This window comes from Acipenser ruthenus, chromosome 1, assembly GCF_902713425.1.
Source record: "Acipenser ruthenus chromosome 1, fAciRut3.2 maternal haplotype, whole genome shotgun sequence".
NCBI classification, from domain to species: domain Eukaryota; kingdom Metazoa; phylum Chordata; class Actinopteri; order Acipenseriformes; family Acipenseridae; genus Acipenser; species Acipenser ruthenus.
In genome coordinates this window covers 69,119,683-69,234,545 of record NC_081189.1, presented here as the reverse complement: position 1 = coordinate 69,234,545, position 114,863 = coordinate 69,119,683, and the positions used below count along the sequence as shown (strand labels likewise).

Here is a 114,863-nt window from a genome sequence, read left to right as displayed (position 1 = left end):
GGCAATTCAGAATGCCATATAGGCTGTTAATAATAATAGGGGGTGTCCATTTAAAAGCTGTCACAGGTGGGTAGAACACCATTTAAACAAATACTTTGCTGGATAAAATATTACAATAAGCTTATCAAGAGTCAAACGAGAGGCATGCGAGTAATGTTTTTACATTTTACGAGAAGACTGTCTGTTGAGTCTCACCTGTATTAATGCACCAGCATCTATTTCAAGTTATGTTTAGCAAACTGTACGTGGTGACTAATAAGAGCCTCCTGGAGCATTACCATGCGTATTTTAAATAGTAAATCATAATAGTTCATCACACAATTTCATTATGCAGGTGAGAGTAAGGCATGACAACTAAAATTTCTTTAACTTACTCTGATACCATAACTTAATCAGATAACGTGGATTTATTTTTATGGAAAAGTACAGCATGTACTTGGTATATTGTATTGGTTATTTATCCACACTGTTAATGATGATTACATGATTGAGTTATTCTGAAATATTGTATGAGATATAATTATGTAATTGTGTGCATTTCTTTTTAGATTATGAAGATGTACACTCATAAATTTAATTATATCATGGTCTTTTATTTTCGCAATATTACAGTCAACTAAGTGTAGCAAAATATGCTGTGTGGCCTTTTTGCTTTCAGTGTGCAATTTTACCTACCAGGTGGAAAATGGTAGGTAAAAGTTCAAATTATTGTGGTCCAGTAGTATATTGAAGAGATTTTTCTTTTTTCATATACAGAAAGAAATACAGCTATTAAATCTACCGTGACTATGGAAATCTGGTCATTAGTCACAAGACTACATAAATTCTGGATTAGATTAATTATGATGCCACAATGTATTATGTTTCAATAGTAAGACAGTGCTTAGGCTAAGTGTCAAGTCTTAAATGTAGAGGCACACAAATACACACTACAGAGCTGTGTAAAACAGTGCAGTTTCTAAGGAACAGTCAGTGACTGAAGGTTTTAGTAGCTGTTTGTAAACAGAAAATAGTTTCAATTTTGTTTTAGATAGCTTGATTTTTATTAATATATTTTGGTAAAGACCGTGATTCCACAGATTTTACTGAAGGTAGACTGTTCATAATTAAGGGACTTAATTAAAAAAATAAGGGTAGCTATTGTATAATGTAAAACAATGGTTTATGTTTTCTCCCCTGGCATAGAAAACTTTTACGATAATACGCCATAATGTACATTTCTTGAAACCGGTTGAGTAGTTTCTTACCCGAGAAAATATATGTAGTTCAAAGCTGTTTATATTGGATCCTATCCAAACCATTCAAGTTATTATGGAAAATGTATTAAATATTCAGTTAGTTAGTTAACTTGTTACCTGAATGCTGATTTGTAAAACTTCCCCAACTGTCCCCTACTCTCTGAAAAGTATTCCATATGTACGCAGCAATACTACTGAATAAATCGATGTCTGTAATTTTTCAATAAAATTAAATACAACACATTTTAAAACATTAAAATGTTAAAATTGACAAATACTGTAAAACAAACAATATAATATTTTGTTTTACAAAATGACAGGCTGCACACTGTACATTACAAAGCTCAGTGTAAAATGCCATTAGTTTTGAACATTTGAAAATATTTTCAGAATTTTCTCACAAACGTGCAATTATTTTAAAATATATATTTTAAATATTTTAATAGACGTTTAAAAATTAAAACATATAAAAGTGACGCTTTAAATGTCAAAATGTTTTTTTTTTATTATTTGGTTAACAGTCTAAATCTAATGATCTATCTCTAACTAGATCTATCTACATACGTTTTTTTGGTCAGGAGCAGTCAGTCTGTAGTACACCCTGTGTGCTTTTCCGCCAGTGTGCTGTGCTGCTCTGTGCTGCTCTGTGCTCTGTGTGCTGTTGCTGCCCTTTGATCCTTGCATTAGTGTTAGTTAGGCGCTCGGAGACACACACACAGAGCAGCCATAGTCAAGACACAGGAACAACACCACTACCACCATCTCCTCCCCTGTTCCTACTTCAGACAACACACTCAAAACCGGGGACAGCCAGGTGCACGACAAGTCCCTGCCATCAGGCACTCGCATACAGTTTCCATGGGAAAAAAAAAATCTTCTTATCCCTAAACAAGGAGAAGAATGTGAAAAAAGGGGAAAATGCCCAGGAGGAAGCAGGAGCAACCCAAGCGCCTGCCTTCACGTAAGTCGATTTATGCTTTTCTGTGTTTTTTAATGGCTCGCTGTGTGTTTTGCGCAGTAGTTTAGGGTTAAAGAGGTGAAACGGACAAAGACACGGCGTAGGTTATTTCTCTTTTTTTTTAAGGTCTGTGCTAGGCAGCCATGTTGGCGATGAAAAGCTCGCGGAGTGTATATAAGCGGTGGCTGTAATGGTAAATGAGCGATAAAGGTCCTGTTCTTCCAAAGGTTGCGGTCAGATAGCGTGTCTCCTGGCAGTAAATGGCATTATTGCACAGTGTTTTTGTGAATCTGGCCGTGGAAGTCTGTGGCGCTTATGGAAGCAAAAGGGGAGGATCTGAGAATCTGGCCGGAATAAAATGAAGGGTCAGTCAGATCAGTCAAGCCAGGCCAGGCTAGACTCAGGCTTCGATGCCCTAGCTTTTAGCAGCAATAGTGCAATCCAACACCGCTCGGCAACTTATTTCCTCTCTCCCTGCAAAGCATCTGTAACTTTCTTCCTACGATCAAAAAGCACGGATTGTTTTACGGTACGATGTTATTTTGATTCGGAGTGACTGGAACCGGGAGGGATTTTTTTATGCTATTGTATTTTTTTCCACCCCTCCCAGTTCAGTAGGGTTCATGTCTGCAGGCTGCCTGTGTCAAAGCCATGGTCACCTGAAGTTCAGGGTCTTTTTTCCTGCTTTAAAGCCATTCATTGCAAACGGACTGCGATCGATAACGGAGGCATTTGAACAACACGGCACTTTTCTTGACAGTCGAGCTGTGACGCAACGCAGCATTTTAAATTAGCGTTTTATATATTGGCTACAGTAATCGTTCTTTTTTGTTAATTTGACCCTACGTTGGTGTTTAGGTTGTGCTTTTTTCAGTCGACTTGGTATTGCACAGTCTGTCCGCTAGAGGATCTCAAAGGTACCGTAGATTCAGAACAAAACCCATTGATCATTCAATACGACTGTGTGCACAGCTGGTTTGTTGTTGAACATACGATGGCAATGCAACATACTGTGAGAATTTGTAATTTACAGTAAACAAACTTATACGTCATGCTTTTCATGTATGTAACATGCCTCTCCGGCTGATACAATACATTTGAGAACAAATATGTTGTTGTGGGTACAGTGTGTAATAATCCAAAAGGAAATCAAATGTATTCCATAATGTAAGTATGCTTATTTGTTATGATTAAATAAATTGTTGTCAGATTACGTTGGGATTAATACACAAACACATGTGTTCAAAACACAGAAGCACACTTACCTTTGATTTATTTTATGCTACTTAGAATCAAGAAGTGAGAAAGTCCATTTGTTGCCTACACTTCTGTCGTATTTTTAATGTCTGTTATTATTATTACAGCCCTACACTCCTACAAATACAAAGTTTTATTTTTTATTGACAGTCTGTTATAGCAGTAGAAGGGTGCAGATACCAGGTCACTCACTGACACGATAACTTGTGGCAGGAATTCAGAATATCTGATTGTTCTAAATAAGAAGATTCCTATTGAATAACAATTAAATTAACAATTGGTCACTGTTACAGGTGGGTTTGTTACGTGTGTGGGCTGTCACTGAATAATAATGAGGCAGACACAGAGCACTGGGTGTTGACACGCCGCACAGGCACGCAGATTTGTTAAACAACAATGGCAGCCTTAGTGTTAGATTTAATAAAGAAAACAAAACAAAGTTAAAAATAAGTTTGCCACACAAGGCGAGCGATAGTCTCACTAAAAGAGACATCCCGCTCCAGGAACCTACTACACTACGGTAACCCTCTCTATACTGTTTGATATCATTGTCCCCGAAACTAACCTACTGCTGTTGCTCCTGAAGACCCAGCACCGTTTTGCAGGGTTCTGTAGTAGTTATCAACAAAGCGCCCCTCTGTAGCCTCGAGCTGTGTTGCAGTCGCCTTTTGAGCTGTGCGCAGCCTCCAAGGGCATGACCCCCAGCCAATCTGGACCTCATGATCAGCTCAGCGCCGGGAGAGCCTAACTGCTCAATTGGTTGCCTAGCAACGCGTCTCTTGTTACGCATCCCAGCCGCACACATCCGCACACGAACCAGCGACAGGGTCCTCCCTGTCACAGTCGCATTTACCTCTAGACTATAATAAAACTGTAATGAAGTCAATTAGACAATCATTTTGGAATGCCACCTTCAGTGTTGTATGGTGAAATGGTAAAACATACAAACATACACAAGAATATGAAAATATATATATATGTATATATATACATGGTCTTCCTGAGGGGCATTTAAGTTTCCACTATGAGCTGAGTCTGCAGTACATATTAAATATATGAATCAGTCAAAAAAATGTGAGGCAAGGTTGGATAGTAAATACGACTTGATATATTTTGTTTAAATATAGCTGATACATAAGTAAATAAGTAACAGACTTTTTTTGGCCTACAGTTCTCCGTCAGGCTTGCTGACTGCTGCATAATCCAGTTTATATCCCGGCCGTCATATTTGTTTACACCATCTTGTTTGAATTTCAATAAGTCAGAAAACATTGACTGTGATGTTTTAATCCCCATTTTAGTGTTTGGAGCATCTTTCTTTTATAGTATGTTTTGTAATTAATTTTCTGTTAATCACAGAATCGCTGTTCAGCAGTTTTTTTCAAATTCAGCCATTTTCTCTTGTTGTGAGGAGTGCAGGGAAGAAGGGCGTTCCTTTGAAAAGGGGCGGGACTGACAGTGATGTGAACCAATCACATGACAGAGGGAGATTATTGCCCGGTGGTGTAAGGATGTTAGGGCAATAGTTCAATCTATTTCAATCTATTTTTCTCCTATGATGAGGTTTTAACCAATCACAGGGCAGAATTTCCAACCATATATATATATATATATATATATATATATATATATATATATATATTCTTTCCGTGTACCTGAAAGCATACCCATTTTTAAAACAAAATATCTACACAGAAGTCTATAACATTTACAATTTTTATTCAATCAATATTCAATCAATTCCTATTTAGAATATGCTAGAGGCAGCAGTGTGGAGTAGTGGTTAGGGATCTGGACTCTTGACCGGAGGGTAGTGGGTTCAATCCCAGGTGGGGGACACTGCTGCTGTACCCTTGAGCAAAGTACTTTACCTAGATTTCTCCAGTAAAAACCCAACTGTATAAATGGGTAATTGTATGTAAAAATAATGTGATATCTTGTAACAATTGTAAGTCGCCCTGGATAAGATCGCCAAGGTCAACACTACATTGAATATTGTACCAGTCTTGGCAGAGAGTCACCACTCAGGAAAATCGTTTTTGGGTAAAATAGAGAACAGATGCTCCACCCGGTCATTCAGCATTGTTAGTAAATAAGTCATATTTAGGGTACCATTGAACTTGTGAGACGGATTGCATTTTAAGGAGGGGATCGTTATCTATTCAGGGATACCAAGATATTTAGTGAGCAAGTAGTCCCCAGTTGTATTACTTTCCTAGAAAAAGGAGAACATTGAGGTACCATTCTACTTGTGAGTTTCTGTATCCACGAATTCCATGAAAACATATTATTATATATGTGTATTTTTAAAAAAATTTTAAAGGTTAACTGCTTGTTTTTAAATAATTACATAAAATGTTTTTTAAGTCTTCCAAGTTTTTCCCTCTTTACAATAGGTTTAACAATCATATCATGTGTGGCAAGGCAGATTATTATTAAGAAAAGGTCAGCATAATTCTTAGATCCCTGTTTAGTTTTCAGACCACCAGGTAGCAGGTCAGCCGAGGTTAAGAAAAAAAAATCCATCTTTGATGTAGTCCATTTAAATGGGTTGCCAGGTACTTGCATTCTGTTGTGGCTAGCCAGAAAACATGGAGTACTCTCCAACTAGCCTCTATAGCAGGGATGGCCAAAGTTAGCCCTTCCGGTCCTGGTCTTTGTTCCATCCCTGTTCTAAATTGTTTAACTGAACCAATTAAACTGTCCAGACCCTGAAGTAGTTTATTATCTCATTTTACCTGTTAAACGTGGAGTTGATTGGCCTCCAGGGCTGTGATTGGACACCCTTGCTCTAAAGACTCTATGGACATACTACCTTATAAATCCAGCTGGGAATCTGACAGTAATGTCACGGTAGAGCCTGCGTCATCAGAGATTCTGGGCCTCAAACTAAAGCATCAATCAAACCAGGGAAAAACTTGTAAATAATCATTTTAAAATAGGTAGTATTGATTGGTTTCCATAGCTGTTGTTGCCATCTTGTCTGTTTGTTTTGTTACAGGGATGTAAGTGGGTGCACCTGACGGATGCTTCACAGTGTATGCACCTGGATTCACAGCATGTCAGTAGAGGTTTCTATTTAACCTTGGATTCACAAAGTAAGCATGAGATATGTTTGCAGTTAGAGTGCATTAAATAGAACTATAGAACAGATTTTAAAAGCTCACCAGTATTTAAAAATAAATACTTTACTACGTTTGAGTTTAATGAACCCAGTTTTTTTTTTTTTTTCAGTGTGTGTTATTTAAAACTAACTAAATAAATAAATGTCAGTAATAATCCCTGCAGATGTTGGTACAGCAGGCTAATTCATTAGGGTCTGGACGCCTAGGCTTAAATCACAAGCGAAATGAGCTTAGATGGTCTCTTACCTACCCTCCTAAACCACCACACAATGTGGCACAGTAAGCTTGAGACAGGCCCAAGACTCAGGGGTGTTCTCACAGAGCTTCACAGTAATCTGGTGCCGTAGTCCATAGCCTTTCATGCACATTAAATTCACACATTAGTAAATTAATAAATATAGGCCTAGTTGTTATTTTATAGTACTATCAAAGACAAAGTGAGAGTATTTTAAGGTTGTGTACAATAAAAAGTGTATGGGACCAAGTGCAAAGTTTTGAAGCCAGTTTGTTTTAAAAGATACAAACCTTTTTAATAAGCTGCTAATTTTATAGTTTTTTTTTTTTTTTTTACTTTGCAGTCCCTTCAAAATTGAGCTGTCTGTCTGAACCTTCTGATACCCTGGAATTAATACAGTATTGCGGTGGTTGTGTATTTCAATGCCCCAGAACAATATAATACAAAATAATGAAATGGTATAATGTGCCTTGAGTAATAAAATCACCACAGAGCACTTAACTACTGCAGCAGGTTCAATATTGGAATTGGAATGAAGTAACTCTATGGCTCCTTCTAAATCGATCTCTTTTGAAATGCATCATTTCATAAGAACTACATTTAAAGTAAATCATTACTTGTAAGACATCTGATTGCTTTCCGCATGATCTGTTTTATGTCGGGGACCTATTTGTCTAGAGAGAGGGCAGGTTTCTCAGCTAATTTATACAGGGTTACAAACTCACACCAGTCCTGCACCCAGTCCTGAATTTCAGAACTTCCCTGGTTAGGTTCAGTAAACTTCCCCTGCTAAATCTGACCTGAGTCTGTAATTACTACTATAATTAAAAGTGAATGCAGCTATGAGGGAGTAACAATTTATTTACAGCAGATTGCTAAAACCTTTTGTATGTAAATCATATTCTTAAATGGAAATAGTAAATGACATACTTTCATAAATTCCTATACAGGTTGCATGTGTGGAATTCGGCAAAAGGTACAAAAAGAAAACACTTTTTTTTTTAAATCAGGTACCATGCTAGGTAGGTTAACGAAAGTTCTCAGTTTCCGTGACTCAATTGCAGGTAGCCCGTTACTGTTTCACTTCCTCAGTCATTTCCTATTTGGTCAACACATGGCCCCGGCTGCCAGTTATGCAGAGAGTGTGAGCAGAGCGAGCCAGTTGTATATGGAGCAGGGTAGTGGAGTGGGGTAGTTGCTGGAGAGGAGCATGGAGTGCGAAGCAGACATTTCCAGCCTGCTCCTTTACAGCACTGAGAAGAACTAAGCACGTTTTTATTTTTCTTAACTACATGTTCGGCCATGGAGTTTGCACAAAAGTTAAAAAAAAAGAAGGTGACAAATACAGACGCAGTTACTTTACAGTATTTTCCATCACGCCTGTGCATGTTAACCATTCATTATTATTATTATTATTTATTATTATTTATTTCTTAGCCAGGGCAACTTAGTCGTAAACAAAAATACATTTCAAGAATCACAGTACAAGTATTAATACAATTTAGAGCAAGATAAAATACAATCACTTCGGTTCTAGCAAGTATAAGTATATGATAAAATACGATTCAGTAACGGAGCAGATAACAGTTGTCAATGATAGTTACATCAGGATATAATTAAATACAAAATACTACAGATTAAATGACACTTGACAGATTGCAGTACTCTAAAGTACAGGGTTAAATGCAGTAAAATAGGGAGCAGGTAAGAGCAAGTAAAGTGCATTTAAGGAAGAGTGATAAGTGTCCAGATGGAAAAGAGGAGTTTCTACAGGTGCTGTCTGAAGAGGCGAATCTTGAAGAGGCACCGGAAGATGGTCAGGGACTGGGCAGTCCTGACATCTGTAGGAAGGTCATTCCACCACTGCGGGGCGAGGGTGGAGAAGGAGCGGGCTCTGGAGGCAGGGGAGCGTAGAGGAGGTAGAGCCAGTCTTCTAGTGCAGGAGGAGCAGAGAGGTCGAGTGGGTGTGTAGGGAGAGATGAGGGTCTGGAGATAGCTGGGTGCAGTCTGGTCAAGGCATCTGTAGGCGAGTACAAGAGTCTTGAACTGGATGCGAGCAGTGATCAGGAGCCAGTGGAGTGAGCGGAGCAGTGGAGTTGCGTGGGAGAAGTGAGGCAGAGAGAACACCAGACGAGCAGCGGAGTTCTGGATGAGCTGGAGCGGACGTGTGGCAGACGCAGGGAGGCCAGCCAGGAGGGAGTTGCAGTAGTCTAGGCGGGAGAGTACCAAGGCCTGGACCAGGAGCTGGGTGGCGTAGTTAGTGAGGAAGGGTCGGATTCTTCGTATGTTGCTCAGGAAGAATCGGCAAGTGCGTGCCAGAGTGGAGATGTGCTGGGAATAAGAGAGGCAGGGGTCCAGGGTGACTCTGAGGTTCTTAGCTGAGGAGGAGGGAGGGAGTGTGGTAGATTCCAGAGGAACAGAGATAGCGAGATCAGAGGAGGGGGAGGAGGAGGAGGAGGGAAAGAAAAGGAGGTCAGATTTAGAGAGGTTGAGTTTGAGGTGATGCGAGTGCATCCAGGAGGAGATAGCAGATAGACAGGTAGAGATACGGGAGGGGATGGTGGAGTCAGAGGTGGGGAAGGAAAGGAAAATCTGAGCATCATCAGCATAGAAATGGTATGACAAACCATAGGATGTGATGAGGGGGCCCAGGGAGCGGGTGTAGAGAGAGAACAGGAGAGGACCCAAGACTGACCCTTGGGGGACTCCTGTTGAGAGAGGACGAGGTCTGGAGGTTGCTCCAGGAGAACCAGGCCAGAGCAGTGCCAGAGATTCCCAGGTCAGCGAGAGAGGATAGTATAATAAAGTGATCGACAGTGCCAAAGGCAACAGAGAGGTCGAGGAGAATTAGGACAGAGGAGAGAGAGGCAGCTTGGGCAGAGTTTAGTGAGTTAGTGACAGACAGGAGGGCGGTTTCAGTGGAGTGAGCAGAGCGGAAGCCAGATTGGAGAGGGTTGCAGAGAGTGGTTGGATAGGAAAGCAGAGAGCTGGCGGTGTACAGCCCGCTCGAGGGTTTTGGAGGGAGGTGGGGTCGAGGGTAGGTTTTTTGAGGAGGGGAGTGATAGAGGCTTGTTTGAAGGCAGAGGGAAAGAGACCAGAAAGAAGAGAGGTGTTTCAAACCAAACTAGGAACTTTTGTGTTTGCAGACTTGAGAATTGCATTTTCTTTAAAAAAAAAAAAAAAAGCTTTTTCTTTTTTTTTTTTCTTTTATATTCAGTGTGATTGGAGTTGCACTTTATAATTCAATATGGAGGGAAAAATATATATTCTCCCGATTGTGGAGCTGCATTTGTGCCATATAAAAATGTGAGAAACGCCATCAGTGTGTCCATCTGTCTGCGGTTATTATAAAGCCTATATTGTTCTTATACAGTTCTACAGTTATGCACCAATACAGCGCTGTGAACACAGTTTATTTTCTGCACTCTTGAAATAGTTCATTCACTACAGAGTGGTCTGTCAGCCCCGTTGAGACTCACTCTTATGTCTTTGTGGGTTGCTTTGAGCTCCCTATAAGATATTCGCATACAAACAAGCCCAGTATAACTAATTTGATACGAATCATATGCAAAGTTTGAAATAGGTGAGTACACCATACACAACATCGTAGGAACCTGTTAAAAACCTGTTCATTGCAAGATCATATTTCCTAACTTTCTTTATTTTCAATGTACGCATTTTTTTTTTTTACTTGGGTCAAGGTATGTGATTATAATAAGGATGATTAAATAGTATTCTTTCTGAATGTACATTACATCTTTTCATCTGCAATCGGCAACACAGCGGGGGCTAGTTTATTTATTTTATATCTTTTTAATACCATGTGAGCGGAGTGGAGCGTGCCTGTTTTGTCTGGATCGGGGGAGCGGAGCGGGAATCACAAGCAGTGGAGCGGAATGGAAGAAAGAGCGGAGTGGAGAATATTATGAGCAGAATTTTGTCTCCGCTCTGCTCACATTCTCTGCAAATATGTCACTCATTAGGAAACAGCTGGTTGGTTAATGACAGGAAAGGTGGTGTTGAAGAGTGGGCGCTATCAGAAAGTAAACTATGCAAACACAGCTTCTTGAACTTTTTGTGCTATCAGGTACAGCAGTGTGGAGTAGTGGTTAGGTGCTCTGGACTCTTGACCGGAGGGTCGTGGGTTCAATCCCAGGTGGGGGAGCAAGGTACTTTACCTAGATTGCTCCAGTAAAAACCCAACTGTATAAATGGGTAATTGTATGTAAAAATAATGTGATATCTTGTAGCAATTGTAAGTCGCCCTGGATAAGGGTGTCGGCTAAGAAATAAATAATAATAATACATGTTAGCTTTAACATGCATTTTGTTCAAAACTTGACATGAGACCTACACACTGTAGGAATATTTCTGGAACTATTGTACCGTAGCCCACGCTAACTGTAGCTCTGAAACCCAAGACTGACTTTCTAACCCTGAGCCGAGCATCTAAAATGTAATAAACACACAAACCCACACACACATTCACCATCTGCCACAGTACTGTGTTACAGAAAGCTTACTCCTTAAAGTAGAGAAGTGTGTTCCATGGGTTTTTAAATGTTTTGACAAGCTGTTACAGTAAGCTCAATAGCAGTGACAGCCAGCATTTGGCTACAGTTTCTTACACTCAGTAATAACGACTTTATAGGAGCAGTAGACATACTGTTGGCAGCAGGTCATAAGGAAACTTCGGGGGAAGAAGAGCGCTGAGGGCACTTTCTGTGTTTCACCACACAAATGTATCTCCCATACAGAAGCCGAACAGCATCTATCTGACAATGATCTGATCAAATGTTCACAGCTATTAGCTGTGAACCACTACTACAGTAAATGGGGGTCATTTTTATTATTAACCATATTGCTGTAAAAGCTGATAAAAATGTCTCCTATGGATTATAATGATGATGGCAATTGGTTTTAATAATATGACAAATGTATGCTCGTAGGAGAGACTCACGTCCCAGCGTTTCAGTGTTTTGAACACGTATTTCTGAAGCATAAAGTATGCAAACAATCATGTTAAATATTTTTAGCAATAAAGCAATAGTAGCAATAGTAGTAGTAGTAGAAGTAGTATTCATTTAATTGTATTATTTTACTTTACTTTGGCCAAGGTAGAACATACAGTATTTATGCAGACTCAAAGGTTTAAACCTGTGTTTGAATTAAAAACAACTTTCTGCTGTTTGCAGTATTAAGGTGCAGACACAAAATGGTCCACATTTCAGGATCAGCATGACCATCTTGATTTCCAACACGTTTCACACAGTGAGGTGTCAGTACATCTTTCACACCCAAGATCGTAAATGTAATAAACAGGGTGTCCAGCCTTAAGAAGTTCACACGGTAGTAATTTCACTTGAAAAATAGCCTACTTAACAAATTGATGCTGGTGTGAAGGCAGGCGACAGTCCGAATTTATAGTCTAGGGGTCAGCCTGTAGGTTATATATGGAGCACTTATTTACCAGGAGCGAACAGATTCATAAGAGTGCCCCCAATTAATGGGATTACCTGCCTGCTTGAGAGTATTGCAAGTCATTTATTGAGACATGTGCTCGGCAGAGATGCTGCTAACCAAACATATTGTATGTGGTGTGTTTACAAGCCAGACAGGCCCTTGTGTGCGCTCATTAGAATGAACAATGGGCCTTGTTGGAAAAGCAAGAGCCTTGCATAGACAGTTCATTATATATATATAAAAAAATAAAATTATAATAATTAAATGGTGTGTTTGAATACCTTTTTCCAAATAAGGACAAGTCGCTACAAAGCTCATGAGGGCCCTTACCTTTCTGTGTGCTGTTCTTAGCTCTGTGGACCGTTTGTGTCACACTTAAGACACAGAAAAAAAAAACATAAAAAAGCTATTTGTATCTGGTAATGTTTTTTGTGAAGCATCCTGTTGATAAGTAAAAGGTGTATGCATTTAATCTACATTGAATTGCTTGACGGTTTTCTTGACGAATTTACTGCTTGTCTCCAGATCAGACGGTCTGATTATTATTCCAGTATAAGTTACAGAATAGCTCCGTCGGGTTGGTAGGCAACCTAACTCAAGTCATGTGGACGCTGACCTACTAAGTAACCTCTGATTCCCTTGCTAAATTCATTGGATACAGTATGCATGCCAAAACCTCCGAACAGTAATGTATGGTTGACATTAGCAGGGGCTCCTAAAAGGGGAGTTATACTGTACTGTGTCCAGGTTTACACCAGTTTCGTATCACAGCTACACACGCATACACAGTTCAGTATATATACACATTTCCCCCACTCCACACCTCTTGATTGCTGAAACTGTTGGTGTCCCTGAATAGGAAATTGTCCTGTATTCAAATGCATGCATAAGATTTTGATAGGCAAGATGGCTGAGTGGGTTAAAATGGCAGCAAATGGGTTTTGCATTGATTTTCTTTCCCTATACTTGTTGGAGGATAGATTTATATCTCATGTCTGTCTAACACAAAACATATCATGTTTGCATACCCATATGTATTACAAACACTCGCTGATCTTCTGGCTTAACTAGTTGTCCTTTAAATGTAAATGATTAAAAAATAAAACAAAGTATCTTCCATCATTACCTTTCTCCACCTCTGAAATACTGGACACACTTTTTTTTGTGTACTGTATATCTATACACAATTAACACGCTTTTGGTGCTGAAACATTTTGTACTGTTTGAATTCTGTGTAGATATTTGGAAACAACAGCTCAAAGCAATTCATTTGAAAGTCTATAAAATAATACAGCCTTAATACATTGGTTTTAAATTGACAATGTGTCAACATTTTAGTAAAATACCATACAGGAATTATAAACAATGGCACATTAACTGATTGTGTTCATAGTATAAATAAGAATGTTGTTAAAATGATTTAAATCTTGTTTATTTAAAAAATAACATCACATCAGGCCTGGCGTGTTTAATGTACCTTTGTTTTAAGTCCACCAAGTCAAATTATTGAAAACAGATATTGTCCAAAGAAGGTCAGGCCTTATGGGTTGTGTTGCTTAGGTTGTATCCCAGGTTTGTGAATATTTAATAGATCATCAAGAATATTCATGACCTTAATTCACCCTTGGCTGGCAGGCAGTAATCTTAATGAATATTAATATATGAAGTATATATTGATGACCTGGAGTGATCTTAACCCTATCCTTATTGCATCCCTTGTGATTATCCCAGGTTCATGAATATTAATTAGGTTGCATGACCTCGATTAACCCCTAATCCTTACCGTCTAGCCTCGCACAAGAGTCCATCACCATGGTTACCGTTTACAAAATAATTATATATATATATATATATATATATATATATATATATATCCTTGGAAAACTAATTTGTAAAAGGAGGCTGAGGGCCTAATGGGGATACTAAACTGAATGTTTAAATAAGTGAGTAAGTTACTATAAAATAGTAGGTCATTTTATTTCTATGTGACTTAAAAAAAAAAAAAACACATTTTAAATGAATGTATTTGTAATTTTAAAAACGGCAGTCAATCTAGGTTGTTAAAGAAACAACAAATCTATAATTTCACAAAAATTATACTGTACTTCTTGGATAACTGGATGTTTTCTTTTTTGTCCCGTGCACTCTGAACCGCTGTGTACTTTCGTTATGTGTTGAAACTTCAGGTGTCAGCCCTCTCATTGTTTTCTTGCAGATGTTGACAGAATAGAGGAAGAACAAGGAGGAGAGCCCCTGGGACAAGACAGCTGGTTTGGGAACACTTCAGACACTCCATCCGAGTCCTCCTATGGGGATGTGCAGGACGAGCTCAGGATTTCTCCCCTTCAGGAACAGGACACCTCCACGGAGAGCTCTCTGGGCTGCCCCACCCCCGTGCAAGGGAATTCTCTGGAACTCTTGGGGCTTGACAATGAGGCGTTCAAGCAGGGGGGCTTTGCCTGCAAGGACCAGCTGTCCTCCGTCGTCTCTTCTCTGTATGAGGACAGCTCCCAGATGCTGGTCAAGCCGCTGAGCAGCAACCTGAGGCGTCTGCTGGAGGCTGGCTCCCTCAAGCTGGATGCGGACGACCTAGCAGCAAGAGGGAGAGGGGGGGACTCCCCACCAGTCAAGCTTGGCTCCAGCCTGGCCCTGTCCCCCTCTTCCCATCACGCCCAACAGTTAAGTGCCCTTGCCCGGAAGCTGGCCAACAGCACCTCCGCAGCTGCCTCCCCAGGAGCAGCAACAGTGTCTGCAAACAGCATCAAGCAGGAGCCCTGCGATCCCTTTGTCACCAGCAGCAGTGGTGGTAGCGGTTTTATGTGGGGAAGCCATGAGAAGTGGCCGCCTGCCAGCTCGACCCCCAGCAGCAGCCTCTCCCCAGACTCTGCCATCCAGAAGCTGAAGGCAGCTGCCAATGCGGTACTCCAGGACCAGAGTGCCGCGGCGTCATCCTCCCCCTCTGCGTCGACAGCGGTGGGGAGGCCTGAAGAGACAATGCGCTTTGACGCATTCACCTCCCCCTTCAGCCCGCAGTCGGCTAGCTCCACGCTGGCGGCCCTTTCGAAGAAGGTGAGCGAGAGGGGCCTCTCCTCCGGTCAGGTGGAGCACCAGCCACCCGCCAGCTCCTTTCTCTCGCTTGTCTCCATGACGTCCTCAGCGGCCCTGCTCAAAGAGGTGGCGGCCCGGGCCGCTGGGAACCTTCTGGCCGACAAGAAGGAGCCTCTGCCTCTGGTGGTGGGCACGCCAGAGGACTTCAAGCCACTGCTGGACAAGAACCAGAAGATCGTGACAACGCCGTCGCAAACCCTGGAGCTGCTCCTGCCATCAACAGCCAAGGGGAGAACCAAAGCCAGCAATCAAGGAGGTACCGTACAGCACTAATGCTAGAATCCGAAGGAGAGGCAGGCAGGCACTAATCGGTTCTTCCAATGTGGGCTGAATCCAGAATTAAAATACATTTCTCAGAGAGACATTTATTACTGGTATGCCTTGCTCTCCCGCTTGATTCTTTCTGTGGTATTCTTTTAGTTAGTTAGTTTGTTTATTTTGTTCATTAGTTACTGGTGTGTGTCTGTCCAGAGATGAAAATACGACTCCTATTGCATAGCAGTTCAAGGTTTTACTACAATTTTAATTAGCCCTGGTGTATAGGTAACAAGCTCAGGTGTGTCTTATTAAACACATAGTAAAACCAGGAATGGATCAAACTGCTTTACAATAGGAGTCTGATTTACACCCCTGCTGTATGTGGATATAATTTACCTTACTGTCTCTCCAGATATTAACAACTGTACTGCATTTACAGGTGTTTTCTAACATTTCAAAATCATTATCTTAAAACAATAGCTCTTAAAACAATAATCAGTTTTGTTTGTGCATAGCAACACGGCTAACACACAAATACATATAAGTCACCTTGTTAGGTAGCAAGAAGTGTGATGCCTTGGTACTCCATCACAGTCCACCGAGGGCATTTTCAGTTAACACAGTGTGTGTTACATTATTGGGGGGGCTTGCAATAAATTATAATTTAGCCATAACCGTAGCTTTGTAGGTTCATTCCTCCCACATGCTTCACAGTCCTGCCATAGGGATAATCTGGGAGCACTCTATAGTCAGCCAGGCATGCTGTGTGGGGCTCTGATGCTATAAAAAGGGCTATCTGCCTGGGAGAGCTGATGAGATCCTCTGTGCTTTCCACGTGCTTGTCAGAGAACAAATTGAAGCTGACCACCCTAGCCAGGTTCTCTGTTGAATTCTTACGTCCTTTCCCCAGTTTGGGCAGAGGGCCTTCACAGTGAAGCAAGCTGGGACAAGTAACAAGCTATGCTGCATTAGACTCCAACATAATTAATACAATCCTTATTTTCTAAATTGTCAATGCTCAGAACATTGCTTCAAAGTACGTGATACTGCAATATATCCTATAGTATAAGTCAAGGAGACAAATGGTTTGGCAAATGCCTTATCTAATATTACTATTTTTAATCAATGAAGACATGTTGAAAAGCTTCAAGTAGTTGTAGCTAGTTGTAGCAAAGATAGGGGCAAATATTCAAAGGTCTTGCGAATGTTCTCATCTTTCTCGCAACTCTGCTTGCGTTGCGAATGTTTTGCGTAAAATCGCAAGTGAGTGAAATCTAAAGGAGTTGCAGAGAAGCTGCAATTATCTGAATAAATTAACATGAATTAACACAGGAAATCAACCATAACGCTCTCGAGGTATATAACCATCGCATCTTTTTGCAAAATGAAGACGCATTATGTCGGCTTGCCGAGGCACCTCTTCAGCTATGAAAGTTAAAAATGTCATTTAAATGTTTTGCTCTTAAATGCTTTTTCTTACAATTCTCAACACAGTTTTATCCATTCTATAAGTTCTTGCGTGCGCTAAACAGAGACAGTCCACTGCCAGGGACATTTAATTACTTTACCATTTACATGCCATAAAGATGACTCTGGCTGTGAAAGAAGGACTGCGACTGTATTGTAATTTTTTATACACAAATTAAATAAGCTTACTTGATTTGAAAAACGTCTTGGACGATACAAGCAAATTCCTACACTGCTTGGTTTGATTGAATGAGTAGTACACAACAAGCTTCAATATGAAAGCTCAACATTAATTTCAATAAACAAGTTTTTAATGAAAACAAATATTGTAGCCTACTTCACTAAAGTGAAAACTGGCTTCTGTTATTTTTAAATACCACTGCTTCCGATTATACTACTGCTTTACAACAGGAACAACATTTTATTTAGGGTTAGTGTTGAACTTAAACGCGTTCATGCCTGCCTGTACCCCTACCCCCACACAGGAACATTGCCTGCTAACTAGCCCTATTCAAAAACTAAATAAAAACAATAACAATGGTGTGGTTCTGTCTTTACTTTTTTCAATGAATAGAATTTAATTTATATATATATATATATATATATATATATATATATATATATATATATATATATATATATATATATATATATATATAGTCCTGCGTTTGCCTTTAATTTATTTTCCTGCACATACTACTGCTTTGCATATATGATGTAGAATGCATGATTATAAATTCTAACACTAGTATGTACAATAGTCTTTGAATTAAACGTATTATGATTATGAATGTGCAGTTCTTAAGAACGGTATTATTGTCATTGCTTGCGCCCTGGCACCTCTTTCTTTACAAATTAAGCACTGGTAATTAGTATTGTTTTAAATAAAGCACAAATAAATGTAATGTTTGAGTTGGAAATAAACCAAAATGTTAGTATGTTTAATCAAAGTAGTAATCAACTAAGGACTTCTTCAGTAGACAAGTCAAGGAATGTTATATTCTGCCCGCACAATATTTTCTCATTTTCTGTTGCTCTGCTAGCATTTGCAAATATAGCTGTCTGAAAGCCATGTTCACTCTTTAACTAGAAACAGAGATTCTCCTGAAATACTTCCTGCGAAATAATTAAGAGGAGTCTAACCAGTCTTAAGTGATTTCCGTGCAACATAGTGATTTGCAAGCAAATTGACTTTTGAATTTAGCTCGTGGTGGTGAATTTGCTGGATTATTCATGACACCTCCCCCAAATTTGAGAGAGAGGCACTTGCGAGAGAACAACTCGCAAACCCATTTTTTTCAACGCAGCATCGATTTTGAATCTCACTCAAAAGAGCAACTTTTTTTCGCAAAAATCTTTACAACTCCCCTTGCAACACATGCAAAGCGTTTGAATATTTGGCCCATAGTTACAGCAGATACGTATTTCCATTTTAAAACAGGCCTCTGGTACTACACTGGGCTAACGGAAGATCCAAATCAGATTGTCTTGCTTTCCAGAAAGTTACAGCTTTACTTCCTTGTTTATTTCACCCCAGCAGTGTCTTCTACGTGTTACTTGCCTGAAAGCGTGTCAGTCAGTAGGGGAGACATCTGATTGGTTATTGACAGAAAAGAAGCCAGTGAAGGGATGGGGACAATTCCATCAATGACCTAGGGAGTACAAAAGTACTTTTTTTTTCTTTTTTTTTTAGTACAGACTCAGCGTATAGGAACACCTCCTAAGAGAACACTTCGCCTAAGGGAACACCCTTGTGGTGAAACAAATGTTTCCAATTGTAAGTGATCCGGCTAAAGGAGCAGGAACTTTTCTTAAAAGAACACCTTCTGTCACCGATAGCGATCCATTCACAACATATACAGTACTGTTTTGTAAAAAAGCGACTTGTCATCGCGAGAGTGTCTTAAGGGACACTGATTGGTTTATTAAATCTTTCCAGAACCGATGTCATATCATTGAATTGTTTTGTATTCCGATTTCTACGAGTGCACCTCATCGCTACAAAGTGGCATGTAAATAAACGGCAAAATGCACCGCTGTTTCTCTTGCTACACATAGTTGAATTGTTCGAGCTCTTGAAAAAAACCTGAATCAGACACAAGTCGCTGTGCAATTTGGTGTTTCTCGTTCTGGTGAGTTGCTTCACCATTCTGTTAAATAATGTGCATGTCTTGTATATTGCTGCTGCATTTTGTAACTTGTGTAGGGGTGCTGTGTTAATTTAGTTTGACAGGTAGTTTATTAACGTTAAGTTAACTGTAAAGGCCACGATACACTAAGCATTTTCGGTGCAATCCGATTGCATGATGTTGATGTTGCTATGCGCATAGAACATACAGCATGTGTACTTTTGTATTTGTAAACATGTCTGAATGTGTTTATTTTACAGAATGTGTTATGGATTTATTTTTTGTTTTTAATAAATACATTAAAACAAACAAAAAAAAAATTCATTGTTATTTTTGCATAAATTTCATCATCCAGAGCTCGTACTTTCAGTTTAGGGCTGTTTCGGTATATCCCTTACACAAAAGTAATATAGGCCACTGCAAGTAGTTATGGTCCTATTGGTGCTATCTTATTTTGGCACACTTGCAATACTATTGGACATTTTTTTAACGGATGTATGTGTGTGTGTATATGGATGTGTATAATATAGATAGATAGATAGATAGATAGATGTAGGTTATTGTTCTTACTATACAGGAGTAATCGTCTCATGAATTGATGGGCATATTATTTTCATCATTATTTTATACATTACTGAAGTACGAAAGATGAAATATTTCGGAGGGTTTAAGTTTTACGTTTAAAATGTTAAACACTCAACATGTATACACTTTATTAAACCCCACAAATAACTCACCTTTCGTACTTCGGTTGGATTAATTTGCTAACATTTTCTTGGTTAGCTACTTAAATTGATTGATTTTACTTTGTAGCTTTATTTCCCCTTCCATTAATTTTATTAAAATGTTTAAATTGACCAGGTGCTTGTAAACTTGCACGTTCATAGAAAACTATTAAAACTTTTACTAGTTTACCAGTTTCACGTGTATGACCATGAGTACAGGAGCAGAGTGAGAAATTGCTCTCTCCTGTTAAGTTCAAGCTCTTTCCTGTCAGCGTAGATGTTGTCATGTGACTCCTCCTTGCTCACTGATTGGATACCTGCCATTCTGATAACCCTATAGTGCACAGTGATTTAAGCTTTTTGCCCGTGTTGTTTTGGTTTAGTTTTATTAATGTTAGTTTGTTACTTCATTATTATAGTTTATTAACATACACTTGCCTATTGTTTTGCTTTTACTTATTCAGTTAGTTTCATATGTTGATGCACGTGCGTCACGACAAGTATTACATATGTTATTTATTGATTCATTCATATTGTGTCTGGTGGCTGACTCCATCTTCGAGAACACTTCGTCTATAAGAACACTTTGCTTGCTGCCCGAGGGGTGTTCTCTTAGCAGGAGACTACTGTACCAGATATCATGATTTAAAATAAGAATAAATGTTTGCTAAAAATGTGTTTCTTTCAAATCTGCATATTTGAGACCTATATAATTAATGGATATTCATGGAGGAGAAAATGCACAGAACTATTTTGTTAGCTACAATTACTTTAAGGATAACCACTGTTATCTCAAGGCACATCATTTTCATTCGTGTTTTTGTATTTTTTGGTTATAAAAGCGAAAAGAAACAAGCTAAATAAAAGTAGTAATTGTTTTTTTTTTTTTTTTTTTGTCTAGATGCATAGAAAATAAGGTGCTTTCCTCCTCCCAGGAGATTGGGGTAGACTTGGTGCATACAGAATGAACATTTTGTCCATGGTCTTCGTATTTGGGTCAAGCTGTACATATGTGTCTGGCTACAGTCCTGCTATTTCCTTCCTTTTGTAGGACAGTTTTTCATCTGATCTACTAATGTGGTAACATGCACGCCCCCAAAGAAAGGCTAAGCCCTGACTCTTAGACATGGAAAGAGCAGCCTGCTTGCCTAGTTCCCTGCTTGCCTAGTAGCCTGCAGCGTGTTTATTTCTCATTGTTCCTCCCCCTCCTCCTCCTCCACAGCTCCAGCAGCCACTGAAGAGGGAGGGAAGCCGTTTCAGTGCCCTGTGTGTGGTCTGGTCATTAAGAGGAAGAGCTACTGGAAACGACACATGGTGATTCACACCGGCCTCAAGAGCCACCAGTGCCCGCTCTGCCCCTTCCGCTGTGCCCGCAAAGATAATCTCAAGTCGCACATGAAGGTACAGGTGATGAACTGTTCCAAACACAGCAAGGAGGTTACACTTTGATTTTACATTTATATTATTATTATTATTTTTATTTTATTTTTAATTTATTTATTTATTTATTTATTTATTTATTTATTTATTTATTTCTTAGCAGACGCCCTTACCCAGGGCGACTTACAGTCGTAAACAAAAAATACATTTCAAGAATCACAGTACAAGTATTAATACAATTAAGAGCAAGATAAAATGCAATGACTTCAGTTCTAGTAAGTACAAGTATATGACAAAATACGATTCAATATCGGAGCAGATAAGTGTCAGTGATAGTTACATCAGGATAAGATTTAAATGCAAAATACTACAGATTGAATAACACTTGTGGCAGATTACAGTACAGTACTCTGTAGAGTACAGGATTAAATGCAGTAAAATAGGGAGCAGATAAGTGCTCCCTATAGTTGTCACTGGAAATGTTTCTGTTGTTGTTTATGCTTACACTGGCCCTCTGTGTCCTTGTGCAAGTCATAGGACCGTCTGCACTTTGTTCCACGCGGGGTAAAACTGAACTCAGATGAGATATCCTAAGGGACAGGGTTCAATGTTTTCAGCCTTCTAGCTGATTCCAGCTGCTGTTATGGTTTCAGTGTAATTTTGGAAATATCTTCCAAAGCCTTGTTCTGAAACCTTTCTCTGGCCCAAATCTATTCCAGCTACAAAGACAACACCTGGAGTATGCATTGTGCATATTTGTCAATAGATATGTTTTGAACTTAGTATAGCACTTTTATCCCTGAATGGAAATCATTTGCAAAATGACAGTCCAAAGCAATACTTATATGGCAGGGGCAAAATATATAACATATTAAATTAATGACACCATAAATGCTTGTTTTATTATTATTATTATTATTATTATTATTATTATTATTATTATTATTATTATTATTAGTTTATTTAGCAGACGCCTTTATCCAAGGCGACTTACAGAGACTAGGGTGTGTGAACTATGCATCAGCTGTAGAGTCACTTACAACTACGTCTCACCCGAAAGACAGAGCACAAGGAGGTTAAGTGACTTGCTCAGGGTCACACAGTGAGTCAGTGGCTAAAGTGGGATTTGAACCAGGGACCTCCTAGTTACAAGCCCTTTTCTTTAACCACTGGACCACACAGACTCATTTATTATTATTATTATTATCATTATTATTATTATTATTTATTTCTTAGCCGACGCCCTTATCCAGGGCGACTTACAATTGTTACAATAATTGTTACAAGATATCACATTATTTTTACTGGAGCAATCTAGGTAAAGTACCTTGCTCAAGGGTACAGCAGCAGTGTCCCCCACCTGGGATTGAACCCATGACCCTCTGGTCAAGAGTCCAGAGCCCTAAGCACTACTCCACACTGCTGTCTTATCACAGGGTATAGGTAACTGCTGGTTTAAACAAAAGAGCTCTATTTATTGAACTTCTGGATAAGCTGAATTTCTGTTTTCAAAGTTTTTAGAGGGCCCACAGAATTCAGCTTAACTAGACTCTGCTGTATATACATTTGTGTGTGTTATATTCTTTCAGTAGTACAAGCAAATGTTGCATGAATTTGGAGTGAACGCAAGAAGCAATTTGATCTGCTGTCTATCTTTTGTTTCGTTCTTTGTACATAATGAGAAGAGTATATGGAGAAATGCTTTTCATAGTTTGGGTATTTGCACAAATGACCGTTACTTTAGGGTCCAAAAGATTGTTCCCATAACCCCCCCCACCCCCCAAAAATTAAAAAAAATAACAACAAACCAATTTTAAACATCCTTTAAAATAGTCACATGAGCCAAATAGGCATGATCCTGCTATTGCTCGCACTCTGCTACAGCTCAGAAATGTAAGGGGTCACCTTTTTTCCAGATGGAAATGTTGGTTCTGCACTAAAGGAGTGTTCTTGTCCTGCAGGTTCACCAGCACCAAGACAGAGGCGAGACTTTCCAGTGTGAACTCTGCCCCTTCACCTCGTCGCGTCACTTCAGCCTCAAGCTGCACATGCGCTGCCACCAGCACTTCCCCTGCTCCGAGGTCAAGGTGAAGGAGGAGGTGACGTCGGACACCGAGGGCGAGGGCTCCACCGCGGGGGATCAGGAGGGGATGTTACAGGGGCAAACCCCCCCACCGCCTGACGCCTGGCTCAAGCTGCACCCTGCCGTCTCCTCTGATCACATCCCTGCCGCCATCAAGGAGGAGCCCCTGGAAAGGGACATATCGGTGGTGCCGTCCCCCCTTTGCAGAAACAGGCTCCCCGGCAGCACCAAGCCTCAGGACTACTCCATCTCCAATTTGAAAACAAACCCCCCTCCCACCTCCCTCTTCAGCCCTGACATCTCCACCAAGTCGGCAACAGATTTTCTCATCAAGCTTTCAGGTACGAAAACTGGTGTAGACAGCTATGTTTAAAAGCGCTGTTGAAACTACTGCAACTGCTTAGCTTACGGTGGAGATTATAGGTTGTGGGTTTGACTAGTGGTGGGGAGTTTGTGGGGAGGCTATTAGCAGAAGTGAGATAGTTGAGACTGGTGCAGCTGCCATTTAATGCAATACAATGTAAGGTTCTAAATAGTTTTTCAGTAGTTCAAGACAACCTTCACATAGTTATGAGTTTTGGGGGCTGTCTCTAATTTTAACCTATTTCTGCCTTGACTTGAATTCCAGCTACCAATAGCTCCTGCAGTGTGATAAGAAGTATTAGTATTGTGAGAATGGGTGTCCTCCGTGCATCACAGCATAATTATTATTATTTTTTTTTTGTTTAAGAATACCACAAGTTTCATGCATAGAAATTTCATGGCCTTGCATTGGAATGACGAAATGCAATGTGGTTTGTCTTTTTTTTCCTAAAACAACACAATATGCCCTTGACGGGCTTCAGTTCTGAGGCGGCGGGGGGGCGGGGGGGATCCTGTCTGCATTAATACTAGTAGAGCTGAATGAGTGTCCTATTTACTTGGACTGGAGTTTAGCTTTTGCTGAATCTGAATCCTGCTCATTTTTTTTTTTAATGAATATATTTTAGGTATGAAATATTAAATTATCGTAGTAAGAATTATAAAGATGATGCAGATTATATTAATAACGCCATGTTTCATTTGCATCTGCGTGTAGTTTTAAAATCAGTACTGCCACTTAACACAGCAATGTCGGGTTTCTATCATAGTGTTGGAAACTTAATGACAATATTAGATGACAGCTCACAGAGACTCAGTGAGGAGACAAGTGCTTCACAATGAGCCAGATAAAGATGAGTTAGAGCAGTAGACAAAAAAATACCACTCTTACTGGTGTGGCAAATGTCAGCAGGCTCTACTACATCTAAAAAAGATGAGCCTAGTTGATATTTGAGTCTGAGCAAGGAGAAAGCCCTTTACCGTGAACCAGATGGTAGCATCTCAGCTGAGCTGCAGTTAGTTTATTTAGCGTTTTCTATGGCTATGACATATCCTGTGAAAATTTACTAGAACCAATAAAAAAAAAAAATAATATATATATATATATATATATATTTGAAGAAACTCAGTGCGCACATTCTTTAGCATAAATTATTGAGAATAACACAATCTGGAGACATATAATATGAAGGTGCAAGTACATCCGTTCACAGACACATACTATTCAGTACATGCTGCTGGTGTTTTCGTGTTACTGATAGATCTCATTTTGAATTTACAGCTGAATTTGCATACTTGTGTAAAATGTGTTGGTGTCTTTTGTGTATTTCTGAATTCACCATTTAGAAAAAAGATTTCCATGCTACCAAAATCCCTGCAGAATTCATATTGTTTGTCGGGTTCCTGATGTCTTCAGTGTTCCCCATGCATCATAATTCACCCTGCTCCCGTCTCTTTAAAATTACTGTCTGTAATACGTACTGACCTTAATCTGTGCAAGGAGGCTTTTGCAGATTGATGACATTTTATTATTGTTGCTTGTCTGTGAACAGAAAACTCTATCTTGAAGGTTAAGGCAGTTCTGAACACCACAGTAGCTCCCTCGCCTGATGACCTCAAACATGGCTTGCTGTGCAGGGGCATTAAATTTGTGCTGTCAGTGCTGTGGAACCCTTTTATCCTTTTCTTGGCAGAGAGTTCACACACATACACGCACGCACACACACACACACACACACCAACAAGCGCTAATGGTACACAATAAAGGCTTTTTCATGGGTTAACCAGGAATGCTTGGAGCAGACAGGCTTGGTTGGTGTGATCGATTTTATTTAGTTCAGCTGCAGGGGCTGGAAGTATAAATGGCCATCTTCAGAGAGTGTAAATGGGTTATAAAAAGAAGACAGTGGCTGGCTACCTCTAGTCCCAGTGGACAGTATATTTAACCTAGCCTCCAGAATGGGGCAGAACTCATTGCAGACCTGTGATTTGACCCCAGGCCTATGGAGACAGACAGTATCTCGCCACATAATGTGTTGTACCTAAAAGGAGCACACTCGGGAGGGTGATGTCACTGTAAGAATTACTGGATGGATCTCCGGGGGTTTCACTGTAATAACCTGAGTTGTATTTCCGTTGCAGGGCCAGGTCTGCCTGCTGTAGAAATAATCGATATGAACATTCATTTTCAGATCTTCATATCTTCATAACTGCTTTTGGCTTTGTAATGCTGAGGTCTGGTATAGAACTGAGTAAGGAATATGTGCTGGCAGAGCTTTCTCAATGCACATGCTAGACAATTCTTACATTGTTACGCTGGATGTGTTTTCCAAAGCTTTCAACAAAGTGCAAGTTCCCTTTTTGCTTGGCATTGAAGAGCATGAAGCAGAGAAATTACATTTTGCTTCCATCAAATTTTAAATGGGTGTATTCTGAGTGGTTGTAGAATCAATCCAACCAAATGCCATGGTTTGTGCAAGTTGCGGTATTCTGTGGAGTGTTTCTGGGTCCGTTCTTTGTGAAAGTGAATAGTGCTGTGTGAGTGAAACATACCTTCCATCTGTCCTGTCTATGAAACTGCACATCCAGTATTAGCCTGTTTTGTTCTGACACCTTGTGGTTTGGGGATAGTAGATATATTCTAATTGGCTATATTACCTGCAACTGCATAATTCATGTTACGGTGCAATATGCTGAACAGGTAAAACAGGTAAAAGGCAGTTTTCCATTTTTTTGCTGTTTTATGCATACTGTAGAAAACCTGTGGTAGATGTAGTAGTTATTGTGGCAGCCTAGTAGTCAATACACTCCAATCATGGCCTTCCACGTTTGTTTCTCCCTGCAGCTGCGAATCAAAAAGAAGCTCCAAAGCCCCAGTTCATCGTGAAAGAGGAACCCCGGCCTGAAGAGTCCAAGAGCCCCACGGTGCCGCAGGGCCAGCCGAGCTACATGTTCTGCCAGGAGCCTCCAGCAGTGGACGCTCCCGAGAGGCCCTTGAGCACAACAGAAGGTAGCCCTCTCGTCAAGAGCAGCCTTCTGAGTCAGGACATCAGCATGAAGGTGGCATCAGAGATGCTGATGAAACTCTCAGGTATTAGGTTATAGTTTACAATCGAGTGTAGTGTGTCATACAGCATAACCCCTCCTCTTCATCTCAACTGCTCTCGGGAAATGGGAAATGTTTATTTCATCTGATGTTTGGATGAAGTTGTGTTGGATTGTATGCATCTCAATATTAGATAAGTACATTTTTGCTCTTTAATAAATATTTAGAACATTACAGTAATTCCTTTTCCATTGTTTTTAAACAGTGATCTTGTATGTAGCTGGTGTTTCCTCTTAAAATATTCTCGTGTGGAATCAACACATGAGGGTGCAGTTTTTTAAAATCGTTACGCATCTCATCTCTGCAGAGCTGGTACAGCGGACAGTGCTGAAGGTTCAAACCCCACATGACTGTCTAGAATGAGGAAATTAGATAGTGAACAATTAGCACAGCAGCACGGAATTTCGTTGATGTGTAGTTATCAAATGAATTGATACTACAGACCTTAGTACCACTCAGAAGTTGAACGATTTAAATGAGCAGTTTGCTACGTGTGTACTGCTTTACATTAGCTTGGCTGGAAAAACTGGTTCTATTGGGGGGGGGGGGCAGGCATCACTTGAGCTTAACTGAGATTTGATAAGTCTTTTTCAATTGCTGAATTCTTTAGTTTTATTCAAATTTTATAATTAAGTGCTTGAAGTTCTGGATGTAATGTACTGCTGTCAGTGGATACATCCAGTGGCTAAGTGTCATTGTCTGGCATATTACAGTACGGTTGCCATGGAAACCTTTAATTTATACCTCTTATAACAATTTATTTTTCCTAACATGACGCAAATGCTCATAATTTAGTCCACTTTGATTTCTTGAACTGGTCCAGTTAGAGGCATTTAATTGACACCTACTTCTATTTTCAGTCTGACTTGTCTGTGATTTCTCCTAGCCACTGTTTTCCATCTAAAATCACCCATATGTAAGGCTACGATACATTTCACGGGCGAGGTGCGGTAAAAAAACAAGAATTCACGGAAAGGTCACCAAATAGTGTCGTTTTAGCTACATCAACATACACAAGAGCTTTTAAATAGTACACCAAAACCGATAATATAAAGACTATTGCTTTTGACTACTGACAAGTTTAAATGTTACTTTACAGTACAAAACTTACAGGACATACTTCAGACTCATAATTTCTGGTTGGACTCGAGGGTCTCCGACCCTGTGCGACAAGTCGGATTTACGTCATCTACAATCTTGTGACGTGCATCAAACTTTTCACCTGTCATTCTAAAATATCTCTAACTGTCACGTAATCAGATATCTCTAATGTTGGAAATTCTCCCTTTTGGGTTCTCTGTTGGTTGAGAGGACGGATGTACCAATGATGTTGATAAGAGGTTCAAACTCAGCACATCTACTTAAATGTCAGTGTATCCAATTTTGTGAATGCAGTCTGTATTTAAAGTATGAACAACAGCTGCGACCACTTTGCGCAGTGAAAAGGGCTGTGACACGATGTGTCCTTCTTATAGCAAATAGTGAAGCTGCACAGCTTTTATATGTCTGCGCCAAACATATCACATTAATCTGTGACAGAAGTATGAACCAGGATTTAGAGTTTTCCACGATTCTGAAACAGCATGGAACAGCCTGTGTAAGTCGGTAAACGTCTGTTCTTCAAAGCATTAGCTCTCACAATTTTTTTTGTATTTTAGCTGTCACCCATTTACATGCTTGCTCGCTCAGCTATTTCATTTGCTGGCCTACATAGCTACACGTAAATGCTGCATGCACATGCTACCAAACAATTTACAGATACTAGCAGACTTGTATTATAAGTGCATTTTATAAAGGAAGTGCCTAACCAATGTGTTTTTACATCCATTTCTAAGATTTCACAGACTTCATTCATATTCTTGATTTTCACAATTGCCGTGATCTCTGTGACAAAATCCACGACAAAAAAAAATTGTATTGGCAGAGTAACCCTCTTTACATCCATTTCACGCATGGTAAAACAATCTCAAATATTCCTCTCTTCCACCTTCTCAGTTTCAAGCGATATATCGATCTTCTGCTATTCACTTTCATTCTAGCATCTACATTTCTTTATCTGATGTGTGACCTCTCCTTGGAGTTTTCACAGCTCTGCTCTGCTTTTTCACACCTCATTATCAGCTCGCCAGACTCCTATGCATGCTGTTCTCTCACTGTCCTAACGTAGCTCTGCTTTTGACATATCGGACACCTTTACTCCAGAGCCTATAACATGCTTTCAATGTAGGTCAGCGGCAGGCATGATGTTGCTTATTCAGCAGGAAAATAGTTGGTTCGCAGATTTGATTTCTGTGGGATACAAGCCCCCTACCATCAACTCATGGGATAAATCCTGACAATAATTTCCTACATACTTATGTAGTATATATTCATGTTCATTCATCTGTGCATAACATACATATCTTATTACTGTAAACAGGACCCTGGTTGTCATCCTTTCTAGTTTTTCAATGTGTTTTACAGCCAGTGTTCCAGCTGCTGCTGTCCTATTCAATTAGTTCCATACATATTGGCAGTATTTTCTGTTGATGAACATCTCAAGCTGAGCAAAGCTATACAATTATAAATCTGTATCTTCTGTAGAACCTGCAAGGGTCCTGTCAGTGTCTGACTCTCACCATTCATCACTGTAGTACATTGTATATTATAGGTTGTCATTGCATCTAGAGAGGCCTTCCTGATTTACTAGGAGCCTGATTGCACCTGAGCTTATAACTTAAAGATGAGACTAGTTCACAGTACAACCTGCAGTGGACTGAACCCCTGTACCATGAGTCTTATTTACATTCCTGACAATGACTAGCAGCATGGTCCACTTAATTTCTCTTCTGTTGATTTCTTTGCTACACCAAAAAGGCTATTCTGTATAGTACAAGTCTTGGGATAACCTTAAAGTCCTGTCCTTGGCCAGAACATTAGCTAAGGTGTATAATAGAGACCTGGGAAATAACATGTCTTTCTACTCTGCTTGATTTCAGCAGAAAACAACAAAGAAGCAAATATACAAAAGGTCACAGTGAAAGCAGAACCAATGGAAGTGGACTCCCCCGAGGACCTTCCCTCCTCTGCTCACATGCTTGGCTTCAGCACTTTACCAAGGCAGGAAAAAAACGAGTCGCTAACAAACTTACCTGAGGCCTTGATGTGCCATCAGAAGCCTCTCTTCAGCCAGGATATATCGGTCAAGATGGCGTCCGAGCTCCTCTTCCAGTTGTCAGGTACGAAACCCCGCTATTACGGTGGAAGGAAACCTGATAACTTTACTGGGAATCCTGGCATGCATCTAGTTTGATTGCCGTTAAAACTCCTTAGGTGGCTACAAGGGCACACTCACAGGGTTAATTTCAAAATAGGGCCAATTTGGTTATTGAATTGGCGTTGTAGGGACTTTGTACATCCATCTTTTTTGTACCCTTTCACAGCATCAGGGGCGTCATTTCAGAAAAATTCTGGGGAGGGGGGGCAAAGTTGTGTCAACATTGCACATTCTCTGTCACAAATATTATCATGAATGAGAAAAAACAGGCAGTAACTGAGCCAGTTTACCAGATAGCGTGCTGCGCTTTGTCAACATCGTTCTTATTCTTAAAATAAATTATACAAAATGTGCAATGCAAGTATTTTTAAAGCACGGCACCGGTTTATAACAAACTCGAAAATGTTGTTCCACTAAGTCTCATTTTATAGTAATAAAGTGTGTGAGTTTATGGTTGTCATTTTCACTGTAACTTTTGAGTTTTAAAAGTGGGTAAATTCTTTAACACTAACCGAATGACTCTGCTGCCAACTTCCAATATCCCAGTTCCGTAAACATTTCACAGTTACATACTGTAACTACAGCTACATTAAACAAATAGCAGTGCAACATCATTTTTTTAAATCGTTTTACAGTAGCAGCTAGAGACCTTAGACTACTCTTATTTCAGATCACTGAAAAAAAAAAAAAAAAAAGCTATGTATTGCATGGGCTTTACAAAAAGAGCCAGGGGTAAGAATGCAGTTTCACTCTATTTTAGAGCATCTATCCGAATACATCTCACCAGGTTTGATACATGCTTACAACCTTGAGTTCAGTTTAATAAATTTCACTTGCTTTCCACAATAATGAAACTGTGTATCAAATATAAACTAATGAACATAAACTGCTAAATAAGCACCACAATTATGTGAATGTCAAAAGTAGAAATATGTAGCAAAGGTTTAAATAAAGAATTAACTAAAATAAAAGGGGTACACGTCTCGCTTTCAGCTAGGCAAATTTGTCAACAAAGTCTAATGTTTTTGCAGAACTAATACCAACATTTGCATAAGGCGAAAATATGTGACCTGCTTCCACAAAATCAGTTAAATATGACCCCATGACAAAAAATGAGTTATGGTGTCAAATGACACAACATTTATTCAAATATCTTTAAAAATGACAAAGTTACAACATTTTAAAGTCCTTGCTAATTCTGAGAAATTGATGAATAAAGTAAAGCAACAATTTTCAACTATGTACATTTGCTATGTCCTTAGCAACGCATATTCAGGTTTATGCTAGACACTTAATTTGGCAGGCTTTAAGAGATTGGTCTAGTCTAATACTTTAATTTGGAGATTGAGACACTATATTTTTATTATATTACTTTGCAACCTACAGGCCCTTTAAAAAGAAAAAGTTGAGAATAGGATTCCGTTGGATTCAAAGGGATTTTGTTAGGGTAGCTATTTGGCTGCTGGTGCAGGTGTGATACGGCTTGCTCATTAAGTATCTCACATGGGTCTTATTGACAAAGCAATTGTGTTTCAGAATATAAGTTACCCAATATTTTAGTGAGCAAACCATGTCAGGGGGGTAAATAATCAGGCAATAACACATGTGGGGCTAGATTAGATTTTTTTTTTTTTTTTGCTTCTGTTAAACCGTTTATTTAAAAAAAAACAAAAACAAGAAGTTACATAAATTTTTTTTTTAAAAAATCGAAATGAATATTATAATAAGCCTACATAATGTATTCCAGAAGCCTACTTTTCTAAAGTATTATTTTTTTTCTAAACGAAGACTGACCGGAGCGCTTCCCTCACTTCATCGGTGTGTACAACCTCTCCCTCGGTTTCACTCCCTTCATTACATTTTCTTCCTCTGTTGAGTCAGACTCGTCTCTCCACTTCATGCACCTAAAGATAAATTTAACTTTCCAAGATTTAAGTGCATTGCTGGCAACTTCACTCTCCCGATTTGACATTCTCATTTAATGTGAGGCAACGTGATTATTTTAACTGTAAATGAATACTTCACATTAAATAACAACTGTGTAAGTCGCCCTGGGTAAGGGCATCAGCTAAGAAATAAAAATAATTACAGCTACGTAGCTAGCTAATGGTATAATAATAACAATACATTGAAAGTATAAAAACTAGTGACCACGATTGCAAGAATATTCTCATTTAATGTAGCCTAATCTCTGTAAATGATTATTAATAATAATACAAGAAAACTATCAAAATAGAAAGTATAAAAACTACCGCCAACTAGAATTTCTCAATATTTTTCAACTTCAGGCCTTACTGAGTCTGTCGGAAGGGTGTGCTTAACCAATCAGAGGTTGTCGTCACATGGTAGCAACAAGCTTCAAGTTGCCTTTGCAACAAGCTATTAAAAACGTCACTTGGCCGGCGGGTAATGTGAAATCTGACCTGCAGATGGCGTTGTGTTGAAAGAGCAGACTCAGCTTTCATGGGAAGTATAACTTGAGGTGGTATGCGGCTTTGAATGAACACCTGCTTCACTTTAAATTAGGCATAATTTAGACTGAAATGTGTATGTGTTATAAAAACGCTTAAAAATAAAGATTTTAAAGCTGTTTAACATAAATAGCTGTTACCAAGTTTAGACTTCAAACTATTAAATAACACGAAGACCAAAAATTGTTCAGGTACGCCATTTTTTCTGTTTTCGCCTCTGTAGCAAAAGGAATGTTGGCGACATGCGACTGATTTTGTGGGAGCAGGTCACATATGTTGGGGGAAAAAAAATCAATGGATTTTCGTGTATAACGTTGCCTAATCATTTCTTTCCATATAAATGCATATTTAAGCAATGTAACATTTGAAAACAGTAATTATAACAGTAAATTTCAACCGGAATGTATACTGTAGTTTACCACCTTTAAATATTATTTTCTACCGAAAACACACAGCACAGCCTTGCACATGAGTCTAAATCTTGTTTTCAAATATATGGTACCTTTTCTTTAGAGAATGTATAAATAGTTTACCTGGGCATAAGCATTAATAGTTTCTTCCGCAAGTGAATCCCTCCTTGTTGTCTCTTGTGTTTAATTTCTTCCGTTTTCCACCTGCTGTGGCAAACATATCCGACATTTCTCTTTTGACTCATCATGATATCAATAATATTATATTATTATAGAAATAACAGAATGCAATGTAATTCTTTTGTTGTAGATATAAATCACTGGACAACGATGAACTATCAATAAAAAATGAATGAATGCCTCCGATGGAAGCCTGAGACTTTGAGCGCGAGCAATTACATCACATAGCAACCATCGCCGACTTCATTCCGGATGTTTGAAAAACGTATTTTAATTTGTGAAGAAAACTTTGACCACCTGATATGTGATTATATTATATGTCTGGGGTGGGGGGGGTCAAAAAGTGGAAGACATAATATCATATAAATCATCTGGGGGGCAGCTGCCCCCCCTGCCCTATAGCAAATGATGCCCCTGCACAGCATATTTATTTTTAAAGCATCATTTGGAAACCTATCTAGAGAGGCTGTCAAATGAAAGGCTTATATTTTGTTAAATTTAATAAGCATTTAAATCGACATTTAGCTATCAGTTTTAATTAGAGTAGGTACATTCTTGTGTGTGTGCTAGCTTTCAGCATGTGCGTTTGCCATGGTGGACGCAAAAACTCTTGGCTCTCTGCCTATTGTTGGCCAGAAAATGTCTGCCGCTGGTTTGTCTTCTGTGGGTCTCTTCATACAAGTTAATAAGTATTGTTGACCCGCTCTGTCGCTTACACTGAACGTCTGTCTGTCTTCTCAGGAGAAAACCGTTGACTGTAGATAGTATTTCTATATAAATCATCTTGTATTAAAAGGAAAGCAACACCGGCATGTTTTGCTGATAAGAATGAACCCTCTCCTTTTTTGAATATGGTATATGTCTCGTTTGTATATTTATTATAAAACGGATACAGTTTCTGTAAAGTAGAACTTTGTAACCTGGATGAGTTTGAACCTAAAGAAAATTGCGGAATTTTAAAGATAAATAAGAAAATTTAACGTAGATGGATTGCAAGATAGCTAAACTATATATTGGTGTAAAAAAATGTTTTAGGATATTGTTTTTTCACACAAAGTTAGAAAACACGCTTTTATTAATTATTTATCATTGCTTAAATTTATCGAATATTAATTTCAAATGAAAAAGTCGGTTTTATTATTTACTCAGCTGAAATATGACGTGAAAAAAATTTGAATTATAACTTGATAGGAATATTCAAACCATTTAAAATGTCTATTATTAATGCATTTTGATAGGGACTGAAGGCACACTAGTGATCCTTACAGGAAAGTTTATGTTTTTTTTCTGTGTTTCGTAATACAGCTTTTCTTTTTCTTTTTCAGAAAAAGTGAGCAAAGCTCACAACCACAAATCTAACAGTGTCCTGAACAGAATGAACAGGTAAGCCACAAGAAGGAGCCCATTGATTCTGCACGAAAACTTTAAGGCATAAAACAGTCAAGGTTTTAGTATTATAATTCAGCCTTCTATTTTTCAGTTTCTAGCAATTATTTTTCGGTGCTTTTTTTTTTTTTTTTTTTAGCTATTTTCGAGTTATGTTTTAATTTATTTTATTTTTTTTCCCCAGGGCTTTAGTTTTTTATATACTGTATGAAATTATTGTTTTCGGTTACTTTCCAAAATTATTGGGTGTTTTTTTCAGTCACAATATGTATTGACAGTACTTGCACACTTGTGTACCTTCTTTCCTTTGCTGTCTTCAACAGCAAAATCATTCAGTATTCTTCTAGGGTTTCTATGTGGTTTTTTTTTTCATTTTTTGCCACAATTTGCAATTCTGTTTTAAGTTCCGCAAGCGTGTAAATACTCCCTATGGAACTGTAATAGCTTTAAATCTAGTAATTATAATCTTGTTTTAAATCTTGCATGCATGTTACAGTCCTCCAATAGAAATGTGGGAATTTGCTGCCACTCAGTAGTGGTGGGTTTAAAGTATTCAGAACGAATAAATATGAGATACAAGTCAGGAAGGCGGGACATTGCCCAACTGCACTTTTTTTTTGTAGGTTACTGTATTTTATAATTTTTTCACAGGCAAAGGAGTCAAGTCAACAAATTTTTTATCAGGGGTGTTTTATTGTTTTTTTATTAGTTAAAACCAAAAATCTGAAGCCCTAATTATAATCTGATCTGTTTTGAGCAAAGACTGAGGCTACAGTCTTATAGGCTGTTTGCAAGTACTTTGAGTTGAAACAAAAAAAACAAAACAAACTGGAAGCTACTGTAGGACTAGGTTTGACAACAACTGGTTTACTTGTGAGTTAGAAAACAGACTTAGTTCTGTGTCTGTGAGTCAAACAAGCTCACTCCTGCTGCAATAAGAGTTATGAAGAATGCCGTCTTTGGAGGAAAGTACTTGGGGCATGTGAAGTTCTGCTAATGCGCACAGTTTGTTTATCATATGTCATATATATTTAACTTTAGGTGAGTTCAATAACTTTAACTCACCTAAATAAAACAAAACATTCACCGAGTAACAGTTATATTTTCCATAATTGTAAATAATATCATTTAAAATAAACTTAGTTATTGAAATTAAACAAAGCTACAATGTTAATGGGTCTGCAGTCAGTAGCTATCCATTTTGCAACAGCACTGGTTATAGTATAGTGCTTGATTCATGGGTTGGCAGTGATCCTGAATTTCTAAGAGAGTACTCTGTCGAAACAGACAGGTTTCATTTGTTGTGTTGTTGTTGTCAGCTAGAAAGTGTATCTTGAGAAGTGAAAGCATTGTTTAGCACGCAGGTGGTACAGCAGACTAGATGCACTTCTGAGATACTGGAACTCACTTTGACAGTAGATACAAGTAACCCTCTTTCTATCCAGTGAACCGTCAGAAAATTTTTACAAAATAAGTCGTTGAGTTTCAGTGCTTTGCTACATTATCCGGTTCCGTGACTAATTTCATATTCAAACGATGACTACACTCATTCAATCATGGCATGCACGCTAAAGAATCAATCAAGAGCAGTTAACATATTTAATGACTGGTGAAATACAATTGAAAAGTTGCTGCAGTATGTCCCCTGTTTTGTCATTTCAAATATTTTCACAAAACGTTAAACTTTTAAACCACATTTGTAGGTGAAAAACACTAGAATAAAAGTTGCTACATTTAAAAAATATATAAAGAAGTGAAATCTTTTGTCTACTAAAGTAAATGGCTTTACATAATCCCTGTAAGTAAGAAATTGTCCAGTGTGAAAACACAACACGAAATAATAGCACTATAACATTAAAATGTTCAATACAAAAAAAATGCACTTGCTGTGTCTAAAAAAGATATATATATATATATATATATATATATATATATATATATATACACACACACTACCGGTCAAAAGTTTTAGAACACCCAGTTTTTTTTTTTTTTAATTTGAGCAGTTCAAGGTACAAAGGTAAGCGGTAAACTGCCAGAGGTTAAAAAAAAAAGTTTAGGTTACTAAAAACTGAAAAATAATGTACATTTCAGAGTTATACAAAAAGGCCTTTTTCAGGGAACAAGTAATGAGTTAACAACTTACAGCTGTTCTGCAGCAATTGAAGTAAATTAAGCCTTGAAAGTTGATGCTAACAATTCCTACAGAGTCCCAACTTTTGTTGATTACTTACAAACCCTCTGTCTGTATAAAAGCAGTGTTGGAACAGACTGTGTTACTACACCCTCTTAAGCATTATTTGGACAGTATTGTACTGCAGGAAGTAGTATATTGCTCTCATAATGGCGAGAAAAAGGCAATTAACAAAGGAAGAAAGACAGACCATTATAACCCTTAAAAGTGTAGGTCTTTCCTTTAGAGAAATTGCAAAGAAAGCCAAGGTGTCAGTGAGTACAGTTTCCTACACCATCAAAAGGCACTTGGAAATTGGAGGAAACTCTGACAGGAAGAGGTCTGGCAGACCCAAAGCCACAACAGAATCAGAAGACAAGTTTCTCAGAGTCAACAGCTTGCGTGATAGGCGGCTCACAGGACAACAGCTTCAAGCACAGCTTAACACTGATCGAAGTAAGCAAGTCTCAGTTTCAACTGTGAAGAGAAGACTTCGAGCTGCAGGTTTGACAGGTCGAGTGGCAGTAAGAAAGCCATTGCTAAGATGGCAAAATAAGAAAAAAAGGCTTGCCTGGGCCATGAAGCACCGCCAGTGGACTACTGAAGACTGGAAGAAGGTCTTATGGACCGATGAATCAAAATTTGAAATCTTCGGTTCATCCCGCAGGGTTTTTGTACGCCGTCGAGTAGGCGAAAGGATGGTTCCTCAGTGTGTGACACCAACTGTCAAACATGGAGGAGGAAGCCTGATGGTCTGGGGCACTTTTGCTGGATCCAGAGTCGGCGACTTGCAGAGTGAGTGGCACCCTGAACCAAAACTGCTACCACAGCATTTTGCAGCGCCATGCAATACCCTCTGGTATACGCCTAGTTGGTCAGGGGTTCATCCTACAGCAAGATAATGACCCAAAACATACCTCCAGGCTATGTCACAACTACCTTAGAAGAAAAGAACAAGACGGTAGGCTTCAAATCATGGAATGGCCAGCACAGTCTCCAGACTTAAACCCCATCGAGCTGGTTTGGGATGAACTGGACAGAAGGGTGAAAGCAAAGCAACCTACAAGTGCAACACATTTGTGGGAACTTCTGCAACAGTGTTGGGAAGAACTTTCCGAACAATATTTGATTTCCATTGTAGAAAGAATGCCACGAGTGTGTTCGGCTGTTATATCTGCAAAAGGTGGCTACTTTAATGAGTCAAAAATTTAGATTAAATTTTGTTAAACAAAACGATTCCATGATTTCTTTTTTATCTCCAATTGTTTATTTGTTCTATGCTATAATTTTTTTTGTGTAAATTTCAATAAAAACTGGAAAAATTGAGGTGTTCTAAAACCTTTGACCGGTAGTGTGTGTATATATATATATATATATATATATATATATATATATATATGGATTGTAGCGTAACAGTACAGCATAATCAATCAGACTGCTTCGAGATCATCTGATCCGAAACCGCTGAACTCTTCGTCATCTGAACCTTCATCATTGTTGATTCAAGCAATTGTCTGAATCATTAATGCACAGAGCAACTACTTCTAGGCAGTTTTTTCTGTTCACGTGAGCCATGATATTTCCCCTCAGGCAGTATTTGCACATGGTTATCCTCTTTGCATTTAGAGCAATTGAAACTAAATGTTACTGAGTTCAACTTTTCACAAGTTTTATTAGAAATTTTTATAAATTATTAAAATGCTTTCAATTTACTCTTGAAAGATAACACCAGTGTAGGTTGTATTAGAAATGCAATTAATGATCTGTCTGTCTTTCGATTTTTTTTTTATCAGCCCTTACCTTGAAGATGACTTCAGACAATCGCCCTTTAACTCCAGCTCTAAGGACCTGTTACCCAGCGAATCAGGCTGCTCTGGGAGGGTATCACTCCAAGGTATTAAATCACTGGCTTCAACCTCCCTCATTAAGTTGGTCTTTGTTACATCTGCTCCTGTATCTGATTCAGAGAAAGAACCTTCATGGTAGCAGATACCTCATTATCACATTCCGAATGGTTGACTCATTCCAAAATGACTCCTAACGGCGGTACAGTATATAAAAAAAAAAAGACTGGAACACTCTTGATTTCGATAACTAATGGCAGTCATTTCTTAGTTCCTTTAGTTCTAGACAAGAGCTAATGAAACCAGACTTCACATCTCCAATCAGTAACCACTGATACAAAAGGCAAATTGGTGTTTAACATCCTGGTATCCCAAGTTTCTGTAAAAATCATTACATTGTGTCAAGACCTCTGCTAATCCTCATCCATACACTTTAGCCTGTGCTGCTTCCCAAATATGAATAAATGAAGACTAATTGAAGAGTCTGGGTGCTTTAGTGGATATAGGGCAGCAGTGTGGAGTAGTGGTTAAGGCTCTGGACTCTTGACCGGAGGGTCGTGGGTTCAATCCCAGGTGGGGGACACGGCTGCTGTACCCTTGAGCAAGGTACTTTACCTAGATTGCTCCAATAAAAACCCAACTGTATAAATGGCTAATTGTATGTAAAAATAATGTGATATCTTGTAATAATTGTAAGTCGCCCTGGATAAGGGCGTCTGCTAAGAAATAAATAATAATAATATTAATGTAAAAGTATTGTTATGAAGTATTGTACTCTAAATGTTTATCTTCAAGAGTCCAGGTATGCCTCTGTGGGTGGCCATTGCTTTAGCCATTTTGCACCAGCAGTTTTCCAAAAGCCATTTGTGGTGCAAAGTCCCTCTTAGGGCTTTAATCTCTCAGGTCTTTGAACTGTAATTTTTAAAACCTGATTGGCATGATGGACTGGTGAGAATGAGGTTAAATTTTTATTATTTATTTATTAGTAGACACCCTTATCCAGGGCGACTTACAATTGTTACAAGATATCACATTATACATTATTTCACATTATACAGATATCACATTCTTTTTTTACATACAATTACCCATTTATTCAGTTGGGTTTTTACTGGAGCAATCTAGGTAAAGTACCTTGCTCAAGGGTACAGCAGCAGTGTCCCCCACCTGGGATTGAACCCATGACCCTCCGGTCAAGAGTCCAGAGCCCTAACCACTATTGCTTTTTGTTTGTTTTGGTATTCATGTGTTTTGTTTTATTTTTCTTATTTTTTTTCTTAATTTTTATTTTATCTTGTTTTTGTAACTATTTCATGAAACGCTTGAGGTGCTGGAGCATGAAAGACACTATATAAATTGAAGTCGTTGTTGTTGTTGGCAGGGCACTGGTTTTTAGTTAAGCAATTTTTTTTTTATTTAGCAATTTTAATTTAAACAGGCCAGATATTGACCCACAGAAAAGAAGTAGGAGCACTTTGAGAACAATGGAAAGCTGTTCAAGACTGTAACACTTTATCTTCAGGTGCCAAAACAGCACTGTGTCGTGTGGTTGGGTTTTGTGTTTCAGACTCTGAGAAGCCGGGTCTGGAATCAGGGAATGGAATAAACCAGTGGAAGATGAGTGAGCAGCTGTTCCCCTGCAGTATCTGTGGGAAGGTGTTCGGGAGACAGCAGACACTTTCTCGACACCTCTCCCTGCATACTGGTAAGCGTGGCGTTGGAGTAAATACCATCACAGAAGCTACCTCACCCAGGGCAGTTCACAGGGTTTGTCTTTGACTAAGTGGGGATTCAAATGATTTTTGGAGGGTAGGTAGCTTCTGTTTTTTTACCTTTTGCCTTTTTTTTATTACATTTCTGTTGCTCCAACATTGAATTTAATCCATTCAATTTTCTCTGTGTCAGAATCCCCCGGTATTATCTGTGCATGTTGGATCCTAGTTGCCTTTCGACTCGTATGAACCACATATTAATGATATGTGATTTGTATGGATTCATGTTGTTCTCAAAAGGTGCCAGCAACTTGGATTCTGCAAGCACGAATAATGCCAGGTGGATTCGGATTCAGAGAAAAATATGAAAATTAAATATTGGAGATTACAAACGTGAACAAATAAATAAAATTACACATGAAACAAACTACCCTTTTAATATGAGCATTTATTTATTCTGCAACTGTACTGTACAGCTATGTCAGTACAGTTTTGCATCACCCTAGAATTTTCTTATTAAACCTACTGAATATTGTTACATTAACATTAGGGATGTCACAGTATTACATTTTGACCGTCAAAAAATATACCACGGTTATCGTCATACCGCGGTATAATGTAATTTTTTTAAACCCTTTTTTTAAAATGGTTTATTTAAAGAAATACACCGTGGTCAAGTAATATTTTTATTAATTAAAACAATCAATTGTGTTACTTTTAACATTAAGCTCTCTGTTTTAAAACATCTATGTTAAGCTGTTTTATTTCAGTGCTCTTACTGTAGTTACATTTTTCCTACAAAACTTATTGTTTAAGAGTATAGTAAGAATGTATATACTTGAGCTTCGTTATACAGCGACGGGTGATACTCTTGTGGGTGGGTGAAGAGGTTGGATGTATTCCCACCTCTAGCTGTTACCTGAATCCTGCATGCTCTGCAGACTGGTTTTCCATCCTCAACTACAAAGCTCTCTTCTCTTCAGTTGGATGATTTTATCCGTTTTGCAGAGGAAAGAGGTCACTTTCGTTACTTGTACGAGTTTGTTTACTATATGACATTTTTGTTTTGCTTGTTTAGTTTCAATACAACTGTTTCCTGTGCTGAACACTTTGAATGGCAGTGGCGCTTTTTTTTTTAATTTCAAAGTTCAAAACTGATAAGCAGCAATTAGGAGCTGGTAGAGACAGAAACACAGACAGAACTACTTTTGCATACCATGGTAAACCATGAACATGGAAACCATGGTATAGAAAAATGGTTGCGCTTTCAAAACCGTGGCAATCTATACCACAGTATACCCTGAAACCAGTATACCATCACATCCCTAGTTAACATATTGAATTACATACCGCTTTGTAGTTTTCCATATACTTAACGAAAAACTGACAAAATGGAAAAATTTGACATTTTGAAATCTAACATGAAAACACACGATTTCTGAAAAGACATCACAAATCTTGACACGTGTTACTCAATTAGAAGTAATCAAACGGTGACAAGTGGTAACAAGTAGATTTAAGCTAGATCAGAATGAATTTACATAGATTTTGTAACTTCAGTGCAAGCCATGGGGAAGAGCCAAACCTTCTCGGAAACACGCTCAGCCATCATTGCACTTCATAAGGAAGGATAGCCAACAGAGGTTATGCCAGCCAAAGCACAGTATCTGGGATCATCCAGAAATATAAGAAGACTGGAAGCTGTAAAGCTGCCCTCAGGACTGGACGGCCAAAACTCAGCACTGCTCTCCAGGATCACCACCTATGCCGTCCAAGTTTGAGAGGTAGAAAGGCCAGTTGTGTCCACTTGCTGTGGAAAGAAGTTGGAGTGAAGGCTTCTGCGCGCACCATGAGAAAGTGTCTCTTGGCGAATGGTCTGGTGTCAGGGAGGCCTGCCAAGAAGACCCTTTTTAGCAAGAAAATCATCAGAGATCATCTTAACTTTTGTCGCACATACAAATACTGGGCCAAAGGTGACTGGATCAAAGTAATTTTCTCTGACGAGTCCCCCTTCAGCTGTTTTGGAAACAGAGATGGATTAAGAGTTTGAAGACACAAAGGAGAAAGACACAAGACAGAGTGTACCGTTCCAATGAGGAAGCATCCGGAAACTGTCCATATTGGGGGATGCTAAAGGCACAGGATCCCGACACGTTTTACCCAAGGGGACAGCTATGAACAAGGACTGGTACCTGAAAGCACTCCAAGACCACCTCCTCCCTACGGATCAGAACCATTTTCCCAACTGTGATTTCTGCTTCCAAGATGACGGAGCCCCTTGCCATTGAGCCAAACAAGTGATGAAATGCTTAGAAGACAACAGTCTCGCTTCAATTTTGACCTGGAAACTTGCCCGATCTCAGTCCTATTGAGAATGTTTGAGGTCTGATAGGACAGGAAATGAGGAAAAGTCAACCATGCAACCGCAATGAACTGGAATCAAGTGTAAAGGCTGTAGGGCTGCTACGATTAAATCGAAAATTGATTTTTCGATCGATTCCATTCCTCATTATATACATCGATTATAAATACTGGATAATCAGTGAAATAATTACATTTTTTTAAAGTGCATAGTTAATAACATTATTTAAGTTTATCAACGAAACTGCACCGAACGTCCTGCCTTGCTACTTACAGTATTTCTGCCAGACAAGCAGTGGGCGTGCTCTTCTTTACCTGCTCATGTCAACTAACATCTGATTTGCTGGTCCCATCCTACCAGCGAATCAGTTTTGAAAATGCTTTGTAAGTACGCCCCTCTGTGTGTTCGATGTAAACAAACAAAAAAGCGTGCCGCCTTGAATCCAGAGCAGGACGACAGGCTTGCATATCTGGTAACAGCCTGTAAATAAATTGAGCACATTGAAGAAAACTGACTGTACGTAGTTTGCGCTTCTTTGGAGTTTCAAAATGAACTTTTATATAATGAATATTTAACAATATTCAATAACGTTAAAAAAAAAAAAAAAAACAAAAAAACAGTGATGTATGCATGTTGTGGTAAGTAAATCAATTTATTTGTATTATTATTATTATTATTATTATGTTTTAGGCAGGGATTTCTGCATTGTGTGTTTCACAGATAGTGAAGGTTACGGTATTAACAAGCTGCAATGCGTGATACTGCAGCTGTCACTGGATAAAAAAAAAAGACGTTTTTCATAAACTTGTGTCTAGTTTATACAGATTACATTCCAAAATACTGTAATCTATTTGGAATAAATATTTTAGTAACACCCCTGTAGTATGTTAAACTTGCTTTAGGCTTGTTGCGAATGTTGTTGTGTGTTTTCTTCTCCTGACGCTATCAAGGCGTAATTACCCCTTGCATTCAGTTGTTGTGCACAAGCTTTCACTTATAACAGCAATGATATTAAGCACGTCGGGGGGGGGGATTCTTCTTCTTCTTCTTATTTATTAGCTGACGCCCTTATCCAGGGCGACTTACAATTGTTACAAGATATCACATTATTTTTTACATACAATTACCCATTTATACAGTTGGGTTTTTACTGGAGCATCCTTGCTCAAGGGTACAGCAGCAGTGTCCCCACCGGGGATTGAACCCATTACCTTCCGGTCAAGAGTCCAGATCCCTAACCACTACTCCACACTGCTGCCCACAATGGAGCGACAATGTATGTAGGCGGTACAATCATCGATATTTATTAGAACGATTCGATTTTGTGTGCCCAGTTAATCGATTGCTATTTGGAGGCTTAGCTGACAGCCCTAAAAGGCTGCATGGAGCAATCTAAAGGATAACTTGACCCTTCAGCACCTCACTGAGTCCATGTCTGAGAGGATTAAGGTCTTAAAACACAATGGAATGCACTGCAAATTCAAAGTACTACTGTTATGGCTTCTGGTAGACTCTTGCAATGTCATTTCGTAGTTTCTTTGATTACATGATGTTAAATAAAATACCTAAATTATGTTTATATACATTAAAAAAAAAGATGTCTCAATCCTAAAATTCTTGAGTGATGCAAAACTTTTGGCCATAGCTGTATACTGCAAAACAGAAAACACAAACATTTCTGAACCAGCAAGGTTTGATTGCTAATTCTAATTCTAGAAGAGAGAAAGTACAAGTGTCACTTGTGCCCCTACGCTGCCAAGTGCCGTGCCAACCTCAACCAGCACCTGACGATCCATGCCGTGAAGCTGGTGAGCACTGACGCTGAGGAAATCGTGAGCGCAGTGACCACCGAGAACAGCGAACGCAAGAACTACCCCTATTATTACTGGTAATGCTATCCCAGTAATAGCTATATGTTTTATAGTATAAATACATAATAATAGAAATATAGTTACTTTTATCCAGGGATGGAAATAAGACTCCTTTTACATAGCAGTTTCAACCATTCCAGGTCTTACTATGAGCTTGATTAGCCCCAGTGTATAGGTAACAAGCTCAGGTGTGTCTTATCATAGTAAAACCAGGAATGGGTCAAAGTGCTATATAATGGGAGTCTTATTTCCAACCCTGATTATCACCCAGTCTTGACTGTGATGCCAAATACAAACCTGAGCCCCAATAAATGCATGTTTTTCCATTGAAGTAGCCCTCCACCAGTGCATTGCATTGCTGGTGGTAGTTGTTTCTTACTTAATGTTTGTATTGGATTCAAATGAAAAGTGCAGAACTTTTGTTAAAATGTTGTTTTGTCTGCTGTCTCTTCTCTGCTCCCTGCAGCTGCCACGTCTGTGGATTTGAGACAGAGCTGAATGCCCAGTTTGTCAGCCACATGTCCCTTCATGTTGATAAGGAGCAGTGGATGTTCTCAATCTGCTGTGGCACTTGTGACTTCATCTGCAACGAGGAAGGGGAGATGAAGGTGCATGTAAATGCAGGCCATGCAGGTAGAGTGAGTTGACTTGTTCTTTCACATCTTTCTTCTCTTCTTTTGACTTCTGTTTCATAGATGGTTTTTTTTTTCTTGTTACTTTTTTTATCCTTTTTCTCATCTTTTTTATATCTCTTCAAAATCTATTTAGTAGGAAGAGGCCCATTGTTTTGTACAGTATTTTGAAGGCATACACACAGGGATTCAAATACCTGTAAGTGTTGTGCAGGTCTGCATGTGGACTAAAATTAAAATGCTGAATTATTATAGATAATGAGCAGAAATGCGGACAATAAATGAGCAGTACTCATGACACAATAAGAGAATCATGATACTTTCTTTCAAGTTGTATTGGAATCTCAAGTGCAACCCAAAGGCAAGCAGGCCTGACATTCCATTTTTTAAGACATTGATGTACACAGCATGAATGACTTTCACACTTGGGACTAAGGCAAGGTTTACAAAGCTGTACGTTATTGAGCAGAGTTTGAAACTTTAAATTAAACTACCATCACTGTTTATTGTCATTAATATTATACTTTACACTCAAACTTCTATAAGAAGGGCAGGTTATTGAGTACGTGTAAATACTGTAAGCCCTTTGATGACGTGTAGCACAGTGATACGGAAAATGTCTTCAGTTAGTCTGGACTGATTAAAAGATCTCTGACCTTTTGAGAATATTATGCTAATATGTATTTGTTTGTCAGCCCTTTAAATAAATACGGAATTTGGGGCCTGCATGGCTCATTAAATATTTTTACATATGGATAGACTGAAGATCTCATTTCCATGGGAGTCCTGGGGAATAAAGTACTGTATGAAAACAACTACATTCAAATTCTACTTACTTTTCTTGATTGATTGCATTGTACCAGCTGTAATTCACACTAGTACATGATCTCAACCATGCATAGCCACATACAACAGATATATATTGATACATCAGAATATAGGGGAATAACTTCAAAGATGAAACATTGCAATATAGCTTTAAAAAAAAAAAAAAAAAACATCTGAAAACAATAAGCCAAAGTTGTATCTGAAACTGAATTGAACAAATAAGCTGTATTTTTTTCATGGCCTAGTACAAGCTGGGACATTTCACGTGTCTGGTGAAATAAATATACTGTATGTATGTATGTATGTATGTATGTATGTGTGTGTGTATATATATATATATATATATATATATATATATATATATATATATATATATATATATATATATATAAATATATTTCTTTATATTTTCACTAAATTATCAAATATATATATATATATATATATATATATATATATATATATATATGTATATATATATATATATATATATATATATATATATATATATACTGTATATATATATATATATATATATATATATATTATTATTTTTATTTTTTTTGATAATTTAGTGAAAATAGAATGCCTTTAAAGGTGGCCTTTACTGTTTTTAGTCATATTTGAGAACATTTGTGCGCTAAAGAAAAATAGTCGATTTTAAATATGACAGGGCTATTGTTTCTGCTTTAATAAATATTATGTTTAATTGTGAACTATTTTTTTTTAGACCGTGAAGTGCCATGAAGTAAGCAATTTTTTACAGTATAAAAAAATAATAAGGTGTGCCGAAAATTGGTTGTAAGCATCAAAGAGGAAAGAGAGTGTATCAGGGAGAAAAAAAAAAACGACTTTTATAAAAACAGATGGTATCAGAAAGTCAGTTGAGCGAGAGACATTATGGGAGACTTTTGTAGTTTTAATCACAATCGTGGTTCCTCACCTCCAGGAATATGAATTTTTTATATGCTCCAAACCTATTACAAAGTCCTATTGTAGCGTATATCACATTACATCTTCTTCTGGCAATAAAAATAAAATAAGCGATATCAATTATTCAACCAACAGCAAATATATTTCCAACACAAAAGAATGACATGTTAAAAAAAGATTAATTTGGATTAGAAATTGAACTTTAGAGTCAAATCTGACACCCTTCACTTTGACCCATATCGGGGTCATGTGACTTTCTGGTTTCTGCATGATATTGGCTTCATACTCGGTACACGTATGTCTTTTTTTTTTTTTTTGCAAAGCTGTTGCCGTCTTAGATTTCAAAGCCTCATATCTCAGAAACCATTTAAGGTAGTGATTTATCTTAAGTGGTGTTGGTAGCCATGACTTTGACCTATGACCTAATCTTTCTGCCTTTATTAGGTCAGGTGACTTCTTAAGTTTCTTTTGTACAGAGACAGTACACTTGGAATTATTACCTTGATGTTTGGTACACAGTATAGCTGTTTACAGCTGTTGCTCTGTAAAGACCCCTTCAATGCCAAATTGCTTTTACATCTGACCATACCAATGGTACAGACCACAGTCTTTGACATTAGGGTATTTATAGTTGGTACACAAGTTGTATTCTCACTTTCCTTGTCCTTCTCAATAACATTTCATTACAGGTAGTGTGCAGTAGAAATGAACTTTCACATTTCCATTTTACTACAATTTTACAAACCATTTAATCTGATTTAGATAATATTGTTATCAGGGATGCTTCATTTCTGTTCTCACATTTCTAGTATATATAGCACTGTATAACCAAACCTAGGACACACAATTTTAATGACAAAGTAACTGTATTCATAATGGAAATAAAAAAGGGATGCTGAAAGGCAACAGTTAATTAATTTTTTAATGCGCTTTTGCAGACATTTGAATTATTCCCTTATAAAATGTTCCATAGTAAAATCATAACGGAGTAGTGTTAAATCATGGTACAGCATATGTAAGCATTGTAAAGAATAGAGAGGTATGGTAAAGCATGCTAATAAACGTGGCAAACCAGAATAAACTATGGTAAATGCATAGTATAACCAGGAGAAAATCATGGTAAAACTGCAAAAATACAGTGGTGAACTTTTACAAGGGTTAGCCCCTGCGCGACATTGATATAGTGACAGGGACACTTGTTACCTTTTTGCTAGGCATTTATCTCTAGAACAACATCTGTGGTGAAACAAGGTAACAGGGATGTTTAGGGGTCTACTTCACTGATACCTGCTGAAGGGTACAATTTTGGAAACACTTCCAAAGTTGATTAGGCTGTGCTTTTAGTCCACATGCTGTGAAAATATACATTTTGGTTGGGGGTGGAGTTCTGTTGGGAGTAAATTTGTCTTCTGGAGTCCTGAATTCAGGACATGGTCTCAATCTGACAATATCTGAATTTAGGTCACAACTCAAAAAGCCCTCTGAGTGAGACAAAGAGCACATCCTCCTCGCTGTCGGCACTTAGCGATTCCTTCAATGGCTCAGAGAGCAGTGACATCGCCCACGGCAACGAGGAGCTCAAGAGCTTTCTGGCCCCGCCCATGGAAACTAGCACCCAATCAGGTTCAGGGAGCCACTCTGGATCGGGCGCAGAGGAAAAGTCTGAAAAAGGTACCTATAAAGTTTACAAAAGTTATGAACATACATGAGTACTTTTCCATACGAGAATGTTGCTGTATTATCAAGAATACTTCGTGGGGGAGAAGGGCAATCGTAAGAAATAAAAATATGAACTAAATTAATTCTAATGGAAAAAGGGTAGTAGAGGAAATGAATTTGAAAACAACAGTTGCTACTATAAAACCCATTGCCTTCCAGGTTTCGAATGCATTTTCTGTAACTTTGTCTGCAAGACGAAGATGATGTACGAGCGGCACTTGCAGATCCACTTGATCACGCGGATGTTTGAGTGTGACGTTTGCCACAAGTTCATGAAGACTCCAGAGCAGCTGCTGGAGCACCAGAAATGCCATACCGTTCCGACTGGAGGGCTCAAGTAAGGAAAGCAAGTACAAGAGAGGTTCATTATTGATTTGCCCCGTACTAAAGCTTCACTCCGCTTGGTTAGAAATGTAGTTTCATTGTGACAGCCCATTGTGAGCCCTAGAAGTCAATCCAGACATTATTTAAACATACAGGCTAACTTCACTATAACGAACCCCCATGGGACCTGGAGAAATGTTCGTTATATCAGGGTGTTCACTTTAATAGGGTTTGGCATGTTTCTGTATCAGAATAATGACAAAACGGCCAATTTGAACGTCAATATGTAGTACTTTTATGAAGATTCCTTCACATTGATCAACATTTAAACGGTATTGTGACAAGGTACTTGTGTCATGTGTGGGTAACCATATTGCTGGCACAGGCCCCCAGGATTTATTAAACACAAAACAGAAAGTAAACAAACGGGTCACGTGACATGACCAACGATGGTAACACACAGAGGACACATACAGAGCTGTATAAAAGGCAAAAGAAAACACAGTGCAAAAACTACAAATAAATGGTGCCACACAGGGCAAGCGCTAGCCTTACTGAACGAAGCGTCCTGCTCCAGGAACCTGCTACATCTGATTGAGGACCGGCACAGCCAATCACTCGCTGCCCTTCCTCTCAACCAAACCTAGCAGGCAGCAAGTCTCAAACAAGCGCCCGTCTAGAAACAATCATTTGATCAAACATAACAACTCCAAAAAGCACACAAAACAAACCCGTTTCCACATATAAATGACACCAACACTAATTTCCCCCTGTGCAGGGCGCCCTGCAACATGTATGTTTAAAAGAAAACAGTAAAGAAATGAAAAAGGAAAGCATGTACACTTACATGCTGAATACAGTAATTACATGTCCTTTCTCTTGAAAATAAACTATCCAGTGTAGATTGCCTGATTGCAGTTTGTGTGAAGATGATGGCCAGCCGGACAGGCAACGATTGCATTCATCATGCGTGATTTGTACTACAAATCATTCGTACTAGGTCATCTTTGAATTAGCGTTATCTTTGAATTAGTCAACCAGTGTTCTTTGTTTTCACTGAGAGAATAACACACTTGACACGAGAAAGTTCAGCATCCAGGTCGATCCTGTATGTGATCGTTCTAATAGGGCTAATTTGCATTGAAAAAATCGGTTCTTACTGTTGGGATCGTTAAAAACAGGAGTTGGTTATAGTGAAGTTAGCCTGTATATGTAAACATAAATGTATACTCACTTAGGTGAAAGTTTTCATCTTAAAGAGCAAAAACACATTTCAGCATGTTTAAATAACATGGGACAATATTTACTCTTTGTTTATTTATTTATTTATTTATTTATTATATAAATAAGGTTTGGTAATCTTAACCTTTCTCGTCTGTTTCTGAGGGGGCTTTATTCAGTCTCACAGCGTAGTTGTTGTTATTAATCACAGTTGTTGTTAAACCTCTGTTTTGTTTTTAATGTCTCGAAGCACAGCTCTTAAAAAGCACATATTATTGAGTCAGACCAGATAAACCCCAGGCAGTGCATTGGCCCATGGAGAGTAGACTCATGTAGAGCTTCAACAAGGAAACCAGAGAGACCTCTGGCCAGGTACCTTAGCACTAGGGGACAACTCACTACAGATCGACTGAACAAAAGAAGGAGATTGGTCATAATCTCCTGCTTTTTTTTTTTTTTTTTACATTATTGTTTCTGTTTCTTCCCCATCATTTTAAACTAGGCAAGGTTGTGGTTGTGACATTTGTCAGTGAAAAACCTTGAATAAACCTTGTGAGTTAAAACTTAAAAGAAACTAAATAGGTACTTCATACTTAGTAGGATCAATCATACTTTAAACTGTGTTTATATGTACTATATTGCCAGTGTCCTTTAAGCATAAACTTTCCACTTGTTACGAAGTCAGACAACCCCAATATGACATCTTTGGATTGAGTTGTATTTTTTCTCAAACAAATAAAGGCTTAACTGAAACATCGTCTGTTTGACGTTCTTAGTTTCTTATAAGTTTAACCTTATCTTCAAATAATGGATATGGATAAAACAAAAAGTGGTTTCATCATTGTGGCTGTCCTAGATAATGGAAATATTCCATAAATAAGTAAATGATGAAATGGGCCAGCTTCTCATGTTACTGACTTGCTTTTCTTGGTTTGGTTCAGGTGCCCCTTCTGCATCTACTCCACAAACCGGCCCTCGGCCATGGAGTGCCACCTGAAGTCACACTACAAGATGGAGTACAAGTGCCGCATTTGCCAGACGGTCAAGTCCAACCAGCTGGAGCTGGAGATGCACATCCGTGAGCACCGGCTGGGCAACCACTACAAGTGCGAGCAGTGCGGCTACCTGTCCAAGACGGCCAACAAACTGATCGAGCACGTGCGCGTGCACACCGGGGAGCGGCCCTTCCACTGCGACCAGTGCAGCTACAGCTGCAAGCGCAAGGACAACCTCAACCTGCACAAGAAGCTGAAGCACGCCCCCCGCCAGACCTTCAGCTGCGCAGAGTGCGCCTTCACCACCACGCACCCCTTTGTGTTCAGCCGCCACGTCAAGAAGCACCAGAATGGGGAGTGCCTGGACGACGACCACCACCACCACCACCACCACCATCCGCAGAAGGGCAAAGAAGCCTTGACCAGCAGCAGCAACGGCAGTGGGAGCAGCAGCCCTCTCTTGACCATGTCCGCCTCTCATGCGCTGCAGTCCGTGGCTCTGTCCGTGACGGGCAAACAGCAGCAGGCGGTAGAGCCGGTTCTGCGTTACCTTTCAACAAACGGGACCTCCTTTTCCTCCCATTACGAGAAGTACAGGAATTGTGACCTGGCCCACCTTATTCCCCTCACCACCCTCTTCCCACTTAGCCAGTTCGGTGACAGCACCAGGGGGAGCAACACATTCCACCATTCCTACTCCAGACTGCGGCCCGAGTCCTCCTGCCCCTTCCCCTCTCCAGACTCACCCAAACACTCCTTCCTCGCCTACCTGGGGCTCACTGAGAGGGCAAAGACGGTCTAAGTTTGCCTCCCTGATACCCACCCCCACTCACTTGACAGTACCATTGCAATAGGGGCTTTTCAACCAAGTTAACACGACTTGCTGGATATAATGGTAGTCGAGCTAGAAAGAATAAGGCTGTATGTGCGCTTATTGCATTTATATCATGGCTGCTTTTTCTTCTTTGTTATAATCGTTTTAGTTAACTTCTCTTAAATAGGAATCCACTGCACTACCCAAAAATCACTGGGAGGGGAAGAGAATGAGGAGGGGGTAGGAGTTTAGACATGTTGTCTGAACGGTTTCCGATACTCTCTTCACCGTGTTCCAAACAGTTACTTCTTGGATGTCTGGATTTTTTTTATCTGCCAATATGACGAATATGACTCAAAATCCCAAAGTAGTTCCTAACAGTTCTAAGACTAAACTTTTATATTAAGCTATATAAAAATATGTATACAGTGTGTGTATATATATATATATATATATATATATATATACACACACACATACACACACACACACACACACACACACACACACAGTCAGCACTCGGTTATCCGTTACCCAGATACACGTCAGTCGCATTTTACCACCCTTGTATTAAGAATAAAATCAATCCCCATTATATATATGTAACAAATTAATATACTTACCCGTCACACGTGATTTCTGACTCCGTTTAACTGAATATCCATCACAACCTGCATGTTTTTTATTTTTTTTATTCTCTCTAATACCAAATCAGTCTGTCTTATATTGTGCAGTTACACAGCGCTTCCTCCAGTTTCACCTGACGAAAATGCAGCCAAAACAAAGCGAACGAGACAAGCTAGGGAAATGTAACAGTTAATCATTAAACCGTTTTAGATACTGTGATGTTTTTTTTTTCTTTTTCTCTGTAATCTTTTGTTGCTTTTATGCATTTTCATTGTCAAGTGAACTGTGACATAAAGGCCTTATCGAGCACTATATTCTGAAATTTTGAATACTGACTTTGGATACTGTTTTAATTCTGGAAACTTTTTTTTTTTTTAATCTTTTGGTTTGGCTAAATTGCATTGCCTTTTACGTTTTACACAGTTCTGTGCATGAATAACATTTAGATTTCATTTTGCTGTTACAATACGTACCGGATTTAAAAGTATGTACTGTATTAGTTAACGTGTCGTCTATTTAGTTTTGGCAAGTGATATTTTCAGAATCATATCGTTCTGAATTAAAATACTGCTTCTGTTAAAAATACAGTACTGTACCAATGAAACCAATACAGTACGTCTAAATGGAAGCCTACTTATTTTAAAACACAGTCCTTTCCGATATGTATTTTTGATATTGTCCGTTTTGCAGGGAACACAAAAAAGATACAAGGGGTTCGAACGGGTTAAAATGGAATAATCAGATATGCGTCACACGCATTTAACCGTCACTGAAGTCAACATTTTTTAGGGTCAGATGTGTGAGTGCCAACTGTGTATGTGTGTCTATATATATATATATATATATATATATATATATATATATATATATATATATATATATATATATAATATATAATTTCCATCCGTTCCTGTCAGTGTTCAGTATCCATACTGCTCTTCACATGGTGCTATGTTTATGGATGCTCAAAATGGTTCATGTTTGGACATTTCTTAGTTCAGGCCCGTTTTGGATTATACTGCAGGGGCACCTGGAAACTCTAAATCCTGTGTTTTAGAAGGGTTGACCCCAAATCCTTTCCCCTCCACAAATACAAATACTCACTCATGCCTGTAACTGTTATTACTTAAATTGAAAACTTAAAATGGGAAGTGGGATATTCAATAAGACATGCATACTCACACACATACAAGATCTTTCAACTGGTTATAAAGACTGCAGGTGCCTTTGTCCCATTATGTAGGCATTGTAAGGAGCTGTGTAAGAACACTACCTTTTAAAACTACACACTGACCCTTCATTAAAAAAAACAAAAAAACACATGTAATGAAATCAGCCATGAAGTAAAAACAAATATAAAGATTTTTGTTCAACAAAACACTAAACGTTATTAAAGATTAGAAAATAATTAGCAAAGAGAAACACTTCTGAGCAGTTGCATGCCGTTTAAAAATGTATCATAACTATTACACATCATCTCGGCCACTATCCCAGCAGTGAAACATCATGAGATGAAAAAATAGTCATAAATACACTCAGTCTGCATTTGGGAGCTATTACTGAAGCCTATAAAGGTAAAGCTTGATGTGTTTGGTGCAATTAAAATTGAACTGCCTTAATGCTATGAAGGTCAGAGTAACGTATCTAATATATACAATATATCTCATTCACTGTTCCCTACCTTGGCTGTCTTACCTATAAGGGAATGAGAGTAGCACATTTGAACACGTGTGTGTTTTTATCATATTCCAGGTACATTTTGAGTACTGCAGTGGCTCCTCTATAGTTAACCCTCTAAGGGATTGGGAAAAGTATCATGTACATAAAGTATTGTTTGGATATAATATAAATGGATATTAGAGGAATCCTGAGAGCAAAGTGCTCAGGCTAAATAAAAAATTAAAAAATGGCAGTTTTGCACAGTGCTTTAGTCTTGCACTATTTTGTATTTGTCATTAAAACTAGAAAAAAAAAACTCCTATAAAGAGGTGTTGATACAAAATAAAGACAGTGAAACTCTAATAAAATTAAATAAGACTAGAAAAAAAAAATATATATATATTTGATTGTTATTCTAAGTACATGCTTATGTTTTAAGTACAACACTCAAGTTTCCTAAATTGTGTTAGGGGGAAACAAATTGCATACTCTTTATAAAGGATTTTCAATTTGCTAGCATTTTGCTGTTTAGCCTTTTTTTTTTTTACACAAATGAGATACTTTAAAAAGGCAGGTTTTAAAGACAAAATAAATAAATAAATAAATAAATAAATAAATAAAAGGGCTGCCTGAACATAAGCGAGTACATTTAGTAATCTGAATCTGTGGATCAATTCACATACAGCTTCACCCGCTTCAGTTTTTGCTTTGTATATGAATAGCATGCAGCCCTGTTGCTACATTCATGCTTTCGAGGAGTTTTAAACTCCAATGGTTTTGTATTATCATTTGTACTGTAGCGCCACTTGCTGGTAGTAAAACAGAAATGTCATTGAGAATAAGTCAAACTGATTTTTCAGTGTCCATTCTGAGAAACTTCTCCATCGACTGACACTTTGTGTCTGCCTTCGATTGTATGGAATAATCTGTAAAGGCTGCACTTCCACAATGCGCTCAGTGGAGAGAAAAACATTTAATAAATTGGTCTAACCCTTTCTAAGCACTTAATCCAGCTGTTGTTTGCCTAAGTGTAAGCAGCTAGTGGTTTAGTTTTTTTTTGTGACTACATTTAGCACGTCAGAAGTTGCATGATTTTGCAAACTCTAGTTAGCACTTACATCATTTTCTTAAGAATGACTTGTCGATCTGCATTAGTAATGCAGTTATTTCTCAGCACTGTCTTTTTGATCCATGTTTAGCTTTAAGTTTGCTGTATTTTATTATTCAATAAAGCACCATAAATGTTTTTTCTAACTTTTTTTTCCTTGGCACAGAGTTAAAGATGTTATGTACTGTATAAAGCTTTTTATTTAATCTTTAAGGCTGTACAGGGTTGTTTGTGACAATAACTGGTATTTTAGAATGTATTTCTTTGTTTTTTGCATTGTTTTATGTTCATATTGCCAGTTTTCAATGTACCAGGATTTGGAAGTAAAGCTTACTCCAGATACAACATTGTTGTCCCTTTATTGTCTATAATAACCACATTAGGACAGATTGAACAACACAAGTAGCAACATCATTAAGAGGCCTGCATAACAGCTTTTGGACCAGACAACCATGTACAGTCGCAGGCAAAAGTATTGGCACCCTACAATTCAGGAAAAGATGTTAAATACATTTAGTGAACATTAGCCACTAATTAATATGAGAAGACCAAAATACACAATTCCTGGTAGTTTAAGAAACAATATTTACAAAAATAAATAACGTCAGCAATTTTAAATATTTGTTTGACAAAAGTATTGGCACTTTTACATTAAAAGTCTGAAAACTTACTAGAACCAATTAATATATATATATATATATATATATATATATATATATATATATATATATATATATATATATATAAATAATATTGATTGATTGAAAACCACTACACAGTAATTAATCTGCATTATAAAGTCAATAGCCAGAAAAAGGTCATTATTTCTCACATCTGTTTAAGAACGTTTTGGCAACACAGCAGATGATGGTCAAGACAAAGGAGTTGGCTTCACATTTGAGAAAAGCACTTGTGGCAGTGGGAGAGTAGCATGAAAGAACTGTATCTGAACACAGAATACTTGTATGCACATACACCTCACTGCAAACCTCTTATAAAAAATTAAAAAATACAAAATAACCGTCTAAAATTTGCTAAGAAATCTGAAGTATTCTTCATGCTTTAAAAAAAAAAAAAAAAAAAACCTTGAATGACGGTATAATAAGCGTAGGGTGCGACCGTTAAGTATTGTGAAACCTGCTGTATAAGAAAGTCCATGGAAAGACATTTTCAAAACATTCATCTACTTGACTGGAGTTTAAAACATAGTTTTGACTTAGAAATATATATATATATTAGCACAAAAATGCTTTGTTTATTTTTTATATATAACATTAATTAATAGATTAAACAACAAATATTGTGAGGGTTTGAATCTTTTGAATGTAAGATTCTAGCAGGTGAGCATTCCATACTGCGTCGTAGCCAAGTCCTTCATACCCCATCACAGAGACATTCAGCACTGTAAGGTATTAGTAGGGCTGTGCAGATACTCTGATTGGCTGAGTTATTCCCTTTAAGCCTGCTTAAGAATGCCTTATTTAAAAGATAGAAAACAAACCTTTCCTTTGTTTGCTCTTGTCTACACAACTATTGAGTACCACCAATCAATAACAATTGGCGTGGGATTTAATATCGAACCTGTCATAATCAATCAAACTAAAACCACATTTTATCTCCACATTTATTGCGTGCAACATCTCTGCAGTGAATTGTGGGACTGCAATTTAAACTCGACAAACAAACACATCTCCCAGTAACACCTGTGATTTATTCAGTAAGAGTGATTTAGCGCTTAAGGTAGGATTAAGGAAAGGTCACATGTACGTGACGAATCAGTGGCATTTATAGTATTGCCACATGTTTTTTCTCAGTCCACCCACGGTAGGGCAGCAAAAAACGTCGCCACCCTGAGTGAAAAGAAAATGTACTTCCAGTTAAACATTTTAATCACTCAATGCTGAAGTTCATTGCCATTGATTGTTACTGTATAAATGAGGGAAAAGCAGCTAAAATAAACATTTTACACAGGTTTGTGTCAGTTTCATTTAATACCTGTAGACTTGTTAAAGGGAATTACTTGGAAAATCTAAATATTTGTGCACACCTAGTGTGTGGGCATCATCTCAGGCTCTCTTCCCAGTGGTTTCTGAACTAAACCCATATTCAGGGCTAGATACCGTCCACTGAGAAAACTGACGTAGCATTTTGAGGGACCTGTTACGCCACCTGATCAACGGTTTATCAGTTGAATTAATCTTAAAGCAAAAATCATTTCAAAATCATGTGTCCAAAATCTGCAGCACCTCGTTAAAAAGGAAGGAAGGAGCAGGCGAGTGTGTGGTCACAGCAATGCCCATTACCAGACGTTCTTTAAGTTGATGGAAGTGAACAGGAATGTAAAATCAAGGCTTCCTAACAATGTGGATCAGTCCTCCTGCTAGCATCACCAGCAAGCATGCCACAGTCTGTCTGGAGTATGTTATAACATTTACCAGCCTGGGAAGGATCAAGGCTAAAAGGGGATATTTCCAAGAAAGCAAGAACACAGGATGAAATTCACAGTTAGCAAGCAGTAAAGCTTGAGATACTAATAAAAGCAATGTACACAGTGACATTACAATACAAGGTCATATTTGTAACTTTTTTCCTAAAACTTCAATAAAATCAAAAAAGTATTTGTTTGATTGATTTTACAAGACAAATCACTCCTCTTCAGACAGCTTTAAACCCCTAATTTCTCTCTGTTGATTAAACTGTTAGTGATGCTATTGTTGGTAAGCTCTGGGAGGCAGGGTTTAGTCCCTGTCCTGGCGGTACTGGGTGTGCCAGGGCTGTGTCACCCACTCCGGGTTAATCTGGTAATCGTAAACCTTTGGCTTCAGAGGCTTCACCCCAAGCGAGTCAAAGCTGGTGACATGAAAGTGAGGGCAACACGTCGGAACCGCCCTACGGTTCATGGAAAGGGTTTTTATCAGCTTTTCTACTGCCATGGTTTCTGGAAGAAAACAGGAGTCACAGTGACAATGCAGTAATATGGTTCTCAGAATATTAAACCCCATTCCAAAAACACAGAAACAGGGATTCCCAGATGTGCCCCAAAGTGTGGAACCAGATAATATTATTTAAAATGAAAAACAACTAAACAAAAAGTTTGCTATATTATGTTCTTCTTTCGAAACTACACGTGTGAGACCTACAGAGCGAATGGGAGTGCATGACAGGTAAGAATTATTTGCCTGCAGATAAATGTTTTACCCCAGAATATCCATGCAGTAAAATAATCTAGACCCATCCCAGCTACAGTTGGATTTCAACAGAGGAGTGGGGCATCAACTAAAAATGTGTATTGAGCCATTGAGGAAACATTTTTGAATCTCACAAATAACTGAAATGTACTTTTCAATCTCTCAGATTTCAAACTGTACCTTCTTTCCCAGCTTTCCTCAGCCATCGGTTCCTTGACACAACACAGTCGGGGTTATGTTTGGACAGGGCCTGTCAACAGAAAACGAGGCATTGTATTGAAAAGTCTGATTTCTGTTGTGGCCCTTGATTTCTGAGCAGGGTAGAAAACAAAAACAAAAAAAACACACAACAATAATGCTCAGGTCAGTGAAATGTTCTTCCTAAATAAGGAATGAATCATCACAGGGCATATTGTTTGTAGAGAATACTGAGGGCAAGGTACTGCTTGTTCAATATTTAAAGAGCCCAATCTACCCACACCAGAGCCAAGCATTTCACTGGCATGATATTTAAAGTATTACTGAACAGGCTGTAGGGTTTAAAACACAACACATTACTTTCCCTAGCCTCCTGTTTAGTTGTAATTATATCTGCAACATCTTTTTTCAATTTACAGTAATTACGACTGTTTTGATATTTTTATTAACATATTCCTGATCATAAATCAGTTTTGACTCCTCTCACAAAAGTTCAGAATTTTGATTGGTTCATCGGTGCGTCATCTCTGCCTGTTCGCTCTGCCACAGGCTCAGAGGGACAGGAACTGGTTTATGAACATACATGAGAAGCCCTGTTAACCCCAAACCCAAAGAGTTATTAACTGTCCACCTCAGAAGCATTAGGCATTACTGTACTACATTCAATACAAAATAGAGTGAAATGAGGCCAGTAAAGAATCAGGTTTATTAACCGTCACTGTTTGTACTATTAAAACAAAGGAGAACGGAACTACCTACCTGGGTGATGTTGCTCTTCGATGGTGGGTCTTTATCATCAGTCTTTTTATTCATTGAACCTGTCAAACATGATTTGAATTTTTTTTTTTTTTTGGGCAGAAATTTTAAACGTCATTTTTACAGCAGTCTTTTTTTTTTTTTTTTCCCCTAGATTATATATTTCTTCTTTTAAAAATGAAACGTGTGTAGTGAATGTGGTTGCTTATAGAAGCCAAAACTGGAGATCTAACTTCATCATCCTCTGAGCCTGGACAACACAGGTATTGGCAATGAGAGCATGGCTCAAGCCTGTGTTGCAGAGTTAGAGGGTGGGGTAGTCCCCTTGCTACATTTAAGACTGCTTGCTAGTGTAGATTCATTACCACAGTGATGATGTGTGTGGTGTGGACACCTAGGAACAGCTCATTTAACATCCCTTCATCCAGATAGAAATGACTTCTGTTCACTACTGACCTAACCCACCCAGTGCTAACCCACTGACCTCCCCATTATTAACCTCTCACCTAAGGTAACTTTGAATCACAGTTGCTGTAAATGGGGGAGCTACATACTGTATATGTGACTGAAAAAGGAAAACTCCAATGTGCCATCCAATCAAGAGCAACCATCTACAGTAAAAAAAATATGTTTCTTCCTTGCAGGAGCCCTTCCTAGTGCTGCTGACTACACAGTCGGAGCTTTCTGAAAGGTTGGTCATCACTGATCAATAGTGTGCTGAATTTTGTTGTAAGTTCAGCCAGTCTTGGTGAATTATAGTTAGTGTGGGTCATAAGGGAACAGTCAGCAGATTCGCAGGAGAAACTCCAATTGGTTGCCAAAATGTGTAATCCCATCGTGATCTTGGCTCAACAAGTAAAACTGCTTACTGAAACTGTCTGTAAGAAGCTGAGCTGATGAGAACTGTTGTGCAGAGTCCTGTTCTAGACTGCTATATGTATATTGAGAGGGCATTCTCATGTTCTAGCTGGCCAGCCAGGTCAATTAGGAGTCAATTCATTTAACTATCTGCCACCTGCTGGCATGGACTGGAATAGCGGGAAATTCACACAGCCACCACTCAATCAATCAATCAATCAATCAATCAATCAATCTTTATTTTATATAGCACCTTTCATAGTGGACCACCATCACAAAGCACTTTACAAGATGCAGTAACACCAAAATCCAGCCAACATCTGTTTAAGGTTTAACAGTGCACAGTGGACAGGCTATATGTAACAGGCAGTTAATAAATGTTTCTAAAAATGTTACATTCTAATTGCACAAACCACTGTTCTAGTGTGAACACTGCCTAATGAATGTGGGATATTACATTCACCCATCATCCCTTCCTAAGGTAATGAAACTGGAGAACTCCCCACTGTCATTGTGAGAAAACTTCCACATCAGGATGACAAAGCTAACAATAACCAATGGAAGTTTCCCATATAGACTATATACAGTACATGTTTAATCCCAATCCTCTAGAGTTGTTGTAGCCAGCATTCCACATATCTTATCTGTTGTGCTCTTCCTTTCGCTATAGGTCTCAAATGTGCAGTTTTGAAAGAAGCACATGTTATAGAATGTTATAATATGATCTCTAGTACTACACTTCGTGAAGTCTGTTACTGTTTCACGTCCTCTGTCGTTTCACCTGATCAGTCAAACTATGTTACTTGGAGAATTGCTGGGAACTACGCTAATACGTCCATTTGAAAGAAATAGGCTTAGGGAGTCTCCTCTTCAGAATAAAAACAGCACGCCACGAATAGATAAAAGGTAATTACCGTTATTTAACATTAAAAATAAATACACAAATAGTAATATTTTTGGCAGATCTTAGTTGTTTTTTTTTTCCCCCCTGGATTTGACTTTTGTTTAAGTAACATTCGGTTTAATACACTTAGAGCACATTGCATTTGGAAAATGCCATTATTTTTCAGTATAATAAGTAAAATACATAAACAGTAAAAATAAACATTTATTAACTAGCTAACACAGGGCTGTAAACGAACAGCAAAAACAAAGAAACAAAAATACTGCTCAGGGTTGTCGTTGTGATCTTAGTATAGCCCCATACCTTAAAGCCTATTGCACTTAAAATACACGTCTTAGCATAATAATTTAAAAAGTTATATTGACACTTTTTAAAATTAGATCTCCAGTCATATTACAAGGCTTTAGATAACTGTGTTCGCTTTTGTGTACGAGGTGCCTGAACTGAACAACAGCTCCATGTAAGTAGATGTCTTTTTTTAGTATTGAGTTATTTTATTTAGTCTATTGATTGGAAGTACCCAGAACGCGACACGTCCACTGCTCGGATACGGATACTGAAGCCTGAAGGCTACCAGACCACATATGGAATTCTGAGCAAACCGCATTACTCATGGAATGTTGAGGAAAACGTTTGTATTCATTAGCAACAAAAACTAGTGCTGCATAAAATCACAAAAAAAAACCAAACAGAAACACTTTAAATGTTTTTTTTTTTTTTTTTTAACGCAGGCATTTTCTAATAGCAATTGGACCCTCATAAGAGGGTTTTACCGTCTTCTAAGTCCCTTCTGGTTCTGTTACATTTTAACAGAACAAGGCAGGCCTGACTAGACAGTCAAACCCTTTTATGTGGGTTCACGTGCTTAAATAATGTCACTCACTCGAGAAATCCTCTAGTTGGTTAATGCTGGAAGAAAAGGCATTGAAGATGTGGTGACAAGTAATTGCAAAACTAATTGAAAGTAAGTCTTTAACCTAGTAAAGTGCCAGATTTCATGTTCTTAAAAAGGAAATACTGTACATGTTTTCTATAACATGCCTGTCCAAACTGCACATTGGAGTCCTAAATAGCAAATGGCAATGCACACCATCGACATTCAAACCTCTGTGGTTTATGTAGTATTTTTAATAATAGCTACCCACCAGCTTCAGAGACAAGTTTCTTCCCAGCGTCAACTGCTTGAGCTAAATAAGAATCACCAAACGACTGAAATACCTGAAAAAGGAAGTGATGTGTCACCAGCTTTCTACAGTTCAGCATTATTTATTTATTAACATGACAATAAACACAAGCAATGCTATCTGCAGCATAAAAATGGATTAAAAGAATCTATTGAGGTTTGGGTATTAAATATTTGACTTGAATCAGCCTAGGCTCTGAGTGGACACCAAGGGCTCCATTTTCAAGTTTGTGTAAAAGTTTAATTTTCTGAAAGGAATAAGATAACTATTTTGGAAAGGTTTACCATAGTGAAAGCATTGCAGGGTGCATAGGTAAGCATTGTAAAGAATAGCACGGTGTGGTAAAGAATATGAACAAACAAAGCACACCAGGGTAAACTATGGTAAATACATCCTATAACATTGGCAAAAGCATGGTAGAACAACCTTTAACTAGCAAGCGACTGATCAGTTTGATATCCTAATAATCCTACATCAAATTCTGCTTTACTTGTCCTTAATATTCATCAGCTGTGGGCTGACCAGGAGGATAATGCAAACAATATTTCAAGGAGCAGTGCATTTGGATTTGATTACACTGCTGAAGGACATAATATAGCAACAAAACTGTACTACATAATCTGATAAGACATAATAAAGCATGATGTCAATGCCAACCCTAGGTTTCCAAGACTAACTTGCCTTATCTATCAATCTCTGTTGTTTGTTCTCCATGGGTTACAATGTAGATGTCTCAGAGCACATTCAAATTATAACAGCAATAATACTAAGAACCTGATCAAATCTTCCCAGGCACTTAAGAAGCTAGGAGTATGCAGCCGTCCATGATTTAATCAATTTAATAAAAAAAAAAACACAAACCTCTTTGTCTCTGTTAGTCTGGGTTTTTCTGAGTGTCCAGGAACCTGTGCCTGGCCTTGGGTACTTATTGTCTTTGTCTGTGGAGGTTTTAAGATTTTCGTGAGTCTAAAATGAAGTATCTGGGTGTCAGGACAGACAACAAAAACAATTACTGTAATGAATAGACAGGACTGTCAGAACCTTTTCTAAAACAGGCCACTATTACACAGTTAGATCAACCCCTTTTAGGTAGATCATTAAACCCCAGTGTTTGGAGCAGAGAATAACATTTTTATATTCAATTCATATTTTATAAAATTAATCTTTACTAATTGTTCCCTTACTGATTATTTCCCCCCAGTGTTTTAGAAAGTTCAACCACTAATATGCATGTAAATGACCAATTAAAGTAGTTCTACAGGGGACGGTGCAGGCGAGATGTGGTGGACTACTTCCACGGCTTTGACAGCTGCACCGCCCACAAAGAACCCACAGATCGATCGCATGCTCCTCCTTCAGCAGCTTCCCATTGGTGGGCCCAGTGAGAGGGCTGGGGTTGGCATTTTTTATTTATTTCTTAGCAGACGCCCTTATCCAGGGCGACTTACAATTGTTACAACATATCACATTATACATTATTTCACATTATACAGATATCACATTATTTTTACATACAATTACCCATTTATACAGTTGGGTTTTTACTGGAGCAATCTAGGTAAAGTACCTTGCTCAAGGGTACAACAGCAGTGTCCCCCACTGGGGATTGAACCCACAACCCTCCGGTCAAGAGCCCAGAGCCCTAACCACTACTCCACACTGCTGCCCAGCATCTTGGGCCCGTTCCCCCGCTCAGACAAGGGGAACTGATACGTCCTGGTAGCCCAGCTGCCCCTCGTCCTCCTGGCCTGCCGCTCCGCAGTACAGGACTCCACCTCCTGCACCACGGAACTTGATGTTGGCCCGGGAACTTTGCAGCCTTGCCGAGATGATGTTCGTCCGGCCGCTGGACCTCTCCGCTGAATCACCCGGACCAGAGTATGCCAGGCTGCTACAGGACCACCTGTTGGCCCACAGCTTCACCAGGAACCAGTTACAGGCTGCGGGCTGCTGGCAGAAAAGAAACTACAACACCAGGGCAAGAGGGAGGCCCTTCACAGCGGGGGAGCTGGTCTGGGTATACAGCCCCAAACGGAAGCATTTATTATAAAGGAACATGCACTTACCTCTTGGATCTCTTGTGTCCAGTCGTCCATTAGCCACATACCCTGGGATGCTATGAAGCCGGGTTACTAAAAACACCCTGGATTTAAAAAAAAAATGCAATGTAGATTATATGGGTTGTTGTTTAGACATAATTACCTTTTTGTTTTTTACAGACCGGATTACATAATTTACAGGTGAGCAAAAAAAAAAAAATACTGTTTAAATAATATATAGTGTATAACACAGTTTCCAGAGAGACGACCTATCCCAAGACCTGCACTTACTCTGGTGGATGAGGATTGTTTAGCCTGGTGGGGGAGCATGGTCTGCGCCTGAGCTTTGTCGGTTCATCCAGTGTTTTGGCGCAGTGCTGCCCCCTGTAGGTGGTGGCGCTTTTTGCCCTTTGCACATCATCCCTTTCCCACCCTACTCTCGCTTTTCTTTTGATGTCTTCAAAGTCCCGCTGTTCAATTAGTCTCAGTGGGAGACTACAGCCTTTCGCGTCCCCCCAACGTCTTCTAAAAGTGGAATTGTCAGACTGACAAAGCAACTGACAACACGTCATTTTCGATATAAAAAAAAAAGTTAATGAACTTAAAAAAAAAAAAAAATGCAAGCCTTGAAATGTTGTAATAAAGTTTTCACAGCAGTTTGAAGCTATCAGGTCAGAGAGCTCAGTTGTTAGGTCATGTAATGCTCTGAACAGTTTTGTTGATTTGTTTTTGCTAAGTAACAGCCTATGCAAACAAAAGCCGAGCACTTTGTATGGCTGCTGAAGCAATCGTGGTGCTAAATCCCCAGAACATGGCTGCTGAAGCAATCGTGGTGCTGAATCCCCAGCACAAACAGAGTGCTCACTCACACAATACTGCATAGGCCATTTGCTGTGCGAAGTTTCAAATCAGGTGAAACTCGGTTAATCTGACGGTTTACATACATGCCAACAGTCCGTCATGGTCGGGACAGTCACGATTTCTTAATGTCTCGGCTTGAAACAAATATACAGATGCAGCATCACAGAATTCTAAACAGACTATTAGACTCGAGGCAACGCAGCGATCGTTGCTAAGGTGTTCACATAGTTATTTGACCCTGATTTGCTTAATGGCATCTGCCTGGGAAAGTCTGAAATCTAAAAGAAGGAAAATGCGCGACAGGAATAAACTGAAACACACACACACACACACACACACACACACACACACACACACACACACACAGAGGCAACGTCTTCATACCCACTTTAATTTTGTTCATAGTTATTTTATGACATAAATATGTATGTTTCTATGACTTATTCTGGATCTATCCTTTCTAAATATTCAAGTTTTAGATTACTTGAGTTAGTGTGTGGAAAACTGCTGCAGAATAAACAACAGATATATATAACAGATATATATATATATATATATATAAAACGCTGTAGTCAGGAGCCATAGTTAAGAGACCGTGCTGTTTGTGTTCCTCCTTATAACGAGAATACTAGTGTTAGTGTAATGGCATTTTGGGGCAAAAGGGAGCCATGACCATACCGCCTTACAACCTGTTCCACAGTATAAAGGGCCGCCTTATAAAGGGGGAGCACTGTGTATATATATATATATATATATATATATATATATATATATATATATATATATATATATATTGTAGCGTGCACGGGGGAAGGCAGCAGTAGGGCTGGTAGGTGACGTAATCACACACAGAGACATGAGCCCGATATACGCTCCTTGCAAAAGAGCCGGCTCTTTTGTGCAGCGGTATCGGCGCTATGCTTTAGTGGATGCCTTGAGGAGACACCTGGGCCGGCTTACCTCTGCCAACAACCCACCACAGTGCTGTGTGCACTGCTATTAAAAAGCTGCAGTCCTTTGGTAGAGATGTTAAAGTGGGTTCCCATCTGCTCCACTGACACAAAAGTTCCCAAGGCACTTGTAGTACGAGAGCAACTGCAAGAACAACGGTGCCCTGGCAACATTCCCCTAAATGCAAACCTGCCATGGCGACAGGGCCCTTAGCAAGCATGTTAGCTGAAAGAGGGCAATAAACTACAAAACAAAAGTAGTAACTATAGACTTGAGTAATACAAAAAGAAAAAAAAGATTATTTATGATTTGAAGTAATGGCGGATGAAAATGGTTATCGAAGCTGCAGTCAGTTACCTAGAATGTTGCTAACTAGAATGTCCTAAGAACAGGAAGTTATTTGCTAGATACTAGCTTCAAGGAGATGTCTGGTTATTTTTTCCCCCCATCTTTCACAGGAACAAATTGTTCTTGTGAGGACTTTTGTTAAGAAAGGACCTTCCCACATTGTTATATAGTTGATATGTTCCATCTTCTTCGAAATCAATGATTTCACTCTTTAAGGCTAGTGTTTCATTACTGTTCATGTTTTTGTCTGTTTTAATGACTAGCTTGATAACCATAAAACTGTTTTAGACTGTGAAAAAAACATTGAACGGTTTAATGAATATCAACCCATGTTTCATTGAAAGAAAAAAAAAAAAAAAACACCTTGAAACACAAACTTTATGAATAGGTCCAAAGATCTCAATGATGTGTCAGGAACAGGAACATCATCATCCAGATTTAGTAGCCAAGATCAGTACGATGCTGTGCAGAAATTAATAACCCTATTTATTGTACAGCCCTTGTGCACTATTGATGAGTCTTCTTTACAAGCCCCACCAGTGCTGTATTTGGATTGTTTGTTGGAAGCGATCTGTAATCGTTATGGCAGTAGCATGTAACATGAGTTACAAGGCCTGGATGTCTGCCAATTTTCTTCAGCTCAACACCAACAAATCTAAACTTCTAGTAGGATTGAAAACTCAACTCAAGAATCTCAATACTGCTGCCCTGAACCTCGGAAACTGTCTGCTGCTGCCTTCCCCAGCTGTACGAAGCCTTGGTGTACTGGATAGTAACCTCTCCTTTCATGCCCAAATCTCCTCTGTAGTCAAATCCTCCTTCTACCACCTTCAAAACATCTCAAAGGTCCATCCCTACCGTTCCCTCCCAGATGCAGAGATATTCTGTCATGCATCTCCTCTCACCTCGACTACTGCAACTCTCTCTATGGTGGTCTTCCGTCACTCGCCATAAACTGATTGCAGCTGGTTCAAAATGCCGCTGCTAGGATCCTTACCAGATGTTAAAAACATGATCACATTACCCCGTCTTGCCCAGCTGTACTGGCTACCTGTAAAGTTCAGGATTACTTTCAAAATTCTCCTGCTTGCCTACAAGGACCTTCATCACACAGGTCCAGAGTATCCCTCCAACCTGCTGACCCGCTATGTCCCTGCATGCAAGCTGAGGTCCTCTGACTCTGGCTTGCTTATACCCAAGCAGAGAGCTTTTTTAGCTTCATAGCCCCGAATCTCTGGAACTCTCTCTCAGCTTTAGTGCGTGTAGCTCCCCACAATCTCTCGTTTTAAATCAACTCTCAAGACCCACTTGTTCTCTTACTTTCAATGCTCTTTAAGCCTAATATCTGTTATTAGCTGCTGTCTAAATTGCTATTTCAGGTTTTTCACTCCATCTTATTCGTATGATTCTGTATTACACACGCATCCCCAATGTTTCCAATTCACCTCCTAGCCTCGTATTTAATGTATTTCCTCTTTTTTTTTTTTTTTTTGCTGTTTGTATTTAATGTACTATGCCCTGTATTTCACTGTATTTAATGTATTATGCATTGTTCCTCACTGTCTTGTAAAGCACTTTGTGATGGTGGTCCACTACGAAAGACGCTATATAAAATAAATACTGATTGATTGATTGATTGATGTAGCATTCGTCCCTTCTGATATTATCCTACATGTACAACTAACAAGCACATTGGTAATTATCCACGTAAATCCATTACACTGGGCAATTACGAGCCCCTTCAAGAGTGTCTTTCAATTATTTAAAGCAGGAAATCACAATGTATTCAGTAACACAAATGTCCTTATTATTTTATATAATCGGGGGGGGGGGGGGGGGCGGGGGGGGGAAGACACAAAACTTCCACGCCCCGAGTTGTCTTGTTTTACAGGAGATGTATTGATTTAGGGCCAGTGCAGCAGTACAAGTCACTCATAATTCTATTTATTTTGGGGGGGGGGGGTCCTTTTACAGAGAGTTGGAAAAGTCCCAAATCTACCCATCAGGCCTGGATGAGAAAATGTCACAAACCGACAGCTAGTTAAATGCCAGTGTAGCAAGCGCAGGGTGAAGGTGATGAACTGCATTCAGTTAAGGGTAATGTTAACTAGAATGTCCTAGGAACAGGAACAGTTTTGGCAGACATTTGCTTCAGGGAGATCTCAGATTATTTTATCCCAGGCTTTCACAGGAATACATTGTTGTTGTGAGAATTTCTGTATAGATAGACCCTTCTGCTACTCCAAAAAACACATGGCTGTGTTCAAATATCATTACAGAAATTTCTTTATTTCAGCTTTTTAAGGTTCATAAAATTCAGGCTGTAGTATGTAGGCTGTAGGCTGAACTAGGACCTGCTCATAAGAAAGACACAAATCACTTCAGTATCAAGTACCAGGTGTAGTGTGCTAATATATCTAGATCTATATGATGTTACACTCATAGTCAGGATTCGGCCAATGAAGAAATGAAAGGTTATTTCGGTGCGAGAGCAAATCATTTTGCTCAAATTGCAAAATGGAAAATATTTAAAAAATCAAACAGCGAAACACAAAGAGACAGCTTCTTCGGTCTTTGAGTAAAGCGATATACTCAAATTGCAAAATGTGCTTTGACCAAATGCACAGTTCCCAAATACATTTTAAAGATGCTGCTCAGTCTGCGAATAGCAATTAATTGCGGGGTGTAAAAATGGGCATCAAGTGAAACAAACATTTTAATACCATTTTTTTTATTTTTTATTGAATGAACATTAAGCAGTAAATTATATTTATAAGATACACGTCATTGATTCATTATGTATGTATTTATTATGTATGCAGTAAGTTAACCCATTGAGACCGTGGTCTCATTTGCAAGGGGGTCATGTTAAGCAATTTAGGAGGATAATGACCCCAAACATTAAACTTCAAGCGAGTTTGAAATACCATTCGTAATTTCTCATCTTGTTATTTAGAAAATACAATTTTAGAGGAAAAAATTAACACAACCAAAAATGTATTGTTTTATTCATATTATAAGACTGTATACACAGTATTTAAACTGCAAAATCAAATGTCAATCCAAGTTTGTCTAATCAGTTTTCTAAAAGAAAGAAAAAAGAAAGAAAAGAATGCTTATTAAACATTTATAATATTCTCATAAATCAAACTACCACTTTTTAGAAAACAGACTTTGCAGACCCAATCAATAAAGTAGAATAAAGACAGAGACTGCTTTTTGACAACAAAAAAAAGCTTTCTTAAATGTTTTTATTTTTTAACACACAAATCACTGTTTTTGCAAGGCTTGCTGCTGTGGCATTTAGAATTGCAATGAACTCCCTTACGCACACAGAAGCACTTCTCTGCTTGACAAAAATGAAGCCTCGCATAGCCCCAGAAGCAGCTGCTGTTGCTGTACGAAGAGAAAGTTTGTTTTCTTTGGGTACTTCGTCCAAATTAGGAATGAACTATCGGACAATTGAAATTTGTTCCGACTGTATCCTCCAGCAGCCTGAAGACCGAATAAGCTGTCTCTTCTTTTGTGTTCCGTTCTTTGCTTGTTTGGTATTTTACATTTTCACAATTTGATTATATCGGTTTACTCAAAGAGCGAAGAAGCTGTTTCTTCTTTTCCATTTTACTCTTGGCTGGTTTGACATTTTCCATCTTGCAATTCAATCAAAAAAATTTGCTCAAATACAACCACAACCTCAAAAATTCACCAGATTTTACATGGCAACAGGAATTCCTACCACATACAGTATTTTACCAATTTAATCCGCCACTCGTTTCTGATTGACACAAAGGTTTGTGCTCATTTACTAAGTAAAGGGTGGTGGTGTTTAGATCCACCACTGTTTAGATCAACTGAATAGACCCCTAGGTTGGAAAACTCTGCCTGCAAGCTTTGTGAAAAACTTTCAAATTCAATTCTTGCTCGGTCTACCTTATTAAACAATTCTCTATGTGACAGAATGCACTGTACTGAAATACATTAAACAATTAAAACACAGCCGCTTTGCTTTTCTTTTTTTTTTTTTAGGTTCATTGAGTATTTTCTCCATTTGCAGTTTTGAATTGCCTGGAGTCTGTCATCCTCCCTGTCATATTGTTGTGCGTAAATAATGCAGTCTTCAAAATCCATACTTTTAAACACTCACATTTAAACACACCTCAGTCTTCAAAACAGGTTCCTATAGGAATACATCTGGTGAATTTTGGTGCATTTGTCTTACAGTGGATCTTTATTTTGGGTTATATGTCTGAATATTTTTTTTGCCACTTTTGAACAATGGTGGTCGGACAGGGCTCCAGACTGCGACTAAAATGGTCACAAATGCGACAAAAAAAATGGTTTTGGCAACTGTCTTTTGGGGTTAGGTGCCATTGGCACCTGTAAACCAAAACATGCTGCCTGTAGAAATTCACTGTATGTGTGCACCACTTTCAATTACAAATTTACATTTCAGTTCAGCATTACTAAAAGAATCATGCTTCCAAGACCTGATACAAATACAATTATAACAACCGCTCAGTTAGGTATTACAGATCAAAGACGCGGGTGGATCAGTTGGGCAGTAATAGGTAGTGAAACATTTCCCAGTTGATTACCCAGTTGCGGTTCTAGTTAGTGTCTATGAGAAAAAAAAAACTGTTCTGGTAGCCTGTCCCAGTGGAAAGGATGGATTGAGGGACAGATAGGGAAAACTCAGCATAAAAGGGACCAGTAACACAGTATCTTAAAATACAATGTGTTCCATCCAAAACAAAGAGAGTCCTTAAGCTGGCTGCTCTTTTTTAATCAGCATTGTTTGCCCCCCCCCTCATTATTGTGGTGGTGAAGGTATCAGTAAAATACTATCTCCAGTGCTCACTGTCTTGCTGAGAAAGCCTTCAGCAGCAGATCTGCAGCCAGTCCCGGAGACAGCACCCCACTGGTGACCTTCTGCTCCAGGCCTGGGATCTGCTCGCGGACCGCAGGGTGCTCCCGGAAATGCCTCAGCGCGTTCTCCTGGATCAGGTTCCACATCCACACCCTCTGCTGGCTGCTCCTCCTGGCTACCAGCTCTCCACTGCCAAGCATGGCCTCATGAAACTCTTTAATTTTAGCCCACAGCTCTGGAACCCCTTCTCCAGTCTTTGAGGATACGCGGGTCACCTAGAAATAGACATATACAGAGACAACGTTTAGAGCACCTGCTTAACAGTGTCTACATCACAAGGTAATAAATATCAGGCATTAATTAACATTTGTCACTGTTCCATCTTCTAAATGCACAATTATACCTTCCTAAAAATGAGTATAGGACAAGCTAAAGGCAGTCACCATTGCAAGCCTTGTGGGTGCTTCCATCAAGACAAAGTTTTATATTTTTGTGTAGTTATTAAAGGTTTGTATCGCTACGGCTAATGGCAGTACCTACTTGAAGTCTTCACGGTTTCTGGGACAGACCCGATGACCCGAGATACGACCCGTACGGGTTTCGGGTAGAAAATTGTTATACAACACTCAGGTTGGGTATATTCATTTAATGGTAACTTCTTACAGTGTACTCCATCTGCATAATGCAAAACAGCTATGGGGAGCTGAGGGGTTATGAACTTGCAAGGGACTGCCCTGCCCTCCTTTTCTCATTGAAAGCCCAAGAGCACAACCTTCTGTCAATTTACAATATTGATTTCTGTAGGAGAGGCATGCAGCTACGCAGATTTGAGGGAGTGTTTTTTTCTCTTCATGGTGCTACTGTAAAATCTGCTGTTACAATAAAGCTCTACACTTCACTTAGAGACAGAATACAGATAATACAAACCTGCGGCTTCCACATCTTTGATTTATTTCTAAGAAGTTTCAAAGCACTGGTGTATTCAGCTTGTATTCTGCGGGCAGGAACCAACAAATCGCTGTCAGCTTTAGTCACAACAACCAAATCTGCCATTTCGATAATCCCTCGCTTGATTCCCTGCAGAGATTTCAATGATACAATTACCAGTAAATATACCTGGAATTGAATTAAATAAGATCTTGCATCATCCTGTTTATAAGGGAACAACTTAATAACACACTAAATAAAAGATTTTAAAAACAACGTTGCATCCAACTGATATTTTATTAATATTCTTTTACTGGTAGATATTTTTTTATAGCGGTTATATTTGAAAAAATAAATCCTTGCAGTTAAAATATTTATAATAACCACATTGCTAAAAGTATTTGAATTCTCAAACTAGGTTGGTGCACTCAAAGCACCCAAACCTTGTGGGGCATGCTGAATACTAGGTAACTTGCTGCTGGAGAGGAGACATCAGCAGCATAAGACAAGTGCATTCGAGAGCAGTTCAGACCCTTCCCTGCCCGTCAGCATTAGAACAGAGGCACTTTTTTTTTCTCACTGACCTGCAGCTCGTCACCCCCTGCTGGCGGAATCAGCAACACAAACATATCGACCATGTCAGCCACAGCGAATTCAGACTGTCCAACACCTGGGAAAAAAAAAAAAAAAAACAGACATGCACAGATCTTGATTACTGTAATACTAATATAGTGTTGCATTTTGGCACTTCAAACTCCAAGATTATTTTAATATTTGTAGCAATAGTGAATAGCCAGTAAAACGCATGATGTTACCCATACAAATCAGACTTGTTTTCTTATTTTACACAGTAATGAGGACAGGCCTTTAAGGATGTGTGACACCAAACCCAATTTGGAATTATTCCACTCTCCAGTCCACTAACGTATTCAGACAGGGAGTATGTGAACAACACAGAGAGGGCCTGCCCTCCTTTCCTCATTGACAGCACAAGAGCAGAACCTTCTGTCAATTTATGACATTGATTTCTGTAGCCCTGCCCTCAATCTTCTTCATGCACTGAAAGGGGAGAGGCATGCAGAATATATATATATATATATATATATATATATATATATATATATATATATATATATATTTTTTTTTTTTTTTTTGCAGTCAGACTGCAGTTTCTGTAGAAGTCGCTATTTACAGCAAAGCATTGCTCACCATGTTCAGACCAAAGTAGCTTGTACTTTGCAACAGGCAGAGGGGAGCCACTTACTTTACTTTCAGGGACAGACCCCGTGCAACTACCTGCTAAAACACAAAAGGTCTTCTCAAGCTATCCATTAATGCTGCAACTATTCATTTAATTGCTCCTTGGAAGGTATCAACATTTGCTATGAAATCATTGATTGAAATTTTGCAAGAAAAAGTTGCCTCATGTGTCAAACACAGCCTGGAAGATATGTTTGGAATCTAAGGAGGAATAGCTGCCGTCCATAGTTAAAACTGAACGCTATTACTAATAACACCTAACAATGGAAACAAATCTTACCTACAGTCTCCACCAAAACTATGTCATAGCCTGCTCCCTCGCAAAGCAGTATGGCTTCATTGGTGGTTCTTGTTACTCCTCCCAGAGTACCAGAGGTAGGGGAAGGACGAATGTAAGCATTCATATCCCTGGACAGCTCTGTCATCCGGGTTTTGTCTCCCATGAGAGACCCTGAAATATGACAGAAGAAAAAAAACACTGGAGACAATTCTCCCTCATAAAAAACATGAAAATAAGTGAATTCTTGAATTACGGCAATGTGAAACAATGATGGAGCACTGTATTGCTAATTTTTCTAAAAGCAGAAAAATAAATATTCAGCGTTTCACAATGTGTCAGTCATGTCGGAGGTAGAACAGTAGTAATACCCCAAAAAAGTTATGAAGTCAAGAAGCAGACTGGGGAAAGGCACTATTAACCAAGTTCAGGAGGAAGAATGACTCTTAACATGATTACCAAACTACTATTTGCGGAACATAATACACTAGGCTGTATTCAGTGTAACAATATTTATTAAAAGCAGAAAAAAAGTGTTGTTACATTCAAAACTGATCATATTCTCTGTTGTTATTATACAACAAATGTTCTTAAATATTTCAATACTGTATTTACCTGAACAACAGTAAATGCTAAATTGCAGAATATTTTGACTTGTCCCCTTCTTGTACTGGACAGAGCGATCTTTAGTAGAAACATTTCTGATCTTTGATGCAGCTGGTGTCTTATGTTGAAGACATTAAAGAAATTGTGCAGCTCTTCTTTTCATTTGACAGAAGCACACAAAACCAGCTGCCAGGTTTCTAAATGTGACAGGTAGTGCGTTACTAAAGCAAGCGTTTGCTGCATTTACTTTTAAGTGCTAAAAATATGTATATTTACACTATTCTTTCAGAAATGGAAATGGAAATGAAAGGCACGCTGCCTGTAACTGACCTTCACTATTTAACTTTAGCAGCAGACCACGCTATCATGGATCACAACTATGGGTTGTTACAAAGATTTTCCTGTGTGGTCCTGCCAATTTATTACTGCAGTATCAAGCCCTATGAAGCCTAACCTCCAGTGGTGCAGGAAGATGGGTCTACAGCCAAAACTGCAACTTTGTGTCCTCTTCCTGTCAGCATCTTCCCAACCACCTCGATAAAGGTTGACTTCCCAGCACCAGGAGGACCAGACAACCCTAAAGAACCACAGAAAACCTTTAATGTTGGATCAAAACTATAAAAGCAGGATGAGGAATTACTCAAATGCTAACAAACTATCTATGTTCACTTAAACCATGGTGGGCCACTCTTGTTTAATAAATCTGTGGAATTGGTAAATGAGACTGAATTAAATATTTCCTTTTTAAGAAACTTTCTAGTAAATTGAAGGGGGAGAGGGGCTCAATATCTGTAGACTCAATACTAAAATGATACTAAAGCTAATAGGGTAGGTAAATATAAATCTTAAAACCTTAGTTACCGCACCTTTTAGTTTTAAAGGGGCAGGGCTGCGACAATAAGGCATGGTATATATTATTTACTAAGGTCAAAAACAAATGCTTTAATCCGACCTTTTGCAATTACGTCGAATTACCATTTAACTTCATAGTTCATACATACTGTGTATATAATAATCTGGGACTGACCCACTCTGAAAGCAAGAGGTTTTCCTCCATGTAAACGTTCTTGTTGTCTCTGGTAAGCCAAGACCTGCTGAAGCAGCACTTGAGCAAGTTCCTTCTTCCTGCTGTGGCAGGATTCTACCAGTGTGATGGACTCGGCCAGGCTGGCCCTATGTCCCTGCACCAGTCCCTCGTACAGGCCAGCCAGCAGCCTCTGCTCCTTTGCTGTGAGGTCATGCAGCTGCCAGCTCAAAGCTGTCTGAATGCAATGGCTTCTCCTTTGTCCTGCATCCACTCCATTCCGACCAGTGTGTTGAGAACACAGTCCTGAGCTGGATTTTGGAGCTACCTGAACAATAGCATTTATGAAGCGGTTCCTTGTAGCAGCTCTTCTAAAATGGGGCAAAAAAAGGTTGGTGGTCCCCATTCTTCAGCACTTAATCATTAATGAAACAGAACTGAAATTAAAAAAAGGCATAATTAAGTGTAATGATTGGAAAACACCAAGAAAGATTTTCTGTCAAAAGTATTTTTCATGATCAATTGTTCAAATTAAAGCATCTATCACCATGTCTCTAACTTATAGTATTGACTATACTCTAATAAGATCCAAAATGGAAAATTACCAATATGGTAACAGTATCCTGGGAGACTGTCAGCATGGTTTTAAGAAAGGGAGATCCTGTCTATCTAACCTGCTTGACTTTTTTGAGGGTGTAACATCGACAATGGATAACTGCAAAGCATATGACATGGTTTATTTAGATTTCCAGCAAGCTTTTGACAAAGTCCTGCATAAAACACTAATTCTCAAAATGAACACAGAAGGGATTCAAGGAAATGCATGCACATGCAAGCTGCTTGGTGAGATTCTGGGATCAATAAACTACTAACAACCAAATGAACAAGATGGGCCGAATAATCTCCTCTTGTTTGTAAACTTTCTTATGTTCTTAATGTGTATGACAATATTGTTTTACATGAAAGTCTGCTAGCCCCTCGTTGCCAACAATTCTATGCCACTCACAGGCTGCCTAACTCATCAACACAATGAACAACAAAAGACGAATGCTGTCTGTACTGCAGCGGCCGTGTATCCACGTCAAACATCTTCCAATAATGATGTTTTTCCAAAACCGTTTTGTTCACGTTTATAACATTTGCGCTCCCACCTTGCAAGTAAGAACTCACAATACGATACATTAAATGTATTTACATTTCCCCAAAACAGAGCGACTCATTCCTGTTCGTTTTACAAATAATAAAATCGAAGTTAGTTAACCACTACGAATCCATTTCTACGAAAAACTGATTTCTTAATTTAGTTACAACTGCTGTTTTTGTAAACCACCACAACGACGTAAAATACATTACCGCTACTATATTTGCTCTTTACTTTGCTGAGAAGTGTGTTAACCTTACCTTCATTTACATTAAATCCGTTTTTTACATATAGTAGCTGCCATCAATGCAGGTATCATTGCGAAATGAACTAGTATCAATTGACCTCAGTGAAGTTTGCTTTCTTGTGAGCTGTCATGTGTACTTCCCATATCCGGTCACATTGGGAACGGCCCATATATTTACACGCGAGACTGTGAAAACTGAGAAGTATATTCTTATCTTGTGTTTTAATATTACTTGCAATTCCTTCCTTACTTATAGCTTTTGCGTCCACATTATGATTGGCAAGGCATTCATGGTTCTGTCTGTACGCTGCTAGCATTTATAAACTACATCTACCAGAAACCCTTGCGTCGACTGGGAACGACGACAACTCTTTCTGGAGTTGTTGCTTCTCAGCGTTGAATTCAGGAACGCAGCCATTACCGCCTCGACTGGTGAGGAGCGCAGAGAAAGGTCTCATATACCGATGTTGAATATATTATTGTAGATTATAGAGAGTTCAAACTGCTGCTTCTTGATAACTTCCCCTGCTGTAGGTCTTTCCTTATTCCTTCATTAAAATCAACTAGGCAAATGAAGCCATAATGTAGTTTCTTGAGGATAATTTTTAATTTCCAAGTCATATGTACTTATTTCTTAGCATCCAATACATTTCCAGACCAGTGGCGTCCAAACTAATAACAGTACTACTACACCCATTTATTGTGCATAACTGCCGCTTCATTTGCCAAAACACTGAACTATAATATATTGCATGGATGGAAATAAGACTCCTATTGCACAGCTCCTTTACCCATTTCAGGTTTTAACAGGTGCTTGAGCAGCCCCCCAGTGTATAGTTATCAAGGTGTGTATTATTAAACTCACAGCAAAACCAGGAATAGGTCATACTGCTATGCAATGGAAGTCTTATTTCCATCCCTGTATTGTGTGTGGGTGGAGGGGTTGTCCATGTACCCACACACACAGCATGCAGGAAATGGCTTGGCTGTCATATGATCAGTCAGACATTCTTTCTAAAGTGGAAGAACACGGGCATCTGGCATATTCAGCCTTTAAAGAGAACGTTATTTTGGGAGTGCAGCTTGCTTGCAGGTGCTGGCACGACACATTTAAAAAAAAAAAAGATTTATGGCCTTGTTGCTTCATATTTTTTTCCACAAACCAGACCCAAACACCTGCTATACCATTTTTCCCCGTATAAGAGTTGGCAAAATGTTAGCACCCCTGTCTGCAGTGGTTACCCCTAGTCGTCACTTCTGCGGTCAGTTTAGTTCTTGCAACAAGTTTCACATGTAAATTGAAGGCTGTCTGCTTACAGAGTCGGACAGCAAAAGCAAAAGTTCTTTATGTCAGAAGATAAAACAATTGACAGGCGTTTTCATCAGCTGCCTGTTAAATGACCTCTTGGAATGCTACCCAAGATTTACTGAGGGGCACAGCCTAACTCTAATGTGTATATGAGTGTCTGTCTTTTTACAACACCAAAATTACTAAAGGCTAAACTGCTAATGAATGCCTTCCACTTAGAAGTCAGTGGGAGACTCACATGACATCACAATACTGAACTGTTTTTACAGTCTCGCTCTGAATATTTAACAGCGAAAGCAAGGTACTGTAATAAATTGTAAGAACAAAAGAACAACATTCAGCCCATCCGGTTCTTAGTAGCCGATTGAACTCAGAACTTTGCTGGGTCTTAAAGGATCCAAGTGTTTCTGCCTCAACAACATGACTAGGTAGCACATTCCATAAACTCACCATTATGTGTACATAAGCATATCCTTCCCTCTGTCCTCCTAAGTCTATCTCCACTTAATTGGTTGTATCCTCAGGTCCTGGTTTCTGTACTGTGCTTAAAGCAATGGTTTGAGTTAACTATGTCAACTCCTTTTACGATTTTAAAAAGACTTCAGTTATATCCCACCTAATTATTATGTCCTTATATCCCTGGCCTATACTGGAACTGAATACTAAAATATTAAAGTTGAGAACAAATAAACAAGAGCAATGCCAGAAATGAAACACATCATAGTTTCAATCTGTAGTGTCCCATAATCGTGTTCAAGTTTACTCCAAAATGTAACTCCTTGGTGCGGATTTACTTTTTTCTTCCATCTACCAAAAGTTTCGCTCTGCTCTTGCCAGACGGTTAACTCAGTGAGAGAAATATACATTCTCCTGCTACTACTTGTAGCAGTAACATGTAAATATGCTATCAATTTTCATTCGTTATCAGGAGACACAATTGAATAGGGTTCTGCACATTGAGCACATTTTTGTTGTTGTTGCAAATCTCTCGTGCTAGCTTACATAGCAGTTGTGTTACTCGTGTAGCTCAAAGTAAAGATTACATTTCTCATTTCCTGTTTAATGTGGAAAACAAAGCCTGTTCTGTATGGTAATTATTATTTTTTTTTAACATACAGGTGTCAGTACAGCAATGCCCTAGTCAAGCCAGTAGAGGGCATGGTTAACCTGTTCAAAAGTGGCTGTTCAGTATTGCACTACAGCATGTTGACATTAAGTTGAATCATAAGAAGTCAGCAGTAGTATATTGCTTATGTACTAAGATCATAAACTGATACTCTCGTTTTGTAAGGCAATTCCCACCTTTCTTTCAATGACTCCCATTAGCATAAGATGAAGTTATTTTTTTTTATTTTTTTTTAATGATGTTTAGCTTGCATCTGACAACTTAAGTCTGATGGGGCTAATTTAGCAAGTGTGCATAACAAGCAGAAAAGTTTACATGTACAAGAAGATTAGGCCATATTTTGATCTTTACTTTTAAAGTAGAACATGATTAGCAAGCAACTCAGTGTTCAAAAACAACCATTATGTTAGCATTCAGTTTGATTACCGTCTTTTTTTGTACATTGCACTGTTGTGAAGACCTTGACACTTGATAAAGCTAGTACATGCATTTCTTAGTATACCTTACCTCACACTTTGACTGCACTAGCTGAATAAAATGGAAAAGCCTTGATACCAATTTAAGTGTTTTACACTGAGTAAATTAAGACTATTTTCTGTAGAGTTCATACACTTACTGGTGGAAACAGGCGAGGTAAAAGGTTGTCTTAACCAATTTCTAGTTTAAGGGCTTAAATCGGTCATGATCCACAAGGAACCATAGCTATTCCAGGAACATTGTATTGAAGAACGAGCCAGCTGAACAGAACAGCACCCACCATCATACCCCTTGTGAACATCCTTCTGCTTTTCCAAAAATTGAGGCAAACTCTGAGCTTATATAGGTCTAGTGGATCACATGACACCAAATACTTAGATTGCAGACTATGGAATTTTCCAATTTGACTTGGCCAGTTTATAGGTCAGCACAACAGTAAACCATGCAATTCCTTATATACAATAGGCCATATAGATTGTTTTTTTAAAAAAAAAAAAAAAAACAGGGCGATTAATAAATAATGTACCAGTTTTCCATTATTACACCCCATTACAGAAAGTCATTTGTACATGTTTGTGATGTTTTGTGCAATATATGTATGGTCAGGTGATAATCAATTTAAATGAACAAAAATACATTTAAAAAAGCATTTTACACGATAAGTACTTAAATAAAATAAATATTAGGGGTGTTCTTTTTCCGAGTAGTTGCCTTTAAGAAGTATTAACCTATTTATTATTGTGTTGATTTCAAAACAAGATGTTTCCCTATCTCTCACCTTAACAACGGAGTACCAATCATTGGCAATTAACTTCTGCATTGAGTGTTTTGCATAAAGATCGGAAGCAAATTTTCCTCTCATCTGGAGCATTGACATTTTTACTGAAAACGAAAATGTTGCAAAACTCAGAAATGCAACAGATTCGTCACGTAAACATGACCTTTCCTTTAACCTTATATTAAATACTGCTGAGGAAACAGCGATAAGAATTTATTTGGTCGAGTTTAAATGACAGATAACACCTTGTCCAATCCCACAATTCACTGCAGAGATGATGCATTTCTAAAGAAATTAATGCTTTAATATCAAAAGGATAAAAGAAAGGCAAGACAAATGCATCACTTATGAACTATAAATGACTAAACAAGGGAAACAAAGGGACTGCTTTGTTTTGTGCTGAGTATTTACAACTTTTTATTCAATTTAAATGAATACCCAACAACTTCAAATTGTGTAAAGGCACACCCCTAATGAATATGTTTAAAAAAACAAAACGCAATTTCAGATGCATCATTGATATGGTCAGAGTTTAATTACTGGACATCAACTGAAAAGACAGACATCATCTCAAAGAGTTTAGTCTGTCATTGATAAAGCCACAGGTTTGTGGCAGAGAAATGGTTCATTTTTACATTTAACACTGATAATGGAACATAACAGAATCCTAGAACACAGCTGCGTACCAAAAGCATGTTGTCAATATCACAGATTGGAAGTAAGGTCACGGTTACCAACACTCTTTGGCATAGTGTTTAAATAACCCTGCAAATAGGAAGTCAGCACCTCAAAATGATTCTTTTTCCTTATAAAAAGATACCAAGTTCTCTGAAATTCAAGTTTTATATATAGGAAAGAAGGGAAGGAAGCAAGTGATAATGAAACCGTTTTATTGAATCTTCCAGTAGAGACTTGATATTCATGGAATAAAATTGCCTTCCGGGAATACAACAGCACAACAAACCAAAAAAATAAAATAAAAAAATAGGAGGGGGAGCATTTAGTAAAAGTGCGTAACAAGAAGAGCAGAAAAGATCATACAAAAACGACAGTTTAAAAAAAGAAAAACTCCTGTAAACCCTGCTGGGTCTTGCATGGGTGTTATTAAATTTAGTACAACAGCCGTCCATATATGGGGGGGACCACAACCAAGACAAAAACTGTAGTCCAGCTGAGCTACTGCAATTCAAGTCAAGTAGCAATTGCAAAATAATTAAAAGATTTAGGTTGGTAGCACAGCAATAAACATGTTACCTGTAAAATGCACACCAGGGGGCATGTATAACTGTGCTAATCTGCTTATTTCAGTTTTCTACCATATCAGCTACCTGCAAATCCTGCAGACTATTCTAACCATACTAAACTTCCAAAGAGTACAGGCAGCATTTTCTTTACTCTAATGCAGAATACAAGTCAGTACACTAGAGAAATGTTATTATGAAGACTGTGATAAATCTTATTTTGTATTTCATCCCCCTTTTTGAAGTACTGCTATGGGAAGCATTTTGAAAATTTATTAAAATAAAATAAAATGCTCTTGGCAGTTTGAAATCTGTGCAACGCATATTTCAGTTCCTAGAAGAACGTACGCATCTGCAAGCATAGGAAATTTTTTTTTTGCCCTCATGATTATAATACAGAAACAAGCTAATGACAACTTCCACTACAAAAGAAACTAATGTTTTTTATTTTTATTTTTTTTTCTCTCAATTGGTCACCTTCCACCTTTTTTAATCCTTAATGCTCATGTAACAGACCCATCAAGAAAAAATAACTGCTTGGGTATACAATGGAATACTGATGTAAACTAAAACATTAAACAGACCAGCATTGATGCTCAAATGCATGATGGTCTTGATTATTACAGTTGGTCACAAAAATCAAGTATCTTCCAGACTCCCACACCCCCGTCCCAATCTGCAACGTGCCCATTTCAAAACATCCTTCAAGTAAAATGCAACCCCCTTTGAAACTCCATACTCGTTTTCAACAGTGATGGGCAAGGAAACAGTTTTGTCTAGGACACCGAAGAAATGGGGTTGTGAGGGGATCCCATCTGAGTAAGAACTTTATCCAGCCATTGCAGAGGCCCATGCAGATGGATCTCAATCCAGCAGGGGGTGCTAGTGACATCCTGGCGATGATATTCTGCACCCCAACCCTAGAATAAAAATGCATTTTTACCAACCAAAAAAAAAAAAAAAAAAGTACAGTACTGAAATCTCACATTTCAATTTCAAACTTGGTATACCCCCCCCCCCCCCCCCAAAAAAAAAGCATCCCTGGCAGGGTGTTTTAAGAGAGATTAAAACACATTTAACTTGGTACTAGTTAATAGTCAATAGGCAGCAATTACTTCATCCCTAGGACCTCAGACAGTCTCACAGCTGACCAGCATATGTGATCATATCCCAAATTACATTGTACTATTTACACTGCCCACCATCTTCACTCACCTTTACAAAACTCATGCGAATGGTGCACATCTTAGTAAGCTCATAGACCGCTTCAAAGCCGTGGTTCACAGACTGGGCCAAAAGCTCAGCAAACTCCTGGTTGTTAAAGATCTTCAAGCTGCAGCCACTGGGGATCTTGCAAACCGTCGTAGGGTGGAAGCCGTGGTGATAGTTGCAGTTTCGACTCTGCACAAAGATGCTGCTGTCACTAAGGCACTCAGCATACACTTCACCTCCAACATAATAAAGATGGACTCCTGAAAAAAAAATATAGAAAATGCAGTGCTCTCAAATCAGGAAATGAAATCACTATTTTGTGATATTAGGTTTAGTTTATTTGGCACCTTCTACTTTTATATAAAGTCCCCCACCCCCTCCAAGATGCTGAATTACACCCATGTCAGTTTTGTGATATAATGCAGACTTGCTCACCTTTGCCAATATGTCGCCTAGTGTTCTCAATGGTGGAGTTGCGGTTAACATTGGACAGGAGCCCAAGGCAAAACCGGTTCCTGTTGTTTGAAGGATCAGTAAAGCCATCCACCAACACACTTGTGGAGGAGGCATGGAACGCCTCTCCCACACGGTTATTCAGCTCATAGTAAACAATAGAGCACCAGTGTTTCGGCTCCTCATAGGCCACTGGCTGAACATCTGCAGGAGGAAAAAAATTAATATATAAAAAGTTAACTAATAAGCAGCTATGATGGTCTGCCAAGTCTGAAAGCACCACTCAAACCTATTAATCATTTTTCGACAGTGGGTGTACTTTGACCGCAGGTTCTTGATGGCACAGGAACTGTGTTTATTTGATTTTTAATCTTATGTTTATAATATGTCTTAGTTATGTAGCTCCCCATTCACTTATTTCATTAATATCTGGGCTTTGTTGTGCCTTTTGAAAGTTTCTAAACCAGAACCCAGGCCCCAGGTCTTCCTGTAAAGAGAACTTCAAATCTCTTAGATTTAATTCCTTTTGGCATCAGCTGAATACCGTTTGTTATCTTTCTTATGAGGTTGCTGCCTGTAATCCTGTGTTCTAATCAGTATTATGCCACGAATGGCGAGACATTCTGTCCAGAGATGTTCAGCAAACACAATTTACAAATATTAGGGTGCAAGATAGTTATGAAAATTGAACAAATTCACACATGCAAAGACAGTACAAATGTTTGTGTAAATTACGCTAAGTGCACAACTGATAAGAATCTTGAATTTAAAAACACAGACCTCTTTAAATGAATGGCTGGTCTGGTGCAGTTTTCAATGTGATGACAACGGTGAGAACACATTTCAAATGGGAATTAAGCTTCTTTTGAGCTACAGGCTTGCGAGTCATCATTGCTTACGGTAGGGGTATATTTATATAATTTATCTTGAAGTATAACATGAACATTTGTGGATGGTTGATAGTTTGTGGGGCATACTGTTTTTGGCAGAATCCACAAAATAATATGTTCACTTTTACCCTGCTGGGGTGCATTTACACCCAGTCACAGACAAAGAGTTAAACATGTCAAATAATTTAACAAAGAATGAAGAAGTAGTGCTAAATTTAATTATGAAATGAAGGTAGTACAACAAAAATCAGCAGATAAGATTCTGGATAATAAAAAAAAAGGATTTTAGAGTTCTCATTGTTTAAAATGCAACAGCTACGATTTATTTCCATTTTATGAAGTACAAGTAAATGTCAAGGCTACATCGATGCCACTTAATTTCTGACAGAAGCTATGCCAGCTGGACTCTCTTGAAGAAAGAATCATGTTTATTTCAAACTTCCTTTACAAATGCTGTGATGGTGAGCAGGTGCATTTTGCTTCTCCATTCCCAGAAAAGGCCAACAATGGAAATTACTCAACTCCACAGGATGCAGCTTGTTAGTTCAAATCTGATGAGAACTTCCAGCAAATACTGTGCTCCTCACAATTTAGAACAGCTAATTGTAAACACACATACATACATACATACATAAACAAACTCTGTGTTTAAATATTTCACCGCTTTTACATTCGTTATTATGCAGTTAGTTGGTTACCCTCTATTGTTATCAGAACCATTCCAATAGTGGAAGAGTGCAATGCTTGTTACATTGGAAGTATACACTCCTAGTCCAGCTTTCAATACAAGATTAGCTATATAAACTTGGAAAAGACAACCACGACCAACATCCACAGTATCTGCATGTAAAAATAGCCACCGCTGCCAATTTGTGCTAAAGAATATCCTAACGAAACTTCAGCACTCCCACTACCCAAGTATTCCAAAAGTTGCCCAAAGTTCTATTTCAAAGGACAACAAATGCAAGTAATTGCTTTTGTGATGTTCTAAACTTCAGAAACATATTTCATATAATCTGTGAAAATAGTAAGTAGTAGTTTTCTACAATGTCAGTGAGAGAGTAAAATAGTTTTAATACAGACATATATGTAAAATTCAGATAGAATGTAAGGTGAGATGTATGAATGATTTATATTTATACTGTACTATGGACGAACATATAATACAACAATCAACCGTAGGAAGTAGAAGGATGGCGTTTATATATTCATATTTATTGTATTTATACATCTAGAGCTGTACTAGAAGTATGTAAATGCATTTGCTAAAATGATAAGGTAGTAGGGGGTAGGATTGGAACAATAATCCGTTATCGTGATATTATCGATAATATTTATGCATCAATAATATTATGAAGACCCCAGAGATGTACCCTACTTCGCTCAATCCAGACAGTTGACATGCTGATGCGCTGGGGAGACCACACTGTGGTTGATCCCTGGAGTCAGCATCGCAGCCGTTGTGTGTGCTGATGCGCTGGGGAGGCAAAATAAGCTGATCCCTGGAGCCAGCATTACACTTCAGCCACCAACACCAGGCAGAAGGATATCTACATCATCAGAGTCTTAGTTGGTGCTTATCTTGGCGAGAGCCGAGTTCAAATCAGCACAAAGTTATAACATCTACTCTCATGTAATGGAAATCATGAAGATCTGGATACATCCAGTGACTGCTGTGAATAGTGCAGCTGGCAACAAGAGAAAGACCTCGTGACATCCTGGAGACACAGCAGACAGGAGGAAAGAGACCACATTGGGGCTGGCAAGGGTTAGCTACCCTTGTCAGCAGTATCCAGCTCTGTTTTTTCAAAGGTAAACAGGATGCTGGAGACACCCGCCCAAGGCTTCTACGAAATTAAGAGAAAAATACCCCTAGAGTCTGCGAGAGCAGGGGCAGAAGATGACTCAATGTTGGAGAACACGGTTAACAACTTAGGAACGGATATGAGAATGGAGCATACTTCACAAAAGACTAGTTAAAGATCTGCAGTTAGCAAAGACATGGAACTCCAGGTTTGTGTCTGCGGCTGGAGCAAGGCGACAACGGTCAGGGGTTTGAAGATTCATCAAGGGAGAATGAAATGCTTGAGGGAGAAGGGACAAGGGCCTCGCATTGAACAATACTTCTTACAAAGTCAGTCAAATGAAATCCAGCGACAGGAAGCAAACCACAGTTTGCAGGATATCAGCACCCGTCATAGATATGAGGAGGACTTGCGTGGATACAGCTAGTGAAGAACCTAATGATCCTTGCGAACCCAGTCAGATGAACCAGTGTAAGAGAGAAAAGAACCTCAACGGACACAAGCCTGGAGTTAAATGGCCAAGAGCTTGTGAGAAAACTGCGTGGGACACAGTAAACACGGATCTCTTTTGCGTTGGAAAGGCTAAGTGGAACAGTTGATGGATACATTTGGGGACATCATCTACGCATATAAGGAGGGGTTTGGCGTTGAAAAAAGGAAGGAAAAAGTACAAACTATTTCTGGAAAGTCTAGACGGCAGCAGGAGATTGAACGCTTAGAGAAAGGAGGCAGCTGAGGAAAGCAATGGAGAAGAGCAGAACAAAGTCAGAAGGAGGGACTCAATCTGTTGCAAAGGGTCATGAAATAAGCTTGCAACATTGCGCAGAGCTGAGTGCCTACGGAAACGCTACAAAAAGAAGGAGTGTGTGAGAACTAACTTTTATAAATATCCATTCAAATTTGTAAAGAAGTTATTCACCAGTGAGAAAAATGGCACACAAAAATCATCTAAGTTTGAGCTGGTGAGATATTTGGAGGAAACACATACAGATTAAAAAAGGCAGGAGCCTATGTCAATTTCTTCAGACATCCCACCTATCAATCCACCAGAATACCAAATGGAAGACTGTGCACCTAAGTGGAAAGTAGAGCAAGCTGTGAAAAAAGCAAGGGTGTCATCATCTCCAGGGCTTAATGGAGTTCTGTACAGAGTGTACAAGAGTTCTTCTGGAGTTCTAGGAATACTATGGAAATTGATGAAAGTGGCATGGGAAAAAACAGGTTGTACCAAGAGTATGGCACCAAGCAAGTGAAGTCGACCTACCTATTAAAATAACAGCTTCATTGACTTCACCCATCTAAAGATCACCCAGATTCATGTTCACGTGTTTCTGTGAGACCAAAATATTAGCTTGCAAGTATCACAGTCTGAAACTTTAGGTTATTCAGTGGATGTGGATTGATAGTGACCCAGCAACGTAATTGACTGCTCAGTGTACAACAGCTGATTATTATTATTATTTTATTTTATTTTTTTAATCACAATTTAGAATTTGTATAAACTGGAAAGCATTTTTTTGAACTTACTAGAACAAACACATTTGACTATTTTTGCTTTCTTGTAACGAACCATTGTTTCATAACTTTTAATAAAAGGGCTTGTCTTTGAAAACTGTCTAGTTGTATTTCTTCTAAACGCAGTAACTTGTAGAAGCATTTTTCATGTTGTTCAAGTATATACAGCTTTACATTTGATCAGTTCCAAGAAACGTTACATATTTTATTTATTCTGCCAATATCGTGATCATTTACAGCCGATAAATCGATAACTGAAAATGCCATTCTCGTCCAACCCTAGTAGGGGGTGATGCGCATTTTTATATGAGCTCATTTTAATATATTTTTTGTAGTTCTGTTAGATCTGCAATATAATAACTGGCATGGTGCTTGCAAATGAAAGAGGATGCGCTACAGGATTTACTGAATTCAGATTCCTGGGCACATGTATGAACAACCAACCCCAGATACTTTATATTCTATAGAACCAGCAGTGGTCATGAGGAATCTAGGAGACAGAGTTGAGAAGGGGTCTGCCACTGCTGCACAAGACTAGGCAGAGTACATGAACTGGGTCAAATATAGCCTTAACATTGGTGAAATGCATGTGGTATTTGACCATGTGGTGAAGTTGGTCATGTTGAGTATTATAAAACTACAGGTTCAATAAATTACAGTTCATTGTCAAAGAAGTCTGCTCAGTCTAGGGTACCTAAAAGTAACTATTTATATAGATATAAAGTTGTATAAAGTTTTTTTTTTTTTTTTTTTTCTTACAAAAACAAATGTTTTTGTAGGGATGAAAATGTAGTAGGTTTGTACGGACGTTTTTTTTTTTTTTTTTTTTTTAAACTCTTGGTTGTGAGGTGACATGACAAATGCTTGGCTGTAAATATACTATATTTTCAGCCTAATTAATACTGCCATGGTTCATACGGTCTAGGGATGGGTCAGTGTAGTCAAATACACAGAATAAAACTATTTGAATAGCATATTACATATTCGAGTACATGAAAAAAGACTTGTATGTAGCTATGAGAAGCAAACTGGCTTTTTTTTTTTTTTTTTTTTTTTTTTTTAAATGCTGCCACGTGTTTAAGTCAGTGTGAATGAGACTGCCATATTAAAACGCAAGGACCCGAATTAAATCATGAAATGCTTTTAACAGCAATTCTACAGTAAACTTATTCTGTTAGAAACTGTTGCCAATTTTGTTGCCTTGAGTTACCCTGTGACTGCACACAGCCACTGTTGCTAGGCAACTGTGAAACAGCTTCCTGGAGCACGGCACTGGCTAACTTTAAATTTGTAAACAAAGGGATATAGCAAGTGCTAAAAAGGAAGCCGAACTTGAGTAACATTGAAATAAGAACCCTGATTTAACTTTATGTTGAATATAAAAGACATAATAAATGCTAAGCAGAACACCGCAGTGACTGAGAAAGCAGCGTGGAAGTAGTTTAACTCTGTGGACTGCAGTACAATGTAAAACATCTACTGCTGACTTTCTGTGAATGGATGGAGTAACGTCAACATTTGCACTGACCATTAAAAGTACAACCAGGTATATTCCTCGTTTTGAATTATTTACAGGTTATTGAATAAAGCAAGTAACTTGAACAAAGAAATCTCATCTTGGACATTGTTTGTACACTTTGTGAACCCAGCCAGCTCCTCCAAAGAGTGAACTTGAACTTGAGCGGCTAACACTTTTTATGCTGTCTGCTGTAGTACACCTACGTGTTTGCCTTTTATTCTTTATTTCGGATATTCGAATACACGAAAATGTTGTTCCCCCGTGTATTCGAATAGGAAACTATTTGAAATTCCTATCCCTAACTCTGTCTACAGTAAATGTCTTGTAAATGAACATTTGTCATGATGCCTGCTTATACATTAGGGCACAGCTGCTTATTACCTACAAGCAAATGTGGAAAGAGCCATTTGATACCAGCACCACCTAAACTTGAGGTGAAATTTCAGACATTTATTTATGGCCTCAGTTTGATGACCTGTTAAGGGAAACACACACACACACACACACACACACACACACACACTGTTTATTGACTGAATAATCAATCAGTCTATTTTATATAGCGCCTTTCATAGTGGACCACCATCACAAAGCGCGTTTGTAAATAAACCAAAATAAAACAATTCTAGTCAGTCCACTAAGCCACATAAACAAATCTAAATGTTACCTTTCCTTTTGCACTTTCTGTACTCGCTTTGGAGTTTAAAGGGAACCAACTTTTGGTCACCTACACCAGGGGTAGGCAACCCTGGTCCTGGAGTGCCACAGACACTTCTGGTTTTTGTTTTACCCAAGCCATAATTGATTCAATGTTTGGCTTAATTAGTCAGAATTACCATGTGTTCCAGGTATTTAGCAATTGATGATTAAGAGATACCTACACAACCTGCAGGACTGTGGCACTCCAGGACCAGGGTTGCCTAACCCAGACCTGAGCCTTCAGGTTTTTCTCTAATCTTGCTACAGACCACCACTCACTCTGCATCTTGAAACCATAAACAAGCCACACACTGTCCATGTCAAATTTAGAGCAAAACCATTTCTAGTAAGATTTTCCAACAACTGTTGAAGAACAATAGCACGATTGTTCATTTGGGAATCGATTCAACCTGAAACTAAATATTTTAAGCATTAAAGCAGCTAGATAGGTTTCTTTTCCATTTCAAAAAGACATTTGTCAGGGTACTGAAAGTAAATGGTGAAGCTGTTAATATTTATTTTGCAAAAAAATAAAAATGGATACAGATTTGTCATGTTAGCCCACTTTTCATTATAGATTTCCAGGTTTATTTTTTCAATACCTTTATATAGGACTCATTTTGGTCTCAAAGCGTACACAATATTTTAGGTCCATGTATGTTCCATCTTTTAGTTCGGTGAAAATATATTAGACAAACCATACATTTCATGTGATAGAATATGGTTTGTCCATTTTTCCAACAATCTCTCTTCAGTCTGCACATTTGACCACCACGTTTTTATTTAGTTTTACTATACGCATAGAAATCAAAAAGCTTCCATGCCCTGGTTTGCTTACCTGGTCTGTTGCTGATTTCTAGGGGAAGAGGAGGTGCCATCAAGTTGGTGTCCATAGGCTGGGAGCCATCCTGAGTCATCTGATCCTCTGGGGGCATATATGCAGGAGGAGGAGTTTCAGCTAAAAAAGTAACAGATTGCATTGACACACTGAAATAGCCAGGAATTCAGATGCTTAATATTTACTTGGGAATGTCATTACCAAGTTTCATCACAGTTGGATACAGTATGTGGTTTTCCAGATAGACTGGGTTTGAGTAACAATGCCTCCAGGTTTTGCTCAGATCAATAGTGATCCAAAGGAATTTTAATCTTGCGGACCGTTCAAGATCACACCCACAATTTGAAAACAAACAATACCTTTTGAGCGTTTCTTCAGGAATACACCACAATGAGGTATAAAATTATGAGGAATATGATGCACTTATCAAGGCACTCACCAGGTATCTGGAAGGGGCTCCCAGGGTCTGAGCTGGCAGGAGAGTGTGGGAAGGTGCTGCCGCTCCCACTGCCTGGAGAGTTGGGGTAGCTGCTGTTGGGCGAGTGGGGAAAAGGGTGGCTGTTGGCCTGGGGGAAGGAGTCTGGGAAGGTAGCGTTGTGAGGCATGTGGGGCTCGTTCTGGGCCAGGTTGCGAAACTGTGCCAGGAGGCTGTGTTGAGGGTTGAACTCGCTGTGTCTGGGAACCAGGACCGGAGGAAGTACTGGGGGTGGGGGGGAGGAGGAGATAAATAATGATTAGAAAATAGGACCAAAAATAAAAGACAGTTCTTCTAAACAGCCAAAGTCCTACTTCTTGGTGGCAAAAGCGGATTAGTGGTTAGCCGAGGACCCCAGTTAGAATCTCACTCAACTCATTCTGGTTAACTCTATAGGCTAGTGGTCAGTTCTTCGAGTCCACAAAAAAAATTTTACTTACCAAGTAAGAACATTCCATATTACAGAAACCTTTTCAACATTGTAGCCCAGTACAGAAGTCTAGCTAACATAAAACTACTTAATTTTCCTAAATAGGTGTATAAAAGGAACCAGAAATCCTTTGTTTGTTGGAGGGAGTTAGGTGAGTGTGTTTGACCTGCGTGAATGTTAGTGAACTTCATAGTGAAGGCGAATGCCCAGCCTATATTGTATTGTTCGGTGTAAATCTTGTACCTTTTTGTTTGTTTTTTGTTCAATAAATGTGTGATTTGCACTTTAAAAATTGCAGCTTCTGTCTCCGAGTCACCAATTCCTGCCAGTAACATCTTGGGCCCTGGCGCTATCTGTCACAAACCCTTTCAAACAAAGTGTTTATAAAAAAAGAAACTGCCCAGCCTTCATCCTCCTCATACCTCAGGTGAAAAAAATGCCAATATTCATGGAACACAAATAACCCGGTCTCCTAATTATGGGGCCGGACAACCGCATTCTAACAGGATAGCACTGTATATAGCTGCATATGCTCCTACATTTTTGGAATTTCTGCACTTAAACTGTTAGTTCAGTGAAGTTTGGTCTCAATGCTAAACATTGTGCTCTGTAAAAACATCCTCAGTGTCCCTTTATTATTTTTTGTAGTATAAAACAGAACTTCTACATTAATAGCTCTTGCGCAGTTCTCGTTTCTATTGGTCAACCATTTCATTGCCATCTACAACTTGTCTAGCTTTGTTTGAATGGGAATCTAGCTTCTGGATATGCATGTGCCTCATCTCAGGCCACACTGCAGCATCCCTCTGCAGCCCCCGGAGATCAGGAAACCAGTGGAGTTAGGTTTCAGATGGAGCAAGTCAATGCTTGCCTCCTGCAGAGCAAGCAGGAAGAATACCAAACACCCACCAAGCTGTTAATGACCTGTCAACTTAACCCTCGTCTTACTCAGAAAGCGTTAGAGCTGTCCAATTTGTGAAGCTCAAGTTACAAATCTAGAATCAGCAGTAACTCGGTTCTGTTTTGCAAGCCAAACGGAGACTCTGTACAGACAGGTATATTACCTGTGTCCAATATCAACTCCCAAGTATTGATGTTGGTACCATTAAAGCAGTACTCTACTTGAAAGCTTTACAATCAAGTTCAGTAAAATGTTACTGTAAAAACTGCTTGCATGGGAAATTTGTGGATGAATCATTCCTTGGGATAAATGCATGTACATGTGAAAGAGCCCTATCTGGAAACGAGGACTGTGGCAGTGCAAATATCAAAAGGGTAAGTCAATAAGGCCCTTTGTTCCACAGCGTGCAGCGCTGGAGGATTATTGTTCTTTTATTTCATGACACCACTAATTGAGCTTGAGAGAATTTTTCAACACAGTACAGCTTGGTGCTGTTTTTGCATAGGAGTATGTCAAAACCTGTTTTTAGAAATGTCACAAGAACATTTCAACCAAGGAGCTTATGAAGACTATATGAGGATCCTTAACTAGTACACAAGTTTTTCATAGAGAATACGCATTTATAAAAAGAAGCAATTGACCAATTGTAAAATACACTTTTTATACTTACTATGTAGGTATTTAATTTGATTAATAAAATGAAGAAAAAGAGGGGAGGGTAAAATACAGGCCAATACCAGTTCAAGCTGCCATTTGTTACTAATGGAACCATTCAGCTGGCAGGGTTCTTCTCCTGTTGAAAACATGTTGACTGGTTTTGGACTACCCAAACAAAGGCAACGACTCCACTACATTTACTATGGAAATAACACTTAATGCTGCACAACCACAGCTAACAGTTTGAGCACTTAGACAATAAAACATGCTCCTCAGAGACCAGGCTAGATGACAGAATCAAGTATAAATGCTGGACTATAGACTGCAGCTGTTTCCAATCCAAAAGGACAAGTGGTATTTTTCAACCCTGGGACTTGCCGAGAAAGAGGAGATTACACAAGACAAATGCAAGCTGGGCACTGTTATTTCCTACTATTGTATGCGCAGGCATGCCAGATGACAAGCTTCCCACTGCACTCTTCCTCAGCGTTACCACATGTTTGCTGCAGCCGGCTGGAGAGAGCAATCCTGAAACAAAGCTTTCATTCTCCCAGTCTGGAATTTCCTGCTCTCTCATACAGTACAGCTGGTTCTCTTGTCAGCTGACCTTACTGTATTACTTATCCAATAAAAAAATGTAATAACTTTAGATGGAGAAAAGGTACATCTTTCAATAAAAAACTGAAATGCTGCTTCTTTTCTTTAATTTTAATGCCATTAGTGTGTGTGTGGGGGGGGGGGGTTGCTTTCAGCAAGTCACATAGTCCAGCACCTGGGGCTGTTTTTTCAAAATTTATAATCTGGATAACAATGATCCGGATTTTGTAAATCCTATATTATGTGATCGGACGGATTAAAAAAAAACAAAAAACCTGGATTTAGTAATTATTTGTAATTTGGATAAATGTAATCCAGCAGTGACATTTTCTGAAAAACTGTATCAAAACGATCCAGATGAAAGTAATCTCGATCACAAAATAAAGGATCGCTGTTATCCAGAGTACATATGCTATTGGTGTCCAGTTTAAACGAATACACAAGTTTACAACCATTAAACTTTAAGGTTCACTAAGCTTTAAACCGCACAGGGAGTCCTGTGTTTCTGAATGTTAGTTTGAACCTTCACTGTGCGAGTTAGCCCCTAAATTCAGACAAATTACAGTTACAGTACAATGATGCTACAGCTAACTTGTAATAGAACCAAAGCTCACAACGTATCAAATGAGCCAATAATGTCAAGCAGACAAACTGTTTTTAGTAACAATTCAACAAAAAGTTATTTAGAAAAAAAAATAAAAATAAACCCCCTTTTCCTTCCAATATTTTCAAAAGGAAGGGTTTAAGACCGTCGATGGCAGTAGGAACAGAGAGAGAAATTGTTAGGACTACTTGTGATAATTGTCACTAAACATACAAACACGATATTAAACATATTTTGAACATAAAAAATAAATTAATAAATAGACCAAAATCAGAAATATTCTCTCTCAACCTAATCATTGCATTGGTGCTAATAAAATTCGTCACCCTCGTACGCTTCCTCTGAACAGCGTGCCCACTGCTCTACGGTATCAAGAGTTTACATTTTATTTTATTTATTTTTTAATGTAAATAAACAAAACTGTACAGAGTTCAGGTCGACCAAGTTGACTCACATTTTCAACTGCTGCCATGAACTATTTTTTTTTGTATTTTTGTTGCGAACCAGAATAGCAATGACATATTCCTTATTTAGAGAATGAGCTAACCTCGACTCCCACTTAAAACCCTGTAACTAAAGACATGTATCAAGGCCCTCAAAATAAGTATCAGAAGAGCCTCAAAACAATGGAACACTCTAAACTTCCATGTTGGTATTTTTTGTAAACGCTCACAACATCATCTTCAGCTTTCAGTCCTCTCGACCAGAAATTAGGATTGGGCGATAACGATGTTGTTGTTACCGGTATTTTTTAATGATGACTACAAGTAATATGTTAAACTTTAACGTTTCACTGCCTGGACTTCCCTTCCTTACCACATCACTCACATCCTGACAGCTCCTTTCTATGCTGCTGGTGGACCAAAAAAAATGCCTTTCATGAATAAATAGTTGTTATGAGGTTAAAATGTGTTTCTTTCTGTGGCCAATAATTAGCTTTATATATGAATCCTATGCAAAATTACACACCACCCTACTCTGTGGCCTTGACTTAAATTTAGTGGCCTTGGTGCCCTCTACAAATGTATTAAACTGAAGGCCATTTTGGCCTTGACCTTTTTGTTGCCAATTTAGATCCCCAATATGATATTTGAGGTATAAATCGCCCACCCCTACCAGAAAGCAATTAGCACACATTAAACATCACAAATCCACCATGAAGCAAATTACCATCTCAAATCAAATAATGATAAATTCCACAGCTCCCTAAGGGTTAATCAAATAATGATAAATTCAACAGCTCCCTAAGGGTTACAGCACTACCCACCCGGACTCTCTACCCGCTTGTAGTGGTAGGGGTTGATGCAGACCTCCTTCTGCTTGGAGCCAAAGGGGTACTCGCAGCACTCCAGCGGTTTCAGTTCGTGGTGGCTCTGAAGGTCGGGCCAGCGCCAGACGCGGCAGTAAATGACATGCGGTAGCCCCTTGCGGTGAGACACTTGCAGGCGGCCGTCCAGGGAGCGGGGGATGGTGACGCAGTTAGACGGCTGGCCGGGGCAGCTGAGCGCCTTCTCCAGTTCCTCCATCGCACCCTTCTTCTTCTTCAGCTTCTTCACTAGGGCGTCCACCGCCTTCTCCGCCCATTTCTCCTCCTCGTCACCCTGCTTCCAGCCCAGCAGCCGCTTCACCGCCGGGCTGGTGAAGGAGAACAAGCTGGTCACGTTCATCGTTTATCTTCCGTGGGCAGTGTCTGATTTAAACAAAACCTTTTGTTTCTTAAAAAAAAAAAAAAAAGGTCAGCTTCCCACGAAAAAAGAAATAAAAAAAAGAAAACACACACACTGAAGTGCAGTTCAGGTTTTTGTCTCTCAGTTAGAAAGGTTACATGAGCATTCCACCATTTGAATAAATCAGCTTTGTTCTTCTTTCAGTCTGGTTACTGCGCTCTGTCACAAGCACCTGAAAAAGAGAGAGAGCAAGAGTGAAAAACACTGAGGGGAAGGAAGTTGTCAAAATGGGTAGGGTCTTATACATTTTGTCCAAATGTAAGGACTTGGGCAAAACAACAGTACACCAACTAGCCTAGCACAGGAAGCAAAGTTAATATTTGCAGAACACCCTGGTCTCTCGGGGAAGTGATGTCATTTTATTATAGCTTCTGGGAATCTGTTCTTTGAGTCACAAGGGGTCAAATTATATAAATACTATGGACACAGATTATTCCAGATACAACCACAATACACTTGTTAACCAGACAAGTTTGAGCTGAAGTTTATCAAAATTCAGTGCGTCTTATTCCAACCTGCAAAATACATGATCTATTCTAGACATGTCAGATTGAGGTAAAATATGTGTTCCTACACATTTAGAGAAGCAGCGCAAATCTTTTTTTCACCTGGGGAAATACTGCATATTTAATCAAAGCCATGTATGCATAAAGAAACTATGCATCAGCTGCAGAGTTAACCGCGTAATAACTTAACAGAACCGTCACATATTGAGACTCCAACATCCAGTAGTTTTAAATGAATGCTTATAACTTTGTAAAATCAGAAAGTGACAATTATGTAGAACTACTTTCTTTCCATATATTTTCATTTGGTTATATCTTTAAAAAAAAAAGGTGCGGTTTACAAAACACAGTAGTACAAAAATAAGTCCTCCCATCTGTGTGGCGATCAAGAACAACTTGGCCAGGGAAGCTAAAAGCCCCTCCTATATTTAGACACAGTGCCTGCTCCCACTAATTGCTCATTTAATCTGGACCATCTGTAACGGAAACACATTCATATGCAAAGCCAGCATCAAAGGAAACATCTTTAGAAGAGATATCCTTCGAGCGGCCAGCACACGGTCCCATGCCACTTCCCACATTGTTGTACAACTCCTCTGGGAATAAGTTTATAGTTCTCTACAGGTGGACTGCAGGAAGTGGGTGGCTGTACTGTGTAACCACTGGAAAACAATCAACTTTAATGCATGCTAGCTACTGGCCATTTCCTCACTCCAACCAGGTCTGCCACTTAAATGTGCTTAACCCCTTGATGGATTTTAGAAGGGGAAGGTAGGTTACAATGTTCAGATTTTATTTCCCAACCCCTTCCTTGAATTAAAACAAAATTAACCTTTTGATCTGGAGGCCTGGTTTGGAGAACATCAATTACAGAAAGGTTTTTTTTTTTTTTTTTTTAAATACTGTAGAGTATTGCAAACACTATGTGTGTGGTAAAGGTCTACTCCAACTTATGGCCCAACAGCACCAAGCTGCCCACTATACAATTCGATTTGTTAGAGACCAACAGACAGCAATGGTTTGATTCTGTTCTGCTTATTGCTTGCTCAAGGTTATCGAATTTGTTTTATATAATTAAAACATTGAGGTGAAAGTCTACTACTTTGACATTTTCTTATCCTTAGAAAATAATGTTTCACTCTCTTACTGCCATGAATTAATTTAATTTGTGATAACACAGTTTAACATGTTTCTCTTATAATACATACAGACCAGTCAGCAACTTTACCAAACCTCTCCTACCCTGTCATTCTGACAGAGAAACAGCCCACCGTACAGAAGACTGGAAGGAGCCATCATTTCTCACGCCAGGGGAAAGTGCCACCAGCTCTAGTTCTTCAACTAGCTGTCAGCTGTACATAGGCCTAGCTCACGGCACATTTGCATCGTCACTAAAAGGCTGCACAATATTAATAGTGCAAGGAGGCTGTGTGATCAAGTGGTTAAAGAAAAGGGCTTGTAACCAGGAGGTACCCGGTTCAAATCCCGGCTCAGTCACGGACTCATTGTGTGACCCTGAGCAAGTCACTTAACCTCCTTCTTTCGGGTGAGACGTAATTGTAAGTGACTCTGCAGCTGATGCATAGTTCACACACCCTAGTCTCTGTAAGTCGCCTTGGATAAAGGCGTCTGCTAAAACAAATAATAATAATAATAATAATAATAATAATAATAATAATAATAATAATAATAATAATAATAATAATCATAATAATAATAATAATTCAAAAGCATTTATAATCCTGAGGTTTCATTAAACTGTATGTACAACAATCAGATCCTTAAAAGACCAAATCCTCAGTAATAGCATGCAAGAAATTGACTTTCCTGAATGGCACACTGTTTTGGCAGGTCCTTTGGCACTGTACAGAGAGGTAGCTGTACACAGACAAGAACAGCATTAATGGTTTAAAAAGCTATTCTGCTCTAATGAATACAAATGGTAGAATGAGCCTTGGCACAGAGTCTGCTGCTTTGACTTACACTTGTCAAGTTTACACACCTGTTGTAAAAAAAAAAAAAAAAAAAAAAAAAACACTTTTCCAAGAGTACTGAAATATAAGTGAATAAAATCATGTATTGTAAAGCATTCCGAGATACCCATCATTAAAGCGTAATGTACTTTGTATTCAATTATATTGTAATTGGTTTGCCAGAGGCACAGCTGAGATCAACTAAGTGTCCAAATGCTTATTCTCAACTGTACGCCAAGAGTTTGAGACTGAATACACCACTGTTTCTGTTCTTACTATAAATATGTATTAAGAGGAGCGTTTCCCTAGTTTAAAGGTTTTTAGATTAGCAGAATTGTTGCATTACTCTTTGTGGCAAGTTGAAACCACTTGAAATTCTAGACTGTACTTTATACAGAAAACAGCAGATGGGAACATTCAATAAACGTATGTATACTCTAAATGCTTACCAGCACTCCATTTAGAATTAAGGGCTACATATAAAGCTATTTCTAGTAGAACTGCAAGCCTGAACTGTCTCTAACCTTGCAGTGCGGATCAATGTAAATAGTCTGGCATTGGCCACAGCATTGTGTCAGATGATCAGCAGTTTGGATATGTGCTGTGATGACTTGAACCCCTTTTATTATTGACATTCAACTTGCATTTTTAAAATGACAACCGTTCTTTCTAAATACTAGTTGGCAGCCATCAAACTAAAATTATACTGAACTGCATTTAGGGCACTATTAAAATCGGTGTTAACGAGAACAAGGACGAAATCAAAAGAAGAACGCAGAATCCAGTGCTTTACAATATAAAAATGTGGCAGTACAGCATTAAGCTTGACATTACATATTTAAAGGGAAAATGTGAAACTGCTGAAATGTGCCCTCATTTTGAACAGTACAGGGCTGGTAGTCGTAGCTACACTGCTGCTGGCCATTGCTGAGACAAAGTTACCTCACTAGCAACAGCCTTTCAAGAATGTCAAAAAGGCCTTTTACAACTGGAAAATCCTCAGTTAAAAAGCTTAGAAGCAACAGATGAGGGTGCAGTGTGCTAAATATTGTCGCAAGTATTTTTTGTTTTACCGTAATGACTGCTTAAGTGGACCCATACAGAGGAAATAAAAAACTAAACATGGAAAGATTAAAAATGAAGTATGTTTTAGTTATATAAGCCGTTTTTAAAGTTAATACTATTTTCCAATATAGTGCAATAAGAAATTACTCTTAGGCCAAATGCTACTTAATTGTTATCACTGTATCAAAACATTTTGATTTAAAACAAAACAGAATTATTTATAATATATATATATATATATATATATATATATATATATATATATATATATATATATATATATATATATATATATATATATATATATATATATATATATATATATATAACAGAAAATGAAAATCAAAAAAAAGAATTTGAAAATAAAGGATTTCATAGGGCCCTATGCAGTGCTATTTCTAATCTTCCAGTAGGTGTGACAGGTGTGGACTGAAGCTTTCTAAAATAGAATATTTAGTCTATTGCATACTTCACGACCACGAAACATCTGTGATGTTACAGAAGATCAACTGAGGATACTTCTGCCTGCAGCTCAGTGTGTACAAATGTGAGCGAGAAGCGTTCAATGAAAAATAATACATTTAACAGTATAACAAATGATCACCATATAGCAGTACATCTTTATGGTCAAATAAAATGTCTTGCAGTGTCTGAATGGCTGCCTGCAGAGAAGGGTTAGGATGATGGTGGCCTTGTGATATGGATGGGACACCAGTCACATCATCTTTACCGACATCCACCAATATAGCCAAGCTTAAAAGATCATTTAAACTCGCATGGTCACTTTACTGAGGCACCCTGTTGTTCAAAGGCTATAGGCTAAATGTTAACAGAACAAAAACAAAACAAAACACAAATGTTTGCACATTGGTCTCCATCCTGAAAAAAATATTATAACAAAGGCAGCACCACTGACTAGTCTTTCAAGAAATAATAACTATTAAATATGAACAGTAAAATAAATCTCTACCACTGCCTATCTTAAACAAGAAGCACAGATTTCCCCAAAGACATGACACCGAATGCAACTGACAACCTAGGTTTTACTGCATTCTTTTGCCTGTATTTCTCAACAAAAGTTTTTTTTTTTATGTTGGTAAATAAATACCAAACAAGACCAACAGCACAATCACTCTAAAACTACGAAGAATTATTGTGGTTATAGAAAATCTTACTGCCATAGCAACATGCATTTCCTCTTTTTGGAGGAAAAACAGGGCCATACCAGACACGTGATTTTCTCTGCTTTTTATGCTCTTTAATTACCTCGTGTGAGCTAATGGGACCCCATCATAGACTTTTACAGGCTGACCTCCGTGTCATCCCGATGTATCATTTTGCACCGGTTCAGTGCTGTAAATCAATTTAGGATCTCGTGCAGGTTGAAGAGGCTGGTAATGATGCTCTCTCTATTGCCCTTGGGGACTCAGCATTATACAGAACTTACATTATTTATAAAGGGCTAGATGGTGCCTCCATTAGTCTCTGCTCAAATTAGCCCTTCTGTGATCTGGCTGAAGCTCAGACACAACGATGTTGTTCAAGCTACACATCTGCTCTGTTACAGCTGCACTTTTAAGTTCATACAATACTATATGCATTAAAATGGTCTCAAATCTGATACTGCACATGCAGAACTGTTCTTAAACAACTCTTCTGAATAATCCTAATCCACAATGTAAATTTGCACTAAACTAAAACAAGAAAACAGACTTGCAGTTTTGCAATACCGTTCATAACAATTCCAAGATATTTCTTTCCCCTGTACCTTAGTCCAGCAAAATAAATAAAAGGAATTTTATTCACTCAATTTGAACTCATAGAGGACATTAAAAAACAGACATGTGCTTTATATACTGCTACACTCAACACCAAAATAAATGAATACAAAGTTTTAAAAAATATTTATTATTTACAAAGTATGTGATTGCGCTCATGTGCCAGCTCAGATTATCAGGTGTACCTCTGCAACATGGGCAGTAAATTGTCACAAAACAGTCAAATGTCTTAACATGACAACAGAATAATACTGCCTAATACAGAATAATACAGCCTAATACAGAATAATACAGCCTAATACAGAATAATACAGCCTAAAGGATACAATTAGTTAATCATAACCAAATATAAAAAGGGGGGGGGGGTTGATTCACAAGTCTTTTATTCATTTTAATCATTTTTTCATTTGGTCCTTTTTCTTTTAAGTTTTGCACATGTCTGTTTTGAAATTAATTTCTAGTAAACTTACAATTGCACTTCTGTTTTTGAGCTGTAGTGGATAACTAATGCGATTCCTGTCATCTGGAAATCAATGTAACCCAACATAGCCGGGTTTTTTTTTGGTTTGCAAGTCATCTTTGCTCCCAAATCATTTTTTTTTTTTTTTTTTTTTTTTTTTTACAACATTTCAAGACCAAGGGGATATTTTATTCAAAAGTAAAAAAACATGAGTCAGAAATGTAGAAGAAAAAAAAAATTCAAAAGCAAGGACAAATTTCTGTCCTTTGGGTAATATGATCTTGCCTCAAACAGCTTGCTGTCAAGGTTTTGTGCCAGACTGTGCTGTGGGTCGGTCCATCAGCCTTCACATCATGTACAGATACACACTGTACATATCATCACCATAAACCAAATTCTAGAATCGACACGCATGTAACCCTCGTCCACCGCCGCCTTACGTTGTATCAGACAACCCGCGTTTTTTATGTTTAATTTAAGATTACTGTTTACCTTTGATTGTTCTCCATCTGGGACAAAAACATGTAAATGTTCTAACCAAATCTAAAATGATGCACTTTAGTATTTTAATTTTCACTTTCTTTTGAGGAAAAATAGCTGCATTTCATTAAACAAAAAACTCAAATTAATGCCAAAGTTTTGGTATACATAGATGTAGCATTTAAAAGGTAATCCAAATTTCTGTTTTCAACTATGCAATTCAAAATTAAAATAAGGATGAACCTCTTCAAAAGTTAATGTGGAGGAACGAAGAAATTACAAATCTATGTCTGTACACAGACACAACACAAGACTGGGAGCGTTTTAAAGAAATGAAGCGGAGGGAACTGCTGCGATTTTTGTAACAAAAGCTAAACATCAAATCTGCGCAATATTTTACATTTTTGAAGAAAATACCAAATAAGCAAATTGACCAGCTATATTTTATTAAACAAGGCTAAAGCGTTATTATTATGTTTGAATGTTAAATGCATCATTTATGTATATAGCATTAACAATTTTAATACAAGTCAGTCAGTACAAACAAATCAAAGATCCCCATCATGATTTTTCTGGTGGGGGGTTGGGAGGTGTTGGGAGGACACCCCTCAACGAACAATGAATAGTACAATTTAATCGAAGTTTCAAGTTCGTGGGTGTTTCATGAACTAGTAGTAAAACAAAACTAAGTTACTTAAATGCAGTCTTTTGAATAAAAACACATAAACCAATGTCATACTCATAGCGTACTCTCTACTAAACTTGTGAAATCGGTTTCACCACTGCAAAACACTTTAAAAGAATCACATAACTGAGTTTAAAGTTATAAAATACGCGGGGAAAAGACAGACTTTCTTCTCATTTTAGACGCCATCATGCTGGCTTAAAAAGGAGGAAAAACTTATTTAAAAACCAAAAGTTTACGAACTTATCTAAAGACAACACAGCATGCAAAGTCAAACAATTAAATACGAAATAAACCACCAGTTCAAACTAATACTTTCATGTGTGTCCATGTCTGTTATTCGTGTATTTTTTAAAGTAAAATTAAAGTTACCTCATTCCTTTTCTTTTCTTCTCCACTTTTCTCTCAGCTCCCCTCTACACAGCTGCCTGGGTTGATCTGATCTCCCTGGCGTCAGCGAGTCGGGAGCCGCCGCACCCTCCGTCCTGTGCTCAGTATCACACCGCGACGATACAGCTAGGGGTCGTCTTAAAACAACCAACCCAAGTCACTTATGAAGAGCTAGAGTCGAGCATCTCAATACAAATCAAGGAAAAATCTAGCCTCCTAATGTCTGCGTGCACACTTGAATTGCTACTATACCAGAGTAGAAAATACTATAACCCCCAGATATAGTGCAATCCTGTAGAGTTTTTTGGTGTAGGTGTGTTAAATGGTGGATGGCTCGAAATACTAAGGATCATCCCACAACCCACTATTGGTGTGTATATATATATATATATATATATATATATATATATATATATATATATATATATATATATATATATATATATATATATATTACACTGAATTTGTGAATAAGTAGATGCACACACTGTGGTTCTTTAAGTGCATTACGCCTAGTCCTACAGTGTTAATTAGCATAACCTTTCACAGTACAATAAAGATCTAGGGACTATGATATCAGCTCAATAATTAGGTTCTGGTTTTCTAGCTTTACACAGCTTTACAAAAGTATACAAGAATCGTGTTTTAAATGTATTCTCCTTTTATAGAAAACAAATGCTTTTTTTATAAAACAGACCACCAGCTCAAATTTCATTATTTGAAAACAGTTAAAAAATAAAAATAATAATAATAAAAATAACTGTACTCCAAAGTTCGGATTGAATGCAATAAGAAACCACATTAAAATCAATAAGCATTTACATAAGGTGTTGCTGATGTCTCAGGACAGCAAGTGACTCACCTACCAATGGATCACAAGGTTGCAAGTTCAATAGCCATTTGGGGATAACCTGGACATACTCCAGCAGAATACCCTGCATGTTTTATCAGGCATGGCAAGAGGAGCTAGTCTTTAGATGAGATCATCAACCCCTTGGCTGGGGGACTGACTCCAGTGTCCTCTTAAAATGACCCATTCAAATCGTCAGCTTCCAATATTGGAATGCTCATTATTTACCAGAAAGTCATCACATCCCTTTCAGCCGATCCACATCAAGCTTACGAGGGATCACTTTAATATTTTTTTTTAAAAGATCAGGGGTATGGGGAGGAGAGGACCCGAATGTTAACATGCAGCCCCTGCATTGTAAGCCCACCATACAGGGATGCTTAATTTAGTAATACCAGGAAGGGAAGGTTGTTTAAATTCTGGGTTCATTAAAGAATAAGTTAGACATGCAGGTCAGAATAACTGAAAAAAACAACACTGAATCTATTAAGCATATTTTCACCCCAGCATGACTGAAATTAAAACAGACCGTCCTTTTAACATAAATAGCTAATTTATTATCCAAAAACAACAAATCGATGTGCTCAAACCAAGCTGTGTCGTAAAGGGGTGTCCACTGCCCAGGCAGATATAAAGCTTTGTCTTACCTGAGCCAATAAAAGCAGACATGGCGCTGCTTCATTACACTGACTCACATAAATTTCGTTTTAAAAGTCACAGCGCTGTAAGAAAAAGGGAAGACGTAACTAGTACTGTCACAAACAGCCAATAAAAATGTAAGTGTGACATACAGATGGCCAGAAAGAAGGACTGCTCCCTCCATATGTCTCCAGATTCTAATGATCTTAACAACTTAAGGTTTTGTTACAGTCAGTTTAAGACCGCAAAGGACTACAGCAGAACATGAAGATTACCAGGAGTCAAACCTTCAAACTGGAGCTGCAAGTGAGCCACAACAAAAACAGCCCTCATCCTGGTATGTTTGTTTACAGCTTGAATTAGATCTTCACTTCTGAGTAGCATATTTTTGTCTGCATTAGAACACAAACAAATACCTCAGCAGCACACAAATGGACAGAAGGAATGATTTTACTAAACAGCATAACCATCACCCCATTCCTATCTGCCTCGTTATACATGGATGGCACCCCTTAATTTCCGACATGATGTTATGGCAGATATGTATATGCTGTTAAGGATAGGTGATACAATTACTGGATCCTTGTAGCTTTTTCATTTTTGAATACTTATTTAATATGTTACTTTTGCACATAAATCAGTGTCTCTGTGGCCATATTGACAGTGCCGTGGCAGGACACTGAGATATAGAAATGGTTTCAAGAAAGAATAATTGAATATTTTCCTGAATATGACAGAATTTAATCATAAAACCCCAGTTATAATGAGACACTTCTTGTTAACAGAGGAGGGTTGCTTTGGCTCCTGAAGCACTCCACTCTAATATTAGAATCCTTGCTCACTAAATATTTTAGTATTTCTTAATATCAACTGGTACCAGCCTAGGGAGCACCCTTTGGAGAAACCCATAATTTGGGGTAAAATAACAAACACATTCTGCGTTTGGAGTAAGAGTTTATTTGGAGAATACCTGCACTGGGGTGGATTACTCATTAAAATCTACAGAGGTATTTAACATGCAAGTGTAACACCCCTGTTTTCTGCATACATTCATTTGTACAACTAGTTGCTGGAAGTGTAGGTTGACTTAATTTGTAAACTCAAATGCAGCAGTATTTAACACTTCCTCCTGGGTGACCCTAACCCAGGTCAATTTTACAACTGACTTTTTTTTCATTGTTTAAGACTGGTCTGTCAAGTGCATGGGATTATCCAGAGAGTATCATGTTTAGGGGGTGTCTGCCAACACTATTTAGAGACTCAAAGAGTCATCCCTGTTCGTGATTAGTTCAACACAATTACAATCCAGATTATAAACAGCCTCTACAATGACTCAGTTGTAATTACCTCAAAACACAGCATGCAACCCTATTCAATAAAAGTAACAGTGACTAAGGGATTACCTTAAACCAGGAGGTCAATGCTTTTCAGAAAAGTATTAGAATTAACTAACAATAATTAAATACATCATTAAATAAAAACATAAATAAATTATATAAATCTGCTGCCTCTATTTAATAGCAATTTATAGGACATAAAAAGGAGATAGTTAAATTAGCTTTAATTTCCACAACAAGACATGCATATATATATATTTTTTTCTTATATTTACAAAGTACAGGGAACATTGTTAAATCAAATACTTAAAAATAGTTTCAAAAGCATAGAAAAGCCAGTTGTTTTTAAAGTGAAATGTCCACAATTGCTCAATTGATCTAGTAGTACATTATCTTGTGTATGTCACATTTATTAGTTACTGTTCTATTAATAATATTTCTCATTTTAAAAACGTGTAATGTTATGTCTCTAGACTTTGCAACCTTGTAACATAACATTTACATTCAAGAGTTGGAATGTTTCTACAAATTTTGCCACTGGAGACATTTGAAGCATTTAAATAGTATTGCAGTCTCACAGTGCACCGTGCATTTATCAGTTAAGAAATGTAGAAAAATAAATAAATAAAAACTTCCTCGTATGAGCTCAGACAACCAAATACATGTATATATATTTTTTTTATTAATTACCATTTTTCCTAGTCTCAAAAATCTTCAGACTAAAAAATTTTCAGACTAAAAAAGAACATTCTGTGTATCCAAGCTATCAGAGTATTGATTTAAAATAAATGTCTACAGGACTTTTTAAAACACCTGCTGATAAGTAAGTACTTGACGGTTTGGGTTCTGTGACACTTAAGACAACCTTGCCTACTAGATCCTTAGGGCCTTGGAGAGTGAAAACCCAGAACCATCACGATACTCCTAGAAAATTCATTCTAAAAACATCATTTTGAATGCTTTATCTATTAAAGACTAATTGATTAACCACATCGAAGTTTTTACTGTTACAGAAATGATGTTAATGAATCTGAGTTAAATCTAATTTATCAAAATAAATACTAAATACAAAAAAAGTAATTGATTGAACAGCCTAAATCAGTTTAAAAATTAATAATGCATTTAATTGGAAAAAAGAAATGTCATAGATTATTAGTTAAGTAGTAAAGCACATTCTTTGGCGTATTATTTCACTACTGTCAGTAAGAAACCCCCCATCAAGAATGCAGAAAGATACATATTTATATTTTATATTGGCCTTAAGTTTACAGAAAGAAAAACGGATAGTTAATGGCTAGCACGAGAAAGACGTTGCTTTTACCTTTAATAAAATGCATCAAAGGGCTCATTAATATTTCATAATAATGCACTAAAATAGACGTTTGTGAGCAGCGTTAGAACACTAGGAACGTGAAGAAATACAAATATCTTTCTAAAACAGGGTGTAACAGATTATGAAACTTTTTTTTTTAAGTAATTCGCATTTTCCACGCTGTTAATAACTACACTCCAGTTCTATATTCGTTCTGTTCTAAAAATACCGCGTTTCCGTTTCAGAATCATCAGTGTTCCATTTTTTTTATCAGATTTCTAATGCAAGCTTTGTGGGAACAAAGGTGATGGACAGCTTTTGTTTTCAATCTAACTACAACTCAATAAAATACCAAAACGGAAAGGCTATTTTAAATATTCCTGGTATGGTTGAATTTGGGAAGGTACACTTCGATATGCAAACTTTTATTCTGAGTGAAGCATTGGCATTATTCTGAATACTTAAATGTAAGCAAGCATACTTTAATCCCCTACGTTTTGTTGACAATTTAAAATGAAAGCTTTACTGTTTGATTTAGAACATGATTATATGTCAAACACGTGTGACAAACTTCAAATTTAGAATGCAGAAGCTGTATTCTAGTTTGCCAAATTAACTGTTAATTTCACTACAACTGCCTTCCGGGGACTAGTTTATGCACAAACCTCTGCCGGCGGAGGGACATTTTGGAACCACTAGCACGGGTGACGTCACGCGGCTGGCGACAGAATGTCTGAGTGAGGCGCGAGCTCGCTGCAAGTGAATGTGAAGTCTGGAAATCTGGGAAAGCAGTGCGAGTGAGAAGATTGAGTGGATTGGTGGCGGACCAGACAACTGCTGCCTGAGTTAACAAGAAGCTACTTTGGAAACTATTCTGTACAACTATGATCTTTCCAAATCATTTGTTGCAAGGTGTAAAGATTTACGTAGAGTATGACAGTACACATAACTTGCTTTTAATTAAAATAATATTTATTTATTGTCGTTGTACATAGCAACTTGGATTAGTCAGTCTTTCATTCTATAACGTTTCCGTTTTATCAGTTGCATTATTATTATTATTATTTTTATTATTATTATTATTATTATTATTATTTATTTCTTAGCAGACGCCCTTATTAAGGGCGACTTACAGTCGTAAACAAAAATGTGTTACATTGGGAAGTTAATACGACATTGTTTTGAATTAAAAACAAACAAACAAACAAACAAACAAAAAAACGTAATATGTGCAGTTTTCGACATTCTTTTGATATTAAACTTCATCATTTTTATACACAGTATTTTGTGTGTGCGTTAGGGTTATAGTTTTAGAGTCATACCTGTATTCAAGCCTTGCAGAGTAAGGGGCGTTCTAGTGTAAATTGTCCCAACCCCAGTAGCCTCTCAGTTTATATGTTAATGTTTTTTTTGGAGGAGAGGAGGGGGGCGGGGGTTAAGCTATCAGGAATATCGGACATCAGTAAGGTGCGAATTCCAGGGGTAGGCAAACAGACGCTGTCTGTCAGTGTGCTGTGTCCTCTGTTAGAAATCCATTATTAAAGTTTACTATGGTTGTCCTAAAAGCATAGTGAAATAATGGTTAAGCACAGTAAAAACGTGGCTGACCATGGTGATGGATAGTAAATACATGATAAAAGCATACTGTGTCTATGCTTTTATAAGGGGTTGCAAGTGCTGTTTTTGTTCCCCAGCAGGGAATATATTATAACAATAGTTATCAGCAGTAAGAGATCTCTTTACTCTCTTGTTCTCTCAGCAGGTGTCCACCATCCAGAAGGGACATGCATACCCCAGTTCCCTGAATCCAAAGGCAGCATAACAGCATACAGGCCTAACACTATCCTGATACCTTTTCTTTACTGACCAATTGTTTTAAATTATGGAAAACAGTGAGCATTCTTAAATGCGGGATATTCAGTAGCTGTTTTTGCAAATTTATTTAACCACAAACACACTTTCACAGCCAGCCTAGAAGCGTTGCTCCCAATACCAAGATGTCTTGCCGTTTATCTAATATACAAGATACTAACAGAACATCTTGGTTGCAGGTGAGACCATGTGTGTTTTTCATTTACAGATCTGAATATATATATATATATATATATATATATATATATATATATATATATATCATGTATATGTATATGCCTTGAAGTTAAATATTCCTAAATCTGAACTTCTTCATAAGAACCCATTTCAGAAGTCTGCAGCACAATTTTCTTTTTGTGCCTTACCTTCTAAAACACACTTCATCGGAGGGATTTTTTTTTTTTTTTTATGTCTGAACCCTTGTCTGCAATGTAAAAGCCCTGTAGGCAAAGAAGAGATGAATAGTTGTTTGGGTTTCTCAAAATCTCCTGTGAGAAAACTTGTTTGCATCATTAAGTTGTTTGCAGGTTATGCTATTTTTTTTTTTTTTTATCAGTAGTGAAGTAATGTGTTGTTCTTCCAAAACAGTAGTAATTTTATAGTTTTATTGTTTTTTTATTGTATTACTGTCTAACAACTACTGTGAACATATAAACCAATATATTTCTTAACACTGATATAGTAATACAGACAGATATTCTGTCTAACATCTTGCTGCTGCATACTGGCATATTTGCAATTTTTAGTAACTGAATTACTAAAGTTATTTTAGAAACAATATGCTAGTTATGTAACATTGTTAACCTCCTATTTTTTGCATACTGTCGTGTTATGATTCCTAGAAAATATTACAATGCACTTCAAAATATCTACATTAGACGTTGAAGATAATGGCAAAAAATCTGTGTGCAAAAATTGTCACTTTTTTTAAAATTTTTTTACCTTAATAGCATTACAGGAAGATGCTGTCGAGTAAAACCTATTATACACCATTAAGTGCAAAAACTGAAATCACAATTTGAGAAGCGGTTCTCCAGATTAAAAAAAAAAACTGTAAGTGTGACATACAGACAGATGGATGAACGAACAGACAGACGCCTCCATATATCCCCAGATTCTGATACTTCTACAGATACATGCAAAAATGTAAAACATAGAGACGTACGTATAGTGCCACTGTATCCCCGTCACAGGGGATATATTACTTCTACAAGAAAGTAATCAGAACTATGTAACGGGATAATTTTAGGAGCCAGTTACCATAGCAGTATATTAATTATAGAGTAACATCCATCTACCGGTTCATGCACCCACACCCACACATAAAAACGCACAGCCATACTGTGCTGACATGCTGCACAAAACCCACCGACGCTGAGGGCGTGCACATACATCGTTTGGAGATTTCATTGGATGTAATTGAACAGAGCAACACAACCAGATATATCTGGTAGGTGACTTAATGGAGAAATAGCAATAGCGAGAATATAAAGCTCGTATTACAGTTGAAATAAAGAGAAAACAAATGCTACAACTAACACAGAGCACGAAACAAGAAGTCAGCTGGCCATTAGGAATTGTGTAGAAAGTACAGTACTTACCCAAGTGGTGGTAGTTTTGGAAAAAAAATGCAGCTATTGTTCTAATATGTACACTGTCAGCAGCATGTTATGTCTTACAGATGTGATTCTAATGCCAGCTGGTGAGATCATCCTGGCTCTAGAGAATTACACTTCAGGGAGAGTATACTGTAAGTGATAGGATCATTACATCACCTTTTCCTTCATAGTGTTGTCAACACAGCTGAAGGCAAAAAATAGATCCCTTCCCATTAGTGATGGTGACTATATTAATACATATAGACTGTATTCTAACTGAATTTAAAAAATAAAAAAAAGTAATACAATAAAAAAAAATGCTATACTCACTTGGGAACTAAAGAAAGAATATTGTATGACGTACAAGTTTGTCATTTGTGACACTAGATTAGTAATAATCGGTAATTGGAACACATTTACTGTTTCATTTGCTGCTTTTCAAGCATGCATAACAAAACCTGTTGTACTGTACATATTACAGCAACCAGCATATTATTTACATACTGTATCAGCAGTACATCTATAAACAAATCATTTCTAATTCTTAACCCTGTAATTCCCAAGCATTTTTTAAAGGAGAAGAGCTGCTTTATTTTTGTAATTAGATTCTGTTTCTTATACAAAACACAATCCTTCCCCGTCCGGCAACACACTGTACTGCACATGAAAAATACTGGCTTCTGGGGCTGGATTTAAAAAACAATAACATAGAAGGGTGGCTGAGCATTGTATCATATGCGATACAGAAATGGTAATTACAGGGTTAATACTGAATTGGTGAAAGGGATTGTACACAAAGTGTCAGCAATCGTTTTAGTGTTGTAGAGATCGAAAATATATATATATATAGTTAACAGTTTCCACTAACTGTACTCACATGCACAAAGCAACAAACATTATTTGGTTCCCCTTTAGAGAGAAACATTAAAAAGTAATATTTAGATTTTCTCCACATCCCTATTGTAAACCATTTCAGTGTTAAAGATTCTTTACAGTGCATCAAGATTCCTCAAAATATGTATTTTGTCATGGTAAGCGGTTACCACAACACGCCCTCAGCCTCTTTGTCTTGGTGGGCTCAGCAGCTCTTCTGTACTCTGGCACTCGGCTTTCAGATCACCAACATGTTACGGAGAACTACTGTGCCAAACTGCTGCTGGAAGCAGTATTGTTATTATTGCAATGTGAATGCCCTGAAGGTCTAAAATGTACTGTTCAATACATTTAGTCAGCTCAACCATCTGTTCACATTGCTTAGAATATTATTCCTTGCCCTGCGTTGGTGGGCTTTACTCAGATGGTGTTTCAGGCTATGACCCCTGGAGTGTAAGCCATTGATCATAGCCAATTAACCACCTGCACTCCCAAGAAACTGGGACAGCTGTGTACCAGTTGCAAGCATTTAACCTTAGATAAGTCCCCAAGAAAGCACCCAGTATCTATAGGTAAGATGAGAGAACCACATACAGGATATTGACTTGCTATGACATTACTGGTTAGAAATCTACAGATTGGAATTTTTGTACAGTACAATAATATTATAACCACTTTATACTACACCTATGAAGTGTGGACAAGCATTGGGTCTAGAACAGGAGTGAGCTATTGCAGTCTTGTGGGGGCATTCCACTCCAGGTCTTATGAAATAATTTCCTACTGTGTGGAGGTTTAATTGGTGTTGTTAAACAATTCACAGCATAGTAAGAAACAAAGATCTGTAGGGTAAAGTGGATATTACAAACAAAATCATTCCATAATTCTTACATGTCATACATTTACATTCACTATATATGTCTAAAATGTGCAGTTTTTAAATAAACACATGTATGTAACAGAAAATATGTATTTTAAAACAGCTTTCTGGTTCTACATTAGGTTAAAGAAAGTTGTCAGTTTCCTTTACCTCATCAGTGTCTTTGTGGTAAAAAAATATGTTATTGGCTGCAAAGAATGTCAGCTAGTAGGTATTGACAGGGAAAAAAAGGCATTGAAGGGGTGGGAACAATTTCATTCGCCAGGTGAAATGACAGGAAAGCGTAACACTACCCGAAAGTAAGCCCTGCATTCATTTTTTTGTTCAGAAAGTTGTTGGCAGTCACTACAAATAGAGGCAAGTAAGCTGCTTTTCCTGTCAGAAAATAATGGTTGTTGACGATCATGTAGATCTGCCAAAAACTCACAAAACTCTAATAATATTTATTAGGAGTACTGAAGGACTTAATGTGATTGTGTGGTGGAATGCAGAAGTATAATATAATTGTATTACCCTGAAGAAATCCTATCAGAACCATTAACAGGTCACAGCATTACCAACAATGGCAACACGATGGATAGGGTCCAAATATTGATGGGGCTGGTAAGTATTAACCTGGCATAGAGGTGGAATCTGACAAGATATTAAAGTAAAGTGTGTCTCCCATGTAACATTAATTATAGCTTTTTGATTTTGGGGGGCTTGCTGTTAGTGCCTTACGTTTTGAGGAAATATGTCAAAAGGTATATTTAAATGACTTATATGTGTGTGTTGCTTTAAAAACCGTTTTTAATAAACATATTGAATTAATATCCTCTCTACCATTAAAAAGTATTGTTTGTAGCTTTATAAATGTAAGAATAATATATTCGGAGACCATCCTTTAATGTTTTTGGCTGCTGCACCTGGACTTCTAAATTATATTTTTGAAAACGTACCATTGAGCAAAGCTCCAGTTCTGTAAATGTGAAGCTGCAGGGACATCTAGTGGTTAGTGTAGATCTCATTGTGCTACCAATTTAAAAACGTGTAAACTCCTCCAGGGTCTTCTGCTAGCAGGAGTATTGATCTTTAAAAGAAGTAAAACAAATCTAGCAACTTTTTCTTTGCCTTGGATAATTGATTTTGAGCAGTTTTTCGATGTAAAGAATACTGTGGTTCTCATTTCTTCGGTTGCTTTTATGGATCTGAACAGATGATTTTGGTTCACATATGTTGCATTTTAAAAAGTAAGATTTCCGTAAAATATTTATAGGCAGGTAACTTGGAACAAACAAACACTTTAAGAAACGGCAGCCCTGTGTTTGCTATGTTAATTTTGGCTCCATCTCATCGATAGTTTAGTTCTAGAGTCAGAATGGAGTTAATTATAGACTACATTAAATACACAATTTGCAGAACCAGGCAGTAACAATCTTTATTTTTGTATGTCATTTTTACTAGATTCTGCATTTACGCCAGTATGGTGTCTCCCATACTTCATGTTCGTAAGGGACTCGCCCAAAAACAAATCAAATCTTAAGTAATCAAACCCGTATCAGGCTAAATTAAGCTTTCATTTTGCATACCTTGCTTCTGGGCTGTCTGATTGTTATGTTTATATTTCCCCGGTCATTTCATCTCAGCAATATGAACATGTCTCCTCACCTGGCTGTATCACAGCCCTCGGCAGCTCTGACATAGAGAGCTCAGTAATCTTGGTGGTCGTCTTCGACAAGGGAACCCACTGTTGACCCTATCTGAAAAATGTAGTGTCAATTTGTTGCAGTCACTGGTGGAACAATTATTCCAGGAAAGTTGTAGGGGGGAGTTTAATTTTAACAGCACATTTGTATGTGCGAGCTTGAATTGCACGTGTT

The 114,863-nt window shown here is 38.2% G+C and overlaps 4 protein-coding genes across 10 annotated transcripts; 1 reads left to right on the top strand and 3 right to left on the bottom strand.

The window, feature by feature from the left end:
* The first annotated feature begins 1,786 nt into the window (after positions 1-1,786).
* LOC117420773 (zinc finger protein 827-like) lies at positions 1,787-53,507 on the top strand. Of its 6 annotated transcripts, none has more exons than XM_059028593.1 (15): positions 1,787-2,199; positions 6,455-6,551; positions 14,492-15,640; positions 21,186-21,370; positions 23,305-23,767; positions 26,632-26,877; positions 29,871-30,110; positions 34,535-34,592; positions 38,562-38,662; positions 40,180-40,317; positions 44,403-44,574; positions 45,024-45,190; positions 48,412-48,621; positions 48,829-49,015; positions 51,156-51,267. In XM_059028593.1, the coding sequence occupies exons 2-14, from the start codon at positions 6,494-6,496 to the stop codon at positions 49,008-49,010; spliced, it is 3,369 nt and encodes a 1,122-aa protein (XP_058884576.1). In that variant the 5' UTR covers positions 1,787-2,199; positions 6,455-6,493; the 3' UTR covers positions 49,011-49,015; positions 51,156-51,267. The 6 variants fall into 6 exon arrangements, with proteins under 6 accessions (XP_058884576.1, XP_058884532.1, XP_058884547.1 ...); XM_059028549.1 differs by having other exon boundaries at positions 1,789-2,199; positions 29,874-30,110; positions 48,829-49,006; positions 51,156-53,506; XM_059028564.1 differs by having other exon boundaries at positions 1,790-2,199; positions 21,186-21,364; positions 29,874-30,110; positions 48,829-49,006; positions 51,156-53,506.
* Positions 53,508-56,175: 2,668 nt separating this feature from the next.
* On the bottom strand, positions 56,176-65,616 carry LOC131737721 (uncharacterized). The gene is made up of 7 exons (XM_059028545.1): positions 64,836-65,616; positions 64,572-64,648; positions 63,367-63,443; positions 62,467-62,539; positions 59,563-59,621; positions 58,786-58,855; positions 56,176-58,355 (listed from the first exon to the last, which is right to left on the bottom strand). Exons 1-7 carry the CDS (start codon positions 65,423-65,425, stop codon positions 58,156-58,158), a joined length of 1,146 nt encoding a protein of 381 aa, XP_058884528.1. The 5' UTR covers positions 65,426-65,616; the 3' UTR covers positions 56,176-58,155.
* Positions 65,617-68,974: 3,358 nt separating this feature from the next.
* On the bottom strand, positions 68,975-77,402 carry LOC117421423 (methylmalonic aciduria type A protein, mitochondrial-like). Of its 2 annotated transcripts, none has more exons than XM_059028538.1 (7): positions 77,304-77,402; positions 75,669-76,102; positions 75,096-75,218; positions 74,039-74,209; positions 73,083-73,168; positions 72,499-72,648; positions 68,975-71,846 (listed from the first exon to the last, which is right to left on the bottom strand). In XM_059028538.1, the coding sequence occupies exons 2-7, from the start codon at positions 76,069-76,071 to the stop codon at positions 71,559-71,561; spliced, it is 1,221 nt and encodes a 406-aa protein (XP_058884521.1). In that variant the 5' UTR covers positions 76,072-76,102; positions 77,304-77,402; the 3' UTR covers positions 68,975-71,558. The 2 variants fall into 2 exon arrangements, with proteins under 2 accessions (XP_058884521.1, XP_034777597.2); XM_034921706.2 differs by lacking the exon at positions 77,304-77,402 and adding an exon at positions 77,067-77,297.
* A 4,214-nt stretch (positions 77,403-81,616) lies between these two features.
* LOC117421397 (mothers against decapentaplegic homolog 1) lies at positions 81,617-103,793 on the bottom strand. Its single transcript, XM_034035769.3, has 7 exons — positions 103,626-103,793; positions 95,847-96,478; positions 91,355-91,615; positions 90,916-91,035; positions 83,632-83,853; positions 83,200-83,456; positions 81,617-82,904 (listed from the first exon to the last, which is right to left on the bottom strand). The coding sequence occupies exons 2-7, from the start codon at positions 96,244-96,246 to the stop codon at positions 82,761-82,763; spliced, it is 1,404 nt and encodes a 467-aa protein (XP_033891660.3). The 5' UTR covers positions 96,247-96,478; positions 103,626-103,793; the 3' UTR covers positions 81,617-82,760.
* Between the last annotated feature and the right edge of the window lie 11,070 nt (positions 103,794-114,863).

Excerpts from the sequence above, each read along its gene's own strand:
- LOC117420773 (XM_059028582.1), top strand. The coding sequence starts at position 6,494 with ATGCACCTGGATTCACAGCATGTCAGTAGAGGTTTCTATTTAACCTTG. Across the intron at positions 23,768-26,631 it reads TTTTCTCATCAAGCTTTCAG|CTGCGAATCAAAAAGAAGCT; the intron begins GTACGAAAACTG and ends TTCTCCCTGCAG. Across the intron at positions 26,878-29,870 it reads GATGCTGATGAAACTCTCAG|CAGAAAACAACAAAGAAGCA; the intron begins GTATTAGGTTAT and ends GCTTGATTTCAG.
- LOC131737721 (XM_059028545.1), bottom strand. The coding sequence starts at position 65,425 with ATGCAGTATTGTGTGAGTGAGCACTCTGTTTGTGCTGGGGATTCAGCA. Across the intron at positions 64,649-64,835 it reads AACAATCCTCATCCACCAGA|GGTGTTTTTAGTAACCCGGC; the intron begins GTAAGTGCAGGT and ends TTTTAAATCCAG. Across the intron at positions 62,540-63,366 it reads AGACTAACAGAGACAAAGAG|GTATTTCAGTCGTTTGGTGA; the intron begins GTTTGTGTTTTT and ends TTCCTTTTTCAG.
- LOC117421423 (XM_059028538.1), bottom strand. The coding sequence starts at position 76,071 with ATGGGGACCACCAACCTTTTTTTGCCCCATTTTAGAAGAGCTGCTACA. Across the intron at positions 75,219-75,668 it reads ACCTCTTGCTTTCAGAGTGG|GGTTGTCTGGTCCTCCTGGT; the intron begins GTCAGTCCCAGA and ends GTGGTTCTTTAG. Across the intron at positions 72,649-73,082 it reads CAGGGGGTGACGAGCTGCAG|GGAATCAAGCGAGGGATTAT; the intron begins GTCAGTGAGAAA and ends AAATCTCTGCAG.
- LOC117421397 (XM_034035769.3), bottom strand. The coding sequence starts at position 96,246 with ATGAACGTGACCAGCTTGTTCTCCTTCACCAGCCCGGCGGTGAAGCGG. Across the intron at positions 91,616-95,846 it reads CAAGCGGGTAGAGAGTCCGG|TACTTCCTCCGGTCCTGGTT; the intron begins GTGGGTAGTGCT and ends CCCCACCCCCAG. Across the intron at positions 83,854-90,915 it reads AGAAATCAGCAACAGACCAG|ATGTTCAGCCAGTGGCCTAT; the intron begins GTAAGCAAACCA and ends TTCCTCCTGCAG.